The 138,303-nt window shown below is 57.7% G+C and overlaps 5 protein-coding genes and 3 non-coding genes across 11 annotated transcripts; 3 read left to right on the top strand and 5 right to left on the bottom strand.

The window, feature by feature from the left end:
- The first annotated feature begins 46,360 nt into the window (after positions 1-46,360).
- On the top strand, positions 46,361-47,967 carry UTS2R (urotensin 2 receptor). The gene has a single exon (XM_025999407.2). It carries the CDS (start codon positions 46,412-46,414, stop codon positions 47,564-47,566), a length of 1,155 nt encoding a protein of 384 aa, XP_025855192.1. The 5' UTR covers positions 46,361-46,411; the 3' UTR covers positions 47,567-47,967.
- An 8,208-nt stretch (positions 47,968-56,175) lies between these two features.
- OGFOD3 (2-oxoglutarate and iron dependent oxygenase domain containing 3) lies at positions 56,176-74,948 on the bottom strand. The gene is made up of 9 exons (XM_072745418.1): positions 74,736-74,948; positions 72,920-73,137; positions 69,556-69,631; positions 68,215-68,257; positions 65,952-66,016; positions 65,419-65,475; positions 60,834-60,987; positions 57,489-57,612; positions 56,176-56,415 (listed from the first exon to the last, which is right to left on the bottom strand). The coding sequence occupies exons 1-9, from the start codon at positions 74,807-74,809 to the stop codon at positions 56,279-56,281; spliced, it is 948 nt and encodes a 315-aa protein (XP_072601519.1). The 5' UTR covers positions 74,810-74,948; the 3' UTR covers positions 56,176-56,278.
- Positions 74,949-74,984: 36 nt separating this feature from the next.
- Positions 74,985-91,958, top strand: HEXD (hexosaminidase D). 3 transcript variants are annotated; one of them, XM_072745409.1, is made up of 14 exons: positions 74,985-75,121; positions 75,362-75,531; positions 77,221-77,356; positions 81,594-81,703; positions 84,915-85,002; positions 86,674-86,838; positions 87,254-87,437; positions 88,202-88,273; positions 88,648-88,843; positions 89,432-89,514; positions 90,314-90,392; positions 90,469-90,570; positions 90,765-90,854; positions 91,392-91,958. In XM_072745409.1, the coding sequence occupies exons 3-14, from the start codon at positions 77,273-77,275 to the stop codon at positions 91,588-91,590; spliced, it is 1,452 nt and encodes a 483-aa protein (XP_072601510.1). In that variant the 5' UTR covers positions 74,985-75,121; positions 75,362-75,531; positions 77,221-77,272; the 3' UTR covers positions 91,591-91,958. The 3 variants fall into 3 exon arrangements, with proteins under 3 accessions (XP_072601510.1, XP_072601508.1, XP_072601502.1); XM_072745407.1 differs by having other exon boundaries at positions 74,991-75,121; positions 75,362-75,406; positions 77,225-77,356; XM_072745401.1 differs by having other exon boundaries at positions 74,991-75,121; positions 75,362-75,406.
- Positions 91,901-96,858, bottom strand: CYBC1 (cytochrome b-245 chaperone 1). Its single transcript, XM_072745429.1, has 7 exons — positions 96,756-96,858; positions 96,136-96,257; positions 95,153-95,194; positions 94,506-94,579; positions 93,811-93,907; positions 93,220-93,364; positions 91,901-92,856 (listed from the first exon to the last, which is right to left on the bottom strand). The coding sequence occupies exons 2-7, from the start codon at positions 96,218-96,220 to the stop codon at positions 92,736-92,738; spliced, it is 564 nt and encodes a 187-aa protein (XP_072601530.1). The 5' UTR covers positions 96,221-96,257; positions 96,756-96,858; the 3' UTR covers positions 91,901-92,735.
- Positions 96,859-102,724: 5,866 nt separating this feature from the next.
- Positions 102,725-120,648, top strand: NARF (nuclear prelamin A recognition factor). 2 transcript variants are annotated; one of them, XM_025999994.2, is made up of 11 exons: positions 102,725-103,274; positions 104,664-104,744; positions 107,155-107,298; positions 109,473-109,605; positions 112,371-112,505; positions 114,492-114,610; positions 115,684-115,813; positions 116,906-116,969; positions 117,753-117,890; positions 118,149-118,306; positions 119,391-120,648. In XM_025999994.2, exons 1-11 carry the CDS (start codon positions 103,248-103,250, stop codon positions 119,630-119,632), a joined length of 1,371 nt encoding a protein of 456 aa, XP_025855779.2. In that variant the 5' UTR covers positions 102,725-103,247; the 3' UTR covers positions 119,633-120,648. The 2 variants fall into 2 exon arrangements, 1 of the variants encoding a protein (XP_025855779.2); XR_011999177.1 differs by having other exon boundaries at positions 103,128-103,274; positions 118,149-118,537.
- Positions 120,649-122,872: 2,224 nt separating this feature from the next.
- On the bottom strand, positions 122,873-122,944 carry TRNAQ-CUG (transfer RNA glutamine (anticodon CUG)). Its single transcript has one exon. It is a non-coding gene; the product is annotated as a tRNA-Gln (tRNA).
- A 109-nt stretch (positions 122,945-123,053) lies between these two features.
- Positions 123,054-123,125, bottom strand: TRNAQ-CUG (transfer RNA glutamine (anticodon CUG)). The gene has a single exon. It is a non-coding gene; the product is annotated as a tRNA-Gln (tRNA).
- Positions 123,126-123,222: 97 nt separating this feature from the next.
- Positions 123,223-123,294, bottom strand: TRNAM-CAU (transfer RNA methionine (anticodon CAU)). Its single transcript has one exon. It is a non-coding gene; the product is annotated as a tRNA-Met (tRNA).
- Between the last annotated feature and the right edge of the window lie 15,009 nt (positions 123,295-138,303).

Here is a 138,303-nt window from a genome sequence, read left to right as displayed (position 1 = left end):
TCCGTTGGTGCCTGTTTCTTCTGCCCTAATAAGACCAAGCCCGTTGCTTTATTCGGATATTTGTACATTCCAGCCAGTCTGGGGTGGAACGGAGGAGCCACAGTGAAGCCACACATGCAGGGGGAAGGTTCTAGAAACCGCTGTTCCGTTTTGGTTAAAGAAAAAAAACTTTATGATGAACATCCCACTCGTTAAGTCAAAGCGGACAGAAAAGCTTGATTGTTTTCAATCTGGCATTTGCGTGTCCCTTTGCGCTTCCCGTGGACGATGCCCAGGGCCCCGCCGGCAGAACACCTAAAGGTGAAAACAAACACCAGGAGGGAAAAAGTATTAGCAAAAGGAAGCTCACGGAGGCGCTTCACCTCCAACCCTGGAGTTTTGTGACAAAGACCAGGTCGGGGGACTCGGAGCCCCAGGCAGTGTCACCTGTGCCCACGGGGGCTGCCGCCGAGTCCACGCGGCCAGCCACGTGCTGTTTACTGGAGAGCGTCCCTCGTCACAGGTGAAGCGGGCCCGGGGAGACCGGGCCAGGGCCCGAGGTGACGCGCGGGGGGTGCGAGGGAAGGTGGCACCGGTCACCTCCAGGGCCAGTTCCCGCCTCTCCACGGCTCGGCCCCGCCTGCCCTGCGTGCAGCGCGGGAACCTGTGGCTCCTTGGTCGCCTTGTAGTTTAAGCTCATTTCAGAACCAGCAGGAAGTATCCGTGTCCCCTGTCGTCCCCCGCAACGGTGACCTTTGCCAACACCCGGGTCTCAGCCCTGACTGCGGCGCCGTTTGCGGCCAGGCCGCCCGCACCCACGGTCCTGGGCTCAGTGGGCCCTTCCTCCAGGCGGCCGAGGATGGCACACCCCGCGCACACTCCCAGGCGCAGAGCGCGGCGGGGCTGGGGGACGAGGGGGTGGCTGGGGAGGCTTGGGCAGGCCTCCTGTCGCCCCAGCCCAGCGGCCAGGGGCTCTGCCAGAGGGGACCGGCCCCGAGTCCGGGGTCAGATCCGAATGGAGGCGGGAGTTCCCTGAGGGCAGGCTGCTGGCCCGGCTCCTCCGCAGGCGCCAGGCTGGGGACGCCACCCGCAGGGACGACCGCCAGGGGGTGCCACCGGCACGCGGCAGTCCGCAGGGTCCTCGCCACCTGAGGGCGGGTGGCTGGACTCCGCGCTGCGCGGTGGCTCCTTTTCTCCAGGTGCGGATCTTTAGACACAAGGCGCGGGCGGCAGGGACAGGGGCTGGTGAGGAGGATCCGCAGGGCCGCGGGGCTGTCGGGCCCAGGCCCAGGCCCCTCCTCCGCGCGGCCTCTGCCCGGGGCAAGCGGTGGGCGCGGCCACCCCCTTGGTGGCCCGGCAGAGCGCAGCCTGCGACAGGCCCTCAGGAGCCCACCACAGGAGCTGGGTCCCCGCGAGAAGGGTGGCGCAGCTGCCCCTGCCTGCCTGGCGGTGTCCCCTCCGGCGCCCCCGCAGGCCCAGCTGCGGGTCCGCGGACCGCGAGGCCACTGGGATGACCTGAGCCGCCGCGGGGAGGCCGCTGCCCAACCACTGCAGTTCACCCTCTTAAGATTTTATCTACTTGTTCCCGAGGGCCCGGAGAGAGGCAGGAGCAGGCTCCCTGCGGGGACCCTGATGCGGACTCGGGGACCCGGGTCACACCCTGAGCCGGAAGCAGCCGCCCCCCCGGGTGCCCTCGCTGTAAAAGAAAATTTTAAACAAAAAAATTCTAATTATCCACAGAAAAAACAATCCACCGCGCGCCAGCGAGGGCCGCACCCCCTGGGAGGGGCGGGTTCCGACCCCTGATTGCTGAATCGGAGACACTGCGCGTGCACTGCTGTGAGACGAGCAAACACGGGAAGTGGCTCTGGAAGGGCCCAAGAGCCCTGGGGCGGGAGAGCAGGGCTGGGCTCTGGCCCCACAGCACCGCGGCGCTTCCTCCCGGCTCCCCCGCCCGCAGGGCGCCCGCGCCCCGCAGCTCAGTAGCTGGTGCAAGGACAGGCTGGGCGGAGGCTGCGGGCTGCGGGCCCCTCCCTCGGTCCCTGCCTCCCCTGCCGCTGCTCCCCCCACGCTCCGCGTCTGCAGCCACATCTTGGACCGTCGGCTCCTTCCGTGGGGTGGAAGCTCCACGCCTGCAGCCCGAGGGCGCGTGACCTCCGTTTTGGGCTCCGTTTGTACGTGACAAATCCAGACGCCTGGACACTGCGTGGTGCACAGTAGGTGCTCAATAAATGTTTAGTGATTGACGCTTCCCAGCACTAGTCCCAGAAGGGCCATCGCACAGTTACTGCCGCTCCGGACTCGGGGCGCCGGGGCACGTGCACCCGTCACAGCGTGTCCGGCGGGAGGGAATGGCAGCGGCTGTTTGCACGTTAGGTCCCGGGTCCGGACACCGCGCGGGGATCTCCACTGGACGTTTATTGGATTACTGGGGGGTCTCAAAGGTCGAAGGGGGGAGAGGGAAACACGTGGCCTGGCACTGCTCCCACTCCTTCCGGGACACTTTCCACAGCCCAAACCTGCAACCTTCCCAGCAGTTACAATAGGAAGGGCCGACGGGTCACCCTCGTCCCTAACTCAGAAGTTAGACTTTATCTGTGACTGGAGAACCTGCTGTTGCCAGGAGGCACCTGTCCCCAGAAACGGAGAAGCTGAAGGATGACGCAGCCCAGGCCCCGGCACACTCTGCGACCTTATCTAGTTCACAGCCGGCTCACAACGCAGCGGGGACTCAGGGCCACGCTGGATACAAGAGGCGCCATTTGAGACCAGGCCTCTCCGAGCAGAGCGGCCCCAGCACCGCTGGCAAGGGGAGCACCCCAGTTGCTCGGGGAGCCGAGACCACGTGCTAGGGCCAGGGCAGGGCAGGCGCACACAGCAGCCTGAGGCAGCGGGACCCAGCTCTGCAGCGTGGAGGGAGGGTCCTTCCCCCTGGTTCCGGTTCCCAGCAACCAGTCCCTTCCTGAGGCTGCTGACAGACCCTGAGGGATCCTCAGGGATCCTGAGGGAAGCTTATGGGATCTAAGGGATCCTGACCAAACCTGAGGGTACCTGACAGAAACTAAGGGATCCTCACAGAAACTGAGGGAAGCTGACAGAATCTTAGGGATCCTCACAGAACCTCAAGGAACCTGAGGATTCCTGACAGAACCTAAGAGAAACTGAGGGATCCTCACAGAACCCGAGGGAAGCTGATGGGATCTGAGGGATCCTGAACTAACCTGAGGGAAGCTGATGGGATGTGAGGGATCTTAACAGAACCTGAAGGAAGCTGATGGAACCTGAGATTCCTCACAGATCCTGAGAGAACCTAAGGGAACCTCAGAAATCCTGAGGGAACCTGACAGATCCTGACCAAACCTGAGGGAAGCTGCAGATCCTAAGGGATCTGCACATAAACCTGAGAGAACCTGAGGGAACCTCATGAGACCTGAGCCTGAGGATTCCTGACAACACCTGAGGCATCCTTACAGATCCTGAGAAAAACGTAGGGATCCTCACAGAATCTGAGAGAACCTGAGGTATCCTCACAGATCCTGAGGTAAGCTCAGAGGAGCTGTCAGATCCTGACAGAACCTGAGGGATCCTCATAGATCCTGAGGGTAGCTGATGGGATCGGAGGGATCCTGATAGAAACTGAGGGAAGCTGCAGAACCTGAGTGATCCTCACAGAACCACAAGGAAGCCTACAGAACCTGAGGATTCCTGACCGAACATGAGGGAATCTGACAGAACCTGAGGGATCTTCACGGAATCTGAGGGACGATGACAGAACCTAAGGGATCCTTACAGTCCTGAGGGAAATGGATGATATCTGAGGGAAGCTGACGGGATCTGAGGGATCCTGACAGAACCTGAGGGAAACTGACAGAACCTGAGGAATCTGCACAGAACCTGAGGAGACCTGAGGGACCCTCATGGAACCTGAGAGAAGCTGACAGATCATTAGAGATCCTCACAGAAGCTCAAGGAAGCTGACAGAACCTGAGGATTCCTGACAGAACATGAGGCGGCTGACAAACCCGGAGGGATCCTCACTGATCCTGAGGGAAGCTGACAGGATCTGAGGGATACTGACTGAACCTGAGGGAAGCTGACAGAACCTGCGGGACCCTCACAGGACCTGAGAGAACCTGAGGGATCCTTACTGATTCTGAGGGAAACTGATGGGATCTGAGAGATCCTCACAGAATCTCAAGGAAGCTGACAGAAACTGAGGATTCTTGACAGAACCTGAGTGGACTGACAAAACCTGAGGTATCCTCACTGATCCTGAGGGAAGCTGACGGGTCCGAGGAATCCTCACAGAACCTGAGAGACCCTGAGGGATCCTCACAGAACCTGAGAGAGCCTGAGGGATCCTCAAGATCCTGACAGACCTGAGGGATCCTCACAGAACTGGAGCGAAGCTGACAGAACCTGAGGGATCCTCACAGATCGCGAGGTAATCTGACAGAGCCTGAGGGATCCTCACAGAACCTGACAAAACCTGAGGGATCCTCATGATATCTGAGGGAAGATGACAGAACCTTAAAGGATCCTTACAGTCCTGAGGGAAAAGGATGGGATCTGAGGGAAGCTGACAAGATCTGAGGGATCTGAACGGAACCTGAGAGAGATGACACAATCTGAGGGATCTTTACAGATCCTGAGGGAAGCTGTCGGGATCTGAGGAATCGTTACCGAACCTGAGGGAATCTGACAGACCTGAGGGATCCTCACAGAACTGGAGCGAAGCTGACAGAACCTGAAGGATCCTCACGGAATCTGAGGGATGACAGAACCTAAGGGATCCTTACTCTCCTGAGGGAAATGGATGGGATCTGAGGGAAGCTGACGGGATCTGAGGGATCCTCACGGAACCTGAGGGATCCTCACAGAACCTGAGAGAGCCTGAGGGATCTTCACAGAACATGAGAGAGCCTGAGGGATCCTCACAGATCCTGACAGACCCTGAGAGATCCTCACAGAACCCGAGGGACGCTGACAGAACCTGAGGGATCCCCACAAAATCTGAGGGAAGATGACAGAACCTAAGGGATCCTTGCAGTCCTGAGGGAAATGGATGGAACCTGAGGGAAGCTAATGGGATCTGAGAGATCCTCGTGGAACCTGAGAGAGGTGACAGGACCTGAGGGATCCTCACAGATCCTGAGGGAAACTGATGGGATCTGAGGGAAGCTGACAGAACCTGAGGGATCGTCACAGAATCTGAGGGATGATAACAGAACCTAAGGGATCCTTACAAGTCCTGAGGGAAATGTATGGGATCCGAGGGAAGCTGAGAGGATCTGAGGGATCCTAAAAGAACCTGAGAGAACCTGAGGGACCCTCACAGGTCCTGAGAGAACATGAGGGATCCTCACAGAACCTGAGGGAAACTGATGGCATCTGAGGAATAGAACGGGATCAGAGGGACCCTGAAAACCTGAGGGAAGCTGATGGAATCTGAGGGATCTTGACCAAACCTGAAGGAAGCTGACGGAACCTGAGGTTCCTCACAGATCCTGAGAGAACCTGAGGGATCTCATGGAACCCGAAGGAAGGTAACAAACCCCGAGGGATCCTCACAAAATCTCAAGGAAGCTGACAGAACCTGAGAATTCCTGACAGAACCTGAGGGAAGCTGACAAAACCTGAAGGATCCTCACAGAACCTGACAGACCTGAGGGATCCTCATGATATCTGAGGGAAGATGACAGAACCTAAAGGATCCTTACAGTCCTGCAGGAAAAGGAGGGGATCTGAGGGAAGCTGACAAGATCTGAGGGATCCTCACGGAACCTGAGAGAGATGACACAATCGGAGGGATCTTTACAGATCCTGAGGGAAACTGATGGGATCTGAGGAATCATTATCAAACCTGAGGGAAGCTGACAGAACCTGAGGGATCCTCACGGAACCTGAGGGAAACTGATGGCATCTGAGGAATAGAATGGGATCAGAGGGACCCTGAAAACCTGAGGGAAGCTGATGGAATTTGAGGGATCTTGACAAAACCTGAAGGAAGCTGACAGAACCTGAAGTTCCGCACAGATCCTGAGAGAACCTGAGGGATCCTCAGAGATCCTGAGAGAACCTGAGGTATCTCATGGAACCCGAGGGAAGGTAACAAACCCTGAGGGATCCTCACAGAATCTCAAGGAAGCTGACAGAAACTGAGGATTCCTGACAGAACCTGAGGGAGGCTGGCTGACCCTGAAGGATCCTCACAGATCCCTAGAGAACCTGAGGGATCCTCACGGAACCCAGGGAAGCTGACAAAACCTGAGGGATCCTCACAGAACCTGACAGAACCTGAGGGATCCTCACGAAATCTGAGGGACGATGACAGAACCTAAGGGATCCTTGCAGTCCTGAGGGAAATGGATGGGATCTGAAGGAAGCTGATGGCATCTGAGAGATCCTCATGGAACCTGAGAGAGGTGACAGAACCTGATAGATCCTCACAGATCCTGAGGGAAACTGACGGGATCCGGGGAAGCTGACAGGATAGAGGGATCCTCACGGAACCTGAGAGAGCTGACAGAACCTGAGGGATCCTCACGGAATCTGAAGGATGATGACAGGACCTAAGGGGTCCTTAGAAGTCCTGAGGCAAATAGATCGGATCTGAGGGAATCTGATGGGATCTGAGGGATCCTCACCGAACCCGAGGGTATCTGACAACCTGAGGGATCCTCACGGAATCTGAGGGACGATGACAGAACCTAAGGGATCCTTGCAGTCCTGAGGGAAATGGATGGGATCTGAAGGAAGCTGATGGCATCTGAGAGATCCTCATGGAACCTGAGAGAGGTGACAGAACCTGAGGGATCCTCACAGATCCTGACGGAAACTGAGGCGAATAGGGAAGCTGACAGGATAGAGGGATCCTCACGGAACCTGAGAGAGCTGACAGAACCTGAGGGATCCTCACGGAATCTGAAGGATGATGACAGAACCTAAGGGGTCCTTAGAAGTTCTGAGGGAAATGTATTGGATCTGAGGGAAGCTGACAGGATTTGATGGATCCTCATGGAACCTGAGAGGACCTAGAGGCATCCTTCACAGATCCTGAGAGAACCTAAGGTTATGTCATGGAACCCGATGGAAGATGACAGACCCGGAGGGACCCTCACAGAATCTCAAGGAAGCTAATAGAACTTGAGGATTCCTGATTGAACCTGAGGAAGGCTGACCGACCCTGAGGGATCCTCTCAGATCCTGAGGGAAACTGACAGAAACTGAGGAATCTGCACAGAACCTGAGGCGACCTGAGGGACCCTCATAGATCCTGAGGGAAACTTAGGGATCCTCACAGAATCTGAGAGATCCTGAGGATCCTCACAGAATCTGAGAGAACCTGAGGATCCTCACAGAATCTGAGAGAACCTGAGGATCCTCACAGATCCTGAGGTAAGCTCAGAGGAGCTGTCAAATCCTGACAGAGCCTGAGAGAAGCTGACAGAACCTGAGGGATCCTCATAGATCCTGAGGGTAGCTGACGGGATCGGAGGGATCCTGATAGAAACTGACGGAACCTGCAGAAACTGAGAGATCCTCACAGAACCTGATGGAAGCTGACAGAATATGAGTGATCCTCACAGAACCCCAAGGAAGCCTACAGAACCTGAGGATCCTGAGGGATCCTCACACAACCTGAGGGACGCTAATGGGATCCTGAGGGATCCTCACACAACCTGAGGGAAGCTAATGGGATCTGAGGGATGCTGACCGAACCTGAGGGAAGCTGATAGAACCTGGGTGATCCTCACAGAACCCAGGGAAGCTGACAGGATCTGAGGGATCCTCAAGGAATATGGGGAAGCTGACAGAACCTGAGGCATCCACACAGAACCTGAGAGACCCTGAGGGATCCCCACAGAACCTAGGAGAGCCTGAGGGATCCTCATAGATCCAGACAGACCCTGAGGGATCCTCATGGAATCTGAGGGATGATGACAGAACCTAAGGGATCCTTACAGTCTTTAGGGAAATGGATGGTATCTGAGGAAAGCTGACAGGATCTGAGGGATCCTGACAGAACCTGAGGGAAACGGACAGAACCTGAGGAATCTGCACAGAACTTTAGGCGACCTGAGGGAGCCTCACGGAACCTGAGGGAAGCTGACAGATCATTAGGGATCCTCACAGAACCTCAAGGAAGCTGACAGAACCTGAGTACTCCTGACAAAACATGAGGCAGCTGACAGAGCCTGAGGGATCTCACCAATCCTGAGGGAAGCTGACAGGATCTGAGGGATCCTGACTGAACCTGAGGGAAGATGACAGAACCTGCGGGACCCACACAGAACCTGAGAGAACCTTGAGGGATCCTTACCGATTCTGATGGAAACTGATGGGATCTGAGGGATCCTCACAGAATCTCAAGGAAGCTGAAGGAAACTGAGGATTCCTGACAGAACCTGAGTGGACTGACAAAACGTGAGGGATCCTCACCGATCCTGAGGGAAGCTGACGGAATCTGAGGAATCCTGACCCAGCCTGAGGGAAGCTGACAGAACCTGAGACATTCTCACAGAACCTGAGAAAGCCTGAGGGATCCTCAAGATCCTGACAGTCCTGAGGGATCCTCACAGAACTGGAGCGAAGCTGACAGAACCTGAGGGATCCTCACGGAATCTGAGGGATGACAGAACCTAAGGGATCCTTACTTTCCTGAGGGAAATGGATGGGATCTGAGGGAAGCTAAGGGAACCGGAGAGAACCTGAGGGATCCTCAGAGATCCTGACAGACCCTGAGAGATCCTCACAGAACCCGAGGGAAGCTGACAAAACCTGAGGGATCCTCACAGAACCTGACAGAACCTGACGGATCCTCACGATATCTGAGGGAAGTTGACAGAACCTAAAGGATCCTTACAGTCCTGAGGGAAAAGGATGGGATCTGAGGGAAGCTGACAAGATCTGAGGGATCCGCACGGAACCTGAGAGAGATGACACAATCTGAGGGATATTTACAGATCCTGAGGGAAGCTGTCGGGATCTGAGGACTCATTCCAGAACCTGAGGGAAGCTGACAAAACCTGAGGGATCCTCACAGATCCCGAGAGAACCTGAGGGATCCTCACGGAACCTGAGGGAAATTGATGGCATCTGAGGAATAGAACGGGATCAGAGGGACCCTGAAAACCTGAGGGAAGCTGATGAAATTTGAGGGATCTTGACAAAACCTGAAGGAAGCTGACAGAATCTGAGGTTCCGCACAGATCATGAGAGAAACTGAGGGATCCTCAGAGATCCTGAGAGAACCTGAGGGATCTCATGGAACCCGAGGGAAGGTAACAAATCCTGAGGGATCCTCACAGAATCTCAAGGAATCCTACAGAACCTGAGAATTCCTGACAGAACCTGAGCGAAGCTGGCTGACCCTGAAGGATCCTCACAGATCCCTAGAGAACCTGAGGGATCCTCACGGAACCCAGGGAAGCTGACAAAACCTGAGGGATCCTCACAGAACCTGACAGAATCTGAGAGATCCTCACGAAATCTGAGGGAAGATGACAGAACCTAAGGGATCCTTGCAGTCCTGAGGGGAAAGGATGGGATCCGAGTGAAGCTGACAAGATCTGAGGGATCCGCACGGAACCTGAGAGAGATGACACAATCTGAGGGATATTTACAGATCCTGAGGGAAGCTGTCGGGATCTGAGGACTCATTCCAGAACCTGAGGGAAGCTGACAAAACCTGAGGGATCCTTACAAAATCTGACGGAAGATGACAGAACCTAAGGGATCCTTGCAGTCCTGAGGGAAATGGATGGGACCTGAGGGAAGCTAATGGGATCTGAGAGATCCTCGTGGAACCTGAGAGAGGTGACAGGACATGAGGGATCCTCACAGATCCTGAGGGAAACTGATAGGATCTGAGGGAAGCTGACAGAACCTGAGGGATCGTCACAGAATCTGAGGGATGATAACAGAACCTAAGGGATCCTTACAAGTCCTGAGGGAAATGTATGGGATCCGAGGGAAGCTGAAAGGATCTGAGGGATCCTAAAAGAACCTGAGAGAACCTGAGGGACCCTCACAGATCCTGAGAGAACATGAGGGATCCTCACAGAACCTGAGGGAAACTGATGGCATCTGAGGAATAGAACGGGATCAGAGGGACCCTGAAAACCTGAGGGAAGCTGATGGAATCTGAGGGATCTTGACCAAACCTGAAGGAAGCTGATGGAACCAGAGGTTCCTCACAGATCCTGAGAGAACGTGAGGGATCTCATGGAACCCGAGGGAAGGTAGCAAACCCTGAGGGATCCTCACAGAATCTCAAGGAAGTGGACAGAACCGGAGAGTTCCTGACAGAACCTGAGGGAAGCTGACAAAACCTGAAGGATCCTCACAGATCCTTAGAGAACCTGAGGGATCCTCACAGATCCTGAGAGAACCTGAGGGATCCTCACGGAATCTGAGGGAAACTGATGGCATCTGAGGAATAGAACGGGATCAGAGGGACCCTGAAAACCTGAGGGAAGCTGATGGAATCTGAGGGATCTTCACCAAACCTGAAGGAAGCTGACGGAACCTGAGGTTCCCCACAGATCCTGAGAGAACCTGAGGGATCTCATGGAACCCGAAGGAAGGTAACAAACCCTGAGGGATCCTTACAGAATCTCAAGGAAGCTGACAGAACCTGAGAATTCCTGACAGAACCTGAGGGAAGCTGGCTGACCCTGAAGGATCCTCACAGATCCCTAGAGAACCTGAGGGGTCCTCACGGAACCCAGGGAAGCTGACAAAACCTGAGGGATCCTCACAGAACCTGACAGAACCTGACGGATCCTCACGATATCTGAGGGAAGATGACAGAACCTAAAGGACCCTTAGAGTCCTGTGGGAAAAGGATGGGATCTGAGGGAAGCTGACATGTTCTGAGGGATCCTCACGGAACCTGAGAGAGATGACACAATCGGAGGGATCTTTACAGATCCTGAGGGAAGCTGACGGATTCTGAGGAATCGTTACCAAACCTGAGGGAAGCTGACAGAACCTGAGGGATCCTCACAGATCCTGAGAGAACCTGAGGGTTCCTCACGGAACCTGAGGGAAACTGATGGCATCTGAGGAATAGAACGGGATCAGAGGGACCCTGAAAACCTGAGGGAAGCTGATGGAATTTGAGGGATCTTGACAAAACCTGAAGGAAGCTGTCAGAACCTGAGTTTCCGCACAGATCATGAAAGAACCTGAGGGATCCTCAGAGATCCTGAGAGAACCTGAGGGATCTCATGGAACCCAAGGGAAGGTAACAAACCCTGAGGGATCCTCACAGAATGTCAAGGAAGCTGACAGAACCTGAGAATTCCTGACAGAGCCTGAGGGAAGCTGGCTGACCCTGAAGGATACTCACAGATCCCTAGAGAACCTGAGGGAACCCAGGGAAGCTGACAAAACCTGAGGGATCCTCACAGAACCTGACAGAACCTGAGGGATCCTCACGAAATCTGAGGGAAGATGACAGAACCTAAGGGATCCTTGCAGTCCTAAGGGAAATAGATAGGATCTGAGGGAATCTGACGGGATCTGAGGGATCCTCACCCAACCCGAGGGTATCTGACAACCTGAGGGATCCTCACGGAATCTGAGGGATGATGACAGAACCTAAGGGATCCTTGCAGTCCTGAGGGAAATGGATGAGATCTGAAGGAAGCTGATGGCATCTGAGAGTTCCTCATGGAACCTGAGAGAGGTGACAGAACCTGAGGGATCCTCACAGATCCTGACGGAAACTGAGGCGATCTAGGGAAGCTGACAGGATAGAGGGATCCTCACGGAACCTGAGAGAGCTGACAGAACCTGAGGGATCCTCATGGAATCTGAAGGATGATGACAGGACCTAAGGGGTCCTTAGAAGTCCTGAGGGAAATGTATTGGATCTGAGGGAAGCTGACAGGATTTGAGGGATCCTCATGGAACCAGAGAGGACCTAGAGGCATCCTTCACAGATCCTGAGAGAACCTAAGGTTATGTCATGGAACCCGATGGAAGGTGACAGACCCGGAGGGACCCTCACAGAATCTCAAGGAAGCTGATAGAACTTGAGGATTCCTGATCGAACCTGAGGGAGGCTGACCGACCCTGAGGGATCCTCTCGGATCCTGAGGGAAACTGACAGAAACTGAGGAATCTGCACAGAACCTGAGGCGACCTGAGGGACCCTCATAGATCCTGAGGGAAACTTAGGGATCCTCACAGAATCTGAGAGTACCTGAGGATCCTCATAGAATCTGAGAGAACCTGAGGATCCTCACCGAATCTGAGAGAACCTGAGGATCCTCACCGAATCTGAGAGAACCTGAGGATCCTCACAGAATCTGAGAGAACCTGAGGATCCTCACAGAATCTGAGAGAACCTGAGGATCCTCACAGATCCTGAGGTAAGCTCAGAGGAGCTGTCAGATCCTGACAGAGCCTGAGAGAAGCTGACAGAACCTGAGGGATCCTCATAGATCCTGAGGGTAGCTGACAGGATCGGAGGGATCCTGATAGAAACTGACGGAACCTGCAGAAACTGAGAGATCCTCACAGAACCTGACGGAAGCTGACAGAATATGAGTGATCCTCACAGAACCCCAAGGAAGCCTACAGAACCTGAGGATCCTGAGGGATCCTCACACAACCTGAGGGACGCTAATGGGATCCTGAGGGATCCTCACACAACCTGAGGGAAGCTAATGGGATCTGAGGGATGCTGACCGAACCTGAGGGAAGCTGATAGAACCTGGGTGATCCTCACAGAACCCAGGGAAGCTGACAGGATCTGAGGGATCCTCAAGGAATATGGGGAAGCTGACAGAACCTGAGGCATCCACACAGAACCTGAGAGACCCTGAGGGATCCCACAGAACCTAGGAGAGCCTGAGGGATCCTCATAGATCCAGACAGACCCTGAGGGATCCTTACAAAATCTGAGGGATGATACAGAACCTAAGGGATCCTTGCAGTCCTGAGGGAAATAGATCGGATCTGAGGGAATCTGACGGGATCGGAGGGATCCTCACTGCATCCGAGGGAATCTGACAACCTGAGGGATCCTCACGGAATCTGAGGGACGATGACAGAACCTAAGGGATCCTTACGGTCTTGAGGGAAATGGATGGTATCTGAGGGAAGGTGACGGATTCTGAGGGATCCTGACAGAACCTGAGGAAAACGGACAGAAGCTGAGTAATCTGCACAGAACTTTAGGCGACCTGAGGGAGCCTCACGGAACCTGAGGGAAGCTGACAGATCATTAGGGATCCTCACAGAACCTCAAGGAAGCTGACAGAACCTGAGTACTCCTGACAAAACATGAGGCGGCTGACAGCCTGAGGGATCTCACCAATCCTGAGGGAAGCTGACAGGATCTTAGGGATCCTGACTGAACCTGAGGGAAGCTGACAGAACCTGCGGGACCCTCATAGAACCTGAGAGAACTTTGAGGGATCCTTACCGATTCTGAGGGAAACTGATGGGATCTGAGGGATCCTCACAGAATCTCAAGGAAGCTGACAGAAACTGAGGATTCCTGACAGAACCTGAGTGGACTGACAAAACCTGAGGGATCCTCACTGATCCTGAGGGAAGCTGACGGGATCTGAGGAATCCTCACAGAACCTGAGAGACCCTGAGGGATCCTCACAGAACCTGAGAGAGCCTGAGGGATCCTCAAGATCCTGACAGACCTGCGGAATCCTCACAGACCTGGAGCGAAGCTGACAGAACCTGAGGGATCCTCACAGATCGTGAGGGAATCTGACAGAACCTGAGGGATCCTCACGGAATCTGAGGGATGACAGAACCTAAGGGATCCTTACTCTCCTGAGGGAAATGGATGGGATCTGAGGGAAGCTGACGGGATCTGAGGGATCCTCACGGAACCTGAGGGATCCTCACAGAACCTGAGAGAGCCTGAGGGATCCTCACAGATCCTGACAGACCCTGAGAGATCCTCACAGAACCCAAGGGAAGCTGACATAACCTGAGGGATCCTCACAGAACCTGACAGAACCTGAGGGATCCTCATGATATCTGAGGGAAGATGACAGAACCTAAAGGATTCTTACAGCCCTGAGGGAAAAGGATGGGATCTGAGGGGAGCTGACAAGATCTGAGGGATCTGCACGGAACCTGAGAGAGATGACACAATCTGAGGGATCTTTACAGATCCTGAGGGAAGCCGTCGGGATCTGAGGACTCGTTCCCGAACCTGAGGGAAGCTGACAGAACCTAAGGGATCCTTGCAGTCCTGAGGGAAATGGATGGGACCTGAGGGAAGCTAATGGGATCTGAGAGATCCTCGTGGAACCTGAGAGAGGTGACAGAGCCTGAGGGATCCTCACAGATCCTGAGGGAAACTGATGGGACCTGAGGGAAGCTGACAGAACCTGAGGGATCGTCACGGAATCTGATGGATAATAACAGAACCTAAGGGATCCTTACAAGTCCTGGGGGAAATGTATGGGATCCGAGGGAAGCTGAGAGGATCTGAGGGATCCTAAAAGAGCCTGATAGAACCTGAGGGACCCTCACAGATCCTGAGAGAACCTGAGGGATCCTCACGGAACCTGAGGGAAACTGATGGCATCTGAGGAATAGAACGGGATCAGAGGGACCCTGAAAACCTGAGGGAAGCTGATGGAATCTGAGGGATCTTGACCAAACCTGAAGGAAGCTGACAGAACCTGAGGTTCTTCACAGATCCTGAGAGAACCTGAGGGATCTCATGGAACCTGAGGGAAGGTAACAAACCCTGAGGGATCCTCACAGAATCTCAAAGAAGCTGACAGAACTGGAGAATTCAAGACAGAACCTGAGGGAAGCTGACAAAACCTGAGGGATCCACACAGATCCTTAGAGAACCTGAGGGATCCTCATAGATCCTGAAATAACCTGAGGGATCCTCAAGGAATCTGAAGGAAACTGATGGCATCTGAGGAATAGAACGGGATCAGAGGGACCCTGAAAACCTGAGGGAAGCTGATGGAATCTGAGGGATCTTGACCAAACCTGAAGGAAGCTGACGGAACCTGAGGTTCCTAATAGATCCTGAGAGAACCTGAGGGATCTCATGGAACCCGAAGGAAGGTAACAAACCCTGAGGGATCCTCACAGAATCTCAAGGAAGCTGACAGAACCTGAGAATTCCTGACAGAACCTGAGGGAAGCTGGCTGACCCTGAAGGATCCTCACAGATCCCTAGAGAACCTGAGGGATCTTCACGGAACCCAGGGAAGCTGACAAAACCTGAGGGATCCTCACAGAACCTGACAGAACCTGAGGGATCCTCATGATATCTGAGGGAAGATGACAGAACCTAAAGGATCCTTACAGTCCTGCGGGAAAAGGATGGGATCTGAGGGAAGCTGACAAGATCTGAGGGATCCGCACGGAACCTGAGAGAGATGACACAATCTGAGGGATTTTTACAGATCCTGAGGGAAGCTGTCGGGATCTGAGGACTCGTTCCCGAACCTGAGGGAAGCTGACAGAACCTGAGGGATCCTCACAAAATCTGAGGGAAGATGACAGAACCTAAGGGATCCTTGCAGTCCTGAGGGAAATGGATGGGACCTGAGGGAAGCTAATGGGATCTGAGAGATCCTCGTGGAACCTGAGAGAGGTGACAGGACCTGAGGGATCCTCACAGATCCTGAGGGAAACTGATGGGATCTGAGGGAAGCTGACAGAACCTGAGGGATCGTCACAGAATCTGAGGGATGATAACGGAACCTAAGGGATCCTTACAAGTCCTGAGGGAAATGTATGGGATCCGAGGGAAGCTGAAAGGATCTGAGGGATCCTAAAAGAACCTGAGAGAACCTGAGGGACCCTCACAGATCCTGAGAGAACATGAGGCATCCTCACGGAACCAGAGGGAAACTGATGGCATCTGAGGAATAGAAAGGGATCAGAGGGACCCTGAAAACCTGAGGGAAGCTAATGGAATTTGAGGGATCTTGACCAAACCTGAAGGAAGCTGACAGAACCTGAGGTTCCACACAGATCATGAGGAACCTGAGGGATCCTCAGAGATCCTGAGAGAACCTGAGGGATCTCATGGAACCCGAGGGAAGGTAACAAACCCTGAGGGATCCTCACAGAATCTCAAGGAAGCATACAGAACCTGAGAATTCCTGACAGAACCTGAGGGAAGCTGGCTGACCCTGAAGGATCCTCACAGATCCCTAGAGAACCTGAGGGAACCCAGGGAAGCTTACAAAACCTGAAGGATCCTCACAGAACCTGACAGAACCTGTGGGATCCTCATGATATCTGAGGGAAGATGACAGAACCTAAGGGATCCTTGCAGTCCTAAGGGAAATAGATTGGATTGAGGGAATCTGACGGGATCTGAGGGATCCTCACCGAACCCGAGGGTATCTGACAACCTGAGGGATCCTCACGGAATCTGAGGGACGATGACAGAACCTAAGGGATCCTTGCAGTCCTGAGGGAAATGGATGGGATCTGAAGGAAGCTGATGGCATCTGAGAGATCCTCATGGAACCTGAGAGAGGTGACAGAACCTGAGGGATCCTCACAGATCCTGACGGAAACTGAGGCGATCTAGGGAAGCTGACAGGATAGAGGGATCCTCACGGAACCTGAGAGAGCTGACAGAACCTGAGGGATCCTCACGTAATCTGAAGGATGATGACAGGACCTAAGGGGTCCATAGAAGTCCTGAGGGAAATGTATTGGAACTGAGGGAAGCTGACAGGATTTGAGGGATCCTCATGGAACCTGAGAGGACCTAGAGGCATCCTTCACAGATCCTGAGAGAACCTAAGGTTATGTCATGGAACCCGATGGAAGGTGACAGACCTGGAGGGACCCTCACAGAATCTCAAGGAAGCTGATAGAACTTGAGGATTCCTGATCGAACCTGAGGGAGGCTGACCGACCCTGAGGGATCCTCTCAGATCCTGAGGGAAACGGACTGAAACTGAGGAATCTGCACAGAACCTGAGGCGACCTGAGGGACCCTCATAGATCCTGAGGGAAACTTAGGGATCCTCACAGAATCTGAGAGAACCTGAGGATCCTCACAGAATCTGAGAGAACCTGAGGATCCTCACAGATCCTGAGGTAAGCTCAGAGGAGCTGTCAGATCCTGACAGATCCTGAGTGAAGCTGACAGAACCTGAGGGATCCTCATAGATCCTGAGGGTAGCTGACGGGATCGGAGGGATCCTGATAGAAACTGACGGAACCTGCAGAAACTGAGAGATCCTCACAGAACCTGACGGAAGCTGACAGAATATGAGTGATCCTCACAGAACCCCAAGGAAGCCTACAGAACCTGAGGATCCTGAGGGATCCTCACACAACCTGAGGGACGCTAATGGGATCCTGAGGGATCCTCACACAACCTGAGGGAAGCTAATGGGATCTGAGGGATGCTGACCGAACCTGAGGGAAGCTGATAGAACCTGGGTGATCCTCACAGAACCCAGGGAAGCTGACAGGATCTGAGGGATCCTCAAGGAATATGGGGAAGCTGACAGAACCTGAGCATCCACACAGAACCTGAGAGACGCTGAGGGATCCCCACAGAACCTAGGAGAGCCTGAGGGATCCTCATAGATCCAGACAGACCCTGAGGGATCCTCACGGAATCTAAGGGATGATGACAGAACCTAAGGGATCCTTGCAGTTCTGAGGGAAATGGATGGGACCTGAGGGAAGGTAATGGGATCTGAGAGATCCTCGTGGAACCTGAGAGAGGTGACAGGACCTGAGGGATCCTCACAGATCCTGAGGGAAACTGATGGGATCTGAGGGAAGCTGATAGAACCTGAGGGATCGTCACAGAATCTGAGGGATGATAACGGAACCTAAGGGATCCTTACAAGTCCTGAGGGAAATGTATGGGATCCAAGGGAAGCTGAAGGGATCTGAGTGATCCTAAAATAACCTGAGAGAACCTGAGGGACCCTCACAGATCCTGAGAGAACCTGAGGGATCCTCACGGAACCTGAGGGAAACTGATGGCATCTGAGGAATAGAACGGGATCAGAGGGACCCTGAAAACCTGAGGGAAGCTGATGGAATCTGAGGGATCTTGACCAAACCTGAAGGAAGCTGACGGAACCTGAGGTTCCCCACAGATCCTGAGAGAACCTGAGTGATCTCATGGAACCCGAAGGAAGGTAACAAACCCTGAGGGATCCTTACAGAATCTCAAGGAAGCTGACAGAACCTGAGAATTCCTGACAGAACCTGAGGGAAGCTGGCTGACCCTGAAGGATCCTCACAGATCCCTTGAGAGCCTGAGGGATCCTCACAGATCCTGAGAGAACCTGAGGGATCCTCACGGAATCTGAGGGAAACTGATGGCATCTGAGGAATAGAACGGGATCAGAGGGACCCTGAAAACCTGAGGGAAGCTGATGGAATCTGAGGGATCTTGACCAAACCTGAAGGAAGCTGACGGAACCTGAGGTTCTTCACAGATCCTGAGAGAACCTGAGGGATCTCATGGAACCCGAAGGAAGGTAACAAACCCTGAGGGATCCTCAAAGAATCTCAAGGAAGCTGACTGAACCTGAGAATTCCTGACAGAACCTGAGGGAAGCTGACAAAACCTGAGGGATCCTCACAGAACCTGACAGAACCTGAGGGATCCTCACGATATCTGAGGGAAGATGACAGAACCTAAAGGATCCTTACAGTCCTGCGGGAAAAGGATGGGATCTGAGGGAAGCTGACAAGATCTGAGGGATCCTCACGGATCCTGAGAGAGATGACACAATTGGAGGGATCTCTACAGATCCTGAGGGAAGCTGACGGATTCTGAGGAAACATTACCAAACCTGAGGGAAGCTGACAGAACCTGAGGGATCCTCACAGATCCCGAGAAAACCTGAGGGATCCTCACGGAACCTGAGGGAAACTGATGGCATTTGAGGAATAGAACGGGATCAGAGGGACTCTGAAAACCTGAGGGAAGCTGATGAAATTTGAGGGATCTTGACAAAACCTGAAGGAAGCTGACAGAACCTGAGGTTCCGCACAGATCATGAGAGAACCTGAGGGATCCTCAGAGATCCTGAGAGAACCTGAGGGATCTCATGGAACCCGAGGGAAGGTAACAAACCCTGAGTGATCCTCACAGAAACTCAAGGAAGCTGACAGAAACTGAGAATTCCTGACAGAACCTGAGGGAAGCTGGCTGACCCTGAAGGATCCTCACAGATCCCTAGAGAACCTGAGGGATCCTCACGGAACCCAGGGAAGCTGACAAAACCTGAGGGATCCTCACAGAACCTGACAGAAACAGAGGGATCCTCACGAAATCTGAGGGAAGATGACAGAACCTAAGGGATCCTTGCAGTCCTGAGGGGAAAGGATGGGTTTTGAGGGAAGCTGACAAGATCTGAGGGATCCGCACGGAACCTGAGACAGATGACACAATCTGAGGGATCTTTACAGATCCTGAGGGAAGCTGTCGGGATCTGAGGACTCGTTCCCGAACCTGAGGGAAGCTGACAGAACCTGAGGGATCCTCACAAAATCTGAGGGAAGATGACAGAACCTAAGGGATCCTTGCAGTCCTGAGGGAAATGGATGGGACCTGAGGGAAGCTAATGGGATCTGAGAGATCCTCGTGGAACCTGAGAGAGGTGACAGGACCTGAGGGATCCTCACAGATCCTGAGGGAAAACTGATGAGATCTGAGGGAAGCTGACAGAACCTGAGGGATCGTCACAGAATCTGAGGGATGATAACAGAACCTAAGGGATCCTTACAAGTCCTGAGGGAAATGTATGGTATCCGAGGGAAGCTGAAAGGATCTGAGGGATCCTAAAAGAACCTGAGAGAACCTGAGGGACCCTCACAGATCCTGAGAGAACATGAAGGATCCTCACAGAACCTGAGGGAAACTGATGGCATCTGAGGAATAGAACGGGATCAGAGGGACCCTGAAAACCTGAGGGAAGCTGATGGAATCTGAGGGATTTTGACCAAACCTGAAGGAAGCTGACGGAACCTGAGGTTCCTCACAGATCCTGAGAGAACCTGAGGGATCTCATGGAACCCGAGGGAAGGTAACAAACCCTGAGGGATCCTCACAGAATCTCTAGGAAGCTGACAGAACCTGAGAATTCCTGACAGAACCTGAGGGAAGCTGACAAAACCTGAAGGATCCTCACAGATCCTTAGAGAACCTGAGGGATCCTCATGGATCCCAGGGAAGCTGACAAAACCTGAGGGATCCTCAGGAACCTGACAGAACCCGAGGGATCCTCACGATATCTGAGGGAAGATGACAGAACCTAAAGGATCATTACAGTCCTGCGGGAAAAGGATGGGATCTGAGGGAAGCTGACATGATCTGAGGGATCCTCACGGAACCTGAGAGAGATGACACAATCGGAGGGATCTTTACAGATCCTGAGGGAAGCTGATGGATTCTGAGGTATCGTTACCAAACCTGAGGGAAGCTGACAGAACCTGAGGGATCCTCACTGATCCTGAGAGAACCTGAGGGATCCTCACGGAACCTGAGGGAAACTGATGGCATCTGAGGAATAGAATGGGATCAGAGGAACCCTGAAAACCTGAGGGAAGCTGATGGAATTTGAGGGATCTTGACAAAACCTGAAGGAAGCTGACAGAACCTGAGGTTCCGCACAGATCATGAGAGAACCTGAGGGATCCTCAGAGATCCTGAGAGAACCTGAGGGATCTCATGGAACCCGAGGGAAGGTAACAAACCCTGAGGGATCCTCACAGAATCTCAAGGAAGCCTACAGAACCTGAGAATTCCTGACAGAACCTGAGGGAATTTGGCTGACCCTGAAGGATCCTCACAGATCCCTTGAGAACCTGAGGGATCCTCACAGATCCTGAGAGAACCTGAGGGATCCTCACGGAATCTGAGGGAAACTGATGGCATCTGAGGAATAGAACGGGATTAGAGGGACCCTGAAAACCTGAGGGAAGCTGATGGAATCTGAGGGATCTTCACCAAACCTGAAGGAAGCTGACGGAACCTGAGGTTCCTCACAGATCCTGAGAACCTGAGGGATCTCATGGATCCCGAGGGAAGGTAACAAACCCTGAGGGATCCTTACAGAATCTCAAGGAAACTGACAGAACCTGAGAATTCCTGACAGAACCTGAGGGAAGCTGGCTGACCCTGAAGGATCCTCACAGATGCCTAGAGAACCTGAGGGAACCCAGGGAAGCTGACAAAACCTGAGGGATCCTCACAGAACCTGACAGAACCTGAGGGATCCTCACGAAAACTGAGGGAAGATGACAGAACCTAAGGGATCCTTGCAGTCCTATGGGAAATAGATCGGATCTGAGGGAATGTGACGGGATCTGAGGCATCCTCACCCAACCCGAAGGTATCTGACAACCTGAGGGATCCTCACGGAATCTGAGGGACGATGACAGAACCTAAGGGATCCTTGCAGTCCTGAGGGAAATGGATGGGATCTGAAGGAAGCTGATGGCATCTGAGTGATCCTCATGGAACCTGAGAGAGGTGACAGAACCTGAGGGATCCTCACAGATCCTGAGGGAAACTGAGGGGATCTAGGGAAGCTGACAGGATAGAGGGATCCTCACGGAACCTGAGAGAGCTGACAGAACCTGAGGGATCCTCACGGAATCTGAAGGATGATGACAGAACCTAAGGCGTCCTTAGAAGTCCTGAGGGAAATGTATTGGATCTGAGGGAAGCTGACAGGATTTGAGGGATCCTCATGGAACCTGAGAGGACCTAGAGGCATCCTTCACAGATCCTGAGAGAACCTAAGGTTATGTCATGGAACCCGATGGAAGGTGACAGACCCGGAGGGACCCTCACAGAATCTCAAGGAAGCTGATAGAACTTGAGGATTCCTGATCGAACCTGAGGGAGGCTGACCGACCCTGAGGGATCCTCTCAGATCCTGAGGGAAACTGACAGAAACTGAGGAATCTGCACAGAACCTGAGGCGACCTGAGGGACCCTCATAGATCCTGAGGGAAACTTAGGGATCCTCACAGAATCTGAGAGAACCTGAGGATCCTCACAGAATCTGAGAGAACCTGAGGATCCTCACAGAATCTGAGAGAACCTGAGGATCCTCACAGATCCTGAGGTAAGCTCAGAGGAGCTGTCAGATCCTGACAGAGCCTGAGAGAAGCTGACAGAACCTGAGGGATCCTCATAGAGCCTGAGGGTAGCTGACGGGATCGGAGGGATCCTGATAGAAACTGACGGAACCTGCAGAAACTGACGGATCCTCCCAGAACCTGACGGAAGCTTACAGAATATGAGTGATCCTCACAGAACCCCAAGGAAGCCTACAGAACCTGAGGATCCTGAGGGATCCTCACACAACCTGAGGGACGCTAATGGGATCCTGAGGGATCCTCACACAACCTGAGGGAAGCTAATGGGATCTGAGGGATGCTGACCGAACCTGAGGGAAGCTGATAGAACCTGGGTGATCCTCACAGAACCCAGGGAAGCTGACAGGATCTGAGGGATCCTCAAGGAATATGGGGAAGCTGACAGAACCTGAGGCATCCACACAGAACCTGAGAGACCCTGAGGGATCCCCACAGAACCTAGGAGAGCCTGAGGGATCCTCATAGATCCAGACAGACCCTGAGGGATCCTCATGGAATCTGAGGGATGATGACAGAACCTAAGGGATCCTTACAGTCTTTAGGGAAATGGATGGTATCTGAGGGAAGCTGACGGATTCTGAGGGATCCTGACAGAACCTGAGGGAAACGGACAGAACCTGAGTAATCTGCACAGAACTTTCGGCGACCTGAGGGAGCCTCACGGAACCTGAGGGAAGCTGACAGATCATTAGGGATCCTCACAGAACCTCAAGGAAGCTGACAGAACCTGAGTATTCCTGACAAAACACGAGGCGGCTGACAGCCTGAGGGATCTCACCAATCCTGAGGGAAGCTGACAGGATCTTAGGGATCCTGACTGAACCTGAGGGAAGCTGACAGAACCTGCGGGACCCTCATAGAACCTGAGAGAACCTTGAGGGATCATTACCGATTCTGAGGGTAAATGATGGGATCTGAGGGATCCTCACAGAATCTCAAGGAAGCTGACAGAACCTGAGTATTCCTGACAAAACATGAGGCGGCTGACAGCCTGAGGGATCTCACCAATCCTGAGGGAAGCTGACAGGATCTTAGGGATCCTGACTGAACCTGAGGGAAGCTGACAGAACCTGCGGGACCCTCATAGAACCTGAGAGAACCTTGAGGGATCATTACCGATTCTGAGGGTAAATGATGGGATCTGAGGGATCCTCACAGAATCTCAAGGAAGCTGACAGAAACTGAGGATTCCTGACAGAACCTGAGTGGACTGACAAAACCTGAGGGATCCTCACTGATCCTGAGGGAAGCTGACGGGATCTGAGGAATCCTCACAGAACCTGAGAGACCCTGAGGGATCCTCACAGAACCTGAGAGAGCCTGAGGGATCCTCAAGATACTGACAGACCTGCGGAATCCTCACAGACCTGGAGCAAAGCTGACAGAACCTGAGGGATCCTCACAGATCATGAGGGAATCTGACAGAACCTGAGGGATCCTCACGGAATCTGAGGGATGACAGAACCTAAGGGATCCTTACTCTCCTGAGGGAAATGGATGGGATCTGAGGGAAGCTGACGGGATCTGAGGGATCCTCACGGAACCTGAGGGATCCTCACAGAACCTGAGAGAGCCTGAGGGATCCTCACAGATCCTGACAGACCCTGAGAGACCCTCACAGAACCCAAGGGAAGCTGACATAACCTGAGGGATCCTCACAGAACCTGACAAAACCTGAGGGATCCTCATGATATCTGAGGGAAGATGACAGAACCTAAAGGATCCTTACAGTCCTGCGGGAAAAGGATGGGATCTGAGGGGAGCTGACAAGATCTGAGGGATCTGCACGGAACCTGAGAGAGATGACACAATCTGAGGGATCTTTACAGATCCTGAGGGAAGCTATCGGGATCTGAGGACTCGTTCCCGAACCTGAGGGAAGCTGACAGAACCTGAGGGATCCTCACAAAATCTGAGGGAAGATGACAGAACCTAAGGGATCCTTGCAGTCCTGAGGGAAATGGATGGGACCTGAGGGAAGCTAATGGGATCTGAGAGATCCTCGTGGAACCTGAGAGAGGTGACAGAACCTGAGGGATCCTCACAGATCCTGAGAGAAACTGATGGGATCTGAGGGAAGCTGACAGAACCTGAGGGATCGTCACGGAATCTGATGGATGATAACAGAATCTAAGGGATCCTTACAAGTCCTGAGGGAAATGTATGGTATCCGAGGGAAGCTGAGTGGATCTGAGGGATCGTAAAAGAACCTGAGAGAACCTGAGGGACCCTCACAGATCCTGAGAGAACCTGAGGGATCCTCACGGAACCTGAGGGAAACTGATGGCATCTGAGGAATAGAACGGGATCAGAGGGACCCTGAAAACCTGAGGGAAGCTGATGGAATCTGAGGGATCTTGACCAAACCTGAGGAAGCTGACGGAACCTGAGGTTCCTCACAGATCCTGAGAGAACCTGAGGGATCTCATGGTACCCGAGGGAAGCTAACAAACCCTGAGGGATCCTCACAGAATCTCAAGGAACCTGACAGAACCTGAGAATTCCTGACAGAACCTGAGGGAAGCTGACAAAACCTGAAGGATCCTCACAGATCCTTAGAGAACCTGAGGGATCCTCATGGATCCCAGGGAAGCTGACAAAACCTGAGGGATCCTCACAGAACCTGACAGAACCCGAGGGATCCTCACGATATCTGAGGGAAGATGACAGAACCTAAAGGATCCTTACAGTCCTGCGGGAAAAGGATGGGATCTGAGGGAAGCTGACATGATCTAGGGATCCTCACGGAACCTGAGAGAGATGACGCAATCGGAGGGATCTTTACAGATCCTGAGGGAAGCTGACGGATTCTGAGGAATCGTTACCAAACCTGAGGGAAGCTGACAGAACCTGAGGGATCCTCACAGATCCTGAGAGAACCTGAGGGATCCTCACAGAACCTGAGGGAAACTGATGGCATCTGAGGAATAGAACGGGATCAGAGGGACCCTGAAAACCTGAGGGAAGCTGATGGAATTTGAGGGATCTTGACAAAAACTGAAGGAAGCTGTCAGAACCTGAGGTTCCGCACAGATCATGAGAGAACCTGAGGGATCCTCAGAGATCCTGAGAGAACCTGAGGGATCTCATGGAACCCGAGGGAAGGTAACAAACCCTGAGGGATCCTCACAGAATCTCAAGGAAGCTGACAGAAACTGAGGATTCCTGACAGAACCTGAGGGAGGCTGGCTGACCCTGAAGGATCCTCACAGATCCCTAGAGAACCTGAGGGATCCTCACGGAACCCAGGGAAGCTGACGAAACCTGAGGGATCCTCACAGAACCTGACAGAACCTGAGGGATCCTCACGAAATCTGAGGGACGATGACAGAACCTAAGGGATCCTTGCAGTCCTGAGGGAAATGGATGGGATCTGAAGGAAGCTGATGGCATCTGAGAGATCCTCATGGAACCTGAGAGAGGTGACAGAACCTGAGGGATCCTCACAGATCCTGACGGAAACTGAGGGGATCTAGGGAAGCTGACAGGATAGAGAGATCCTCACGGAACCTGAGAGAGCTGACAGAACCTGAGGGATCCTCACGGAATCTGAAGGATGATGACAGGACCTAAGGTGTCCTTAGAAGTCCTGAGGGAAATGTATTGGATCTGAGGGAAGCTGACGGGATTTGAGGGATCCTCATGGAACCTGAGAGGACCTAGAGGCATCCTTCACAGATCCTGAGAGAACCTAAGGTTATGTCATGGAACCCGATGGAAGGTGACAGACCTGGAGGGACCCTTACAGAATCTCAAGGAAGCTGATAGAACTTGAGGATTCCTGATCGAACCTGAGGGAGGCTGACCGACCCTGAGGGATCCTCTCAGATCCTGAGGGAAACTGACAGAAACTGAGGAATCTGCACAGAACCTGAGGCGACCTGAGGGACCCTCATAGATCCTGAGGGAAACTTAGGGATCCTCACCGAATCTGAGAGAACCTGAGGATCCTCACAGAATCTGAGAGAACCTGAGGATCCTCACAGATCCTGAGGTAAGCTCAGAGGAGCTGTCAGATCCTGACAGAGCCTGAGAGAAGCTGACAGAACCTGAGGGATCCTCATATATCCTGAGGGTAGCTGACGGGATTGAAGGGATCCTGATAGAAACTGACGGAAGCTGTAGAAACTGAGAGATCCTCACAGAACCTGATGGAAGCTGACAGAATATGAGTGATCCTCACAGAACCCCAAGGAAGCCTACAGAACCTGAGGATCCTGAGGGATCCTCACACAACCTGAGGGAAGCTAATGGGATCTGAGGGATGCTGACCGAACCTGAGGGAAGCTGATAGAACCTGGGTGATCCTCACAGAACCCAGGGAAGCTGACAGGATCTGAGGGATCCTCAAGGAATCTGAGGGAAGCTGACAGAACCTGAGGCATCCACACAGAACCCGAGAGACCCTGAGGGATCCCCACAGAACCTAGGAGAGCCTGAGGGATCCTCATAGATCCAGACAGACCCTGAGGGATCCTCATGGAATCTGAGGGATGATGACAGAACCTAAGGGATCCTTACAGTCTTTAGGGAAATGGATGGTATCTGAGGAAAGCTGACAGGATCTGAGGGATCCTGACAGAACCTGAGGGAAACTGACAGAACCTGAGGAATCTGCACAGAACTTTAGGCGACCTGAGGGAGCCTCACGGAACCTGAGGGAAGCTGACAGATCATTAGGGATCCTCACAGAACCTCAAGGAAGTTGACAGAACCTGAGTACTCCTGACAAAACATGAGGCAGCTGACAGAGCCTGAGGGATCTCACCAATCCTGAGGGAAGCTGACAGGATCTGACGGATCCTGACTGAACCTGAGGGAAGATGACAGAACCTGCGGGACCCTCACAGAACCTGAGAGAACCTTGAGGGATCATTACCGATTCTGAGGGAAACTGATGGGATCTGAGGGATCCTCACAGAATCTCAAGGAAGCTGACAGAAACTGAGGATTCCTGACAGAACCTGAGGGATCCTCATTGATCCTGAGGGAAGCTGACGGGGTCTTAGGAATCCTCACAGAACCTGAGAGACCCTGAGGGATCCTCACAGAACCTGAGAGAGCCTGAGGTATCCTCAAGATCCTGACCGACCTGAGGCATCCTCACAGACCTGGAGCGAAGCTGACAGAACCTGAGGGATCCTCACAGATCGTGAGGGAATCTGACAGAACCTGAGGGATCCTCACGGAATCTGAGGGATGACAGAACCTAAGGGATCCTTACTCTCCTGAGGGAAATGGATGGCATCTGAGGGAAGCTGACAGGATCTGAGGGATCCTCATGGAACCTGAGAGGACTTAGAGGCATCCTCACAGATCCTGGGAGAACCTAAGGTATCTTGTGGAACCCAACGGAAGGTGACAGACCCTGAGGGATCCTCACAGAATCTCAAGGAAGCTGACCGAACTTGAGGATTCCTGACAGAACCTGAGTGGACTGACAGACCCTGAGGGATCCTCACAGAATCTGAGGGACGATGACAGAACCTAAGGGATCCTTACAGTCCTGAGGGAAATGGATGTTATCTGAGGGAAGCTGACGGGATCTGAGGGATTCTCATGGAACCTGAGAGAGCTGACAGAACCTGAGGATCCTCACAGATCCTGAGGGAAACTGACGGGATCTGAGGGAAGCTGACGGGATATAGGGATCCTCAGGGAACCTGAGGGAAGCTGATAGAGCCTGAGAAATCCTCACAGAATCTGAGAAAACCTGACAGAATCTAGGGAATCTAGGGAAAGTCACGGAACCCCCTGGCTAGGTGATCTCTGTCCCAAGGCAACACTGGCCCCTGGGCGCTTCAGCTCACCCCACCCCTCCCCGGCAGCCCGCGGCCCCCAGGCCCTCTGCTCAGCCCGAGGGGTGCTCACCCTGCCTGCGGCCTCCCTCCTGGGGATGCCCCACAGAAAGGAGGGGAAGCAGCCCACCTGGCACTACCAAGGGCCCTTTCCCATGGTGCTCTGGGCTCATCTGCATGTGTCCCATGAGCGCGGCCCACCAGGCAGTGGAGCTGCTGAGTCACCCCCTCCCTCCCAGGAGAGCCCTGGGGCCCCTCATCCCCCCCAGCAGTACCCTCACGCCTTCCCCTGTGTTCCTCCGCTGCCCACGGAGGGGTGCTGGCCACCCTTTCCGCCTGCAGGCCTCTGCGACTGTGCAGGGCGTGCCTGTGGCGCGGTGCTCGTGCCTTGGTGGGTGACGTGCTCCCGCGTCTGGCCTGGGCTTGAGGGGGGTCCCTTCTGTCCCCGGGGTCCCGGGATCAAATCCCACATCGGGCTCCCCGCAGGGAGCCTGCTTCTCCCTCTGCCTGAGTCTCTGCCTGTGTCTCTCATGAATAATTTTAATAATTAATAAAATTAATAAAATATATACTTATATTAAGGATATAAATATTTATGCATACCTAATACATATAAATATAATAAAAATAATAAAAATTTAAAATCTAAAAGACCCCTGAGCCACCCGGACACCCCCGAATTATTTAGATTTTAAACCCATTCCTCCCTCTTTGGCTCTTCTTTTCACTTTCAAAAAAAAGACTATTTGAACACTTTTTTGGACGTAGACTTTCCTTTTAGGGCCTTTTGGGCGCCCAGCAGCGCCGAGCAGAACGCACAGGGTTCCAGCGTGCACCTGCCGCTTCCGCGTGTCGCGTCCCCACTGTCAACGTGTGCGCCCTGACACCTTCGTCCTGAGGGTGAGGGAGAAGGCAAGGCTGGTCGGGACGGATGCGGGCCGGGGGCTTCCGTCCGTGGTTCTTGACTTTTGCCGCACAGTAACACCTTGGGAGCCCTGGAGAGTCCCGCGCCACAGCCAGGACAGACACGCCCGCGGCCACCTCCGGCGGCCGTGCCCTCCCTGTGCTTGGAGGTGGAGCCTGCCACTTGCTTCCAACCAAGAGGCGGTACCGGCGGACGCTACTGCCCGGAGTCACATTATGTGGCCAGGTGTGTCCCTCGCGCAGTGACGTTGCCGTGAATACACGGGAGGCTCCACGGCAGGTCTGGCTGTCCCCTCCCGGCCTCGGGGGCTCCCAGCCATGCCCTGAACCGCGGGAGCTGCGGCCAGCCCCGGGGCCCAAGGTGCACGCAGCTGACGGCCAGTGCGGCGGTGGCCCTGGTGCTGTCAGCCCAGAGCTCGCCCCACCCGCCACCAAGGGAGCAACCACGCAGAGCCCGAGCGAGGGGCCCGGCCAAGGCACAGCCCACCCGAATCTACGGAAACCAGAGAAAATAAACATGTGTTGTTTTGAGCCTAAATTTGGTCATTTGTTATTGAATGACACAAAACTAACGTTTGCCGTCCCGGTTGTGTCAGAATTCTCGTGCGGGATCCAGGCGTCCCTCGGTGTCCTTCACATCCTGCAGGTGACTCCAATATGCTGTACATTCTAGAACCAGCGCCTGGACCCCGGGTGAGCCTTAGATGTTCTCACAGATACTGAGCTATTAATCCTTCGCCACCACCGCCCACGCCACCCCCCAGTCTCGGCCTACCTGATACTCGAGCCAGGCTCTGCAGGACCCCAAATAGCCACGGTCCACGCAGCCACCCAGCCACAGCCCCTGGGACTTGCAAGTCCTCCTACAAACCGGCGAGTATGTGAGCGGACCCGCGTCACGGCCCTACGGGGCCGCAGCCATGACCTGGAGGCCACCCGGGACCAGAACCGGCGCCCACACCTGCCCGCATTCCAAAGCCCCGTCTCCGCCGGCCCAGGACGTACGAGCTCTCGCAGCGAAGGGCGAAGGGGGAGAAGCCCAAGCAGGGACTGTGGCCAAGTCTTGTCAGAATTACGAGAGGACCCGGATGCCCGTGCTGGCCAAGGCCAGGGGCCCGCACTGCCCCAAGGGCTGTGACCCTCCAGGGGAAACCGGCCGGCGCCCCTGGGGTGCCTTTGTGCTTGGTAGTGTTTGTCTTTGTCTTGTCCGTGAGGCCTGTGGGGCTCCTGAGGTTTAGAGAACATTCCAGAGATGTTTGTGGTGTGGATGCATTCCCGCTTCTCGGCTGGCTTAGTGACCCCCGTCCTTGGGACGGCCACCAGAGCGTTCCCAGGCACAGCCTCTGCGTCCCCCGGAAGAGCCGAGGGCCAAGCTGGGGCGGCGCCTCTCCCGGGCACAGGCCCCGCCAGCGTGTCCTGGAATCTGATCCGAGCCCGGCCGGCTGTGCCCACAGGAGCCACCTGACCCACAAGCCTCTGGGCCCAGAGGCCTGAAGCTTTGGGCAGGTGACCCAGTTGGAGTCAAGTCCTAGTAAGAAAGAAAAGTGTGTTAAAATAATCAGGTGAGTCACCAAAGAAGATCTGTTTTTGTTCTAAGATGTTTATCTTTTTATTCCTGAGAGAGCGGGAGAGGCCGAGACCCAGGCAGAGGGAGCAGCAGCTCCCTGCGGGGAACCCAACGCGGGACTCGATCCCGGGACCCCGGGGTCACGCCCTGGGCCGGAGGCAGACGCTCAACTGCCGGGCCCCCGGGGGCCCCCAAAGAGAACCTCCTTGAAGGCTGTGGTCGCGAGGACGGCTGCGATGGGAGAGGCCGCGTGCTGGAGTTTAAGGGAGCGAGCCCGCCGCTGCGCGGCTGCAAGGGCAGGCGCCTGGGCTCCTCGCGGCCGGCGTTCCTACGGACTGTCCCTCCCTGCCCCCGCGGCGGACGCCACAGGAGAGCAGTCTGCACGCGTCTGGCACAGATTCGCTACCGGGCTCCAGAGAGAACGGCCGGCAGCGCGAGGGGGCCTGGCTCCGCAGGGGGCCCACGCGGGCAAGGACCCCGGGCCCACGGAGGCCAGACGCGCTTCCCAGTTGCCTGCGTGTCCATTTCCCACTTTTTTAACTGACTCACCCTGTAGTTACAGCTGTGCTTGTAAAAAGAACAGAAAGGCACAAAGACAGGGACAAATAATATTTCTGTCACCAAAGGGGCCTAATGAGCCATGAAAACGAGCAAGGGTCCCGAGTTCACTGTAAAATGACTTTCAGAGCCACCGTCCCCCGGGCAGATGACGGGTCACACCGAGTCTGCAGCACCACAGCCCGATCTCCCTGAGCGGCTCGCACGGGGACACTGCACTTTGAGTGCTGGGGTGACTCAGGTGACATGCTCATGTCGTGTGCACATGCTGTGTACACGCAGTGGTCCGTGTGTGGCGTCATCTCATCGTCCAGACTTTATAGAACCAAACAGTTCGGGGCGCCCGGGGCTCAGCGGGGCAGGGTCTCCCTCGGCCCAGGACGTGACCCCAGGGTCCCGGGATCGAGTCCTGCGTCGGGCTCCCCGCAGGGCCCTGCCTCTCCTCTGCCTGGGTCTCCGTCTCTCTCTCTCTCTCTCTCTCTGTCTCCTGAATAAATAAAACCTCAAAAAAAAGAAAAGAGAAAAGACCCAGGAGGTAGCTGCCCCTGTTCCGGCCTGTCTGAGGCTGCTCCTCGCGGCCCGGTTCCCACCCAGGCCCTCCTGTCAGGCCGCAGCGCCCTCGCCTCCCGCCGCCCTCCCTAGAGGTTTGACCGCGCAGGACGATCGTCCCGAAACGGCCGGTGTCCCCTCCGCAGTCGGGGCAGCACGAGGCGGGGAGGCCGCGGGGTCCACCGTGCGGGTGGCTCGTCAGCGTGGGCGGCGCGGCCTCTGCCACCGGGGCGCGGCCCGGGCCCTTCTGCACAGTGACGTTGCTGAGCAGCGGCCGCGAGCACATGCGGCAGGCGGCGCCGGTGGACAAGGCTCTGTGCGTCACCAGAACGAAGTGACACGCGGTTAAATGCTGCTGCTGCCGGCCGCGTCTCCACGGGCCTCCCGAGTGGCCGCCCAGGCGGTCGGGGCCGCAGCGGGGCGGAGGAGGGGCCTGGCGTCCAGGGGCCGGAGTCGCGCCCGCAGGCCCGGCCTGCCCGCTCGGCAGGTGCGCACCGACCGTCCCCCTGGGGCGCGGCTGCGGTTGGTTCACTCGCTTCCTCCCCAGAAGCCCTTAGAGACGCGGCTGCTTTGTGGGGAGAAGCTGCTGCTTCCCTGCGGGGTCAGCGCTTGGCTCCCCTGCTGTTGAAGGGAAATCTGTGGGGGGTGAAAAAGTGAGGCCGGGGTGGGGGCGGCCCAGTCGGCCAAGCGTCTGCCTTGGGCTCAGGTCATGATCCCGGGGTCCTGGGATCGAGCCCCGCGTTGGGCTCCTCGCCCGGAGGGACTCGTGCTCTCTCGCTCTATCAAATACATAAATAAAATCTAAAAAAAAGAAAGAGAACGGGAGAGGAAGGAAACACCTGAGCTTGCGTGACTCTCTTAGCCCCTCGAGGACGCGGCTCGAGGACGCGTCCCCCGGGAGCAGCCCTGAGCCGAGAGGCCCCGAGGCCCACTCCGGATCAACAGGCTGTGGCCCGTGAGCCTCAGCCCTGCCCCGTGCGCCCTCCAGGGCGGCCAGGCCTCCTCGCAGCCCCTCCGTGGGAGCCTGACTTCCTGGCTTTCAGGGGAGCAAACGTGCTGTGGACACAGGGCTGCCATTCCGGGGACGGAAACCATGTCCAGGTCTGTCTCCCGAGATGCCCGTGGACACCACGCACGTGTGACTCGACAGAGATGGCGCGTCAGCCCGAGATCGGGGCCGTGGCCGCCCTCTTTGCCCTTTGTCGCCCTCCCGGCGCCCCATCCCCTGGGGACGTCCCTCAGAGCCGCCGGCCACGCAGTCCACGGCCCGGTCTCCGTTTGCCGCACGAGGGAGGGACAAGTGTGCATCGAGGATCTGAGGAGCCGGCTCCGGTGAGTGCCCCCTGAGGGCCTCGCCCCCCGAGTGGCAGGTTGTCAGCAGGTGCGGGGGCCCTGGACTCCCACCTGGAGGGGACACGGCCTCGTCCCGAGCGAGGGCCCTGCCACCGGCTGCTTCCCTCCCGCCCTTGCCCCCGCCGCCCCGCCTCCCCCCTGCCAGCTCCCAGCGTCAGTGCTGTGTCGCGCAGCCGCCCCATCGCAGGACTCCGCCCCGAGGGCGCCCACACGTCCTCCAGCTCCGTCCTGTCGGCTCCTTCCTTCCCCCCCATCTGCTGCTGAGGATCCTCGGATTCACCCGCTGCTCGGACTCTCAGGCCCCGAGCGCGGCGGCTCCGGAGCATCCGTTTCAGTTCTCGCAGGTTCTTCCTAATGCGCGTGCGAGCTCTTGTCTTCGGCCCGCGTCGTGGTCCTCTGGAAGGTCCCCCCGCGGCTCGAGGCCAGGAGGCCGCCCTGCTCGGGGAGGAAGACTAGGAGAGTTTTCACGAAGTGAAGTTTAACCCGTTAAAATCCTTCCGTCAGGATGGACTTTTACCTCCAGCGTGAGAAAACGTCCTCCCGGAAGGACGCCCCAGCCGGAGAAGTCAGCCGGCGGCGCCCCCGTTCCCCCAATTTTATTTCTCTGTCCAGAAATTCAAAAAGCCCGGGAAGGGCAGACCCGGCGCTGGGCTCAGGCCCCAAGAGGCCCCCACCGGGCGCTCCGGGCCTTGCACTGGCCCCCGAGGGGGGGCCAGCACGTGTCTATGCTGGAGAATTCAGCGCGTGTGGAACCTATGAAGAAGGTTCAGTAACGGCTGCCGCTGCCGCCAGGGCCGGGCCGCCGCGGGAGCACCTGTCCTCGCCCATCTGTGTGGGCTCGCAGACACGGGACGCCCAACACGGCGCCACGGCACGGACGGCACAGACCCGGGACAGCTGCCGCGCACGCGGGACAGGAGCCCGGACGCAGGCATCACACCCAACATGTGCATACGTGGCCACAGACTTTTTCTTCCACAAAATCAAAGCAAAACTGTGCGCACAAACCCATAACCCGCTTTTCTCTCGTCACGTAACCGAGGCTGACGATGCTGCGCCGGGTCTTCGGTGAGGACCTTGACGCGCTTCCTGGGCTGGGCGGCGCCCGGCGTGGCCACACCCTAATGGGGTCCCCATCAGGCGCTGCTCCCTTCCAGCTTCCACTCCTCCTCGTCATTCCAGAACGCGCAGCCCGTTTTGCAATTTCAAGCTTGTCCTGCGGCTCGCGGGGCCTGGGTGACCCCTCCGAGGCTCGGTCGCCGCCGTCCTGTAACGCGTCACGCCTCTGTCTGGCCCCCGGGCTACCACCGGCATTTGTGAAGGGGCTGAGGTCTAGGCTGCCCCGAGTTGTCATAAGTTCTAGATCATTCCCCTCATGACTCACTTGAGCATCCTGACGGGTGCACGGAGGTTGGGAAGCCTGTGCCCATGTCCCGCCGGCCCCGGGAGGAGCCAGAAAGGGGGACATTGCGTCCCCGCAGGTCCTCAACCCACCCGGGAAGGTGGCCACCCCCCTTGCAGCCACTGACCGGAGGCTCCCAGCTGTAAGCACAGCACACAGCGTGGGTGTCCCCTCATCCAGGGCAGAGGGGGAGCAAGGCTGAGTCGGCTGGGAGTGGGTGGGTGGGTGCAGACAGGGGCGCCCACATGCCTCGGGAACATGTGCGTGACAAACGTCAGTGTGTCGTAGTGCCCACGTGGTGCACGTTATAAATCATGAGGCAACTGTGTAAAATCCGGACCAGGAAAGCAGCAACGCGCATCCGCATAAATAATGTAACCAAGGGGCGACATCCACCGACCTCGCCACCCTGCTTGGTAAGAAACAAGTCAGAGCTTCCACCTTCAATCGCAGGGAGTGCACGACTGACTGGGAGTCACCTCGGGTGTCTGCCACATGGTGACACACACACCGGGACTTTTCGAATGGCCTAGAAAATTTGAATTGCAGAAAAATTTGAGAAACACTGACCCAAGGAACTCCGCTGTGAGCTAATGACAGAAGCAGCTTGTGTCTCCTGCGGGCGCGGCCCAGTCCGGGCCCAGCTGCGGACTTGCTCAGCGGGGCCGCGTCAGATGTCCTGGGGCAGCCGGGCCAGGCGCGGTCGGTGCACGGGCTGCAAGTGTGGAGGGAGGGGCCGGACAACCCGATTGGTTCAGTAAATTATTTAAAAAGCATCTACCTGTACTCTTGTATTATACATATTTTTACAAAAGGAACATATTTAAATAAAAAATGATGACGTACAAGAAACAAGCAAAACAGTGGAAGAATAAGGTAAAAATATATAAGAAACACACATTACGGTCTCGGGGAGCTGAAGATGCTCTGGCCACAGGCCAAAAAGAGCCCTTCCCAAGGACCGACTGACACACCAGACTCCATCTATGGAGTTTAAACAAAGTGTGACAAGCGACCAAAGGCAGAAATGTTTAAATGCAAAGAAGTGAGACTTGATCGGCTTCTGGAATCCGTGAAGACCTTGAATCAAGAGGCCACGGAAGGGACCCCCCTCAAGCCCAGGCCAGGACCCGGGAGCACATCACCCACCAAGGCACGAGCACCGCGCCACAGGCACGCCCTGCACAGTCGCAGAGGCCTGCAGGCGGAAAGGGCGGCCAGCACCCCTCCGTGGGCAGCGGAGGAACACAGGGGAAGGCGTGAGGGTGCTGCTGGGGGGGATGAGGGGCCCCAGGGCTCTCCTGGGAGGGAGGGGGTGACTCAGCAGCTCCACTGCCTGGTGGGCCACGCTCATGGGACACATGCAGATGAGCCCAAAGCACCATGGGAAAGGGCCCTTGGTAGTGCCAGGTGGGCTGCTTCCCTTCCTTTCTGGGGGCGCCCCCAGGAGGGAGGCCACAGGCAGGGTGAGCACCCCTCGGGCTGAGCAGAGGGCCTGGGGGCCCCGGGCTGCCGGGGAGGGGAGGGGTGAGCTGAAGAGCCCGAGGGGCCAGCGTGGGCTGGGGCAGGGGTCAGCTAGACCAGGGGTTCCGAGAGCTCCCCTCAGGTTCCCTCAGTTCTGTCAGTATCTGTGAAGATGCCTCAGGCTCTGTCAGCCTCCCTCAGGTTCGGTGAGGATCCCTCAGATCCCATCAGCTTCCATCAGATTCCATCAGTTTCCCTCTGGTCTGTAAGGATCCCTCAGGTTCTGTCAGCCTACTCAGGTTCTGTCAGGATTCCTCAGATCCCATCAGCTTCCCTCAGGATCTGTGAGGATCCCTCAGGTTCTGTCAGGAATCCTCAGTTTCTGTCAGCTTCCCTCAGGTTCCGTGAGGATCCTTCAGATCCCATCAGCTTCCCTTAGATACCACCAGCTTCCTTCAGGTCTGGAAGGATCTCTCAGGTTCCGCCAGCTTCCCTCAGGTTCTGTGAGAATCCCTCAGATCCCATCCATTTCCCTCAGGACTGTAAGGATCCCTTAGGTTCTGTCATCTTCCGTCAGATTCCATGAGGATCCCTCAGGGTCTGTCAGGATCTATGAGGATCCCTCAGGCTCTCCTAGGTTCTGTGGGGATCCCTCAGGGTCTCTCAGGTTCTGTGATGATCCCTCAGGTTCTGTCACCTCTCTCAGGTTCCATGAGGATCTCTCAGATCCCATCAGCTTCCTTCAGATCCCATCCATTTTCCTCAGGACTGCAAGGATCCCTTAGGTTCTGTCATCTTCCCTCAGATTTCATGAGGATCCCTCAGATTCCATGATGATCCTTCAGTTTCTGTCAGCTTCCTTCGGGTTCTGTGAGGATCCCTCGGGTCTGTCAGGATCGGTGAGGATCCCTCAGGTCCTCTCAGGTTCCATGAGGATCCCTCAGATCCCGTCAGCTTCCCTCAGGTCCCATCCATTTCCCTCAGGACTGTAAGGATCCTTTAGGTTCTGTCATCTTCCCTCAGATTTTGTGAGGATCCCTCAGGTTCTGTCAGATTCCCTCAGGTTCGGTAATGATTCCTCAGATCCCGTCAGCTTCCCTCAGGATCTGTGAAGATCCCTCAGATTGTGTCATCTCTGTCAGGTTCTGTGCGGATCCCTCAGATCTTGTCAGCTTCCCTCAGATCCCATCCTTTTCCCTCAGGACTGTAAGCATCCTTTAGGTTCTGTCATCTTCCCTCAGATATCATGAGGATCCCTCAGGCTCTCTCAGGTTCTGTGAGGATCCCTCAGGTTCTGTCATCTTCCCTCAGGTTCGGTGAGGATCCCTCAGATCCTGTCAGCTTCCCTCACCATCGGTGAGGATCCCTCAGGGTCTGTCAGGATCTTGAGGATCCCTCAGGCTCTCTCAGGTTCTATGAGGGTCCCGCAGGTTCTGTCAGCTTCCCTCAGGTTCAGTCAGGATCCCTCAGATCCTGTCAGCTTCCCTCAGGATTGGTGAGATCCCTCAGGCTCTGTCAGCCGCCTCATGTTTTGTCAGGAGTACTCAGGTTCTGTCAGCTTCCTTGAGGTTCTGTGAGGATCCCTAATGATCTGTCAGCTTCCCTCAGGTTCCGTGAGGCTCCCTCAGGTCGCCTAAAGTTCTGTGCAGATTCCTCAGGTTCTGTCCGTTTCCCTCAGGTTCTGTCAGGATCCCTCAGATCCCGTCAGCTTCCCTCGGATACCATCCATTTCCCTTAGGACTGTAAGGATCCCTTAGGTTCTGTCATCTTCCCTCAGGTTCCATGAGGATCCCTCAGGTTGTCTTGGGATCTGCGAGGATTCCCTCAGGGTCTGTCAGCCTCCCTCAGGTTCACTAAGGATCCCTCAGTTTCTAACATCTTCCTTGAGGTTCTGTGAGGATCCCTCAGGGTCTGTCACCTTCCTTCAGGTTCCATGAAATCTCTCAGTTTCTCTCAGGATTTGTGAGGTTCCCTCAGGTTCTCTCAGGATCTGTGAGGAATCTCAGGTTCCGTCAGCCTCCTTCAGGTTCTGTCAAGATAACCTCAGATCCCACCAGTTTCCCTCAGGACTGTGAGGATCCCTCAGGTTCTGTCAGCATCCTCAGGTTCGGTCGGGAATCCTCAGGTTCTGTCAGCTTCCTTGAGGTTCTGTGAGGACTGTGAGGATCCCTCAGGTTCCCTCAGGATCTGTGAGGATCCGTCAGTTTCCCTTAGGTTCTGTCAGGAATCCTCAGGTTCTGTAGGCTTCCTTGAGGTTTTGTGAGGGTCCCTCAGATCCCATCAGCTTCCCTCAGGATCCGTGAGGATCCCTCAGGGTCTGTCAGCAGCCTCAGGAAGGGACCAGGTGCCGGGGACTGGAACCGGGGGGGAAGGGCCCTCCCTCCACGCTGTGGAGCTGGGACCCGCTGCCTCAGGCCCCAGCACTCGGTCTCGGGTGGGCGTGGGGCTCCCGGAGCAGCGGGGTGCTCCCCCAGCCGGCAGGTGTCTGGGGCTCCCCGGGGCCCTGCCAGCGGTGCTGGGGCCGCTCTGCTCGGAGACACCTGGTCTCAAATGGCGCCTCTTGTATGCAGCGTGGCCCTGAGTCCCCACTGCGTTGTGAGCCGGCTGTGAACTAGATAAGGTCCGCAGCAGAGTTGCGTGGGGCCTGAGCTGTCATGTCTCCGCTGGACCTTGTGTGGCCTGGTCCCCTCGGGCATTAGAGGCGCCACCTTGACAGGTTTACATGTCGTAGGAGCGGGAGACAGAGTGGGGGCAGCTCAGGGCAGGTGAGTCAGGGTTTTGGCTCGTGGGCTGAGCTGCTTCACGGTGCTCATCACGTTGCTTGTCAACAAACACACGCTCCAGGGGCCGTGTTGTGAACAATCCTGAGTGACCCTCAAACGCAGATTTTAATGAGTCTAAATCTGTGTCCCCGTTAAAAACAGCTTTGCAGGCAGGTCACGTGTAGCGCCTGCGGACATTCAGGATCGGCGGCGGGGCCGGACCCCGGACTTCGGGGCGCCAGGTGCTGTGCGTGGGGAGATGCTCTGGCCAGAGAAGATGCTCTCAGCGGGTTTTCCTTCTTGCAAGTGAGTGACCTGGAGGTTTCTCTGGTCCTCCGTGGGGTCTCTGGGTGACACAGCCCTCCAGTGATCCCAGGATGGGCTGTTTCCCTCTCAGGGACAGACACGGGGCGGAGGGGGTGACTGTGTGCTCAATCCCGCCAACCCCGAGCGCAGTCTTCACCGCACGTGTCTGTGGTAGTTCTGGTCTTAAGTCTCGAGGACTGACGCTTCCTGAGCAAACACTGATGCGGCAGCAGCTCCGCACGCCGCCCCCCTCCGCCCCCTGATAATGGTCCCAGCGTTTAGTGAGGCGGAGTCGGGCTCAGACTTCGCACCTGCAGGGGCGCCTGGGGGCTCAGCGGGTGCAGCTCTGCCGTTGGCCCAGGTCATGATCCCAGGGTCCCGGAATCTAGCCCTGGGTCGGGCTCCCTGCTCCCCCTCTCCCCCATTGGTGCTCTCCCACTCTCTCAAATAAATAAATAAAATCTTTTTTTTTTTTTTTAATAAAATGCACCTGACTTCTGTCCCAAACAAACGCAGCCTGGTCTCACCTTCATCCCTTTCTTTCTCCATCGCTCCAGACTGAACAGTCCATTTATTCATTATTCCGGCAAACTCTTGTTTGGGGCAACCTTTTCTTCCTTAGTGACCAGGCTTCTTTGCAGCCTGGGAGCTGAGGGACTGCAGGCAGGAGCAGTCAGTCCTGCAGGAGGGCCCAGGTGGAAGCTCCAGCTCACACAGAGACTGCAGATGGCTCCTCAGATCTTCTCGGGCAAAAATACAGAAAACAGAAACTAATGAGATTACGGTGAAAATGAAAAAAGATAAAATACATCCTCGAAAAGTTAACTACATAACTGCCATATGAATTATGTACCCAAATGAGTTAAAACCCTGCAGGTACACGCCTGTTACAGCACTGTCCGCAATCCACGTGGTCAGAGGAAGGGCTAAGTGACACGTGGCGCGTCCATACGGCGCAGAGTATTGCCCACCGGACACGAAGTGAAGCTCCCGCACGTGCCACGCTGTGGATGAGCTTTGAAACCAGCCGCTCAGCGAAGGAAGCCTCCCTTTGTAGGATTCCACTCACGTGAAGAGTCTGCAACAGGCAACTCCATAGAGACTGTGCTGCTAAGTGGTTGCCAGGGGCTGAGGGAAAGGGGGAGCGGGAAGTAACTGCTTCATGAGGGCAGGGTCTCCTTGGAGCCAATGGTGATGTTCTGGAACTGGGCAGAGCTGACCGCTGCACAACAGTTAATTTTACGTTATGTGAGTTTCACCTTAAATTTTAAAAACCGAATGTGAAAGTTGCAGCACATTGGTCCAGAGTAGAAATGACTGTGTGCTCTTCCCGGGGGACGTGCGAGCACCCCGACCCCCGACACAGCTGCAGCCTGCATCATCCCATTCTGCGTAAGACACCGCAGTGGGTTCTGGCGGTCAGTGGAAGTGAGCTGGGGTGTTTGCAGGGGGATGTCACGAGCCTTTCAGAGGCGAGGATGAGCCACCCGCCCCTGAATTCCTGTTTCCTGCTTCCAGATTGAGAGAAAACAGAAAACTGCAAAAGGTTAGGGACAGTACAGTCCCACCTACGAAGGTTTTATAGTGAATATTAATTGTACGTGGAAAATACAAGGTCAAAAAAAAGCTTGGGAGTTGCCCCAAAGTCGGGGCAGGGACGCCCCTAGGCAGGGAAGAGAATGAGAATGAGGACTAGGGACGTTCTGCGTCTTAATACAACACTCTGAAACACGTTAAAAATGCTGTCACTTGATCTAGATGGTGGTGCCCAGGCGTGTTACACACTGAGAGTGTAAAACTGGTGGTGGCCATGGTGCTGCTGGTGGTGCTGGTGGTGCTCCTGGTGATGATGCTCCTGGTCACAGCGCTCCGGGGGATGGTGAAGGTGACGGTGAAGGACGTCCCCAGGAGAGACCTGCGGGGCAGGACTCCCACCCCCTGAGGTTTGGCTGCTGCAGAGCCCGGGCTTCAGGGGAGAGGGGGGCTCCTGACCGCCGCGCTCCCCAGGGACAGAGGAGCAGTCGGCTCGGACACCGGACACCGTCGGGCCTTGCGCTCCGGAGCGGTGAGCACGGTGGCCTTGCGGGAGGGCCCGCGGGGGACGTCCGAGGGCCGCAGGTCCACCCTCCCTGCGCACCGACTCCTCTGCAGCCCGCGGAGCTGCCCTCGGGGCTCTGTCCGCAGCCCCTTCACTCAGAACGTGGGGTTCCGCAGCCCTGGAATCAGACCCTTTCCCACGGGTCACCAGCCCGAGTGGTCCCACTGGGACAGCCTCCCCCACGGCGCCGCCCCAGGAGGCAGGCCCACTGGCCTTCCGCAGGGGCCCGCAGGGGCCTTTCCGAGAGAAGACAGAGAAGACAGTGTCTTGTGTTCTGGAAGTATCTCCCGCCTCGCTCACTTCCGCTTTCCGGGCTGGCACACTCCGCCAGGGGAGCGCCGCACCGCAGTGCCTGCGCCGATGCCCGAGGCTCTCCACTGATTAACGGGGGTCCCAGCTCGAGGCCTGTGTATGTTTTAGTTGTTTGGAACCGGGACTGGGGAGACCGCAGCTTCTGAAACGGAAAGCGAGGAATGACGTTAGCAGGAGCACCAGGGGAAGGGTCTCCCAGGAAAATGCAGGGGCCCTTGCCTCTGTAGACGGGTCCTGGGGAGGTGGCAGGGCGGCCACGGAGGGGTGGCCCTGCTGGGACCTTCCTCCCAGGCACGTGCCCTTAGCTGCAGGCAGTGCCCGGAGCCCATGGGCCTGAGTTCTGGGGGGGCCTGCAGCCGTTTCTGCCCGAGGGGGGCTCCTCAGGCAGCCTTGGCCTGGACTCTGTCGGGGCTCGCTTCCTCCATCCCCTGGTCCTGCCCACCCCCTTTATCTTTCTCACGCAGGATTGGGGGGGCCGTGATAGAATGTGCCTCTTTGACAGGTCTGTGGCCCAGCTGGATGGACACCTGTAAAGAGACTCACGAAGCCAGATTTCTGTCCGTGGAACCTCGTTTTCCATGCGGTTTCGTCATGCAATTGGAAGTGAGTTCTTACAGGAAAACTGTTATTTCAAAACATGATGAACCCAAAAGCAAAACTTGGAAGTCACATTAGTGGAAAGTGGAGACTTTATAATTATAATTTATGATTTAATGGTCCACCAGGTGAATCACAGGCGGCAGAGTCACTCTGCACGGAACACAGTAGGTTCTAGGGGTGGAGTCCCCACAACCCCTGAGGACGGAGGCAGCCCCTGAATTCCCGTTTCCTGCAGGAGCCCTGGCGCCACGCGCCCTCCCCCGGCTCTGGACTGAGCAGTGAGCCCCCCTCTGTGCACGCCCAGGTGCTCTCAGGTCCAGGTCGGGTCACCATGTAGAAGAGGAAGGTTCTCGGTGTCCCCCACCTACAAGGGGCCATCTCTGGCCACCAGCATCTCCAGGCCTCTCCCTACCTCCCTCTCCCCACACTTGACCCCTGTCGCCCACATTCAGGACAGCCCAGCCCCTTCCCCACTGTCTGTAGGGTGTCCCCAGCATGCACACTGGATGCCCACTTGCCCTTCCCTCGTGGTGCGAATGGAGAGAGGGCCGTGGGCTGTGCGGCCGGTGGCTCTGCAGGACGTCCTGATGGGCCCAAGGGTGCTCAGAGGAGGGCAGGGAGCCGACCTGTGCTTGGTGATGACTGTCCTTGGTCATTTGTACACCCCAGTCTGTGGCTGTGGGGCCTCAGGGCGCAGGGCTCAGGCCTCAGGCCCAGCAGCTGGCCAAGGGCTGTGTTCCTGGAGGCTTCCTTCTGTGACCCAGACATGCGTGGGGTTCCGGGGTTACGGGGATGTGTGGACCAAGGCAGCAGATAAGGCCAAACATGACGAGGCCCATCAGACTGAGTCACCTGCTCATGGAGGTGAGATAAGACGCGTCTGTGAGTCCCCTTGGCCAAGAGATGCGGTGGAGTGACACAGATGCTCCTGTACCATGACCCGCGGGTTAAGGGTCTCCATCTGTCAGTGAGAAGTGGGGAGTGCTGCTCAGAGGGGCCCGGCTCCCTGAAAATGATGGAGCCATCTGGAAAACACCTGACAATAAGGATGGTTAGGACTTGTCAGAGATAAAGGAAAGAACAGCACCCATAGGAGGAGCAGGAAATCAAACCAGACAGTCCCATTCCAAGAGGTGGCACAGCCGGAGGGTCACAGATGGACGGAGCGTGGCACGTGCACACGCACACACGAGAGAATGTTACTCGGCAGTGAAAAGGAGGGCGATTAGGCGCGAACCACACGGTGGACGAACCTTGAGGCCGTTACACTAAAGGGAAAGAAGCAGGACGCTGAAGGACACGTTCTGTAGGACAGCGGGGGGCGCGAGGTCCCCGGGGGGCGACACCTCAGAGACAGGAGATGCGCGGGTGGAGAGGGTTTGAGGCACAGGATTTCAGTTTGGGAAGAGAAGAAACTTCCGGAGATGGTGACGGTTGCACAGTGTGAGTCATTAGTGGCACCGGCTCCTCGCCCCTCAGTCGCCCCCACTGTCCCCGCATCACGCGCACCCGGACTCGGAGGGCGACGCTCAGGGGCGAGGCAGGAAACGGTGCCTCGTCCTGCCCCGACGGAGCACCCGGGGCTCCCACTCTCCTGCCCCGACCTGTCCTGCCGCGACCCGCGCCCCGACCGCGCCCCGGGGCCCCAAGGCCTGGTGCCCAGCGCCCGCTCCCCGCCCCCACCTCCCGCCCCTCCCTCCAGCACCGCCCCCACCTCCCCGCCCCCCACACCTCCCAGCTGTCTAGCGCCTTCCCCTCCCTCCTCCGCCCCCACCTCCCGCCCCTCCCTCTCCCGCCCCCCACGCCGCACCCCTCTAGCACCGACCCCCACCTCCCGCCCCTCCCTCCCCCCCACCTCCCCCGCCCCCCACACCGCCCCCACGTCCCGCCCCTCCGTCCTCCGTCCCCCACACCGCCCCTCTCCAGCACCGCCCCACCTCCTCCCCTCTCTCCCCTCCACCTCCCGCCCCATCCCTCCTCCCGCCCCTCCCTCCCGCCCCCGCCCCCACCTCCCGCCCCTCCCTCCCCCGCCCCCACGCCGCCCCCTCCAGCGCCCCCTCTGCCCCGGTTATTAATACCCGCCCCCGCGCATTCTCAGCTGGCGGCCGGGCAGGTGGCGGCGACGACCGGGGAGCGGGAGCGGGGAGCGCAGCCTTCCTGGCGGGACCGGGGCGGGCGCCCCTCCGCCGACCCAGGAGCCCCCACGCCCCGCCCAGCGCTCGGGGACCCGCACGGCGACCCGGGGCTCAGGGTGGACCCCACGCCGCTGAGTCCGGTGAGCGCGGCGCCGTGGCCGGGGCTGGGGCGGGAGTGTCCGGGGGTGACAGGGCGTTGGCGCATCGGGGTGTCCAGGCATCTAGGTGTCAGGGCGCTGGGGTGTCGCTGGCCCCTTGGAAGCTGCAGGTGGCAGGGGACTCCGCGGGGCTCCGCGTCCCTGGTGGTCACCCCCCAGGCCTACAGCCGTCGGGAGCCCCAGGGGACCCCCTGGCCGGGCACCTGACTGGAGGCTGGGCCGGGTCCCCTCTGCGCGGGGGGGTGGGTCCGCAGGGTGGGACCTGTTACTGCAGACACTGGACATGCAGAGCGAGAAAACCCGAAGCCATCACGGTCCCTGGACGCTGGGAGGTGGGGGGACACAGGCGCCTCTCCTCCGTGGTTCCGTACCCCACGTTTGGGGGCTTTTTTCCCTTCTTGTGAGGATAATCTTCATCCAGGAAGCACAGACCCTAAGTACGGTGTCCGTGCCCGGGAACCTCAACCCAGGTCAGGACACGCTTCCGTCCCCTCCCGAGGGCCCCCCAACGCCCCAAGCCCTGCTCTGACCCCTGGCGCCGCTGTCCTGCCTGGGCAGCAGCCCGGTCTCCAGGACCACCCGGCGGTGTCCTCGGGTTCCTCGGTCTGCCTGATCATCCAAGTCAGGGACTGAAGCGACACGTCCCTCCGCTCATTGCGACCTGTCTTTGTGGAGACGTCAGTGTTTATCCGTGCGGCTATTTACGGACATTTGGGTTGTCCCAGCTCCCGGATACCAGGACTAGGCTGCCTGTCAACCTTCTGGCTGCTGTCTTCGGGGACAATCGCACTCGACCTATCGGGGCCCGAGAACGTGCGGGGAAGGGGGCTGTCCCACGGAGGCCGGCGCCACGCTGCTTTCCGAAGGGGCTGCTCGGTGTCACACTCCCACCCGCCGCTGCGGGGGCCTGGCACGGGCATCTGCCCTTCTGGCTCTGCCGCCGCCGAGGACGCGGTGGTCTTCACCTTAGTGACCCTGATGACTAACGACCCGAGCTGCTCTCGGTGCCCCGCTCAGACCTTGCGATCTCCTCTTTTGAGAAGTTCTGTCCAGATGTCCCCGCCCACACGTGGTTAGACCGTGTTAATGCACAGCTCTTTCCTACATTTTGGTTACTAGTTCTTTGTCCTCTAGTGATCTTTTCCCGGGGCGTGATTTACATTTTTACTCTCCCTGCGAGGCCCCTAATTTTAACAAAGTCTGTTTGATTGGCCTTTACCTTTTTGGCAAGCGTTTCCTGTTCTTTTTTGAGAAACTTTGTCCGTGGTCTTGCAGGTATTCTATGTTTCTTCAGAAGCTTGGCTGATGGATTGATTTAACCTCTTATATGCAGATCCACAGTCCACCTCAAATTGTTTTTGTGTATGGCACAGCCAAGGCTCGTGTCCCCATGTGAATAGAGAGAGATCACAAACACTTTCCCTTTTCCACCACACGTTTTTTTTCTATTTGAACTTTAAAAATCGGTGGATATTACTTCTGCAATCTAAACAAAACATTTGGGCAGCCCGGGTGGCTCAGCGGTTTAGCGCCGCCTTCAGCCCAGGGCGTGATCCTGGAGGCCTGGGATGAGTCCGCGTTGGGCTCCCTGCGTGGAGCCTGCTTCTCCCTCTGCCTGTGTCTCTGCCTCTCTCTCTCTCTCTCTCTGTCTCTCATGAATAAATAAATAAAATCTTAAAAAAAAAAAACCACACACACTTTTTTTTTTTAACATGCAGAAGAAATAATTGGGAGAAAGGACGCTGGGGTCAGTATGGCCCTCTGCAGGTCCCCCAGCCCAGTTGGGACTGTGCCCTCACACAGCCTCCTGGGAGTGGGAGGGGGTGTCTGAGCTGATCTTTATTTTTTATTTTTTAAAAAATATTTTAGGACAGCCCGGGTGGCTCAGCAGTTTAGTGCCACCTTCAGCCCAGGGCGTGATCCTGGGGACCCGGGATCGAGTCCCACATCGGGCTCCAGCATGGAGCCTGCTTCTCCCTCTGCATGTGTCTCTGCCTGTCTCTCTCTCCTCTCTGTATATTCTCATGAATAAATAAATAAAATCTTTTAAAATTTTTATTTATTTATTCTTGAGAGACACAGACAGAGGCAGAGACACAGGCACAGGAAGAAGCAGGCTCCGTGCAGGGAGCCCGATGTGGGACTCGATCCCGGGACCCCGGGGTCACAGCCTGAGCCGGAGGCAGACGCCCCACCGCTGAGGCCCCCGGGCGTCCCTGAGCTGATCTTTAAAGCGCGTGTCCTTCTGTTGCCCGCAGATGCCACCTCCCCACCCAGAGGAGCAGCACGCCCAGCACCAAGCCCAGCGTGAGGCAGCACAGATGGCGCTGAGCCCCGAGCCAGCAAGCGGGTTCCCCGTGCTGGCTGCGACGGGCAGCACCGTCCCCGAGCTGTCGGGCGCCCCCGACGCCTCCCCCAACGGCTCATGGGCCAGCCCGACGGAGCCCAGCTCCCTGGAGGACCTGGTGGCCACCGGTGCCATCGGGGCAGTGCTCTCAGCCATGGGCGTGGTGGGCGTGGCAGGCAACGCGTACACGCTGGTGGTCATGTGCCGCTTCCTGCACGCCTCGGCCTCCATGTACGTGTACGTCATCAACCTGGCGCTGGCTGACCTCCTGTACCTGCTCAGCATCCCCTTCATTGTGGCCACCTACGTCACCAAGGAGTGGCACTTTGGCGACGTGGGCTGCCGCGTCCTCTTCAGCCTGGACTTCCTGACCATGCACGCCAGCATCTTCACGCTGACCGTCATGAGCAGTGAGCGCTACGCCGCGGTGCTGAGGCCGCTGGACACGGCGCAGCGCTCCAAGGGCTACCGCAAGGTCCTAGCGCTGGGCACGTGGCTGCTGGCGCTGCTGCTGGCGCTGCCCATGATGCTGGCCATCCGGCTGGTCCACAGGGGCCCCAAGAGCCTCTGCCTGCCGGTCTGGGGCCAGCGTGCCCACCGCGCCTACCTGACGCTGCTCTTCGGGACCAGCATCGTGGGGCCCGGCGTGGTCATCGGGCTGCTGTACGTGCGCCTGGCGCGGGCCTACTGGCTGTCCCAGCGGGCCTCCTTCGCTCAGACGCGGCGGCTGCCCAACCCCAGGGTGCTCTACCTCATCCTGGGCATCGTGCTGCTCTTCTGGGCCTGCTTCCTGCCCTTCTGGCTGTGGCAGCTCCTCGCCCAGTACCGGGGGGCCCAGCCGCTCACGCCCCGCACGGCGCGCATCGTCAACTACCTGACCACCTGCCTCACCTACGGCAACAGCTGCGTCAACCCCTTCCTCTACACGCTGCTCACCAAGAACTACCGCGAGTACCGCCAGCGCTCGCTGCGCGCCAGGGCCGCCCGTGGGCCCGTGCGCGCCGGCCACTTCCCGCGGTGCCGTGTCCGCTTCCACCGTGGCTCCGGCCACTCGCTGTCCTCCAGTGGCCAGCAGGCCACGGAGACCGCAGCCGCGTCCCTGGCGGCCCCGACAGTGCTGTGCGCCTGAGGGGCCCGGGCCCCACGTGACACTGGGGTCTGAGGTCCGAGGTGGCTGGAGTCCCGCAGTGAAGGGCCCCAGAATGCAGGCTGCCCTTCGAGCCCCTCCTAGCCCATCAGCCCCGTTACTTAGTCTTCTTCCAGAAACTTCCCTGCTCTCCTTTCTGCATCAAAAGGAGCATCAGCCTCAGCAGCCCGGAAGCCCCACAGCCGGGCCCTTGAGGAGGGTCCGTGGGAGGCTCAGGCCCAGAACCAGCTCCTGAAGATCACGGCACACACAGTCTTCACCGCCCACAGCAGTAGACGTGCGTACCTGCTGCCCCCCATGGCGGCACGCTCCCCTCCTGGCTGTGGCACCATAACCGCCCCTGCTCCTGACCTCCCCAGCTCCCCCGTGGCTCTTCTGTTCTGGGTGGCATCAGCATTAGAACAATAAAGCCTGAGCTCTGCGCCCCTGTCCCTCAGCAGTGGGGATGGGATGTCGACGGGTGGGGAGATGAGGAAGGGCACGAGGAGGCACGAAGAGGAGCGTTGGGTGGTGAGGAGGATGTGAATAGTCTTGGAGGCTGGTCCAGCTGGTATCTCCCTTGGAGGCTGGTCCAACTGTCCTGACCTGGTGAGCAGGTGCCATCCAGCCTACACCAGGCCCTACGGTGTGGGGCCTGAAACCTTGTGGGCAAGGTAGGGGAAGACCAGCCCCACCTTGCTCGGGCAGGAGGGGGCAACTGGGCGATGGTGCAGTGGGGCAGGAACTGGGGGCGTTGGGATCACACCCCTTCATGGCACAGGGCTTTATCTCATGTCTCCTGGGCGCACGGAGGCCACCAGACTCTGCCCTCAGCCCCGGAGAAGGGTTTTAGGCCTCTCTCCGCCCCACCAGCCTGCGCACTCTGTACTGGGGCCCAGTCCCCACCCCTAGGCCGGTCTCAGCCTCGGCTGCAAGTCAGACTGAGAACCATCCAGGCCCCACCAGGATCCTAAGGCATGGGCCGGTAGAGAACTGCTGCCCCTGCCAGTGGCCCCTAAACATGGGGTCTGGGGCTGTTGGTCCCGCTTAAGACCCCAAACACTTTTGGAAGGGAATGGCCTAAAGTGTGTACCTTGACCAACACCTGGGGACTCTGCTTCCCACATCCTAATTTTAGGATGTGCTAAAAAGCCCCCAGCTTTGGAGACCAGAACCCCCCGCAAAGTGTCTCTGCAGCCCCTGTTCATCTGCACGTGAGAATGTTTTTTGCACCATATCTCGGAATGATACTAAGGAAGTTACATTTTTAAAATATTTTTAAATTGAAAAAGCTTTTTTGAAAGATTTTATTTATTCATGAGAGAGACAGAGAGAGGCTGAGAGAGAAGTAGGCTCCCTGTGGGGAGCCTGATGTGGAACTTGATCCTCGGACTCCGAGGTCACACCCTCAGTGGAAGGCAGATGCTCAACCACTGAGCCACCCAGGCGTCCCTTTTTTTTTTTTTTTTTTTAATATTTTACTTATTTATTCATGACAGACAGAGAGAGAGGCAGAGGGAGAAGCAGGCTCCATGCAGGGAGCCCGACATGGGACTTTGTCTCAGGTCCCCAGGATCACGCCCTGGGCCCAAGGCGGCACTAAACCGCTGAGCCACCAGAGCGGCCCGTCCCTTTTTTAAGATTTTATTTGAGAGGGAGAGCACAAGTAGGGGAGGGTCAGAGGGAGGAGGAGAAGCCGACTTCCCGCTGAGCAGGGAGCCTGAGGCCGGACTCCATCCCAGGACTGACCTAGGCTGGAGGCAGATGCTTCACCGGGGGAGCCACCCAGGCTCTCTGAAATTTTAATTTTTTTTTCTAAGTAGCGTCCACGCCCAGCACGGAGCCCAACACGGGCTTGAACCCACGACCCTGAAACGGAGACCTGAGGTGAGAGGGTGAGTCAGACGCCCAACCACCCGAGCCACCCAGAAGCTCCAGGGAGTTACTTTGCCAAGGCGAGGGCAGCAGCAGGGGCGTCTGGGGGGGCCCGACTCCCCACGGGCGGCAGGGCACAGCCTCAGGCCGGGCCGGGTGGAGGCTCAGGTAGGTGCAGGGCAGCAAGTTTCGGGGGCCACAGCCCCAGGGCGCGGGGCGGCCGAGCCAGGACCCACGAGTCCCCCCGCCGGGCCAAGCGGAGGAGGACGTGCCCTCCCGTGGGCGCACCTGGGCCAGACGTAAACAACCTGTGGACCCGGGCCGCGTGGACCCGCCTCGCCTCGGCCCAGCCGGGTGGGGACACCTGTCTGTGTGTGGCTGCGGGTCCCAGTGCCCCGGGCCAGGCCAGGCCTGGCCGCCTCACAGCCCACACCCTGAGGACCTCGGGCTGCCGGCAAGCTCAGCAGGGCAGGCTCAGCGGAGGTGGGGGGGTGGGGGTGGGGGTGGGGGGACTCCCCCCAGGGGACCCGGGGGGGGGGGGGGCGACGCTGCAGGGCCGGGGAGGGAGAGCCCCAGGCTGCGTCTCTGGGCCTCGCACCCACGGGCTCACCGCTGGTCTGAAAGGAAATCAAGGTCCTGCTTTGTGGAGGTGCCCCCACTGCCTCCCCGACAGGCCCCACCTGTCATCGTCTTCCTGCCCCAGTCCCAGGTGACCCGCCCTGGCCCACCCCTCCCCCTCCCCCCATCCCCCCACTGCGCCCCTGCCCCACCCTGGCCAATCCCCTCCCCTGTGCTTCAGAGGCGGAGCTGTTAGGCCCGGGTTGCACACAGACGCCCTCCTCTCACACATCGTGGGGGCTCCTGTAGGGCGCAGTCAGCCCCCCGCGGGTGCAGCCCCCCCTCCCTGGCCCCACTCACAGCCTCACCCCAGGGCCCCTGGAGGCCGGGAGATCCATGGAGGCCTCGTCTGGCCCAACACCCACGACCTGTGGGGCACAGTCGGGCTTCCGGGCCCCCCCCCAGGCTGCCCTGCCTGCTCCGAGGCCAGGCTGGTTCCTGCAAGGGGACCCCTGCCTGCAGCCTCCCGCACCCCTCAAGGTCCTGAGGCCGCTGAGGGTTCCCGGAGGCCTGAGCCGGGGCAGGGGCTAGAGGGGGCTCGAAAGGCCTGGACTAGAGTGGGTGGGCTGTGGGTGGGGGTGTCCCAGGGCAAGGGACCCCCCAGCCGGAGGGTGGGGGGGTCCCGGGTATGAGGGGGGAGTCTCAGGGAGACGGGTCGCCCAGCTGGAATGTGCAGGGGCCAGAACTGAGCTCCGAGCCCTCAGGGCCGTCCTTGCTCAGGGACACGGGCAACCACCTGTCAGTTCACAGGGCGGTGCGACCATCACCAACCCAGCCGCCAGCCGGGGTGCCCCAGGGAAGCCAAACCAATAGGCCACCGAGGACACGGGATTTCTTCCCAGGACTGACTGTGCAATCAGGGAGCCCGGGCTGGAGGCTGGGGCGTTCGCGCTGCAGCCTCGGGGGTGGAAGCCCTGCTTGCCTGGGAAACCGCCGTGTTTCGCTCTAAGGCTTTCAGCCGAGTGGACGAGGCCACCCCGTGAGGAGTCAGTGGGCCACAGAGGGCCACTCACCCACGTTGTACTGGGGTCAGCACCCTGTTCCTACTTAGAGCGGAGTCCTCATTGTGGGGCCACCCGACTGCGGATGTGCCCATGGGTCACAGGCTGTGAGCCGCGGCCGCCTCTTCCCGAACTGGGCAGAGCTGCTCTGGACACTCGTGCACGTGTCCCCTGCAGAGCCAGAGGGCTCCGACCCGCAGCCTCCCCGCACGTGCTCCCCCTGGGCACGCGCCGCCCTTTCATAATAAAAGCGCAGCTGCTTGGGTGCACTGGCCGCTCTGACCGTGACTGCCTCTCAGAGGCAAGTGTCTGTGAGGCGGGGCCTTGTGCACACCAGCTGAGGTTGGCGTCAGGACGGGGCTGCTCAGGGAGGGCTGGGTGGCCGCGGCTGGAGCCTCCCCTCCCGGGCCATGGCGCCTTGGCTTCTGAGCACAGGGAGCCCAGGGGGGTGGGTGGGAAAGGGCCCCGCAGGGCCCTCGGGAGGCGGACGGCGCCGCCGTGGCCATCATCCCCATGGATCAACTGGACGGGCCAGTTCCCCTGTCCCCTGACCCGGACAGACTCTGGCCAGGCACGTCCATGGGCCTAGTGTGCCTCAGATCGGGCCAGGAGGCCGTTCAACAGTTCCCAGGGAGGGAGGGCCTTCTCTGTGACCCCCTCATGTTATCTGGAGCCCAAGGTCACAGGCTTTGGTTGGGGGCTCAGGGACCCAGGCCAGGCCTGCCTCTGCAGGCTCTAGGGCCCATCTGCTGGCTCCCTGCCTGGGCTCTGGGGACACACGGGACCGTCCCCTTTCAGGTGGGGGAAGGTTGGCAATTGTCAGTTGAAATGTGGTATGTTCCCCTTTTCTGGGGAAATTTGATCTAGAGACAAGGCTTCTGGTCATGGGAGCCTCAGGGGTGACCTCCTCCCTGGACAGAAAGGGAGAGCAGGGGGGAGGGGGAGGGATGGGAGCAGCAGGTGCTCTGAGGCCACAGCACTGGCTGCCGGGAACCCAGCGGACCCTCGGTGTGGGTCCAGCCCCAGCCTCCAGAGCAGCAGGGTCAGCAGAGGAGATGGGGGAGCTGGACACAGGCTGATGGGCGCAGGACGGCCAAGGGGCACCCAGGGTGACGACAAGCTCCCTAGCTGTTTAAATGCTGTCCACTCCACACCTGATCTGCACAGGAGGAAGAACACGAAGGCCAGGCCATCCATGCGGGTGCTCCGGGCTGCTCCTGGGTCTCTAGAAGCTTCCAGGACAGTTTGCAATGTTCATTTTCCTTCTGGACATGCTGAGCCACCCCACCTGCTCTCACCACCCCATCTGGAAAGGAGGGTCTCTGTTCGTGGGGGGCTCAGGGTGCCTGTGCTCTGGGCCCTGGGGTTTGGGGACAATAGGAGGACTCTCCTCTGCACTTCACGTAGAGGAGTGATGACCACAGCCAGGGGGTTTCCTCTGGGGCACGAGACTGTCCCCCGAGGCCTTGACCGCTCACACAGGGTGGCCCAGGCTCAGAAATGGAACAGCCCAGAGTCCGGGGTCCCCCAGAAAGCGAGGTGTCCAGCACAGGAGGGAGGTTAAGTTCCAGCAGGAGGACCGTGGGCTGCGTCCAGGCAAAGTAAAATCCAGATGGATTCTATGGCAGCTGTGAGTCATAACATCATTAAAACAAGAAAAAACACAATGAATCTATTTTTTCTTTTCTTTCTTAAGCAAGCTCCATGCCCAGCACAGAGCCCAACAGGGCTGGAAACTCAGCATGGCGAGACCAAGAGTGGGATGCTCAATGGATAGAAGCGTCCAGGTGCTCCTCCCTAGAATATGCTAGAATATATTTCCAGCATAAGGAATTGGAAGGCTTTTGTAAGTGTGACTAAGAACCCAGAACCCCCGTCCCCCCTCCCGATGGGGCCCTGCCCCCCAGAACTGCGCAGACCCTCCTCGCAGGGCCCCAGAAGCCGTGTCCTCGCCACTCGGCTTGACAGGTTTTGCTGCTCTCAGGACTTACTGGCAGGGTCTGGCCACCAGCGGGTCATCTGTGTGCTTTCCAGGTTTCCGTGCTGTGGTCATTGCTACTTTGTTCCTGTCACTGGGGAGCTGGTGGCTGCACTGCCCCCTGTTACCCACTGATGGCTTGTGGGCCCTGTGTCGGCCCATCGTCCACAAAGTGACTAGGAGCACTGGCATGGGGGTCTCTGCACCCATTTCCCTGCGTACACGCAGCCATGGAACAGCAGGTGCGAGGGGTCCTGTGTCTGTGTCCCCCTGGAGCAGATGGCATTTGGGGCGCATGTGGGCAACGGATTTCTTTTCCTGGAAGGTGACTGGAATCGCTGTGTGAAGCACGGGCTGCCTTCCGTTGAACGTACCATGAATTCAGACTTCGGTCTGTGGGGCTGGTGGGGCAAGGGGGCCGGGGTGGGGGGGCCAGGGCAGGGGAGGCCTGTGCAGGTGGGGCATGAGCCCCTCTGGAAGACCCTGGGCAGCGGAGCCACCGGGACAGGGAACAGCTGGGACCGGGCAGTGCCAGGCCTCCAGGCACGTGGCCTACCGGGTGTCACGCCCCTGGACGCCCAGCCCCCACCCCCTCACCCTACATAGTCCCCGGGACAGACTGTGGGGCCCAATAGGATAGTGGGGAATCAATGAGTGAATGAAGTGTGTTCTTGACGGGGACCCGCTGCCTGTCCTCATTTCCTTTGTCCTCTGTACTCTGGGAGGCGGTGGAGGGGCTGTGGGACGGTGGGGACGGTTCAGAGCCCAGCAGAGGTCTCACTCCCTGGCGGCGGGCTGGCGGCGGGCTGGCGTGGGCCGGGAGCCGTGGGATGATGGGTTTACCAGGGACGCAGGCCTGTTCCTGCCCCAGGCTCCAGGCGGCTCCGGCTTAGAGGGACCGGCCCCCCATCACGGATCACCGCCCTGGTGGGGCTGTTTTAGGGGACCCCACCCCCCAGAGGGTGGCCTGCAGGGGGCTCAGGCCCGGGGACTCCGTGGCACGCCAGGACAGCTGCACTTTCGAGGTCATTTATCAATGAGAAACCCACACTTGCGTTCCCCACACTCCTGGTCTTCGCAGGAACCGTTCTTTGGGAAGGGAGCTGCACCTGAAGCAGTAGACACCACCGTTCACCTGCCGGGGAGGCTGTGCTCCCCACGCGCACCTCGGCGGGATGGGGAGTGTTGGCGTTCGTGTGGGTGGCAGCACAGCGCCTGTGGGGCGATGCGTGGCCCTGTCCGGGAGGGCCGCCTGAACTCACCTCCTTCCACACCTGCACACACTCAGCTGGCCGGGCTTCCTGATCCTGACCTCCTGAAGGGCCAGCCTTGGGGGACAGGACTCTGGGGCTCCCTCATCCCTGGAAGAAAGTGCCCAGGGCTCGTCCCCAGCTGTGGGGCTACATTCCTCAACCGCCAGCCAGGCATGAGAAAGGAGGGGACTCAGCCAGCAGAGGTGGGTGCCCGCGTCCCCGTGCAAGGGGGATGGGGGCCAGAGTCCAGCCTGGGCCCCCAAACACCCACTAACCACCAAACCAGGAATCCAAGAGCCCCAGTGCCAGGGTAGATTTTTCCATTGGAATTCCAGACAGATGACGCGCAGGCAGGGAGCGAGGCTGCCAGCAGCCAGAGCCCCAGACTTGCTCCTTCCAGGCTGGCCGAGGGCCCACCCCACGCGGGGCGAGGGGCCAGTTCTCCCGGGATCGGCCGTCCCCCGAGCTGCCTGGGGCAGGCCCGTAGGCTGGCAGCTCCGACCTGTCCACCCCCTGCCCGCCCCTGCTGCGGAAACCCAGGGCTGGATGCGGAGTGGGGTTGGCGGTCTGTGGCCTGGGGTCCAGCCCCTCCCTGCCCTCCTTCCACGCGTGTCCCCCTGGTCCCCGTGGCCTCCTCGGCCAGCGCACCACTGGGCCCTCTTTCATTATGTGCTTATTCTGTTCCACAGCGGAGAAACCCAGACGTGAGGGTTCCAGGCGGGGGCTGAGCCAGGAGCCCCTGCCCTTCAGCTGCCCTTTGCCCCGGGGGGCCCCAGACGCCCCGCAGCCGGGCCGAAAGCCCAGAGCCCGTGTCTCCCCCCAAACCCAGGTGTTAGCGTGAAACTCTGAGGCCACCCCGAGCCTGGGGCCTGACTGCAGCGGGGACCTCTGGGTCTGCCCTCGGCCTCCTCAAGCCCGGGGCCGTGGGGGAGCAGAGGCGGACAGTGTGCGTCCCCTACGTGCCAGGCTGGGCAGTCGGCGCCTGGCAGCCAGGGGGCGGCCCTGGGGGTGATTTTAGGGGAGTGAGCAGTGTGCCCACCAGTGTTGGGCTGCGAGGGAGGGGCGCCTGAGCTGCCAGGGAGGGAGGGGTACCAGCTGGGGTCTCAGGGGCCCCGATCCAGGTGTGGGGTCTGGCGTCCCCTCTGAGGGGTTATTTGCTCCAAGCCCCTGAACCTGTCTGAGGCGAGGCCAGCCCGCCCTGGACGTGAGGCCTCAGCAGGGCTCTGAGCGAGCGAGGGGGGCAGGAGGGTGGGGGGCTGAGGCGGGGCCCCGAAACAGGGACTCAGGGCTGGCTGTCTACACCTGCTTCTCCTGGACTCAAGATCAAGTAGGAAACTAGCATTTACAGCGTCAATCAGCCCAAAAGGGACGGGCCGAGCCATGGAGGAAGCCCCCTCCTCCCCGAGCCTCCAGGGCTAGACCGCCGGGAGGCAACTGCCCGCGGCCTGGTGGTGCCCGCTGCTCGGCCTCCGTCTGCTACGCTGCGCGTCTGTCCCACTTCGTCGTTTGCCCCCGCGTTATAAATACAGCCCGCCCCCCCGGAGGTCCCTCTCCGGGCTCGTGCAGGGCCTGCGTGGGGTGTGACCCGCGTGGCGTCGGGGATGCCAGGTCAGGCGGGACCCCACGCTGCTGTCAGCGACCGTGCCCGCGGTCCCGCCCAGAGCCTCCCACGCACGGGACCTCCATGGGACCTCCACGCCCACGGCGTCCACATTCCAAAGTCGGTGCGGCCGGGGCGACCGACTCTCCTCACAAACGGGGATTTCCGCTCGGGGCAGGGGCACACGTGGCCGCGGCCGGGGTGCGCTAAAGCCCCCGGGCCTTGGGAGGCGGGGGGCCGGCCCCCTAATTCGCTTACGGACGAGAAATGACCGATGCGGCAGCAAAACCAGTCGGGGGGATTTATAAGGCACCTTGTTGGGGGAATGGGCCGAAAGGGCGGGAGGGGCGCCGTCCTGTGGCTGCTCCGCGGGCAGAGCCGGCGGCCGGGCTACGTGAACACCGGGTCTGCGATGCCGTGGTCGGGGTTGCAGGTGAAGGCGATGGTGACGGCGTAGCGGGTGCCCCACTGGACCTTCTCCACACGGTGCAGGTTCTCCGACCCCGAGGTGAAGAAGGACACCCGACCTGGGGCAGAGGAGAGAAGTGACCGCACAGCCAACAGCACGGCGGGCCCACTGCCTCGGGGCGCGGCAAGCAGGCGAGGCCCGGTGAGGCCCCCTCTGTGGTGGGCAGGCCCGGACTTGGGGGGACGGAGGTCCCACCCAGGGCACCATGTGACCGCCCCAGGCCCGCCGCCCGTGGCCTCGCAGGCCTGACGCCTAGGATCTTTTTTTTTCAGATTTTATTTATTTATTCATGAGAAACACACAGAGAGAGAGAGAGAGGCAGAGACACAGGCAGAGGGAGAAGCAGGCTCCATGCAGGGAGCCCGACGTGGGACTCGGTCCTGGGACCCCGGTGCCTGCAGTCTGCGGAGGCCTTGGGACCACACGAAGGTCCCACCGTTCATGCTGCCAGAGCCTCGGGACAAAGAACATTGGGGCAGAAAAGGAGGACTTGAGGAAACGACCCAAACTTTTGTCGTGACCCGACGTGAGGAACACTGCTGGCTTTTAGTCCAATGAGTGCAGCAAACTCCAAGTGGGAAAATACAAAGAAGTCCACACTGAGGCCCAAGACAAGTCAAATGGGTGAAATGAAAGATCTGGGAAAATCTTGGAAGCAGCAGAGAAAACAGGCAGTGACCCGCTGACGGCAACTCTCTCAGCAAAAAGTGATTCCGAATAAAGCAATAATGTTTATGATGAGAAAGGAAAACCCTATCAACCCCGAGTTTCACAGCCCGTGAAAATATCTGTGAGGAAAGGTGAGGTCAAGATGTTCTCAGAAGAAGCGCTGCCAGCGGAGCGTGGCCACCTGCTCGGCACGTGCTCACAGGGCGGCTCTGAGCACCCACGCTGTGCTGGCCCGGGGGCCCCAGGACCACCCCGTGCTCGGTGCCGTTCTCAACGTTCTCAGGTCGGGACAATTACGTCCCTGGAGCCGCTGCGTCCCTCTGGGGGAGAGCAGGGCCGCGCCGCAGGGCAGGGAGGACAGGCTCTGGGGGCCGCTGCGCTGTGGGCAGGGGGCCTGGCGGCCGCGGACCCACAGACAGATCCGGCAAACAGCGTCGCGAGGCCACCGCCCGGGGCTCCTACCTGCTCTGGGCTCCACCGTCCTGTTGGCCCCCTCCTCCATGAACACAAATCTGCCCCCGCCGAAGTCGTCCAGGTAGTCAGACAGGTAGAGCAGCGAGGTGTAGTCGAAGGAGCCGTAGGTCACCTGTGGGCACAGCGTGAGGGGGCAGGTCACCGTCTGGAGGCCGGCGGGGCTCATGGGCCCAGGACGGTCAGCAGACGGCACATGTCCACCTCTCAACGGGGCTGCTCGCTGCCCCCGCGGCGTCACAGACGGCCCGCTCAAGCCCACAGTCACCCATTTTTGCCTGGGACTCGCACACAGCTCAGGGAGGCCGTCTCCTGGCAGGACGCACGCAGACAAGCCCACGCCGTGGCGATTCCACTCGCTAACCAGCAGGTCCAGTCTCCCACATCCACACGGAACAAGTATGGCAACAAGTGCTTTTGCTCTTTCTTCCATGTGGGGCTAGTCTAACCTTTGTTTTTATTTTATTTTATTTATTTATTAAAGATTTTATTTATTTATTCATGAGAGACACAGAGAGAGAGAGGCAGAGACACAGGCAGAGGGAGAAGCAGGCTCCCTGCAGGGAGCCCGACGTGGGACTCGGTCCTGGGTCTCTAGGATCACACCCCAGGCTGAAGGCGGCGCTAAACCACTAAGCCACTGGAGCTGCCCCAACCTTTGTTTTTAACTGTAGTAAAACACACATGTGAATTTGCCATTTTGATCACCCTCGTGTCCTGCCCGGGAGCACGAAGCCCAGTCCTGGTGTCGGGACCATCTCCCCGTCTGTCTCCAGAAGTCTGCCAGCATCTTCCCACGCTGAAGCTGTCCCCCCACACACTCACCCCACCCCCTGGCACCCACCCTTCTGTCTGTCTCTGACCCGGACGACCCCAGGGACCTCACACTGGCAGAGAACTGAAGCTTCTGCCCTTCGGTGTGTGTAGACGCTCTTTGGGAAGCCGGCTCGGGCAGCGCAAAGCAGGTGATGCGGACGAGGTCTGGGTCGGCGGCTCGTCTGAGCACGGACCCTCTGACGATCGGCCCCACCCCCAGCCTGGACGAAGGGATGTAACAGGAGGCGCTGTCATTTGTTTCCTCAGATGCCCCGAAGTCAGGGATACAAGGCCCTGTTCGTAGCCAGGGCAGACAAGGGGCGCCACGTGAAGACGTTTTCGGTGTGACATTTGCAGGGTTTGGTTAAAAACCTCAGGCTGCTGAGGAGGAGCTAACTGCCTGCGACACGCACGGGAGGTGTTGTTTCCAAGAACCCACTCACACGAGTCAGGATCTGGCTAATAAAGGGGATTATTGAGTCTGCATATTTTTTTTGTGCAAAGATAATGATGCACAACAAACGACAGATGTTAATTCCTTAATGACATTTTCCAGGCTGATGAATCGTTCATTAGCAAGTTTGGGGTAAGAGAGAAAGGGAAGAGTCCTTGGACTACAGTCCAAACCATCACCCTGCCGGCCCTGGAGCGCGTGACTCCTGCCTCTAAGCTGCCGGGCTGCCAGCCAGTCTTACATGTCTACACCTGCAGGCATCCTGGGAGTGGCCTGGAAGCCCCGGGCCAGGCTCATGTGACATACTTGATCAAGGCTCCAAAGCCTTCCCCCCTGCAACCACCGACACCCCATCACCATGACAACAGTCACCTCCTGACGGGCGGTGGGGCGACCAGCAAGGCTGCCATGGTGACCAAGAACAGTGTCACCTTCTCATAAACTGGGGACCGCGCACCATGAGGCTGGACCCGTACGCACCTGGGCTCAGCTGTGCTTCCCCCAGACGCCAGCCCAGGCTCCCCTTGTCCAGAATCCCGTCACTGAACAAGCCGCAGAGGGACGTAAGCCTGCGAGTCTCCCGGGGCAGCGCCTCCCGCGAAGCTTCGGCAGCGAGCCTCACGGCCATCAAAACCACACACGCGCCACATGCAGTGGGAGGCGAGTCCCGGAGCCTGACCCGTCCCACCCGCCCCCAGGACTCGCCAGGAAACCAGGGACCTGGGAGGGAGGCCGTGGGACCCGCGAGTTCTGCTGCGGTGCCTCCGTTCCTGAGATGGGAGCCGCGTGGGTGAGGGCAGACGCCAGCTTCTGGAGTTCTCCTATGTCTGAGGACTGCCTTTGCCACGTCCACACGTGAGCAGCCCGTGGCTGCCCCGCAGGCCCCCAGGCCACCCTGGCTCGTGCAGACCCTGTGGCCTCCCGGCTCCAGGCGTCGCGCTGGAGAGCCTGGGGCTGCCGACGCTCCTGACGTCTCTTCCCGCCTGAGGAGTATTATCCTCAGAGTTCGAGAACGCAGACGTGCCGCGCGGAGTGTTTTCTCCTGAACCGATTCGTCCTTCGTGCAGGGCCTCCTCCCGGGCTCCCTTCTCCGCGTGCGGGGCGTGCCCGCCTGTCCACGCACATCGTCTCCGCCCTCGGCACCGTAACGCCGCTCCTCCTGGGCCATGTCTGTGCTCATCTCACGGCCAAGGTGTCACCCACCTGCTAGCAAGGTGACGATCCGGTCGGGGAGTGGTGACCAACAGACGGAGAGCTGCTGAAGCCGTGAGGGGCAAGGGGACGGGGCTGCCACCGTCCGGCCTCCACCTGGCCGAGCCCCCAGGGCAGCGGGGGCCTGCTGGGAGCCCCTGGCCGCAGATGCCACTTGCACTGAAGCTGGCTGGAACTGATTCCACACCGGGGTCCTCGGGTTAAACCACGGCCGCGTATCCGGCGGGATTCTGAGCCGAAGCGCCATTTGCAAGCATGTGTTCCCACCTGCCCTCATCACTCATCCCAAGCTTTCTGGGTATTTTTCATTTGCTTCTTTCGTTCTGGCATCAAGGGATGTGAGGGAGGGCCCTAGGGAGGGTCGTAGGTCACCTGGGCTGCCCTCTTGCCACCCTCAGGTATCCCCTGGCAGCACACTGAGAACCAGGGGGGACGGGCTCCAATTCAGTGGGTCAAGATCATTAATTAGCTGGGGCCATGTCTACAGAACAACAGGAGATCCAGCATGGGAGATCCAGAAGATCCTGCGTGGTCGAGACCTTCCCGTGAAGAGGTGGGAAGTGGGAGGAAGGCAGGCCGAGGGAGGCCCCCTGCAGCTGTGGGCCCCAGGGGAGGTGCCATGTGCCCATGTGTTCTTACCGTGCATTTTACCATACGTGGGGGCAGGGTTTACCGCCTTGACTACACCCCCGGGGTCCCCGGGCTTTAGGGTTTTCCCCTAAAACACAAGGGCACACTCCCCACATCAGCAAGGAAGATGTCTAAAACCCCAACAATGGAACGCCACGGGTGGACACTCAAAAACCCAGGCTGAGCCAGCTTGGGTGGCGCCAACCAGCCCCGGGGCCGCTCACCTTGTCCACGTGTGCGTGCCAATACTCGTCGTGAGCTGTCCGGGCTTCAGTGCTGTTGATGCGCGAGAAGAACGTGGGCTTGGTCAGGTACAGTGAAGACACACTGATGCCGAAAGCCTGGGCGATTGTGAGCTGGACCTTCTGCCGCACGTCCCTGTGGGGAGGACACACGCGTCACTCAGGAGCTGCACGGCCACAGAGAATTTTCCATGGGTCCCACAGAGCCATGCGGTGCCACTCGACCAGACATGGACTGCGGGGGGGCGGCAAGACGGACACTCTCACGGCAGCCCCCCGTGCCAAGGGAGCCCTGTGCTAGGCCAGGCACCGAGGACCCGCTCCTTGCAAGAATGGCCACGCTGTCTGGGGGGACACACAAAAGCGGAAGCAGCAGTGGGGGCAAGTGGCCCTCTGCACAGGACACACGACTCCTGGTGGAGGGCCTGAGAGCCACACCGAGCGTGGTCAGGGGCTGGGGCTGCCGCCTGCTATGGGCCGTATACATGCAGCTGTATGGCGAGGGGCTTTGGGGCACAGTCCTGTCGGCATCCGTGGTGGGGGCACCACCCTGCCCTGGACCACCGCTGACCTCCGAGAGACCAGGGCGCAGGGCAGCAATGAGAGACAGCCTGACCCACCGTCAGGTGGACACATCACCTGCCTACCTACAGCCCTATACGCATGCACACACGTGGACCTGCCTACGTACGCCCCACGGACGTGCATACTCCTCACATGCACAAAATGTGCTTGTGAGACACCACACACGCCCACGCGTACGCTCACACGTGGGCCTACCCATGAACTATGTGCACACGTATGGAACATACAGTGAACCATGTCTAGGACCACAAACGAGGCGGCTCCAGCACCACGGGACATAAATCATTCCAACATTAGGCAGCCCCCCCCCCCCCCGCCGGGAAGCACCGGGCCCTTCCCAGGACCCCCTGCACCCATTTCAGGGTGCTACTCCACCTACTAATACTCCACCACCATGGTGTTCGGGGGGATGCTCTAGCCCTCCAGCGAGGTGGGGACACAGGGCGCTCAGGAGCTCTCATCAGCCGGTCAGAAAAACCACTTAGGAGAATGTCACTAAGGTCACTTGTTTCATGGGCTCCGTTTCCTTCATCATCTCTGTTCACCTTCAGGGCGCAATGCTTTGCAAACACCGTTTAGCCAAATGTCCCAGTTGAACAACCTCAAAGAACGCAGAGGCTCGTGACCTTCTGCCACTTTGTCCTCCGACCACACAGCTTGTGGATGGCGCAGGCCGTGAGTGTCCTGACAGGTGCCGCTGCTTCTCCTGGAGCCCACGCTCTGCCTGGGGCATGCAGGCCTCCCGTCTGTCTCCGCCGCTGCGGGGCCCACGCTTCACCAAGACAGCTCTGCACATCCTGCTGCACATCCCCATGCCCCCCACGCCCACCTACAGAGGGCGGCCCAGGAAAAATGGGAAGCAAGCTGATGGTTTTACCTTCAGCACCGCCAGGAGCGGCGGGCTCAGTGACTCGGGGTCCAGGGACAGCCCGTGCCGTGTGTGGCAGGAGCACTGCTCCCCACATGTGCTGACCGCCTCGGCGATGCCCCAGGTGTGGCCCGGTGAATGTGTCACCCTGAACATCTGTCTTGAACATCAGCCATTAGCCAACCTCAGACAGTTTTCCCTGCAGCTCACAGGACACATGAGTGGAGCATTTGGTACGTCGTGTGAATCATCAGAATCCGTTCATGGGACGTGGGCAGCTCCTCTGACGGTGGCCAGGTCAAGGCCTTGGGAGTCCCCACACCTCGCTCTTGTTCCAGCGGATATGTTCTGTGACAACCCACACCATAAACGAGACCACGGTGGGATCTCGTACTGGCAATAGTCTTGTGTCTCGAGATGCTCAGCGACTTTAACCACAGAACAGAGAAGGTTAGAGAAGAGTCCCATGGCATCCTTCCAGACACTGCTGTTTCCTTGACGTTGTGTGAGGATGTACTTTGAGATGTTTTAACCATTGATTATGATTATTATTCTTTAAAGATTTTAATCTTTAAGAGAGAGCCGGTGCAAGCAGGAGGAGGGGCAGAGGGAGAGAGAAGCCCGAGCAGACTCCCCACTGAGACAGAGACCGAAGCAGGGCTCGATCCCATGACCCTGAGATCATGACCTGAGCCGAAACCAAGAGTCAGACGCTTTACCGACTGAGCCACCCGGGCGCTCCAGTTATTACTATTTTAGTAACTGTTTTATTCTGTGAAACTAAGTGTTCCCTTCCATTTTTCACTGATAACTTCCAGTTAGTTAGTAGTTAGAGTCTAGCTGCTATTAAACCCTAAGCCCTGACGGAACGCGACAGACGTGCTGACGCTGCCGGCAGCCGATGCCTCTGTGGCGAGCCTCTTCGCGGTGCCCGCGTGCTGGGGACAGTACTCGTGCTTCTCCGTGCAACAGCCAACTGGGTTTTCACTCCAGAAACAGAAACTCCGTTCCCCACGTGAGACTCTTCCCAGGTTCCGTGCGTGACCAGACGACAGTTTGACCGACATCCCTTCCCCTCTGCGGGTTTGCACTCGAATGAGACACAAACCCAGCGTCTTCCCTTCATTCGCGGTGATCGTTTCTATGTTTCATAAAACCTTGACGTCATGAACGTTAAAACACCGACCCACGCTTTTTCCTTAACAGTAAAGGCGGTAAGGAAGGTAAACCAGCCACAGGGGACTGCAGAGCAGGCTCCTGCCCCAGCAGGCGCCCGGCCGTTGCGCTGCAAGACCCCGCCTCACTCCAGGCCCAGGCTTCAGGGCCGACCGAGGTCACTAGTGCGTGGCTGGCGTCAAGGGCCCCGCTCACTGTCGCTACTATTTGTGTGTCGCTCTGGACCAGGAGCTGTCTTCCTAGAGACGTCACCAAGGGGAAGCCGCGGCTGTTTCCAGGCCACGGGGCTAGAGTAGCAACGGGCCTCCGTGGCTGCTGGTCGGGGGTGGGTTCTGGCGCTGAGGGGACAGAAGGGCAACGCGGAGGACGCCTGCTGACGAGGTGCTCGGTACCACGACTGGCAGCCCCGATGTGACCGACACAGGTAACAGAATCACACACACTCACACAAATGAGGTAGAACCAGGCATTCTGAGCAGGAGGGCGGGCAGCCCTGGAGCCTAGTCCTGGGAGCGACGCCCTGCTCTGCTCACACCGAGCTGTGACGGTCGGGGACACGGGGTGAAGGGCACAGGCGATCTCCCTGTGTTGTTAGAACAGTATAGGAGTCCGGGTTATCTAAGAATTAAACGTTTTAATTTAAAAAGCCAATCTAGGTTTTTTGCCAGTGGAGGAGCTGCCAGGGCAGGAGGGCTGTGCCTGACACCTGGCACCAGCACGTGTGGCAGGCCCGTGAGTGGGCACGGCCCCTGCAGCACCCTGGGCTGCTCCTCCAGCAGCTCTTGCAGCACCTGAGGCTGGCTCGGCCTCCTACAGGTGAGCTGTGTGAGGGGCAGACGGGGGGTGCACATGGCCTCCGCTGGCCTGCTCCTTCCCTAGGCCGTGTGGGCTCGATGGCCTGGCTGGACCTGCAGCTACCAAGGCAGGTAGTGTACCCACAGCTGTTCTAGTACCTTCCGTGAATCCGCCCTGACTGCACAGGGCACCAAGGAAGGAAAAAAAACCATCCATGGAGCCGAGACAGGCAACCCCCTCCCCTCAGTATTTCCGCGGACAGAGAGGTACCAGCCCCGTGTCCACCTGCCCCGACTCTGATAGGGTGCGCGTTTCAGCTGTCACGAGACCCTCTGTCTCATGTCCTGTTTGCCCAGGACAAACCAGGGCTGTCACAGCCTTGGCGGATGCGCAGCACCCTGCATGGGCCAGGGCAGGGCAAGCCATCAGCTGGGGTGGACACGCCTGGTGGGTGTGGTGGGAGGTGGGTGAAGCAGAGGTGGTCTTTGAGGGCCAGGGTTGGGTGGGCGTGGCCAGCCGGTGCGCTCGGGGGCGTGGCTGGAGGGCGTGGCGAGGAGGGTGACCCGGGCTGGAGAGGGCGGGTGTGCTCAGGGGCGGGGCACGGCTGGTGGGCGGGGCTGGAGAGGGTGGGCGGGGGTGGCCTGGGGAGTGACCGGGCGGGTGGGTGGGGTGAGGCTGGGTGGGTGTGGCCTGGGGAGTGACAGGGCTGGTGGGTGGGGTGAGGCTGGGTGGGCGGGGCTGGAGAGGGAGGGTGGGGGTGGTCTGGGGCGTGGCACGGCTGGTGGGCGGGGCTGGAGAGCGGGTGGGTGTGGCCTGGGGAGTGACAGGGCTGGTGGGTAGGCGGGGCTGGAGAGCGGGTGGGTGTGGCCTGGGAGTGACCGGGCTGGTGGGTGGGCGGGGCCGGAGAGCGGGTGGGTGTGGCCTGGGGCGTGGCACGGCGGGTGGGCGGGGCCGGAGAGCGGGTGGGTGTGGCCTGGGGAGTGACAGGCTGGTGGGCGGGGCTGGAGTGGGCGGGCGGGTGTGGCCTGGGGCGAGGCGGGGCGGGGGGGGGGGCGCTCTTGGGTTCCACCCCTGGCTGACCCTCCCTCCCCCTCGCCCGACACCTGCCTCCACGTCTGACCTCATCACTGCTTCCCTCCTCACCGATACAACCGGAAGTCCTCTTCTGAGAAGACGGTTTGTATCTTATCTCCAAAGTATCTGTGAAAAAATAGGCTGTTAACAAATGTAACGTTTCATTGGACGTCTGTTGTCAGCGCTTTATCGTAACACGTGAGTGTTTCCTTATTTCCTTTAGATTCGGTGTTTCCTGCTGGGCGCCTCTGTTTGTACAGTGACCACCACGTGATGAAAGGGAGAGCCCTGAGAGCGAGGCGCATCCAGGTGGGGAGAACCTGCGTCTCTGGCCTCGGGAGGATCCGGGTCCATCCCGGGAGCCAGGCCTGCCCCTCACCCCAACCCCCTCGTCCTCTAGCTGTCCCTCGGCCTCAGGCGGGTCCTGCTTTCCTGAGAAAGCCCTGAGAAGCCCCTGATACAGCAGGAGACCATTCCCTGTGGCTGGTGAACAAGGATCCTGCCCCGGGGACGGGCCACACCTCCCAGGTCCCCCCTAAGAAATGCACAAGGGCACGAGGTCATGCGGCACAGTGAGGGCTGCAGCCCCTCTGGGCTCTCACCTGTACAGGTTCACAAAGTGCTTCCCCACAGATAGGGCTCCTGAGTGCAAGTCCAGGATGGACGCCTGGAAAAGATGTGCACAGAGCACAGGGTAGCAGGGGCCTGGAGATCCGTCCTACGCTCACCCTGGGTCCGGGAAGCGATGCTGGGTTTCAAGGCAGGTGGACCCAGGGTAGATACAGGACAGATCTGGTTCTTTCCTCCCCAGCCTGATTGTCTGAAAACAGCCCACAGACCTGTGAACTCCTGCAGCCGAATCACACCCTGCCCACCCTCCCTCCTGCGGCCCTGTTGAGGCGTAACGCACACATGAGCTGCACAATTTGATAATCTTTGATGTCACACACCCGTGAACCATCAAGATAGCAACTACATCCCCAAATGTCCTTGCACCCCTTTGCCATCCTGCCTCCTGCCTCTCTCCACCCACCCCTCCCTGCCCAGGCAACCAGTGATGTGCTTCCTGCCAGCACAGACCGATGCACATTTTCTAAAAATTAGACGTGAATGTAATCATGCAAGATGCATTCTCTCTGGGTTTGGCTTCTTCTACTCAGCATCACCACTCCGTGGTTTGCTCATGCCGTTGTGTCTACAGACATCCACCCCATCTTGTTAGTGAGGAGCACTCCGTGGTTTGGGGAGCCACAACCACGTGGGTTGTTTCCAGCTGGGGGCTATCACAAATAAAGCTGCCCTGACACTGGCAGACAAGTTTGTGGACAGATGCTTTTATTCTCTTGAGTAAACCCCTAGGACTGGGATTGCCGGGTCATGCTTTTCTAAAGGACTATCAAAGTGTTCTGCAACCCTGCCTACCCCATGTCCTTCCCTTGTCTGGGAGAAGTGGTCACCAGCATGGGTCATTTTTATGCTATCTGGGAAGCTACTATATTTCTCTACCTTGGCGCAGTGACCAGCCCAGGGGTTTGAACATAATTTGAGTTTAATGAATGTTAACTGAACGAAAAGGCATCAAATCCAGTTAATTTGCTACAAGACAACTTCCTAGGGGAATGCCCAACAAAGAGTAAGAGATGAGTCCATGCACAAGTGGGTTCTTAATAAATGTTCCCCCTGAATCACACCAAACTGAAATAAGAAGAACTTCATTTTCAGAACTCCAGGGAAAAATTTTGCAGAATAAAATAAAGTCGTGCAGGTAATCACAAAAATACTTAGAAATTCTAGCAAAGTCCATAAACTAATCCTCCCAGGGCTTTCAAACATGTGGACTGATTCGGGTCTGCATAATGGGGATAATTCAGCAATCACCAAACAATGCAGAGAAGACTGCACCCTCCACAGCTTCACACGCTGGGTGAGGAGACCCACGTTCAGGACACCACACGGGAAGGCAAGCTCCTGTGCAGGGCTCGTAGGAATAGGACTCCCAGAGGCTGCCCAGGAGGCAGAGCGACTCCCGGGAGGCTGCCCTGCCCTCGGTTCCCAGCAGCTGCTGTGACTGACTGCCACAAACTGGGGACTTTAACCAGAATTTATCTTCTCATAGCGACTGAAGCCAGAGATCCCAGGCTGTGGTCAGGGCCACGCTCCCTCTGAAGGTCTAGAGGAGAATTCCTCCCACGTCTTCCAGCTTCTGGTGGCTCTGGAGTCCCTGGCTTATGGCTGCATCTCTCCCCCTCTGCCTCTGGCTTCCTGTGGCTTCTCCTCTTCTACCTCAAATCTCTTTCTTTGTCTCTCGCAGGAGGACACTTGCCATTGGACTTAGGGCTCACCCCAATCCAGAAATGATCTCATCTTCAGGCCCTGAACTTATGGCATCTGCAAAGACCCCTTTTCCAAATAAGGTCCTGTCTCCAGGCCCTGGGTGGAGGCATGGTTCATGTGATCCCCCAGGGAAGCCTCCCCACCCTGGGGCCCCCGCACACGGCACCTGTGAGGTCTCCAGTCTGGAGGCTGGGGAGCATGTTTGTCACTGTGTCTCAGGAGCCCCTCCCACTTCCGGGCTCGCCACCTTCCTCACTGAGCTCCTAACTCACCTACTGTCGGCTCCCTGTCCGCGACCAGATCCGCCTGCCCCCAGCAGGTTGTCTGACATACGGTGAGATCTGGAGCAGGCTGCTGTGCCTCACTGTGAGGAGGGGAGACGCTCTCGTGCCCACTGAATATGGCCTGTCCACACTAGCAACGTCGGGGGAGGCCAGGGGACACCCAAAGGCCCCACGTACCTGGTGCCTCCTCGCCCTTGGACGGAGAGCATGCTAAAGGGGTAGAAAGAAAACTGAAGCAGGAACTCACCCCTCCGTCGGATCCTCCCAGGGAGAGCCCCTTCTCGGCTATGCTGTGGGGAGGTCATTATAAGTCAGGACTTAGTAGAACTGTCTGTGATACGTCCAGGCAAATAACAACCAGCATGATTTAAGCAATCTTAACAGACGTTTAATATTTATGATGTAAACACATGTTTAGACCAAAGGACTAATTTTCAAAGCTAAATGAGTAAATGGCAATATTTGCTCACTGTCTTGTTAAATATGACACAGTTTAGAAACAATTGGGCTTGGGGATCCCTGGGTGGCTCCGTGGTTTGGCGCCTGCCTTTGGCCCAGGGCGTGATCCTGGGTCCCGGGATCAAGTCCCACATCGGGCTCCCTGCATGGAGCCTGCTTCTCCCTCTGCCTGTGTCTCTCTGCCTCTCTCTCTCTGTGTGTCTCTCATGAATAAATAAATAAAATCTTAAAAAAAAAAGAAGAAGAAGAAAGAAACAATTGGGCTTAAATTCCATCTTGAGCACCGAGAGCTGGTGCCCACTCACATGGGCTGAGCTATTGCCCCAGGTCCCTGTCCTGGTCATCACGGGCTTGGGGGATGCCTCTGCGATCACCAGTTCGGGATGCGGAGGCACCGTGGAGGCCTGTGCCGGGCGTGACAGGATGGCCCACCTCTGAAGATGCAGGAGCTTCTAGCACATTTAATAGACAAATGGCAACCGAGGAACTGACCTGGGGACGATCAACCCCGATTCCATTGACTGCTGCCCGGCGAGCCCCACACTGTTATCTAGAAACAGGGCACACAGAGGGCACACAGGCAGCGTGAGGGCACACAGGCAGCGTGAGGGCCAGCGGCTGCTCCACTTCACACTCGACACGGGTCTAAACAGCTCTTGTGTCTGAATAATTTGTTGCAGAATCAAAGCTTTAAGATCTTGTTTTTAAAACCCCAACAAAGTCCAGTGTGGACTGCATCTGAGTAAGACTTCTCACCCTGTCGTGAGTCACCGCTAGTGGAAAAGCCTACTTTTGCCCCTGAAGCACACAGGGAAATTCTTACGGAATTCTAAATGAATTTTTTGTTAAGATTTTATTTATTTATTCATGAGAGACACACAGAGAGGCAGAGACACAAGCAGAGGGAGAAGCAGGCTCCCTGCAGGGAGCCCGATGTGGGACTCGATCCCAGGACTCCAGGGTCATGCCCTGAGCCGAAGGCAGATGCTCAACTGCTAAGCCACCCAGAAGCCCCTAAATGAATGTCTTTAAATCACCTTTCAGAAATAACTGTCTGATTCCTGTCCCCAGCCCCACTTTCTCGCCTGTTCAGGACAGACAGAATAAAAGGCTGCGGGACAGAAGGTACCTGCGAATCCGCTGGGCTTCGTCCCTGGTGATGACCGTGTCGGTGATCCCCCGGCCACACTTCCTAGGGGAGCAGCCTGGAGAGAGACGAGCCAGAATGAGACGCTGACCCAAGCTGAACCCCAACCACACTGCCACTTGCATTTGTTGAGGATTCCCCTGTCGGTGGGCCCCCACCCCCGGGAAATTTTGTGGGGTGGGGCTGTGCCTTCCACAGGATTAGGGGGCCAGATTTGGCAAATAAAATACAGGACACCCACATAGGTGCAAACTTCAGAGAAGCAACAATGATTTTTTTGGTGCAAGTGCAGGACATACCGACACCCCCTGCTGGACACGCCACATTCCTGGTGGCCCCACACCGGGCGGGATGCTCAGGGGGACCTGGCACTGTGCTTACCCTTGGGAAGAGAGCCCAGAGCCGCCCCAGGCGCTCAGCTCGGAGTCTGCTTACCCCATGATAAGCCATGACCAGAGGCCCAGCCTTCCTCAGCCCCTGGGACAAGGCCCTCCTGGGACAACACAAACTGTGCTCGTAACTCTAGTCCCAGGGACCCGGCAAATGCTGCAGCAAAGGTGCTCACCGCGTGTCCCTCCCGCACTCCCTCTGCCCCTCTGAACCCGGACGTGCAGCTGCTTAGGGGCAGGAGGGCAGAGAAGCTCAGATGGGGACGAGGCCAGAGTCAGGTCGACGAGCAGAGCATCAGAGCGGGACAGGCTCCCTTGCCATCGCGGCCACGACACGGAGCTGTGGGACAGTCTCGGGACAGGCTGGGCTGGTGACCTGTGGCTTTTCACCCTCTTCTCCCTTCCTGCCTGGGACGGGAGCCTGGTGCCTGGAGGTAGAGTGAGCGAGCCACACACCGAGTGTCAAGTGCTGCGGGACCTTTCTCTGCACGCCTTGCACGTGGGAAAAAGAAACTTCTACTTGGGGGCCATCGGGGGAGGGGTGCCTCAGTACCAGAGGCCAAATGCGATCCTACTCCCACAGGGGTTTCCATCAGAAACAAAAGCTACACATTTTTTAAAAGCCACATGTATGCTTTTTATAAGGGTCATTCCCTGAACATAAGGACACGGTAGGGAAAAACAAAAGCCGACACGACGATAACCCAAAGAAAGCCTGGAGAGCGGTACCTGTGTGACCGCTGTGCTTCAGGACAAAAGAATCATCACAGGGAAAGAGGAGGGTCACATTTAGGGGTGACGGAACAGTTCCCGGGAAGACGGAAGGACGGCTAACACAGGTGGCATCGTGTCAGGTACGGAACGGCCCACACGAAAGGCCACACAGGAGAAGCTGCCAGAGCCACCGCCGCCTGGCGACGCCCGCACGCCTCTCCCGGGAGCTGATGGACAAAGGACACGGAATCCACGAGGATGGGGAGGGCTTGCACACGTGACGAGGGGGCGAGGAGGATCACGAGAACTCCGCACGCGACCGTTTGCCAAGTAACGTGCAACGTTAACAAAGTATCAGGTCAGAAAGAAAGTCTGGGAGCCCGTGGGGGCTCCGTGGGTGAAGCGCCTGCCTTGGGCTCAGCTCATGATCCCGGGTCCTGGCTCGAGCCCCGCGTCGGGCTCCCTGCTCAGCGGGGACCCTGCTTCTCCCTCTGCCCCTGCCCCCACCCCCTGCTCCTGCTCTTTCTCTCCTCAAATAAATAAATAAAATCTTAAAAAAAAAGTCTGAGGGGCACCTGGGCGGTGCAGTTGGTTAAGTGCCTGACTCTTGATTTCAGATCAGGTCACGATCTCAGGGCGGTGACATCGGGCCACAACCGGCTCTGCGCTCAGCTCGGAGTCTGCTCGAGAGTCTCTCTCTCCCTCTGCCTCTCCCTCCGTGTGCGAGGGCTGGCTCTCTCTCAGATAAATTAGTAAGTCTTAAAAAACAGAAAGTCTGAGCCAATATCAAAGGATGTGTACCGCACAGATGACATTAGCTAGCTACACTGCGATTAGGTCAGAAATCCACCTTTAGGGCAGCCCGGGTGGCTCAGCGGTTTAGCGCCCCCTTCTGTCCAGGGCATGACCCTGGGGAACCGGGATCGAGTCCCACATGGCTCCCTACATGGAGCCTGCTTCTCCCTCTGCCTGTGTCTCTGCCTCTCTCTCTCTCTCCGTATATCATAAATAAATAATTTTTAAAAATTTAAAAAATAAAATAAAATAAAAAGAGAGAACCAAAACCCCCTGAGTTCTGAAACACTGAAGCCCATCAGCGATACAGTGTGTCCCAATGAGCGTAAGGGTCAAGAGAGTAATTTGGATGAAAAAGTGAATTTTGGTTGACTCATCAGTGCATGTGCGTGAGCACCCCCCACCCCAACGGAGCAGTGCCCTGTCCAGACACCCCCCACCGGGGGCTGGGCCTCCTCACCTCATCAGGAGCCCCCTCCAACCTGGAAGCCCCTCCAGCCTGAAGAGCTCAGGGGAAGTCCAGAAGCTTTAAATATGCCTCAATTCTTCTTCTGATTGTGGCAAATGTACATAATATGAAATTTACCATTTCCCATCCACGTTGTGCCAACATCATCCCCGTTCATCTCCAGAATTTTTTCTGCTTCCCGAACTAGAACCCTGCACTAGTAAATAATAACTCCCCATTGCCCCCCCCCCTTCGTGTGAAGGTTTAATGTTGCTAGATTATTATGGGTGAGACGAAGAACTTCAGCTGTCGCTGCGGGAAACACCTTCGGTGAAGGCAGAGGGACCGGGGCCCCCACAGCAGGCCTCACTGTGGCGGTGGAAGCACCCGGCAGCCTTCTCCCAGTTCAGGTCCAGAGCATCGCTCTGGGTAAAACAATTAATGGGATTCTGTCTTTAAGACCCAGGCTGTCTTAAGACCCAGCAGGCTAGGTTTTTAAAAACTGAGAAAGTGAGCAGTAGGAGGAACGTGGGGGGTGGGGGAAGAAAGCCAGCAGGTGCAGGGTGGCTCTGCCTCTGGGCGCCACGGCCCCTCCCGCCCTCCTGGCCCCCCCCCCACCACCACGATGGGTCACTCTGACCTGGGGAAGGGCTTCTGGCAGTGACATTTTCTGCAGCGACAACACTGTGACACTCTCCACGCAATGCCTCTTCTGATCTCAACACTCTCGTCCCTACCTTTCCAATTCTGTTAGGTTCCTCCGTCAGAGTGCAGGCACCTCCGTGAAAGGCTACCCTCGGGGACCAGCACCCCTGCCCTTCCCAGTTGGGGGTGGGTTAACCCACCTGAGAGAGTGAACGTTTGGCTGTACCCCCCGATCCCCACACCACTTTCAATCTGATTCCCACCACTTCACTGCAGCAAAAGACTGATGCATCACAAATGCAGTGCGTTCCTTGCAACATGCTGCTCTTTCCCAGCCCACAGCAGCGTCGCCTACCTTCAAACCTTCGGTGACTGTCATAGTCCTCTGAGCAGGGCACCTCGATGAACCGTCCGGGCAGGATCTCGCCACGGTGAGCCAGGACCTCGGTGACACCATCATCACCCCCCATAATGCTCCAGAGCAGCAGCCCGGCAAGCACGGCGCAGGCCCCCAGGACGGAGGTTCTTAGCCACTTCCTCTGCACCTCCCTGGGTGCCCGGACACTCTTTGTGCTAAGGACAAAACACAACCACAGTCACCCAAAGGCACTCACGTGTGCTGGAAAGGTGGATGACCAGGGTCCCCACCCACTTAGTTACAGCAAGCCTTAAACCGCTCTGCGCTAAAGGAGGTCGGAGCTACTCTCGACCAATCCAGAGGTGCTCACCAGCCTGAGAGGATGTGGTGGGGAATGTGGCCCCCAGCCCCATCCGAACTGTGCTGGCAGCACAATGAACTGCCAGCCAGTGTCCCTCCTAGCCCAGCCATGCCCACGGAGAACCTGCATCTCTGTTGCCAATCACATTGCCTGCCGCTGAAACGGACTGCCCCAACCACTGCACATGCCCACGCCCACGACACAGCAGCTTAAGTGTGAGTCAAGCCCACTTAAGTAAGCCACGAGCCAGCTAAGAAGAGAATACAAGCACCAAAATTTTTCATTTGATCTGCAATTAAGACACTTTTTGCACAACCTGAAGTTGTAAGCATGTGTGTGTGCACATCTGTATCTACATGCGTGCCCATGGTCTGTGTATCTGTGTACGTGCACGTATGTGTGCACGTGTGTAACCGAGAAGCTGTGTGCTCTGTGGTCTAGGTGACTCGGTGGCTGTAGAGCTCCAAGAACTTGCACAAAATAAGGCAAAAGATCAAGGCACCCTTTTGAGGAAGTGTGCCCTGTCTCTTCAAGTATGTACTTAATTCCTGAAATGCAGGAAGCCTGACTTATACTTGTCTGTGTCCCTCCACCTTTTTCAGCGCTAATACACACAACACATTCCGATAAATAAATCCCAAGGAGGGCACAGGACGGTCAGCCCATGGTGAGTGGATACGAGACCATTTCAAACGGGGATCACAGCACCGAGGTGGGGGGGTCTGCCCAGCTCAGAAAGACTCCCCACCCCGAGACCACCCAGCCTTCTCTACTTAGACCAGGGTGGACACCAGCGGGCCATCATTATCTTCCCCCAAACTGCAGATAGGGAGGGAGACTCAGCAGCCTAATGACTGGAACCCCAACCTGCAAGGCAGAGCTGCTGCGTGGCTGCGGAATCTGAAAGGGACAGAGGCGGGGGCCGGGGCAACTGCATCTTGGATTTGGACGCAACACCCTCTGGGGTCTGCTCTAGGTGAGCACCCACGCGTGGGGTGAGCTGGCTCGCGCTGCACGGAGGAGGCTCCCTGGGGCCTCGAGCCGCGGATCAACGTCCAGGCCGTCCAGGCCGCAGGGCAAGCACTGGCGCTCGGGGTTTGCCCCGGGCAGGAGGGGGGGGGCCACAGCACTCCCCAGCTCCGAAAGCTGCAGGAGAAGCCCCTGGGAGGCTCCGCGAGGAGACGATCACTCGTTCAGCCGCCCGCCCGCCTGTGCACAGCGCCAAGGCCGCACACGCGCGAGACCACGGGGCCTCGGGACTCGTGGGGCCCTCTGCACGCGGGGCGGGGTCCCGCTCCCACTGCAGACCACGCCCCTAAGGCCACGCCCACTACAGACCACGCCCACTACAGACCACGCCCACCGAGGCCACGCCCACCTCACAGTCCCGCCCGTGAGGCCACGCCCCGCCCGCCGCCGCCGCAGCTCGCGGGTCCCCGCGCTGCCCGGTACCTGCTCGGGCGCCGGCGCTCGGCCGCCCCGCTGCCCTCGGGCGCCTTGGGCGCGCCCCTCCGCTGCGGCGCCATCGGACCGGGCCGCGGCGGAGCCGGGCCGACCGCGGGAGCCGCTCCGAGCCCCGCGCGAGCGCCGCGAGAGGGTGCGCGAGGCCGGCGCGGCCGGGGACGCAGAGCGACGCGCTCGGCCGTCGACCCCGGGGCTGGCGGCCAGGCCCGAGCAATCGGAGGCCGAGCGCCGCGCTGGGCGGGGCGGAGCGCGGACCTGGGCGCGCACCTCGCGGCGCTCCCCCGCGGCGGCCTCCGCTGCGTCCCCGGGGCCGCGCCCCCCCGGGTGCTGGGACCCGCGGGCGCTCGGGACTCGCCTGTGCGTCCGCCCGCTGGGTGAGAAGCGGAACCGCTGGGACCCCGGGGCTCGGAGCCGGGGGGGGGGGGGCGGGAGGGGTCGCCGGCGGGCCGGGGGGGAGGGGCCCGGGGCTGCAGCACCTGCGCACGCGGTTCCCGGGCAGCCGGGGCGAGCCAGCCAGGTCTGCGGGAGGCCGCCCGTCGGCAGGCATCCAGGTAAAGACACCCGCACGCTCAGACGGACGCGGAACACCCACTTCTCTGCTGCTTTTCCTTTAGGTTTTGCAGAGACTTAAGACTGTTGAGCCGGCGCGTCTGCGGCAGGTAAGGCCCCGGCGGTCCTGGCCCGGCGATGCGGGCGCGGGCGCGGGGTTTCCCTCCCGATGAGGGGATGCGCACGCCTCCCGGCTCAGAAGCGTTCCAAGTCCAGTCCCTGGGAAATTGAATTGGTTTGTGAATTTTTTTTTTTTTTTTTAAGAATTCAGCTTCAAAAGCAGCGTTCAGGGGATGCCTTTGGCTCAGAGCACGATCCTGGAGACCCTGGATCGAGTCCCGCGTCGGGCTCCCCGCAGGGAGCCTGCTTCTCCCTCTGTCTGTGTGTCTCTCGTGAATAAATAAATAAAAGCGTAAAAAAATAAAATAAATAAAAGCAGCGTTCAGAATGTGTTTTCACAAAACTCATCCATCCAACAGCTGGTGATTTCAGGAATTGCCTTGAGAATTTTGTGATTGAGACTGATCTGAATATAATTTTTTTTTAATCACGCTAGTTTTTGTGTGTCTATTTTATTTTTATTATTATTTAAAGATTTTATTTATTCGTTTTTAAGATTTTATTTACTCATTCATAGAGACACAGAGAGAGAGAGGCAGAGACACAGGCAGAGGGAGAAGCAGGCTCCATGTAGGGAGCCCGACATGGGACTCGATCCAGGGTCTCCAGGATCAAGCCCTGGGCTGCAGGCGGCGCTGAACCGCGGCACCACCGGGGCTGCCCTTATTTATTCGTTTATGATAGACACAGAGAGAGAGAGAGGCAGAGACACAGACAGAGGGAGAAGCAGGCTCCATGCTGGGAGCCCTACGCGGTACTCGATCCTGGGACTCCAGGATCACACCCGGGGCCAAAGGCAGGCGCCAAACCGCCGAGCCACCCAGGGATCCCCTATTTTATTATTTTTTAAGATTTTACTTACTCATGAAAGACACAGGGAGAGAGAGGCAGAGACACAGGCAGAGGGAGAAGCAGGCTCCGTGCAGGGAGCTCAACGTGGGACTCCATCCGGGGACCCCGGGGTCATGCCCTGGGCTGAAGGCGGTGCTAAACCGCTGAGCCACCCGGGCTGCCCTGTGTGTCTATTTTATGTTCCTTGTTTCATAATAGACTTCTTAGGTTCAGGGATTTATGAGTCCTCGCACTGAATGAGTAGTTTGAATTGTTGAGCTGTAAACATGACCCATACACAAAGATTTTCTTTCCCTTTTCTCATCTAACCCTTTGTATGTTAAAAATAGCTAGAGGGAAAAAAAGAAATCACACTCCTTACCAGTTACTTTGTTGTCATCCCGCTACTTCCTTTACTTTATAAAAGCGAGTCAGCCCCATGTACTCGTGGCTCATTTGTTCTTCAGATTATCAGTGGCCTATTTTAAATCCTAGTTAGTGTTCTCTGACCTAAACTAAACTTTTACAGTTTCTTCTTCCATACAATGAAACTGACTTGAGCTCTAGAAACGTCAGGGGTTTTCTTTAATGCTCTTCAAGGTAAAATAAAATTAGGGATAAATTTCCTACAGAAAAATCATATTGCAGGGCCTGAATAATGTTTAGACATATTTGCGTGTTTACACTAGCATAGTGTATACCACTGGAGACGGTCTTTAATTTAAAACACTATTTTGTAATCATTTGTGTTGTTATAGGTCACAGACATCTTATAAGGAAACCGGTGCCATTCTATTTTAGGGGCTAATCATAACTAAATGGCAAAGGTCCCTTTACCTGAATATGAGGGAGCCTTCTTGGTTCATTTTCATGTTGGTGAAATGAGTTTCCTCCCAAGGAATGGAAGCACAGAGTGGAGGGCAGGGGCTAAAAGGAGCCTGTGCCTATTTATGACTTTGGATTTCTCCACTAGGAAGAAGCGCCCAGACAAGGGATTGTTCTATGACTTCCTGAGAAATAGTGAAATGTCAGGTTCTTCACCATTTAAGATGCGATTAGTTCATTTGGACCTTAAAGGAGCTCCACCAAAGGTCTCCTACCTCTCTGAGGTAAGAGCCCCTTCCCCCTAAGATGGTCTTTCCTTGCTTGGGTTTGGTCCTCAAAGTTGTGAACAGTATTCTGTAGGATGGTGTGCTTAGAGCACAACCATGGGCTTCCAAGTCGGGGCACAGTGTTGGCAGTAGCATAGATTTTGAGTTTCCCCCAAATGCCTTCATAAAACAGCAATTAGGATAGCAAAAGGGGTGGGGAGAGGGGTGAACACAACAAAAGAAACCCACAGCCTGTTTGCTGTGGGCTCAATGGCATCTCCCAAAGAGGTAACGTTCAAATCCTAACCACCTGTGAATGTAACCTCAGTCTTTGCCGTTATAATCAACATAGGATGAGGCCATATTGGAGTAGGGTACCTCTAATACAATGAGTGACGTCCTTGTAAGAAGAGGGAAATTTAGACACAGGGGTTGCAGGGGGGCACCATGTGAAGACAGAGGCAGAGATTAGAGGGATGCATCTACAAGCCAAGGAATGCCGGGACTGCCAGTGACACCAGACACTTCCCTGGAGCCTTCAAAGACAGCACTGCCCAGCCCATACCTTGATTTTTTATTTCTGGAAGAGAATAAATTCTCGTTGTATTAAGCTGCCCAGTTTGTGATAATTTGTTACAACAGCCCTAGAAAACTAATACACTCTCGAGCAAAAGTAGATATGGGGTATCCCCATGTGTCTCAAATGCAAGTGGTACAGCTTACCACCCATGTGAGATTAATAACCAGGCAGGAGGTGATAGAGGAAAGAGAATGGAATTCTAACAGGGCCAAGACCAGAAGTACGAGGAAACAGCTCACAAGTACTTGTCCTCTGTCAAGAAAGGAACAGGGGAGGGCTTTCACTGGCTGCAATTTGAGACTGCAAAAAGACTCAGAGGAAAATGCTGGAGAGGCCTACGGCTCTCAGAAATACCATCCAGAAACTTCTAGAACGACAGAGCCCCACATTAAAAACACGGTATTGAGCGAATCCATGAGGAGCTGCACAGGAACAGTGAAAGTGAAGCAGGGGGGCACCTGGTGGCTCAGTCCGCGAAGCATCTGCCTTGGGCTTGGGTCATGATCCCAGGGTCCTGGGATCGAGCCCCACATCGGGCTTCCTGCTCAGATGGGAGTCTGCTTCTTCCTCCCTCTCTGCTGCTCCCTCTGTTTGTGCTCTTTCTCTCTTCCTCTCTAATAAATAAATAAAATCTTAAAAAAAAAAAAGTGAAGCAGAGAACAGGTTTTGAGAGGGGAGCAGGGATGCAGAGGAGACAGGCGGTGTCTGGCTGAAATAGATCAAGGCAGAAGAAGCAGAAGAACAGAAGTGAGCAGACACTGTGGAAAGCATACTATTGGGAAATAAATAAGGAAAAAGGCTGTCAAACGTGAAAAGATAAAAAGCATCTAACAAATTGAAAGTTATAGAAGATAAGCAAAGAAGGTCCAACTCACCTGCAGCTGGAGCCCTTGCCTCAGTCTTCTGCTGCTGGAGGCCCAACATCATCATTTCCTCTTTCCGCGGCTGGTGGGTGGTTCTGCTGGTTCACCCTGGGCTCCCTCCTGTGTTGGCTGTCCCCTGACAACTAGGAACAGTTGATGGTCCAAGAGGGCCTTACACATCCACCAGTTAGTGCTGGCTCTCCACTGGGCACCATGGTTCTGGTCCTGCACATGGGTTCCTGTTCTCTCGGAGGCCAGGCCAGCCTCTGTTAGCATGGTGGTCACAGGGCAGTGCTTTGAGGGCGTGGGAGCCAAAGCTGCAAGCCTTCCTGGGCCTAGTGTTAACTCTTGGAAAGCAAGTCCAGAGTCAGCCCAGATTCAAGGCTGGGAATAGATATTGCCTCCTGATGAGGAAGGCACAGATTGTAGCCATGTTTTCAGTTTGCAACAGTCCTAAAGAAGAACCAAGGCAGTGCTGTAGGACAAATGCCAGAAACTACAAAAACACTTTGTGTTTTTTATTCCAAATTTTAAGAATACATGGGTCTATTGAAAGAGCGTACCTAGAGCACCAGGAGTGGCTCCAGTGGTTGAGCACCTGACTCTTGGTTTCTGCTCAGATCATGATCTCAAGGGTTGTGGAATCAAGCTTGGAGTTGGTCTCTGAGCTCTGGGTGTGAGATTGCCTGAGACACTCTCTCTCTGCCCCTCCCCTGACTCACACACTCTCTCAAATAAACAAATCTTTTTTTTTTTTTAAAAGGGCATATCGTATACTTGGGATGATAGACACTAGGGCGTCATATGGTAGTTGTATCAGATTTTTAAAAAAATGAAAACTCTTGGGCACACAGGAAAGAGGTACAAGTTCCATATGAGGGAAGGATAATTAGATCAGCATCAGATATTTTGACAGCATTTTGTGACAGGAAGACAGGGAGTAACATTTAAGATATTCAAGGATTTTGTATCCAACAAAATTGACCTTTGCATATGAAGGCCCAGCATCATCAGGGCTGGAGTGACCAAGTAATCACTGAGAGGAAATTCTTCCGTGAGGGAGAGTTCCAGCCATCACACCCGAGGAGTGATGAACCTGGAAAGTCACCACCTTGCAGTTCCCGGTCAGTGCGCTGGGCAGTCATTCAGCAGTGGCTGAAACCATGAGGCAGAGGCTCTAGGTGTGGGTCAGCTGATGCCCCTGAGCATCACTGATCAGCCTGACATCACTCCGGTGGGGCAGCCAGACTTATGACTTCTAGAACTGTCTGTGAAGTATTCTTGCCAAAAGAATAACACCTGGATGTAATCAGGCCTTCACGTCTAACCATCGGCACCCATGAGAATAGGAAATAGGCAAACACGCTACAGGACATCTTGGGAATATCATCCGTCAAATCCAAAGTTTGTAACATCATACAAAATAAGTGACTTGGTCTCTTCAACAAACTCAAAGAAGTAGAAGGAACTATTAAAAATCAGAGAACCTTAAGAGATCCATTCAAACAATGCAGTGTATTGACCTTGTCTGGACTAGTTTCAAGCAAGCCATATGTGACAAGATTTTAGACACAGGAAAATTAATTAGAGCATGGATGACATTAACAAATTATTTGGTTAGATGAGATAATGGTGGTGTGGGGTGTGCTTTTGTAAAAAGATCTTCATCAGGGATGTATATTGAAGTATTTACAGGTGAACAGTTGTGTGGGATTTGCTTAGAAATACTCCAGTCATAAAAGTGGAAGTTAGGTGAAATGATGTTGAGCCTCAACGACAGATGCAGGGGGCTCAGTGCATCACCCCCCATGTGTGTGTGCACGTGCACGCTCCTGCGGATTTACAGCGAGGACCTTATTCCCAGCCCTGTCACCCATGCTGGGCTGGGGTATGTGTTGGGGACACCTGGGCTGCCCGGCCCCACAGCTCCCCACCACCCATGACATGACGGATCGCCACTAACCCCAACGGCCAGAGTGCCATACAGGCCATGATGGTCAGAGGGCCACGGGAGGCTGCGATGGACACCAGAAGCTGGACACCAGAAGCAAAAATACTGAGGAAATGGGGAAATGCCGAGACCTTGATGTCACGTTATCCGCGTGCTTGACCTGCACGAGCTCCTCCTTTCCAGCTTGTCTGCCTCTTTTTGTAATTTGCAGTCGACTGCTCGTGATGAATTGTCTGCAGCTGAGCATTAGCCCCAGGCTCTTTTCTTCTTTCCATCCAGCTTCTTCAGAACGTCCCCATGCTCGCAGGAGAGGAAACTTCGACAGACACATCAACAGGAGTGCTAAAGTCTTGTTGGACCTGCAGTGCCCCTTGTCCAGGGCAGGGTGGGTCTTTCAGATACCTGCAGGAGGCCCCTCCGATGGCTCCTAGAATGTGCTCTTTTCCACCCCAGCCTTGGTGTCAGACTAGAAGAAAATCTCAATTCTTTGTATGGTAGACGTAAACTCGTCTTGGACACGCTTGATAGGAATTCATATCCTCTGAAATAGAGATAGAGGAGGAAGTGGACAGCCCGTCCCCGCACACCCGCAGCCTCTCCCTGCCTCCCGGCTGAACCCCAAGGCTGAGCCACAGCTCTGCTGCGCAGGTGTAGGCCTCTCCTGTGCCAAGCGAACAGGTTGCAGCGGCAGAGGGTTTGATTTGGTGTAGCACGCAGTGCGCATTCCAGGGTAAACATTTGCAGGAGAAATGTGAGCATCAGCCACGACCCATGTCCACAGGCAGGAAGACAGTCCACACGTGGCACCTCTGTCACCTTCCTTCAGATAGTCGCTTCCTCATAGCATCCCTGTTCCCCCAGGTCTTTCCTCTGTTCCATGCCCTTGGCGCCAACGGGCTCCTCCTCGAGTACGAAGACATGTTTCCCTACGAGGGCCACCTCAGGCTGCTGAGAGCCAAGCACGCGTACAGGTACTCCCAGCCACGGAGACAGCGGATGTGCGGGGCCACCCGGAGGCGTGGGCAGGGCAGGCAAGGGTTTGGCAGTGATGGGCAGCCCTCTTCTGGCTTTTAAATCCTTGTCTTAGTTACAGAAATAAAATACGCTTACTGGAGAGAATTTGGAAGCATTTAGGGGGAGGGAGAAGGATGGGGGCAGGGGTGAGGCTGAGGGGAAGCGGATGCTGCTCTTTAAGGCCACAGCTGGGACCTTATCAGGATAGCAGAGGTTAAAAGAGGGGGTGTCAGAATTAATAAAAGCAGATACAGCGGCCATGGGTGCGCCCTGCTTGGCTTTAGGGTTGTGGCGTCCATGTAAGTCAGTGACAGCCTCAAAGGAGAATGGGCAAAAGACATTGGGCTGATCCCCGCCCCCAGAGCAAGAATGGCCGATAAGCGTATGGTAGCAATAAAGTGAATTAAGTGAAATGCCGTTTTGGCTATCAAATTGGTGAAGATTTTTTTTTTCTTTAATTCATAGAGACACAGAGAGGCAGAGACACAGGCAGAGGGAGAAGCAGGCTCCATGCAGGGAGCCTGACGCGGGACCCGATCCCAGGTCTTCAGGATCACACCCCGGGCTGCAGGTGGCACTAAACCGCTGTGTCGGGATCTCTGGGTGGCGCAGCGGTTTGGCGCCTGCCTTTGGCCCAGGGTGTGATCCTGGAGACCCGGGATTGAATCCCACGTCGGGCTCCCGGTGCATGGAGCCTGCTTCTCCCTCAGCCTGTGTCTCTGCCTCTCTCTTTCTCTCTGTGTGACTATCATAAATAAATAAAAATTTAAAAAAATAAAATAAAATAAACCGCTGTGCTACCGGGGCTGCCCAAATTGGTGAAGATTTTTAAAAGGTTCTAATGCTCTGGGTTCACAAGGGTGAGAAAAGATACGTCCGGCTGGTGGGCCGCTCTGGAGGGAGGTTCGGTCTATGTCAGAACTCCGCGGGGTGTACGTGCTCCGTGTGTTTGTCCAGAGTGTTAACGCTGCAGTGAGGTTGCTGGAAGTTTGCGTTCTTTTCATGCTGCTCTGTTTTTCTTCTTATGATGAACACTTTTTGGTTGTTTGTTTTTTAAGTGGAAACAAGTGCTAGGGTACCTGTGAAGCTTGAAAAAGGTCTATTTGAAGTCCATATGTTCATAGAACTGGTTATGAGATGGTTCAAACACAGACACTGTAACTCACTTTCTTGCAATAAATCCATGTATGACAGCAGGTGCCAGAGTGGGCAGCCAGCCTTTCCCAGGTGCCGTCTGTGCCCCCCGGAGCATTCCCGCCTTCAGGTGCACTCATGGAGCTCACTAACCCCCACGGGGATGAGCCCCCTCACTGCAACCTCAAAGATCTTTTAAATTTTCTCTATGAAAGGGGTCATGAGCTTCTCTTTAAAGGGCAGGCAGGGATGTCTGGGTGGCTCAGCAGTTGAGCGTCTGCCTTTGGCCCAGGGCATGATCCTGGGGTCCCTGGATCGAGTCCCACATCAGGCTCTCTGCATGGAGCCTGCTTCTCCCTCTGTCTGTGTCTCTGCCTCTTTCTCTCTCTCTGTGTCTCTCATGAATAAATAAATAAAATCTTTTTAAAAAAATAAAGGGGCAGGCAGTAGTTTCAGTTCTGCAGCCACCTGGTCTCTGTTACTGAAATCTGTGGGGCATGAGCAGCCAGCCATGAATGGAAATGTCAGTGAGTGGCCACAGCTGAGTGCCAGTGAAACTACTTGTGGGCATGGAAATATGAATTTCATGTAATTTTCACGTCATGAAGTATTTTTCTTTTTATTTTTCTCAACCATATTAAACTTGAAAATCAATTCTTGGGTCATGGGCTGTATGCAAACAAGCAGATGAATTTGTCCTTGAGCCATCTGCCAACCCCCTTTCTACAATATGATTCCTTGTATGGCCCAGTTTCTTGTAAAATGGCTTCAGCTTCTTACAGAGTTTGGTAAGAATAGCTGCTAAAAAGCAAACCATTACTTGAGGACATAATAGAGCATCATTTCCCCAAATTCTAGGGTGGGAGCCCTCTCTGAAACCTTGAGTATCTTTCGAGCTTTAGGAAATACCGACCATACTAGTTTCCCCAGGAGAGCCCACCTGGAACCTGACAAGGGAGGGGGAACATGAACAGAAGTGCGAGTATGAACAGGGTCTGGGATATGAACAGGAGCTGGAGTATGAATAGGAGCTGCTGTGAACCAGAGCCTGAGTGTCAACAGGAGTTGCTGTGAACCAGAGCTGGAGGGTGAACAGGAGGTGGTGTGAACAAGAACTGGAGGGTCAAGAGGTGCTGGTGTGAATAAGAGCTGAGAGTCAAGAGGAGCTGGTGTGAAGAAGAGCTGGAGTGTCAACAGGTGCTGGTGTGAATAAGAGCAGGAGGGTCAGGAGGAGCTGGTGTGAACAAGAGTTGGAGGGTAAATAGGAGCTGGTATGAACAAGAACTGGAGGGTCAAGAGGAACTGGTGTGAACAAGAGGTAGAGGGTCAAGAGGAGCTGGTATGAATGAGCTGGAGGGTCAAGAGGAGCTAGTGTGAACGAGCTGGAGGGTCAAGAGGAGCTGGTGTGCACAAGAGCTGGAGGGTCAAGAGGAGCTGGTGTGCACAAGAGCTGGAGGGTCAAGAGGAGCTGGTGTGAACAAGAGCTGGAGGGTCAAGAGGAGCTGGTATGAATGAGCTGGAGGGTCAAGAGGAATTGGTGTGAACAAAAGCTAGAGGGTCAAGAGGAGCTGGTATGAATGAGCTGGAGGGTCAAGAGGAATTGGTGTGAACAAAAGCTAGAGGGTCAAGAGGAGCTGGTATGAATGAGTTGGTGTGAACAAAAGCTAGAGGGTCAAGAGGAGCTAGTGTGAATGAGCTGGAGGGTCAAGAGGAGCTGGTGTGAACAAGAGCTGGAGGGTCAAGAGGAGCTGGTGTGAACAAGAGGTAGAGGGTCAAGAGGAGCTGGTGTGAACAAGTGCTGGAGGGTCAAGAGGAGATGGTGTGAATAAGGACTGGAAGGTGAACAGGTGCTAGTGTGAACAAGAGCTGGAGTGGGAACAGAAGCTGGTGTGAATGGGCTGGTGTGAACAGGGGCTGGAGTGTCGATAGCTAGTGTGAATAAGAGCTGGAGTTTCTACAGGGGCTGGCGTGCCAACAGGAGCTGGTGTGCTGACAGGAGCTGCTGTGAACCTCTGGGTGGTCTTTGTCTCCTAGCCCCCCTGAAATTAAAGAGATCCTACATCTGGCTACACTGAATGAGCTAGAGGTCATTCCGTTGGTGCAGACGTTTGGACACATGGAGGTAAGTGGGAGGAACCCCAGTTCCGTGGTGCCCAGGTGTGGGCTCGGGGGCACACAGGCAGTGGCCGGCCACAGACAAGGAGCAGTTCTTTCCTAGAAGCCCCTGCCCTGCAAACTCTAGGGCCGAGCAACCTCTGTCCACAGAATGCAGGAGACGGGCCAGTGGGGATGCACGATTCCCATGGAGCCCCGAGAGTCCATTTGTTCTCCTTTTTAACTTGTATTCATCGCTTAATACTGAAAATATCTCCCCAAGTTCCTGTGTGATCTTCAGAAATATGTTCACATCTGCATCAAAAGATGGGAAACAGATTTGACACAACATTGATTTAATGGCTATAGGTTCCGTGTTTTTCTGTAGTGGGGACGCCTGCTGGGCCTGTGGGCGCCCCCCCCCCCCGACCCCGGCCAGCTTCAGAGGGGCTGCGTTCTCCTCCAGTCACACGCAAGTCCCCCCTGCTACGCGCCCATGTCTCCCACGCTCAGGCCTCGGCCTTTCCTGGCCCACGTTGCCTGCTGTGCTCTCTGGGCTCCTCACTTCCACTGCCACGGCCCACAGTCCACAGAGCATCCCCCAGGGCCCCTCTGTCCCCCGAGTCACTAAACATAGCGACAGGTTCTGGTCGGGCATCCTTGACCACAGGCTGTTCGCAGCCACAGCCGCATCCGCTCCCTCCCGAAGCCGCCCCTGCAGGCCCAGGTCTGGCTGTGCTGCTCCGCTAGCAGGTGCATCCCGCTACACGAGGCGGCATCCCCGCGGCTCCTCCCCGGGGCCCCTCGCCTCACGCTCCCTCTTGTGCACACCAGCTCCACACCACACACGTCCGCTCCCGCTTCCCTCCCCGTCCTCATGACCCCCAACCCTGGCCCCGCTGCCGCGCTCTGGCACCCCCCGCACCCCTGCACTTGGGCCATCGTGAGGTCCTGCCACTTCTGCTGCTGTGTCTCTCGAGTTGGCGCCTGCCATCCCTCTGGCTCCAGCCTCGTGTGAACCACCGCCTGACCTGGGGGAGGTCCCCCAACGGTGCCGCTCTGCCCCTTGCCCCGCTGTCCTGCAGCGCCCCCCCCCCCACTCCTGCTCCTTGAGGGGCCTGACTGCTCTCAGGGTGGTGTGTTTCCTGGGGCCGCAGCAGCAAAGGATGTCAGCCAGTGACTTGGAACTACAGACACATGCTCTCGTGGTTCTGGGGGCTCAGTCCACGTCCCCGGCCCTGTGTAGCTGTGATGGCCTCTGTGTTGGCCTGGCTTCCTCAGGCCACCCCTCTGTCTTCGCAGCTGGTGGTCAGCCAGGGTCTGGGCCACAGGCTGGGGGCACTGGGAGGTCAGCCGTGCCCCGTCCGCCCCGGCTGGGCGTGTGTGGCCCCCAGTCAGCTGGGCTGTGAGGAGAGTGTGTGTCACCTCTGGGGCTCTCGTTTTTACGGTCACCCATCACATTTCCAGCTGGTGGCAGCTCCATCCGAATGTGAGTGAGCCTGGCTTTTCCTTTTTCACCCGGCCCGGGTAGACCTGACGGGAAGGAAAGGGCCGAGAGCCAGCAACAGGCTCAGCCCGGCCAGCAGCCCTCTGGGTGACCTGGAGCAGCGCCCTCTGGGGTGACCCCGTGGGAGCCAGAACCAGCCCCTGCGGCGGACGTGTCTCCCGGCGCCCCTCATGTCCCCTTCTGTCTCTGCAGTTTGTGCTGAAGCACGAGGCTCTCGCTCACCTCCGAGAAGTGGCACTTTTCCCTAACACCCTGAACCCGCATGAGGCCGAGTCCCTGGCGCTGGTGGGAGCCATGATCAGCCAGGTCATGGAGCTGCACCCGGGTGCCCGGTGGCTCCATGTCGGCTGCGACGAGGTGGGTCCTGCGATGCTTCTTCACCCCTGAGCCTGGCCTGCCGGGTGTTGCTCCCCTGCTGCAGCGGCCCCTCCCTCACTCGGCCCCTCGCCCCACCGAGGAGCTGCCCCCAGTGTGGGCGCCCGCGCTGGCTGCCCTGTGACCTGGTGCGGGTGCAGCCTGCAGCACAGGGGTGGAGGGCTGGCGCCCCAAGGGCCGTCCGCACCCCAGCAGTGCAGGCCGGGCTGTGCGTGTACCTGCTTGCTGGCTGGGGCACCTCAGCCTTCTGCCCTCGGGCTGCTGCGAACCTCCGGAGGACCCCAGGAGTAGAGTCGGGACTCGGTGCAGAAGGAGGGCCCCTTCAGCGGCCCCTCCCCATGGGCAGCTGGCACCGGTGTCCCTGCGCAGGGTCAAACCCGCCCTGGGCTCCCCTCAGGTCTACTACCTCGGGGAGGGCGAGGCCTCGAGACGGTGGCTGCAGCAGGAGCACAACACCAAAGCCAGACTGTGCCTGTCCCACATGAAGGCGGTGGCCTGCCACGTGCTGGCCCGGCACCCGGCCACCAGGCCCCTGGTGTGGGACGACATGCTGCGGGCCATCCCCGAGGACCAGCTCGCAGGTGGGCAGGCGCGTCCCCGCCTCTGGTGGCAGGAGTGAGGAGCCAGCAGGCCCCCTCCCTGAAGCTCACTCCGGGCAGCCTCCTTAGAGCCCCTCTAAACATTCTTCGACAAAATGCCGCTCCCCCAGAAGCCCTGCCGGGGTCTCACCGGAGTGCAGGGTGGTAGGTCTGACCGGACAGTAGCCATGGGGCCCTCATGGGCCCCGCAGGAGGGGACGGGGCAGTGTCCGGTGCTGCTGCCGCCTCAGCCCCACAGGACCCTGAGGCAGCCCTGCTGGGCCGTGGCGAAAGCTCACGCTGGCTGCCGGGCCAGGAATGCAGCAGCCCCTTGGGGCCTCCCCCGGGCCACCCCCTGCCCGGGGCCCTGGGGTGGGACAGAGACACACCCGTGGTCCACACTCCGCCCCGGCCCAGGGTCTGCAAGGCTGGGTGTCCTCAAGGCAGCCCCGGCCCACGTGTGGCCCGTTGGGTTCTCACAAGGTTGGTTAGACTTAAACCCAGGCCGTGGTGTGTTCCCGCTGTACCTGTCCCGGCGCCCCCGCCGCGGCACGCAGACCAGCGTGTCCCCCTTGCAGGAAGCTCTGGGACCCTGGCCCGGGGGCTCACCTGTCACAGAACCCAGTCTGGTCATTTCCGGAGCTGGCCGATTGCAGGGCCGCAGCATTTACCAGCCTGTGCCTAGGGCCAGCCGCCCCAGACAAGGCCGCAGGACAGGGCGCAGGGGTGTGTCCGGCGGCCTCGCTCACAGCGCTCTCCGCCCCCAGCATCGGGGGTCCCACAGCTGGTGGAGCCCGTGCTCTGGGACTACGGGGCCGACCTGGACGTCCACGGCAAAGGTCAGTACCCTGGCCACGGCCCCCAACACCCTGCAGCCCTGACTGACCCTTGGTGCATCGGGATCCTGCCACCTACCTTGCTTCCCCGCAGGCCCCTCCCCGGGCGAGCCCGGGCAGCCCAGGAGCACCCCAGGCACGTGTCCTATCCCGGGTCACTCACCAGATGGCCTGTTCTGTCCAGATTTCCTAACAAGCAGCTGGACTAGGGGCCACCTGCACACAGCAGGGGTCCCTTCTCTCACTGAGATTTAGTCTGTCGGGGACTACACCTGACGGCTGGGGGTCTCCCGGGTTCTGGGCAAGCGCAGCGTCCACACTTGACGGCCGCAGCTCCTGGGGCCCCAGGCGGTCACACCACGCACGTTCTCGCCTAGCTCTTCTCATGGAAAAGTACCGGAAGTGTGGTTTTCTCCGGCTGTGGGCTGCCAGCGCCTTCAAGGGGGCCACGGGGGCGAGCCAGGCCCTGACCCCCATCGAGCACCACCTCAGGAACAACGTGCAGTGGCTGCGGGTGGCGGCCAGGGGGCCAGCGGACATGCTGCAGGGCATCGTCCTGACCGGCTGGCAGAGGTGAGGCCACACGGGCCCCAGGGAGGCACTCGGGCCGACCACCCAGGTCGCAGCCGCTCTGCTTGTCCCGTCCGGTCTGGGCCTCACGCTTCTTCGGAGGGGACTGGTGCTCCTAGGAGGGAGGGGCCTGGGTACCCCCAGACTCTGCAGAGGGGGCGTGCACGGCCACAAGCACACTGGCCCTCCCGGCCCCAGGCGCCTCTGCACGCCGGCGGCCCGGCCTCCAGAGCCATGTGTAGGGCGGCCTTGAGGACGGAGTTTAGCTCTTCAGGGATTTCACACCGTTTGAAAAGCGAAGCTGCCAGTGAAGCTGCGCTCCCGGCCGGGTCAGGGCAGAGGCGGGCAGCCGGAGGCCCCGGGCCCTGCCCGTCCTCGGGTCCCCCGAGGCGAGATCCAGGAGGAACGGGGGGAGGGTTTCAGGGGGTCGAGTGCACAGACTGAGCCCCGGCACGGCCTCTGGGTGGGGGACATTTCCGGAGGCAGTGGCCAGCCGTGCAGGGGCCCCTAGAGGCCGCGGGCAGCGGAGGCCATGGAGCACCCGCCGGGCGGGCGTGGGCGCCGGGCTGAGCCGCCTCTCCGTGGCCTCAGGTACGACCACTTCTCGGTGCTGTGTGAGCTGCTGCCCGTGGGGATCCCGTCCCTGGCCGTCTGTCTGCAGTCGCTCCTACACGGTAAGGTCCCCACTTCGCGGCGGCAGGAGCGTGGGACGCGCAGAGCCGAGCCCCGACGCCCAGCTGTGTCTTCCTCACTCAGCCACCCGCCTGCCCGGTGCCCCCAGGCCGTGAGCCCCCAAGGTGGCCGTGCCTGTGCCGTGTAACTGCTGGGTGCCCAGTGCCACCAAGCCCCCCACGTGCACGTGAACCGAGGGCACCCACAGCAGGACTGCCTGCTGCGTGTGGGGTGAGAGGCACCGAGGGAAGCGGGGCATGGGCTCCATAGCACGTTGAGGCCCCACGTGGAGGGTGGGCCTGAGCCTCCCCTCTGGTGCTTCTGAAGTGTCAGCTGTGACGCGTTTAGAAGAGGGTGCGGGGACACGCTAGGGGCTGGCCTCCACTGCCCGTCCCCTGTGGTGGGCACCGCCGCCACGGAGCCCTCCTCCTGCTGTGGAGATGGGCTGGTAGGGCCTCCTGACCTCCGTCCACACTGGTACCTGCAGGCCTCGCTGGTTCATTTCAGTTGTTCTGGAACATTCCACCGGTGAGGAACCACATGTGCCAGGTGGTGCATATGGGCTGGTGGTCTCCCTGGTGGTGGTTCTGCTCTATCTTCCCATGTCTCACATGGTGAGCCGCTTCCTGTGTTCAGTGAGGAGCCCCGCACCCAGCTGTCCCCGAGGTCTCCTTGGGGCTGGCCTGTGCACGCTGGCCTCCTTGGTCACCTTGCCGGCCACCCAGGCCCACGCGTGGCGCAGGCTCCCTGCCTCTCTCCTCCAGGGGCCCCTCTGACCACCTCCGTCTGTGCTCGTTGCAGGAGGTTTTGCCGAAGATGTTAAAGCAAGAGTGGAGAACTTCCTCGGGATTTCAAACCTAGAAACGACTGATTTTACAGGGTAAGCGCCCGCCCCCCGGCCCTGCCTCTCCCCCCACGCTCGGACCCCCACCTCAGCACGGCGGCTCTCCATGCAGCGAGGGCGCCGGCTCCTTCCCCGGCAGCGACATCCTGGCCCTCGTCACGCACGTCAGCCTCCACCTGCGCAGCTCCGTGGACGCGCTGCTGGAGAGGGACAGGTGAGGGGCAGGGGTGCAGGGCAGGGGTGCAGGGCCGGGGTGGGGGTGGCCCGCCCTACACAAACACTCACTGGGTTTTAAAATTTCTATCAGATTTTTTAGTCTTTTCAAAGGTATTACTTTAACGACCCCCCCCCCCCAGGCGGGCTGGGCTGCTGGCTGCAGTGGGCCCACCTGTGTGGCTCTGCCCCCAGGTACGTGACCGGCTGGTTTGGCCCCTACCACCGCCGGCGGAAGCTCATCCACCCCGTCATGGTCCAGCACATCCAGCCCCCAGCGCTCAGGTTAGCCACCCCCCTGCCAGTAGCCACCCCCGGGCCCGGGCCCCCCCAGGGCTGCACGTCCTTTGGCTACTGCTTTAAACCAAGACAAGCTCTCTAGGATCACAGCCATGAATGCTTAGATGAGCCAACTTCCTGCCTCAGCTGTGCCGTGGGCGTCAGAGAAGCTAGGGCATCCCTAGCCCCAAAGGGTGAGGGTCAGTGAGTGCCTGGACGGGGTCCAGGGCTCATCGGGGCCAGCCGGCCCTGCCTCGTGCTGTCCCGGCCCACCGCGCTGAGCTGAGGCCAACATGGTGTCCCCACGGGGCGGAGGACACTGTCAGACGTTGACAGGTTCACGCGGAAAGAAAAACCCTGCAGGTCAGCTGCGAAGAGCATTCGTTTCAGATGTTGAAACAGGACACTTGCTCGGACCCGCCCTGTGCGGTGGGCACCAGTAGCCCCGTTCCGTGTGTGGGGTCGTTCAGGGTGTGTAGCGCACAGGCTGTGGCTGCCGCCCCGGGGTGCCAGCAGGCGGCTCACTGCTCCTGTGCTGCTCAGCCTCCTGGCCAGGTGGAGCACCGTGGTGCAGGAGCTGGAGGCCGCCCTGCGGCGCGTCTTCTACCCGGACGCCGTGGAGGAGTGGCTGGAGGAGAACGTGCGGCCCAGCCTGCAGCGGCTGCAGGCCTTGCTGCAGGACCTGAGGGAGGCAGCCAACGCCAGCCCCAGCGCCAGCCCGCAGGCAGGTCAGGACCCCTGAGGGCCGGGCCCTGCATCCGGCTGATGCCCGCCCCCGCCGCACCCACGGGGCAGACGGTTAGCGCCTGGAAGGCAAGTGGAAAACATGCAAGGAAGACACGCAGAGGCCTGCTTCCTGATTGTGTGTAGAGCTTGTTGGGTTAAAATAAAGAGCAGGACCCGGAACTCGTGCTGGTGGGAGTCAGACCTGGCGACGACCTGAGGTCCAGCCAGCGGCTCAGGCCCACAGTGGGGCCTTCCTCACCCGGGGGGGCCCAACAGTCCCTCCTTGCCTTGGGGCAGCTTCGTCAGGATGATCACGCCAGAAACCATTTACAGCATTTCATACTTTATTTTAGAAAAAAGCTTTTGAATTTTACCACTTTAAAACCTGACTTTGGTATGTGTAAGTGACCGCGCCCCCAAACTAGGGCTGTCGGGGACCTCCACCAAGAAGGGGGCAGGTCTACTCCTCAGGCCGTGCTCCCTGCTCTGCAGCGCCTGCTCAGAGGGTCCTCGTGGCACCAGGTCCCGCCTGGGTTCCTATGGGAGCCACCCTGGCCCGGGTCGTGCACAGGCTTCTGCCACCTGCAAAAGCCCAGCTGCGGTCCCAGTGGACAAGGGCTCCCTGTGGGCTGCGGAGGCCCTGGGAGCGGCTGCCACGCAGCCAGGTGGGGCCCACAGCTCCTGGGCCAGCACCTCAGTAACCAGAGAAGGGCTGCAGCAGGTGGGGTGGGGCACACGCCTGTGTGGGCAGCCCCCTGGCATCCCTGGGCCTGACCCAGCTGCTGGCCCTGCTGTCACTGGGACCGAACTGCTGGGGGGTGCCGGGGCTGGCCAACCCCCCTCCCCACCCCAGGGAGCCTGGGCACTGCTTCCTTTTCAGAGACCTGATCCCCAGTGGGGTGCACGTGCCCTCACAACCTGCCCACGCTGGCGAGGCTGGGGCTGGCCATCCAACGCTCTCCCTGCACAGCTCAGAGCCTGCAGACAAAGTCCAAAATCCAGCCTGTGGTTTTGCTCAGAAGGCAGAAGCAAGCAGCAGGAACGGCAGAGGGTCCCACCCTGGGACTGCCAGGGACACAGCCAGGGCTGGAGGAAGACCTGCTGGTGGCCCATCGGGCCCACTTGGGCACCACCAAAACCGCAGGCAGGGCCTCAGGGGCGTTAGCTCTGGGTCCCCAGGCCATCAGCCTCACTGTCGCTGCTCTGAGACAGCTCCGCAGGACTCTCCAGACGGTGCAGTTCCAGGAAGGTGGCAATGAGCTTGGCGATGGCTTCCACGTCACTGGGCCGGCCGACACCGGGAGAAAGGGCAGGTTACCGGGGCACAGGTGCCCGCTACCCAAGGGGAGGCAGAAAGTCCACCCCAGTCTCCTGCTGGACCACCCGCCTCCAGCACCCCTAGGCTCCCCTCCCACATGGTGCCTTCTGCTCTGGTCCCCACCCCCAGCTGACCCAGCCCAGCCTGTCCTCATGGAGACCTCTCCTGTCCCCGTAGGGACTCCCAACATTCCCCCAGCGGCAGGGGCAGGCCTTGTCCCTCCACACACCCTCCCTGTGCCCAGCTCTGCAGTGCCCTGTGGGGGCCACCTGACGGCGGGGGATATGGGTGGCCAACTGTGGCAGCAGTCACCTGCCCAGAGCTTACCTGCGGTGGCCCATGACAGCACTCTGGGTGAGCGGGTGGGAGAAGCCTGTCGCGAACCGCAGCACCACCACATAGCCCTTCCCGAAATACCGGACTTTCTCCTCCTCCACGTTCACATCCCGGATGTCATTCAGCAGGACCACCACTGCGGGAGGGGGGGGGTCAGTGGTTCCCTGCCCTTCCCGCCTGTGCCCTGGCGCACCTGCCGTTCCCACCTGTGCCCTGACGCAGCCACCCTGCAGAGGATGGCAGCACAGGTTAGTGACCGCAGCGTAGGCTTGCGGTGAGCGCCCGCGGGGTGAGGAGGAGCACGGCACCCGCTGTCCCCTTGGAAAGCCGGCCCTGCTCTGCCCGTGTTTCTGCTTCATCCTCCCCAATCGCTGAGAAAGGCCTTCCTGGTGCCTAAGGGCCGAGCACTGAGCTAGAGTAGAGACTGCCTGCCAGTGTCGGCACCCGGGGTCACCAAGCGGCCAGCTCAGACCCTCCCCACCTCTAGGCCTCTGGCCTGGTCTCTGCAGTCGCACTCCCCACCCTCCATCTAGCCTGGTCTAAGCAGCTCCTGCCCCGGGTCCCGTCCTCCACATGCCTCACCTTGGTCGTGGCCAGCTCTGAAAAAAGTCAGCAGCTTCCGATACAGGCTAAAGGTCTTCAGTACAACCTTCCCCGTGCTCTTGTTGAAGATGGCTTCCTGGGAAAGCAGCCAGAAGGGGGATCACCCGGCTGCCAGCCTCTCTGTGTGCAAGCCAGCCACACGTGAAACTTCCAGAAGGGGCCCCGGACTCACCGGAGCAGACACTCCGGAAGTCACCCAACTGCCCCCCAACCCTGATGGCCTAGTGCTGCTCTGCCAGAGCCGGACACCTACAGCCCTCTTGGGCTCCCACGTGTCGGGAGCACGGGGCCAGGGGGCGTGGAGACAAAGAGGGGCATCAGAGCAGGTGCTCTCCCCAAGCTGTGGTCACCAAACGGGAGTCGGGGCCAGAGAGCAACCGTGGGTCCTGTGGTTCCTCAGGAAGGGCCCACCAAGGAGACGGCCCCTCACCCAGGGCACCCTCGATCTGCTCCGTGCTACGGCAACACCACGGAGCAGGGAATTCGGTGGGAGCAATCGCAAAGAGCGTCTAGGAGAAATACAGCTTCGGGGGATCCCTCAGCCCGGGGGCTGAGTCCTACTAACCAGAAACCTCGAAGCTGAAGTTTGAGGACAGGAGGTGTGTGAGGCCTCCGAGCCTCTCCCCCTGCAGTGATTCCCACAGCGCCCCCACCCTCGCCTGCGCTGGCCTTACCTCCCAGTCCTCCAGGTTCTGCACGGCCACGAACAGGCAGCCCGTGACGTAGAAGAGCTTCCAGCCCAGACTATCTGCAGAGCAAACAGCAGGCAGCGGGTGAGGGGCAGCAGCAGCGGGCGGAGGCCTGCGTGCCATGGGCCCCCTCGCCAGCCAATACCGGGCAGGGGTGGCACCTGGGGCCAGCAGACCTGGCCCAGGGTGGCCGCCCGGCACTGCTGGCCCTGCCTGTCACTTGGAACCATATGTGAAATGTCCGGCCAGCTCTGTGCCCTCCACTCTCCCTGCAGCATCTGCTGGAGACACGGTGTGACGGTGGAGGAAGGCACCTGCAGGGGCAGCTACAAGCGTGGCTTAGCTTGCAACAGCCTTAGGCAAATACAAGAGCACCTTTTAAGAAAGTTTCATCACCCGGGAAAGTGCTCCAGATACGAGAAGGGAAGAGCACAGGTGGCACGGGACAGGCTATTGGGAAGGACGCACCAGCGCTCAGGCTGGGGCAGCACCTGCACAGGCGCCTGTGGCCCCAAAGGCTGGGGCTCAGTGGGCACCAGTAATGGCGAATTCTCTCTTTTCTCTATTTCTCAGACTAAGTGACGGGGTGGGTGGGAGGGGAGCGGGGAGGGAGGCAGGGGGATGCACCTCACCTCCACTGTAGTATGCAGCAGCCAGGCCAATGGACAAGATTCCTGCGAAGAGAAAAGAAAGCAGGTGCTACTATCGGGCCACCAGCGGCCTAGGGCCCCCTCACCTGGAGCCACAGGCCCAGAGGTGCAGGGAGAGCAGGCCTTCCGGGTGCCAGGGATGCCTGGAGGTGGGGAGCAGGGGAACCAGAGACCATGGCTCAGGAAGGAGGGCAAGAGGCAGGAGGCACGCTCGGGAGCATGGCAAATGCCCTTCTGCGTTCCGGGAATCTGTTCCTCTACCCGGGGCTCCAGGGCTGACCAGCGAACCAGAGGGAGGAGCCGGACAGCAGGGGTTTACTCCGCCAGCGCAGCATGTGCGCAAGGACCACGTGTGGCACATGAAGCGCTACAGGCAGGTGGCCACGAGCAGGGTGTCGGGAACGACGGACCAGAGGCAGGCTGCTGAAGGCAGGGCCACACCACTCCTCACACCAGGCCCACCAACGGCCTGCAGCTGCCCCCGCGTGCTGGACGCCCGGAGGGACAGTGAGGGAGCGAACTGGGGCCTTCGCCCAGCCTGACACCCGCACCCGGGCGTTGGGAGGCAAGGAAAAGGAGAACACCAGGACCTCGGGAGAACAGGCACAACCTTAAGGTGAAGGTGGAAAAAGGACAATCGCACTCCGTGCGGTAAAAACTGGAAAGATACAAGATAATTGCTGTACTTGGGGGCAACAAGACAAGTTTGTTTCTGTTATTTTATTTTATTTTTTTTAAAGATTTATTGATTTATTTATCATAGACAGAGAGAGAGGCAGAGACAGAACAGAGAAGAGGGAGAAGCAGGCTCCATGCCGGGAGCCCGACGTGGGACTCGATCCCCGGACTCCAGGATCGCGCCCTGGGCTAAAGGCAGGCGCCAAACCGCTGCGCCACCGGGGATCCCTGTTTCCGTTGTTTTTAAAGTTAGGTTTTTAGCTTGGGGGAAATAGGGAAATCCTTACCAACAAGCAAAGACCAGGACCTGATGCCCGGAGCCCTCTTCAGATGGAGGCAGGAGCTGCTGCGGGACTCCACCTGCATGTACATCCCGGGCCTGGGCGGGCAGCGCTCCGACGCAGACGGGCTGGGGAAGGGCGAGGGCAGACGGCGGCTGGGGTCCGAACGCCCGCCCGGGGGGAGCCGGCCCGGGGGCTCCGGGAACCCGCGGCCCCAGCAGCACCGAGCCTCGCCCCGGCGCAGCCTCCCGGAGCGCGCGGCCCCCGCCAAGAAAGGGAACTGCGAGCGGCCTCGGGCGGCGGGGGCGGGGGGGTGGGGGGACGGGGGAGGGGCGGGATCGGCGGGGGACCGACGGGGGAGGGGCCGGGGCCGGGGGCGGGGGCGGGTGCTGCCGGCCCGCGGACCCGGGCTGGCACCCAGCAGTCGGGGCTCCGGGCTCTCCGCGCACGCACCGAGGGTGGGTTCCGTGGCGCGGCCCGGGGCTGCCCGAACGGCGGCGGGCGCGGGGGTCAGCGGCTCCCCACAGCCAGGGCCCCCGCGCCCGGCGATCCCGCCACCACGCGCCGCCCGCAGCCCGCCCGCAGCCCGCCCGCAGCCCCGACGGCGGCCCGACCCCCGCGCCTACCGAGCACACGACCCCGCGGGGGCTGAGCCGGGACCTCGCGCGCGCAGCGGGCCGCTCACTTCCGGGGTTGGGGGCGGGGCGGCCGACTTCCGGGCGAGGCGGGCCCGACTTCCGGGGCGGGGCCTCTTGCAGCAGCGCCCGCGGCGCGGGAGGCGCGGGGAGGCGCGGGAGGCGCGGGGCGGGGGGGGGGGGGCTGGCGCCTCGGGCCGCCCGAGCGGAGGCCGCGGGGGTGACGCCCCAGGAAGCCTGGAAAGGTAAACTGGGCCTCAGAAGTCTCCCTTAAAACGTTGATCAGGGGATCCCGGTGGCGCAGCGGTTTAGCACCTGCCTTTGGCCCAGGGCGTGATCCTGGAGACCCGGGATCGAGTCCTGCGTCGGGCTCCCGGTGCATGGAGCCTGCTTCTCCCTCTGCCTGTGTCTCTCTCTCTCTCTCTCTCTCTATCATAAATAAATAAATAAATATTTAAAAAAAATAAAATAAGAATAAAACGTTGATCAAAGCACCCGGTGGCCCAGTCGGTGGAGCGTGTGCTCAGGTCCCGACCGCGGGGTCCGCGCCTCCCCACCCAGCCCCTCTTGCTCTCAAATGAAATCTTCAAAAAAAAAAAAAAAAATCGATGCAAACAGAAAGCGAAGATAAGCTAACAGTACACGTGAACCAGCTCTGGCAAAAATGCTAAAGCTTCAGTAACATGGAAGGAGCGTGAATGGCTTGTTCACGCCCTGACAAGCCCTAAAAACTGAGCCCCGCTGCGGTGACTGCCGCGCTCCGAGGCTCCCGGAACCGGGCCCGGCTCTCGCGGGCTGGCCTGTCCCCAAAGGATCGCCGTGGGAAAGGCAGTTTCCTCCGGGAAAACCTTGCGATGGCCACGTAGGAGGCCCACCTGCTCCCTCGGCCAAACGCCACCTTCTCTTACTGCCGCAGGTGAGGACCCGAGCAGGACCCCATCACCTGGCCGCGGTCAGGAGCCCCCACCCACCACCTCAGCGGGATGTTGGAAGAACAGGGGAGCTTCTCCTTTGTCCCTTTCCTATTCTCAACATGTTTTACAGCCTTTGTAAGATTAGTGCAACACGTAGCCCCTTACAGAGAAACGTGTGTGCACGGGTGCGCGGAACCCCAGGAGGTTTACCAACACAGGCACGCGACCTGACCTGACCCATCTGCTTCAGTTTCTCCCTGCCGGTGGCTCCCTAACCTGGGCAGGCATCTGAATCACCTGGCAGGCTTGTGGAAGCACAGATGGCTGGCACCTGTTCCCAGGTGGGAGGGGGCTGCTGAGTCAGCTAATCCGCTGGTCCAGGACCCACACTTTGAGACCATCTACTCCAGTTGCAGCAGAGCTGGGCTGTGCCTGAGCACAATGGGCTCCCTGACCCCTCAGCTCACACTCCGTCTCCTCCAGAAAGACTCCCCTTCCCTATCTTGAAGGTGCATTTGAATTGTTAGTACCTCCTTTAGGTCCTTCCTGCTTGCTGCAGTTGGAAGGGATCTTATTCCTCAGGATTTAGGTAGAACTGAGAGGAGACCCAGGAAATTCTACTTTGTTACAATTACTTGCATTCTTTTTTTAAAGATTTTATTTATGTATTCATAGACAGAGAGAGAGAGAGAGAGAGAGAGAGAGAGAGGCAGAGACACAGGCAGAGGAGGAGCAGGCTCCATGCAGGGAGCTCGACATGGGACTCAATCCCGGGTCTCCAGGATCACACCCCGGGCTGCAAGCGGCGCTAAACTGCTAACCCGCCAGGGTTGCCCAATTTTTTCTTTTCTACGAGATTATAAGCTATTTAAAAATGAAGCCTGTACTGGACTCTTAACAAATGTTAAACGTGTGAACAAGTGACAATTTGGTTAAAATCGTGAATATTGGCAATATCAAGACTGGAAGGGATCCCTGGGTGGCGCAGCGGTTTGGTGCCTGCCTTTGGCCTAGGGCGCGATCCTGGAGACCCGGGATCGAATCCCACGTCGGGCTCCCGGTGCATGGAGCCTGCTTCTCCCTCTGCCTGTGTCTCTGCCTCTCTCTCTATCTCTCTGTGACTATCATAAATAAATAAAAATTAAAAAAAAAAAAGACTGGAAATACAATATCCATAAATAGGGGACTGAATGAATAAAATTGTAAATCGTGCCAATTATCAACACATTATATCTCAGCTCTAAATTCACACCTCTGTGCCTGATCCATGAAAATGGATTTGAGTCTTCTATTTTTTTGTGTGCTCTCTGGCATGATACTAACCATTGTCTGTTAACTGTGAAAAAAACCTTTCCCCAGCACCCTGTAGGGAGGATTTCCAGCATGTCCCACCAGTGCAGCATCTGACAGGTTCTCTGCCTGCCAGCGAGCCAAAAGTGGGTCTAGATCCAACAGTCTAGATCTCAACTCTGTGGACAGAGTGGGCTCCTCGCAGTCATAGCCCTGGATGAGATGATTGTGGCTACTCTTTGTTTCTTACTATTCTTGCAATCTTTATAATCTCATTTCTTTTGTAAAGATGTTATTTATTTTAGAGAGAGCAAGAGAGAGCACGAGCACTGTGGAGGTACAGGGGGAAGGAGAAGCAGGCTCCCCACTGAGCAGGGAGCCTGATATGGGACTTGATCCCATGACCTTGGGATTATGACCTGAGCCAAAGGCAGACACTTAACAGCTGAGGCACCCAGGTGACCCTATAAACTCATTTCTCCTTACTGCCCAATCCCTTACTCCAATCCCTAGTTATTGCTAATAATTCTTTATATTAAACTCTGTTCAAATTAGTGTGCTTTTTCTCTCTTGATTGGACCCTGTCAAATACATATATCCACACAGAGGGTGTTATGCAACTATGAAAAAGGAAGGAGGAATATCTCTGTATGTTGCTATAGCACGCTCTCCAGCACGTACTGTTGAAAGATAAAAGCAAGATGAAGAAATGTCCGTAAGGCACTATCATTTAAGAAGAGGAGCATACAAGGGTGCCTGGGTGGCTTAGTTGGTGAAGCGTCTGCCTGCAGCTCAGGTCATGATCCGAGGGTCCTGGGATTGAGTCCTGCATCAGGCTCCCTGCTCAGTGGGGAGTCTGCTTCTGCCTCTGCTGCTCCCCCTGCTTGTGCTGTCAAATGAATAAATAAAATGTTTAAAAAAAAAAAGTTTAGAGGATGCAAATATATATTGAAACATAATATGTAAAACGTGGTATTTTTATTCTGGATAGACTTAGTTAACATTGTTAGTCTGAGACTTTTTATGTGGGTGATATAAGACCATGCAAATGAGTACGTTAAGTAGGTAGTACTGGGAACCAGGAATTTCGAACAGGAGTAATGGATGAGAGGTCAATGAGGCCAATTAATTAGAACCCTGTATTCCTGGATTTGACTTAGAAGGACCAGTGTGAGTTCACAGTAATTTCACTTTAAAAAAATACATCTTTCTGGGGATCCCTGGGTGGCGCAGCGGTTTGGCGCCTGCCTTTGGCCCAGGGTGTGATCCTGGAGACCCGGGATCGAATCCCACGTCGGGCTCCCGGTACATGGAGCCTGCTTCTCCCTCTGCCTGTGTCTCTGCCTCTCCCTCTCTCTCTATCATAAACAAATATAAAAAAAATACATCTTTCTTTATGCTGTCCACTGAAAAGTCCCAGAAACAACAATCAATGCAGTAGCAAGGAGCAATTTTATATCCATTCTCTGGTTTTAAAATACCAATTCCTACTAAAGAAACCAAGCTTTTTGGAGAAAAGATTGATTTCAAGTCTAAAGCAGGAAATGTAGAAGCAAATTTATCAAAAAGCAAAGTGACTGTTAGCATCTAGCATCTTCTCAAAAAAATTTGGAGCCTAGCTGAAGAGATTTTCTATGCAAAAAAAGAAAAAATGTGAGCATCAATAATTCAAATGAACTGAAAATCTCCAAGCGTTTAAATCCATATATATATATTTTTAAGTAGGCTTCATGCCCAGTGTGGAGCCCAACACAGGGCTCGAACTCACAACCCTGGATCAAGACCTGAGCTGAGATACTCAACTGACTGAGCCACCCAGGTGCCCCCAAAATCCGTAATGCATAGATATATTTTTAAGTTTTTTTTCTTTTAGATTTTATTTATTTACTGAGACGCAGAGAGAGGCAGAGCCACAAGCAGAGGGAGAACTAGGCTCCCTGCAGGGAGCCTGATGTGGGACTCTGATCCCTGGATCTGGGATCATGCTCCAAGCGGAAAGCAGATGCTCAACTGAGCCACTCAGCCGTCCCTATTTTTAAGTTCTTTGTTCACTTTCTGAGGATGCTGAGAAAGGAACTTGGATTTTTTGGGCCAGTTTATGCATTCATCTTGCCTTTCTTTATAAAACGTACAGCAGAGTAACCAAATAGCAAATGAGAGAAATTTCTCATTATGTATTCCTGCTAGTAAATTTTTTTAAAATGGTAGGATTAAAGCATTGCTATCATGAATGAACGGACATATGCAGTTTTATCAATGGGCGCTAATTAGTATCACAGAAAGGAGTTAGTGTAACCTCCTGATGGAATTACACATCTATGGAACAGTCTTGACAAAAAATTTACTATTCAAACAAGGCATGAGAACATTTTTTTTAAGATTTTATTTATTTATTTATGAGAGACAGAGGCAGAGACACAGGCTGAGGGAGAAGCAGGCTCCCTGCAGGGAACCTGATGTGGGACTTGATCCCAGGACCCCGGGGTCACGCCCTGAGCTGAAGGCAGACGCTCCACCTCTGAGCCACCCAGGCATCGTTTTACTCTACTGGAAATTCAGAGGGCAAGAGTTTACTAAGGACTCCACAAGGATGCATCAGCAATTCTTGGAAGGCCTACAGCCACACCACCTGATTGCTTGATGATGTGCAACGACAGAGAGTGATGCGGATGCCTTCAGACTAGGAACTCTGTGGTGTCTTTGCAACTTCTAAGTGAGCCTCAAATTACTTTAGAACAAAAAACAATCTTTTAAAAGAGACATAAACACACAAAGCAATGAACATATTGGACCTTATACAGGTCCTGATTTAATTTTTTTAAAAGAGGTTCAATTTAGGGAAACCTGGGCACTATGTATTTGATGAAATTAAATAATAAGTCATTGTAATTTGTTTTCACACATGGTCATGGTATTGTGGTTACGTTTCTAAAACAATGGCAAGAAATACATACAAATGACAACCTAAATTCATCTTCTTATCCGCTGAAAATGGAAGGAAGGTGTTTTCTGAGAGGTGCCACGTAGATTTGAGTCAAGCAGGGGTTAGTCTGGCAACAATGAAGACCTCCTGCGTTTCACTCATGCGATTGTAAACAGCTGTACCAACTACTGTAAACTATGAAACGGGGTCAAGGAAACTTTCTTTAGGACGCGGAGGGGGCAGGCAGGGGGAGCTCTCGCCCACCCGCTCGCAGTTGCACACCCAGCAGGTACCTGCGGACAGAGCCCACCTAAGCACAAGGTTGCTACCCCAGCAGGAGGCCCCTGGGTCTCCTCCAGCCAGCGAGAGGCAGCCCCAGCTCAGCCTCGAGGAGCTTCTGCTCTCCTGCACCCGCTTTCCTGTCTGTGCCCCAGACTCGCCTATGGCTTGGATGCAGATGTCCTGTGGTCTGGACCGCAATCCTCTACTTCCCCAGGAACCCGTTTTGCTACCAAAAGGCCTGGCAACTTTATTTTCAAGGTCACCCGTTGCTTTCCTTACGCTCCATTGAACTTTCCAATGCGCTCTTCACATGCCCAATCATCCTGCAAAGCGCAGACACTGACTTGAGAAAATGTTTATTACAAATCAAACATTTTCGCTTTAGCCCTGCAAGCGGTGCCGTTTTACCAAGAAAATAATAACTACTGGCGATTTGCAAAGCCAGCGCCCACCACCCGCACACCCGCCCAGCACACCCGCGGGGCGCGCCCGGACTTCACACCCACCTCGCAGCGTCCTCGAGGCGCCACGTGGTGCCCATCCGCGCATGCGCACTGCCACCTGCCTGGCCTACGTGACGCGCCTCCAGGCGGCAATGGCGGTGGCCTGGCGTTGCCTGGGACAGGCTTGAGGTGCAGCGGAGCTGCCGGGCCAGACGCCCCAGGGCCACGCCGGGTCGCCGCCTAGAGAGAGTCCGTCCGGGGGCTCCGTGCCGCCCCCGACCCACGAGCAGCCAAATGGGCGCGGGGACCCGCCGGGCCTCCAGGTGTCCGCCGCACTCCGCCCCCGCGCGCTCCGATTGGCTCCGGGGCCCGGCCCGCCCCTTCCTGCGGCTGTCATTGGTCCAGGCGGAGACATGTGGGCGGGAGCCGCACCGCCCCCTTCTGCGCTCCTATTGGCTTAGGGTTGTGACCCGCCCCTTCCCGACGCTCTCATTGGTGGAGCGCAGCCGCCGGGGGTGGGGCCGCGCCGGGGGTGACTACAACAAAGGGCGGCGGGCGCCGGGCGTCGGTGACCGAGTCTCCCGGAGCTGCTCAGAGGCCGCGCCGTGGCCCCGCGCCTGCCCCGCTCCAGATGAAGTGTGAGCACTGCACGCGGAAGGTGCGCCCCGCGCTGGCGGCGGCGGGCGGGGCTGCCGGGGGTCGGCCGGGTCGGGGTCGGGGTCGCGGTCGCGGTCGCGGTCAGGTCAGGGGCTTGGCCCGGGCGGGGCGGGGCTGGTCGGAGTCTGGAGGTCGCGGTCCGGGGCGGCCCGGCCCGGGGCGGGGCTGCTGGGGGTCGGCGCTGCCTGCGGTCACCGGCCTCCCGGAACCCCGGAGCCCCGAGCGGGCGGTGCCGGCCGTGGCGCGGTCCCCCGGGTCACCCCGTCCCGCGGTCCCCGGCTCTGGGGTCGGCCGCTCCCGGCCCCTGTGCGTCCGGGCCGCCTCGTCACCTCGCGGGCTCAGTCCTGGTTCCAGCGGGTAGAGCGCGACCGCAGGTGGCCTGTACGCCGCGGACACTTGCACCTGCCAGATGCCCCGGCGCTCCTGCACCTGCGGGTGCCTTTGCAGGTGCCCCGGGGTCACGTTACATTTGGGCCCATGCTTGGTCTTTCCGGTTCTCGGTGCACTTGTCTGTCCTTTCAAAACATTTTTGAAGCCAAAAGAAACACCAGCGAACCGGTAAAGCGAACCAACCTGAGTAACCACTCAGGGCAGCCGCAGCGAGCACTGTTCTTGACGTGGATGATTAAAATAATCGCCAAAACATGTTTTTTGAGGAGTGTTTATGCGACTTACATCATTATAGTGACAGAACAGGAAGGTAGGGAGGATGGGAGCTGGTCCTTGGCTCCACCTGGGTAACCATAGTAACCACGGTCGCCTTCCACACTTGCTCCTAGGCTCTGATAACATAAAGAGCCATTCGGCGAGGAATGGAGATTATTTTTTTTTAAAGATTTTATTTATTTATTCATGGCAGATACAGAGAAAAAGAGAGAGAGACACAGGCAGAGGGAGAAGCAGGCTCCACACAGGGAGCCCGACGCGGGACTCGATCTCGGGTCTCCAGGATCACACCCCAGGCCGAAGGCAGTGTTAAACCACTGGGCCACGAGGGCTGCCCCTATTTTATTTTTTTCAAAAGTTGGATTACATAAATATTTCATCATTTCCCCCCCCCTGGCTTTTTTTTTTTTTTTATAGGGAAATACATTTTCAGAGCATTACACACAATTCATTCATTCATTGTATTCTAAGTATAACAGGCGTCCCGGTTGTCGGTGTTAATTTACCTGTTGGTGGAAGGCCCCATTACTTCTAGTTTCCAGTTACTGCAAGGACACGGATAGAGGAGGATGTGCGTGTGTGTCCACAAGTCCAGGCGCTTTTGTTTCTGTAGAAAAGATTTCTGCACAGGAGGTGAATGGTTCAGAGCCTACGTATACACCTTTCTAAGTTGAGAGAGTCAGGTTAAAAGTCGTACTTTTATATGTTCCTTTGCTTTATCAAGGAATGTAATAAGAAAACAAAGACCGAGGACCAAGAGAATGCGTCAGTCGGCGTACCGAGCCTGGCCCAGGACCATGCAGAGGCAAGTGATTTCTCAGTTTTGCATTAGCCTGGGGTAAACGCTGTGGCTGTTTTTGTCCTCTTGGTGGGGTCATGTCCCCTGCACGTCGTTGCCCTAAGAAAGAAGATGCTGTGGTGGTGTCCCTGCCAGGGGCCGCGGGTATGCAGAATGGTTGTGTTCGTAAGCGCATGACCTTTGAGACAGAAGGGCCCGAGAGCAAGTCTTCGCAGAATACACCACGCCAAAACAAACTGCGTGAAGAACAAAGAGAAAGGGGGCACCTGGGGGGCCTTCAGTGCAGCGTCTGCCTTCAACTCAGGTCATGATCTCGGGGCCCTGAGATTGAGCCCCACATCGGGTTCCCTACTCAGCAGGGAGTCTGCTTCTCCCTGCTTGTGCTCTTGCACGCTCTTTCTTTCAAATGATTAAATAAAAATAAATCTTAAAAAAAGAAAAATATTATCTTTAGTCATTTATTAAAAATAACGTTACAATACTTAAATCTCCATTTTTTTAATTTAATTTTTGAGGACTTTATTCATGAGAGACAGAGAGAGAAAGAGAGAGAGAGAGAGAGAGAGAGGCAGAGGCAGAGACACAGGCAGAGGGAGAAGCAGGCTCCATGCAGAGAGCCCGATGCAGGACTCGATCCCGGGACCCTGGGGTCATGCCCTGAGCCAAAGGCAGATGCTCAACTGCTGAGCCACCCAGGTGCCCCTAAATCTCCATTTTTTTTAAATTTTTATTTATTTTTTTTTTAATTTATTTATGATAGTCACAGAGAGACAGAGAGAGAGAGAGAGGTAGAGACATAGGCAGAGGGAGAAGCAGGCTCCATGCACTGGGAGCCCGACGTGGGATTCGATCCCGGGTCTCCAGGATCGCGCCCTGGGCCAAAGGCAGGCGCCAAACCGCTGCGCCACCCAGGGATCCCCTCCATTTTTTTTTTTAAATGAAAAATTCTGTTTTGTAAAATGGGAGTTTAGGAAGATAATCTATAAAATAATTCAGATCTCGTGGTCCTGTAAGTTTATTTTTCTAGTGGTTTCTTCCCTAGCTGAGTTCTTGAGAGTTTAAGTTGTTCTTAGCTAGTAGTGATGGTTTACGTTTGCTGGGTAGCAGAGGTCACTGTTCCCTTGGAAAGGACTGGTCCTGACCACTAGTGGAGCGCAGGCACCGTGGGACAAACAGCCACAGGTTTCTCTTTAGTCTGGTGATCCTGACAGGAACCAATCTCTCCCCTCTTGCGTCCTGTGCCCTGGCAGCTGTAGGGCCCGGCAAACCGCAGATGTGACCAGCACCAGGGCGCAAAGGCAGAAAAGGCAGGGAGTGCCTGGCACCTCCCCCACCTGCCCTCTGGCCACATCCCCTAGGACAGACATCTAAACCCTGGGGCCCCCGTTTCCTTATCAGTGACTTGGGGAGTTGAGTTACTTCCCTCCCAGGGCTGTGGTGGTGCAGATAAGGTGTGCGCACAGCCTCAGCAGCACCCTGCCAGCACAGTGGGCGGCACCCCAGTAGGGTGAGCAGCTCAGGGGCGGGTGCACGCACCAGGCATGGGGGAGGTGTGGACAGAGCCTATGTCGGGGGAGGCTCAAGCAGGGGAGAGTGAAGGACAGGACCTGGGAGACAGGGCAGGGGGGCCTGGGCAGCCACACCAGTGATGAAGGCAGGAGGGCGCGTGCAGCGTGGGACGCTGGGGGCAGTTGGTGGTCCAGATAGAGCTTCCCGGAGCCTGGGAAGGGAACAAGCTCCACTGGAGGTGAGTTGGAGAGCTGTTGGCAGTGGGGGCACTGGCACATGTGTAGGAGGCGGGAGGAGCAGGCAAGGTGGGAGGGGGTCTGGCCCAGGAGAGCCTGAGGAAGTCGTGCTGGGAACCATGCAGACTGGGCAAACGGACGCCCCTGTGGGGACCCAGGGCCAGGATTCTCAGCGCAGCCCAGCAGCAGGTACTAGGCCCCAGGCGTGTGCCAGGCCACGTGCTCCAGACCCTCGGAGTGACAGCTCTGGCCGCCTCGGGGGGTGTGCAGACCTCCTGAGATGGGCTGCAGCTTCCCTGGGGAGCCACGGGCCTAGGTGGGCTCCCCAGGGGGGTACAGAGCGGGCTGAGAGTGGGAGTTCCCAAGCGACAGAGGGGACAGCGAGCAGGGGAGCCGGGCCAGCTCCCTGGACTTGGGCATGTGGATTTCTTCCCACCACGTGACAGCGCTGTCCTGCTCCTACCCTGGCGTGTCACCCGTGTCCCTCCTTGGTGTCACTGTGGCCTGTTCTGTGCGACTGCAGTATCCGGAGCTCCAGGACTGGCTCTGTGTTGCCCAGGGTGACCCTCGTCCGCATTCTGTGATGCTCTCGTGCTAACGTTCTCCCTAGAGGAGCACACGTTAGAGTTTCTACTGAAGAAGAATTAGATGAAAACATCTTTCTTTTGTAGAAGGGAGAATTCCATAAGTTGGCTGATGCCAAGATATTTCTGAGCGACTGCCTGGCGTGTGACAGCTGTGTGACCGCGGAGGAGGGACTCCAGGTTTCTCAGCAGAACGTCAAGGACTTCTTTCGAGTTCTGAACCTCAATAAGGTAGGGCTTCCGGGCGCTTGGTGGCCCTGGGGGTGGAGGTGAGGCGCGGAGGCCTCTGCTGGGGCCCAGGGCACACGGCTTGGCCCTCGCTGGGGTGAACCCTGTCCAGAGCCCCCACCCGGGCGCCAGTTCCCTCACCGACATGGCGGGAGGCAGGATGCCTCGCCTGTTCCCAGAGACGGGGCTCTGGTGTGACGGGCTTGTCAGGCTGTGCTCCCTCGGCTGTGCTCCCTCGGCTGTCCTGTAGACCCGTGCCGCTCAGCTGTGGCCAGTGGCTTTCCTGACAGAAGCACAGGTGAAAGGGCAAGTGAAGGCAGAGGGGCCGAAAAGCATTTCCCCTCGCGCTCACGGCCACTTCCCGGGAAGCCCTCCGCGCCCCACCCGGCCCACAGCCGTGCAGGCGCCACAGGCACTCCCCCCGCCTCTCGTAACACTCGGGGTGCCGGAGCGAGGCAGATCCGTGAGGAGCGTGGGTTTACGTGGTGGGCCGCCACCCCTGGGGCCTGTTCCTGGACATGTCCCCCAGCGCTTCGAGGTCCCGGCGTCAGAGAGCAATGCACGACCTTCCGCTGTTGCGGTGTGTCTGTTGCCTCCTGGTGGTCGGGTTCCCCGGGGGTCCCCACCTGCTCCTCATCCTTCTCTGAGCAAAGTGGCTCTCCCTGTCTTACTGCAGGGAACGAACTCGGCTCGCTTGTCAGGCAGCTTAGCGCCCCCCCTCCTCCCCAACGCTGACGCCTGAGTCAACGTCAGGGGAAAGGCTTATAAAGTTTAACCCTTGAGTAGATGCTTGCAGACCCTGCCGGCAGGTGCACACCAGTCCGCATTTTGGCCGCAGAAGGTGGGTTCCCAACTCAGACCGGTATAAACAATGAGGAAATGGTTGTTTCATGAGCCTGGAAGCAGGGGAGGCTCCGGCGGGGTGAGCCAGCCGCCAGGCTGTCGTCGGGGCTCCGCGGTTCCCGTTCTCTGCTCTGCCGCCCGCGGCCCTGGGCTCAGGCCGACGCCCTGCCGCTGCCAGAGCGGCTCCCTCAGAGGAGGGCACGTTGAGAGAGCGGAGTGAGGCCTGGAGACCCGGGGTGCAGGCAGAGGGAGCCCGGCGTCGGTGCCCGGAGCTGCCGCCTCTGTCAGCGGCTGGGACTCCCACCCCGATCCCTGCTTCCACGTTTCTGTGGGGTGATTCGGGGGCCGGATTCCCGCCCCTTCCCCACATCCAGTTGGGCCTGCGCGTCCCCGGCCGAGGGTGGGGGCTCCCTCGCTGAGTGGCCCAGTCCTCAGCCCCCAAACACCACTGCCGGGGCCTCCCCTTTACCGACCGGGCGGCGTCTGACCGCGCAGCTCCGTCGCGGGAACCCGGTGTCTGCCCTAAGCTCCGGCTCGGAGGTCGCGTGGGAGGCTCTAACCGGCGACCTGGCCCGAGCCGCTCCTGCCTTCCGGCCCTTGTGTTGGTGATGAGTTGTTCAGACTTCTCGAGGGGTTTCTTGAGCTGCCGGTATTCCTTTCGGTTACAGGGTGCCGACAGCCGTGTTCCGTGTTCATACGGTATCCTTTAGAACAGTTTATAGGACGTGAGAATGATCCGCTCCTTAAAAATACCCCACAATTTAGGGCGCCCGGGTGGCTCAGTCGGTTAAGCGTCTGACTCTTGGTTTCGGCTCGGGTCACGATCTCAGGGTCGTGGGGTCACAGCCGTGTGTCAGGCTCCGTGCTGAACACGGAGCCCGCTTCAGGGTCTCTCTCCTTTCTCTTTAAAAGAAACGTGCATCCTATGGTTTGCCCTACTGAGCGGGAATTGCGGCCTCTTTGGGGACAGATTCTAGATGCTGTTTCAGTGTCTATATTCTGTTTTAATTGACGTATATTGGCATGTGAGTGGTTTTAATCATTGTAGGGTCATTTCAGTTATTTATGGGCCAATATTGTAATATTTATTTTTCTCTTAAAGTTACCCACTTTCATCCAGGCATTGGCACTTATTGATAGAATATTGTTTTTAAAAAATTGACAATCTTTTGGGATGTCACACCTTTTCATCCTAATTTTTTCCCATTTCCTTCTCGTCACTTGCTAGTGCAGGTATGTGCTACCTACCAGTCTTTCAGAGGACACGTGCTACACCCGTGTGGCCGACTCCATCACTGCTCAGCCGCATCTGACCCTCTTCTCTGTTCCCCCAGAAATGTGACCCTTCACAGCACAAGGTGCTGGCAGTGTCGGTGTGCCCTCAGTCTCTGCCTTACTTTGCTGCCAAATTCCGCCTCAGTGTGACTGATGCTTCCAGAAGACTCTGCGGCTTCCTCAAAAGTCTTGGTGAGGCGCCTTGATATTGTTGTGAGTTGACAAGGCCAGCTTATGGCTGCCCTTCGTATCTGCAGAGTTCAGCTCCCCAGGGCACAGCAGGGACAGGGACTTCAGACCCTGCCGCTGACCCGCAGGCGTCGGGCCTCCCTTCCCCCCTTGCTGTGCGGACGAGTGTCTTGTGCTGTCTGTGGCTGGCCGTCCAGGGGCAGCACGTGATGGGGTGGCTGGGGACGTGGAGGTGGCTCCTGCGCTCGCTGAGGAGTACCGTGTTGCCCGGGCTCCCAGGGCCCACAGACGGCATCTGGCAGATGATAGAGCATCATGTCTGCAAGACGATCGGCATCTGGTTTCCCAGGATGCTCTCCGAAGAGCAGAGAGAGGACGGGCAGTGTCCTGTGCACAAAGGAAGGTCCTCCCTCTCAAACATGAGAACTGGAGATACTTGCGCACATGAGTTTCTGGTTTTTTTGCAGTGGGTTCTTTCGTTAGGATGTATATATTTTAGGCAAAAAGAGTGTGTGTGTGACCACATGAGCCGAGGGAGGGGCAGAGGGAGAGAGACGATCTCAGGATCCCAAGATCACGACCTGACCTGAAACCAAGAGTCACATGCTTACCTGACAGCCATCCAGCCGCCCCTACAGTGGCTTTTGAAGACCTAACCACATGGGGGGTTACTAAGGGGACCCTTAGAATAAACATAGCCTCTGCTCCTTGGAGCGCTGGGTGGGGTGGCTTCTCCACTCGCTGCCTGCTTCCAGACGGCCACGGCTACGAGCGTGGGGCAGTCATTCCTCATGCTCATGATCTGAAGAAGCTTCAGGGCAGCTGGGCTTTACCAGAGACCAAAAAGTTCCTAGATACTCTCACTTCTCGTACTGAAAGGCCCTATTTTGGGGACGAATTTTTTAGGTAAAGAGTTGGCCCTTATATGTTAAGATGATACTTACATTTTATAATGTTTCTTTTTAAGAAAAATTAACTAATTTTAATTTAATTTAACTTAATCTTAAATTTTAAGATTTGCACTGGGTACAGGTATTAAAGCTCTTAAATTTGTTGTAATTATTAAAAGTATATTGTTTTGGCTCAGGCTTATGTGCCAGTGTTAAGAAAATTTATTTTTTTAATGTATTTTTTAAAAATGTTATTTATGTGAGATAAATCACGAGAATACAAGTAGAGGGAGGGACAGAGGCACAGGGAGAAGCAGACTCTGCCCTGACCAGGGAGCCCAATGTGGGGCTTGAGCCCAGGACCCTGAGATCATGACCCAAGCTGAAGGCAGATGCTTAACCCACTGAGCCACCCAGGTGCCCCAGAAAAATTTATTTTTAAAAGTTAGATTAAAAGAGGTCCCTTGGGGATCCCTGAGTGGCTCAGCAGTTTGTTGCCTGCCTTTGGCCCAGGGTGCGATCCTGGAGTCCCGGGATCGAGTCCCACATCGGGCTCCCGGCATGGAGCCTGCTTCTCCCTCCTCCTGTGTCTCTGCCCCTCTCTCTCTATCATAAATAAATTAATTAACTTAAAAATTAAAAAAAAGTCCCTGAGTTTTGCAGTTGGTTAAGCTTCTAACTCTTGATTTCAGCTCAGGTCATGATCTCGGGGTCATGGGGTCTAGTCCCACATCAGGCTCCTCCCTCTGCACCCACCCCCCCACACCCCGCTCTCTCTCTCTGTCTCACAAATAAATAAAATCTTTTTTAAAAAATGCTAGAAGAGGGCACCCTGGATGGCTCAGTGGTTTAGCTCTGCCTTTAGCCCATGGTCTGATCCTGGAGACCCAGGATCAAGTCTCACGTTGGGCTCCCTGCATGGAGCCTGCTTGTCCCTCTGCCTGTGTCTCTGCATCTCTCTCTCTCTGCCTCTCTCTATATATATATCATAAATAAAATCTTTAAAAAAAATGCTAGAAAGTAGCTTAATAGGGCACATGGGTGATTAAGCCTCTCCCTTCACTCTGGTCATGATCCCAGGGTCCTAGGATTGAGCCCTGAGTCAGGCTCCCTGCTCAGGGGAGTGGGAGGGGTGTTGGCTTCTCCCTCTCTCTCTCTGTTGCTCCCCCTGTTCATGTTCTCTCTCTGTCTCAAGTAAAAAAATTTTTTTTAAAAACTTAAAAAAAAAAACTTTTAAAATGGTATTTTTTTAAAGATTTATTTATTTATTCATTCATTCATTCATTCATTCATTCATTCATTCATGAGAGACACAGGCAGAGGGAGAGGAGAGCCTGATGCGGAACTCCATCCTGGGTTTCCAGGATCACTCCCTGGGTTGACGGCAGTGCCAAACCACTGAGCCACCCGGGCTGCCCTATGATATTATTTTTTAAAAGATAGCTTAAAAAAGAAAAGCTAGTTACAAATCAGCATAAAAATTAGGCCATCAGAAAAGTGTGGTCTGCCAATTTACTGACTTTATTTATTTCAAAGATTCAAGGATCCTCACAGACTGGAATTTAACCACTGACCGAAGAGCGTGTGCGGTACCTTATAACCTTCCATTAATTTTATGGCCACTGTGAGGTGTTTATGTACGTGTAGACGTAGAGAGAGCGAGAGGGAAAACATACGTATTTTCTTGTTGAGAAACGACCCATGTTTATTGTTTGAAGGAGGAGGTAAGACACAGTCCTGGGCTTCTGCGGTTCGTGGTGGAAAGGAGGCGAGATTGAGCAGCTAGGCCGGGGTGCCCTGGACCCGCCCGTGAAGTCTGCTCCGGAGCCCGCAGACTTTGAGGTGAGGGGAAGCTGAACGCAGCCCTCTTTCCTGCAGGGGTGCACTATGTGTTCGATACAACAATAGCCGCGGATTTCAGCATCCTGGAGAGTCAGAAGGAGTTCGTGCGTCGATACCAGCAGCACAGCGAGGAAGAGCCCGCGCTGCCCATGCTCACCTCCGCCTGTCCAGGTGAGCACTTGGGGCCGTCGCGTGCCTCCGTTCGCTGAAGGCACCGTGTTTCACGGGTCCGTGTTGGGGGCAGGAGTGGAGGTGGGTGAGGCCAGAGGTCACAGCCCAAGCCACTGGGCGTCCTAGATCCGGAGGGAGCGGGGTGCTGGGAGGGACCCCAGCAGGCCCACCCCGGAGCCCCCCACTCAGCCCCTGCCCGGTGCAGACCGGCCAGCCCCCCACTTGATGATCCTTGCTGCATCCAGGGTATGAGCTGTCCAAGTCTGTTTATGTGTAGCTTTCGAGCTTCTAGAATGTTCTTCCTGGATGATGCACTTTGCTTCAGGAGGTCTTTATACCCAAGCATGTCAGATTCAGGGACATGAGGTGAGACTTGGTTCAAAACTAAACCTTGTCAAAATCCACATTGTTCTACAACAGTGCAAGGAAATGAGAGCAACCTCAGGGTCAGAGGATGCGATGTGGCAGACGGGGCTGTGGGTGGTCCCATGCTGGCCCTCTGGGCATGGCCTTGTCACGCGGGCTCCTGGTGTTGGGGTGCTCTTGCTGTGCACACAGGGATGGGATGTCTCCTGTGGGGGTTAGCTCTGCCCGGTGCCCCGCAGAATACCTGCGGAGCTCCTGGGTGCCTGGTGCCAGGCCGCCTCTCTGGGCACATCCCCCTATCCCGTCCCATCAGGATGGCCAGCGGGCGGGGGCGGGGGGTCAGCTGTTTATAAGGAAGGACACGGATGCTGTTGTCACATCCGTGCTGCTGTGAACCCACGGCCGCGTCTCCGTGAGGGCCGGCGTGGGCTGTGTCGAGTTCTAGGTCAGAGGTCCTCGGGGAAGTGCTACCCTGTGTGGTTAGAGATGTGGGGCGCCCCGGGCCCTGGTTCCTCCTCCACGTCCCTGCTGGTCCCCCGGCTGGCACACAGTGGCCTGCCCTCAGCACCCGCAGCACAGATGCCATCTGCCCGAGAGCCGTGTCTACAGGTGCAGGCTGGGGCCTTACCGGGCCGCACCCGTGGTGGGAGGGGCCTCGGGCCCCCAAAGGCTCCAGTGACCGTGGGCCTAGGGGCTCCTGTGGGTCACCGCAGACGTTCGCCGCACACTCAGGCCTGCGTGCAGGTGATGGCTCCCGTTTGAGTTTGTTCAGACGGGACTTTCGCATCGTCTGACTGGCGCCTGCTGCTCCTCCCGGCAAGGAGTGGTCCCGGGGAGGCGGCTGGCTGCCCCTGGCTGAGGAGCAACTTGTCACTCGGCGGCTGTCCGCCCCACGACGTCGGTCAGCAGGCGTCCCCATGTGCTCTGCCTCTCACCCGGCTGTGCCCGGGAGAAGGGTGCGAGCTCTGGCCCCCGCAGTCTTCTGCCCCCTGTTCCCTGTGGGAACCACAGCAGCAGGGCTGACCCCGGAGGGCACAGTGGCCCCCAGCAGCTCAGGAAGTGCTCACTGCCACGCTGGGCCCTCCGGCGGCGTAGAGCGAGTGTGCTGGCGCTCTCCTCGCCGTCGCTGGGGCGGACGTCCTCTTAGGACACTGCCTTGAAAAGTGGGCAGTGGTTGCCTGTTAACTTCCAGTAGGTGAGTGAAGCTGGGCGGGCTTTGTGGCTGTTGCCGCATCGGAGCGTGGCTGCTGGCAGCAGAAGAGCCTTGCAGCCCACGGGGGAGTGGGGCCGCGGCCCTGGGAAGACACCTCACGGCTGCTCCTCCAAGCTTGTCCTCCTCTCTGGGGGGACCCGCTACACGGTTTGCACGTCCTTCCCCTCCATCCTCTGGTCAGGCCGGCAGGGGCATGTTCCCGTCTAGGGTGTGTGCACCTGGGGTCCCATGGCCCGGGGTGCTGAGGAAAAGCGGCTTGGCCGGGGAGCTGCCGCGAATTCCCTGGAAGTGGAAGGAAGAGGTGTGAGGCCCAGGTGACGGGGTCTGGGCGCTCAGAATTCTCCTGTGTGTGATGGGAAGGAGGAGGAAGCCACTGTGAGGAGCTGACGGGCCCGCTCTCTCCCCAGGCTGGGTCCGATACGCCGAACGGGTGCTGGGCCACCCCGTTACCCCCCACCTGTGCACCGCCAAGTCTCCTCAACAGATCATGGGTTCTCTGGTGAAGGATTATTTCGCCAGGCGGCAGGTGAGCTGACCTCCTCCCCGAGGGTAGTGCATGCCCAGGAGATGGTGGACATTCCCACCAGGCACGTCCAGGGTGCTCTGGGCCCCAGACCAAGTGGAAATGTTGTCCATCCTGCTAAGGGGGGCCCCGGCCTTGCCCCCAGAGCACAGCGAGCAGGTCTGTGACTCCCTTAGCCCCTTGCACCTTCACGTGATGGTTAAACTTCCAGCCAGGCTCCCCAAGGCCTTCCACGTCCCTCAGCTGCCCAGCCCTCTCCTATGGGTGGCATGTCATCTTCAGCGGGTCCCTGTGCTGTCCTTCCCCACTCCAGGTGTCTACTCAGACCCCCTGCAGCCATGGGGCCGCCCCGGGAGCCCCAGCAGAGGCCAGGCCTGGGTCCTCCCAGAGGTCCCTGACGCCTGGATGCCACCCATGGCTTGGACCCTCCTGTGGTCTGTGCCCAGCTGCCCGGGTGCCCACAGTCCTCCTCATGCAGATCATACATTTCTCCAGGGAACCAGTGAGGTCTGGCCCTGCAGAAACTGGGAACAGAGCAAAACTAGGGTCCCGCAGGCCCAGGGCCAGCTTCAAGAGGCCACGTGCCTTTGACATCCTTGTTCACGGTGGGGGGGCGGGCAGAAAAATGAGCTGTGGGGCTTCATCCTGTGCTTACCCCCCTACTGAGGGGGTCCAGGAGTCTGCCAGCCCTAGAGGGTAAGCTGTCCTGTGGGCCTGCGGACGGATGGATGGGCGGACGGGCAGACAGGCACCATCCTCAGGCTCTGCCCTCCACATAGGAGCCCCTGGTGTGGCTGCCAATCCGGCTCAGGGTCTGCAGGAAGACGGGTTCAGCTCCCTGCAGCCCCGCCCTGGCGTCCCCAGGCCATGGACCTTCCAGGCTCTGGGGGTAGCGAGGCGGCACCACGCATGGACCCGATGCTGCCCCCCCTGCTGGGCGCAGAGCCTGCGTGGCCTCGCTGCCCCCCCTGCTGGGCGCAGAGCCTGCGTGGCCTCGCCCTTGAGGAGGCACCAGCCTGCAGCAGCCCCTCCTCACTTGCCCACAGCCACAAACCGCGTTTGCTCTTTCTCCCCAGAACCTGTCCCCAGACAAGATTTTCCATGTTATTGTGGCTCCTTGCTACGATAAGAAACTGGAGGCCCTTCGAGAAGACTTCCCCACCGCTCCACATGGCTTCCGGGGTGCTGACTGCGTATTAACCTCAGGTGAGGGGGCCTGGGTGCTCCTGGGGCCTCTGGCGGTCATCCTCTGGGGTCACGACAGGATCCCGAGGGCTTGACTGAAGGGAAGTGGAGAGGGACAGCGCTCGCACAGCGTGGGGTCCGGGTGAGCGGGGGCTCTGCTGACGAACCAGACGTGCTCCTGGCAACACAGTGAGGCCCTTTCACTTGGAGTCAGGGGACCCGTGGTGCTGCAGTGACCTTGCCGGCAGCCCCTGCACTGTGCCCTGCGCTCGCACATAGGCCGAGAGCCCGCAACAGGGCCTCTGTGTGCGCGGGTGCAGGTGGCTCCCTGGCGCCCCCAGGAGCGCAGCGGGACGCCGCAGTCACGAGGCGGCGTGGGTGGGCTACACCTGTGCGAGGTGTACTTCACACGGGCTCTGAAGACGGGCCCCGCACCCTGTAGGAGCCGTGACTCCGGGTGCAGATCCCCTGACCTGAGCCTCCAGCACGGGGACCCCCTGGAAGGGGCCCCAGCGCACAGGCGCCGTGGAAGGGACACAGGAGGGCGTGCGCACACCTGCCAAAGGGTGGGTTTTCGTGAGGACCGTATGCAGGCCTCCCTCTTGGATGCAGAGTCCATTTTACTACATTTCTCACATGTTGAGTTTTCTCGTGCGAGTACGATGCCACGGCGGTTGGTAGAAATGTTCGTTGTTTCCAGCAAGGGTTTCTGGGGGCCCTCATGTAAAGGGAAGTAGGAAAGTGGTTCTGACTCTCAGCCCACCGCTGCATATCCCGTTCCCCACGTAATAAATGCAGCCACTGTGTCTTGGTCATCTGTCCACGGGAGGCTGTAGGCACAAGATTTCTGCTTCAGAAACAAAGACGTGGAGAGAGAATTTGCAAAATCCCTGGTTTCAAGAGCAGAGGGAGGAGTTGGACTGTTCTCTTATGTTTTATCAGAAGTTTTCACACATTAGGGTCATCCTGCGCTAGAAATGGGTTCCTGCCCACCACAGAGTGACCGTGGCCAAGGTCACCTTAACAGAATCTCCAGTGGGGACGTAATTTTGGAAGCAGCTCCCGAGGAAGCGATGTCCTATTGGCGTGTCCTTACGCCTCATTTGTCTGTAGGTGAAATCGCTCAAATAATGGAGCAGAGTGACCTCACGGTGAAGGATGCTGCCGTCGACACTGTGTGAGTGACTTCTGCAGGGAGGGGCCCCTTGTGGGCGGCAGAGAGATGGGGTGGCGGGGGGCCCCGACCTGGGGTTGCCGTTTCCCATGTAGCAGCTCGGCCCCCACCATGACCCTCAGCCGTGTCCCCAGTGGTACGTGAGCGGGGCCCCAGTGAGCGGAGCTGGCGCTGGGAGTGTGGGCGCCGGGGCTGCCACGGGGATGTGTACGTGTCCGCACCCCCACTCCTGAACTTCGCGTGTTCCTGGCCTTGGCATTCGTGCCAGCCTGAGGCCGGGTCCCCTCTGGGGAAGAGCAGCTCCCTCGAGGCCCTTCGTGCCGAGAACAGCGGGCCAGGGTTCTGCTGTCTTGGTGATCCGACCGATGACCGCTGCCGCCACCCCACGTATGCCTTGGGCTCCGCGCACGGCAGACGTGGCCGCTTAGCAGTCATGGCCCTTGTGTGGAAGCTTCACGGAGGTGTCTGGAATTTCATTGGCCTGTGGCCAGAGCCTGTGCTTGTCCTTGTCCCCACTGGGGCACGTGCACGTGCCCCTGAGTGGCCCTCAGAGTCCCAGCTCTGTCCCCAAGCGTCGAGGTTGTTCTGGGGACACGCAGATGCCGGCGCAGCAGAGGGAGTAACCAGGCCACGCGCCGAGCGGGCCTCGCGATCTGAGGCCCCAGGTGACCGCTCGTGTTGATGGGGAAAACTCAAAGTCTAAATACCCGTGAAGGAGTTCCTCTGCGTGGGGATCATAAACCTGGAACCTGACTTCATGCTTGATGTTGCTCTTTGCCTGGCCAGGTTTGGAGGCCCGAAGGAGGAGGAGGTGAGGCGCCACGACGGAGCCAGCTCCGACGGGTACCTGGCGCACGTCTTCAGACACGCAGCCAAGCAGCTGTTTGACGAGGACGTGGGGGAGGTCACCTACCGCACCCTGAGGTCTGTGAGTGGGGTCGGCGCTCTGTCCAGGGCCCCGGGGGTGGGGGGGGCGGGTAGGTGTGTGGGCGTGCGTGGCCCTGCAAGGGGGTGGGCATAGGGGGCTGCCCTATTTATAGACTTTAGAAGAGCCAAGATCAAAAAGCCTTGTCCTTATTCACAGACTTTTCATTTGCTAATTTTCAAACTTAGCTTGGAAGATAATTGTCAGCCACAGGGGAAGGACTCTGTAGATCAAAGTCCATTTTGTTTGTCTTCCAGGAACAAAGACTTCCAGGAGGTGACCCTTGAAAAGAACGGGGAGGTTCTGTTACGCTTCGCTGCTGCGTACGGCTTCCGAAACATCCAGAACGTGGTTCTGAAACTGAAGAAAGGCAGGTTCCCATACCACTTCGTGGAGGTGCTCGCCTGCGCGGGGGGTAAGACGTGGGGTCTGGGCGGGACTGTGCCCCTCACAGCCCTCTAGGAGACGGGCCCTAGGGGCCCCCAAGCCTCACTCAGCTGACAGCTGGGTAGGACCGCGGGTGCTGCCCTGGTGGTTGTGACACAGTGGCTCTGCTTCCCTCACCGCGTGGCAAGAAAGCCAGGGGTCCCCTTGGGAAACCCTTGGGATCACAGTCCCAGCGAAGAGTCACTGCTGGGGGCACCAGGTGAGAGCCTGCTCCTCGTTAGATGGCCCCACCTGCTGCCAGGTTCTGCCCCGGGTGGCAGGGGGACCCACATGAGACACGGAGGCCAGCGGGAAGGCACCAGGGCAGGGGCCCCAAGCGGAGGCCAGAGACGTGTGGGTGCAGTAGGTGCGGGTGTCGGGAGAGGGTCCTGGGCTCTGCGGGCGGGGAGGCCCACACGACTGAAGCCGGCCTGGGGAGTGGAGGCAGGGCCAGGGTGAAAACCTGCCGGCATTTGGGGAGGGCGTGCGGGGTGCGGAGCAGCAGACCCGGTGAGGATGAGGTTCATTGGGTGAACTGGGCCCACAGTGCAGGGGGAGGGTTCCAGCCCCCGAGCCCTGGGTGGCGGCTGGGCAGACTCACCGGTGCCTACATCTGGGGGAGCCCCGGGGCTGAGGGTCTGGAGAGTGGGGGCAGACCTTGGGAGAATCAGCGGGGTCAGACGTGTAGCTGGTAGGCGCTGCCCAGGACGGGTGGAGAGGGGCTCGGCCAGGGTGGAGACTAGCTGCTGGTTCTGGGTCATGACCTCAGTGTACACACCTGGGAGCCTAAGAGTGAGCCGCAGACCTGGGAGGTCCCGGAGGCTCTGTGAGACCCCAGGGGTGTGGCTGCCCGGCGGCCTGCCCCCTGCTCTCTGGGTCGAGAGGTCGAGAGGTTGGCAGCTCACCCCACTTTATGTAAAACTGTTGCCCGTCTGCCACACGTAGGTAAGCACCGGAGGCCCCAGAGCTCTGGCCTGGGCAGCACGCTGCCACCTGCTGCCGTCATTCCTGCCCCCAAACCATCCCTTTAAAGCAAAAGGAGGAAAAGAATAAGCTCCCTGCTTGTCTTTCAGGATGTTTAAATGGCAGAGGCCAAGCCCAGACCGAGGACGGGCGCGCGGACAAGGCGCTGCTGCGGCAGATGGAGGGCATCTACGCGGACATCCCCGTGCGGCCCCCCGAGAGCAGCGCCCACGTGCAGGAGCTGTACCAGGAGTGGCTGGATGGGGCCGACTCGCACAGAGCCCAGGAGGCCCTGCACACCAAGTACCAGGGGCCCGGGCTCCCTGTGCTCAGCCGAGATATCAAGTGGTAAAGGTCGACTGCCCGGAGGGAGGTGCTGCGGAGCCTGGGAGCAGAGACACTGCGGGCAAACGCTCGGCTCCGCAGCTTTCAGGAGTCTCTGCCCCTGGTTGCTGGTGGCCCCGTCACTCGGTTTGATGTGGTGCTAACGTCGTGATGTGTGTGTGGCTGGAATATCTTGACACGAGAAGGATTGCCCCGGTTTAAGTATCCTTTTATCTTAAGACTGAAAAATATCCCAAAGAACAAGAATGAAGACAAACTACTATCTTTTAGGCTTAAAAAAAAAATCCAAAAAGTGTCCAGAAGGTCCAGTTCATGGGCCTCAGAGCGATGGACGAGGAAACGGCCGAGACGGCAGGAGGCGCACGGCCGTGGGGCGTGTGGGGCACTGGCCACTTACTCCTGAAAGGCTTTTGCCAGAACCTGTGTCCACTGCATCGTTTTGGACTCAGGCTGATACGCAGACCTGGTGACAGTGGCCTCGCTCCTCGCTGCTGGGCTGCCAGCGACCAGACACTGGTCCTGGCCCCAGATGCGCGGGCCCGCGGTGTCCTGGCCCCAGATGCGCACTTTCCATTCAGCTGTTAGGGGCGGATGAGGCCTGGCAGGGGTGCCGCCCCAGGAGGAGGGGCCGGGGGGTCACCGCAGTCCCTCCCTTCCTGCCCGGCCCTCACCCTGTGAGCATGCCTCGAGGGGCACGCGAGGCCGTTCACCCACAGACTGGGCCGAAGCCACGGGAGAGGCACAGGCCGCTCACGTCAGGGCTTGTCCTTGAAGTGACAGACCTCCACGCACGGCCTGGAGTTGGTCTCGAAGCACCTGGACTGTGGTAGCGGCGGTGGCGCTGCCGCCCCGGAGCCCTCCGTGCAGCCCCCGCAGGCTCTATGTCTGTTGTGTTCCGTGTCGTGTTGTCCCTGCCCGGGCCGTAGCTGGGTGTTGTGTGCGATTGTCTTTCTTTCAATATATCCGTAGTCGGGGCTCCTCCTCCACGGTGACCGATGAGGGAATAAACAGCTGGAGAACGTGTCCGAGCGTGTGCAGTGGTCTCCCCGCCAGGGCTGGTGCGCTGTCCCCTGGGCTGACCCCTCCCCTCCCCGGCAACACCGGCCTGGTGCAGGAGCGCTGGCCTCCGTCCCCAAGGCGCCTAGGAGGCCACCAGCCAGCTGTGCAGTCGCTGCTCCTCCATCAAGAGCAGCTCATCCAGCCACAGCCGGGGCCTGCGGTGCCAGAGCCCAGCCGACGGACCGGCTGCTGCCCCCGGGGAGCGGGGCTCGTCCTGACTCAGGCCTCCAGCTGTCCGCGCAGAGAGCAGGGCGGCCCCGTGTGGGCTGGGTGACGCACACGGCGTGTCTGTCCCAGCGAGGCGGAGGGCGGGGTAGGTCCTGACTCGCATCGCGCCCAGTGGAGTCACGGTCCCACTCGTGCTCCATGGACCGTGAACGAGCCCAGCAGGTCTGTGTGTGTGTTGGCCATGGTGGTGAGCGGCTCTGCGCCCCTCTGCCTTGCTCCAGACCAGACCAGAGCCTGGGTTTTTTATTCCATTTCCACCTGGCCTTAGAGCTTGAGCTGGTTCCTGCCAGTGTAGACACTGGCCCTTCCTCAGCTTTGCACGAGGGGGATTCGGATTCCTGTTGCCTACACCTCCAGGTTGAAGCCGGCCGAGGGTGTGGGGCGAGTCGCAGGGTGCTCTGGCCTGGGCTGCTGGCCCGAAGTGTAGAGACCACTAGGAGGAGGGGAGGGGAGGAGCCGCGGCCCAGGCAGGCAGCCCACCCGCCGGGGACCCGGGCTCCCTCCCTGCCTTGGCTTGGCGCAGGCAGCCCAAGGCGGAGCACCTGGCCACGGCCACGGAGCCTCGGCTCTCCCGCTCAGGGAAGCAGAGCGCGGGTGTCCCTTTGGGACAGGCTGGCACTTAATTTCTGAAGAGGATAAGCCAGACGTTTCAAAAACAAGGGGAGCCGGTGCCAGGGTGGAAATCTTACTTTAAAACTGAATCCACGTCGACGCCCATGCACATGTACGCCTATGCACTCACACACGAACAGACCTACACGTTCGCTCCTGGGTCCGTGAGGAGAGCAGGCCCCTCCGGCAGTTGGCAGTTCGCTCTGGGGAGGCGTTCCCGAGCAGCCGCGCACGGCAGCCCAGCGGACAAGTACGACCACCACGTTCTTTTTTTAGATTTTTATTCCTGAGAGACCCAGGCAGAGGGAGAAGCAGGCGCCCTGCGGGGAGCCCGACGTGGGGCTCGATCCCGGGATCCCGGGGTCACACCCTGGGCCCAAGGCAGGCGCTCCACCGCTGAGCCACCGGGTGCCCCGGGAACAAGGTTCCTTATGACGTTTGCGTCACGGGTGAACCACCTGCAGCACCTAACAGCTCCTGGGAGGACGATGGTTAAGCACTTTTGTATCCAAGCAGTCCTGCGCAGATGAGAAGCACCGCAGCATATCACGGGGAGTCCTCGGGCTACGGGGGGGGGGGGGGGTGAGTCTCCTGGGGCCCCCACCTGGGCCCCAAACAGACCAGGGGAGGACGGGAAGGAGGCGGCCGAGGCCCAGGCCTGAAATCACTCTGGGGCAGCCGAGCTGGAATGCACCAGGGAGCGGGGAGCAGCTCCTCGACGCTGAGGGCGGGTCTGCCCAGGTCCCGGGAGGCAGACGCAGACTTAGGCTCCCCGCCCCTTACTGACCCTTCAATCCGCTCTAGCCAAGGAAGGCAGCGGTTCTGGCTGCGACATGACGCGCCCCTTGGTCTCCCCTTTTTAAAGCGGAGCTAGAGAGGACATGGGTGTTAAAAAGACAGAGATAAGGAGGGCCCTGAGGTGCTCGCTCTGGGGAAGCAGCAGGAGCTCTGGGAGCCGCCCGTACGACCCAGCTCCACGGTGCTTGCCTGGAGGGCCCCTGGGGAGGGGTGCCTGGGGTGGGAGCGGGGAGTCCGGGCACCTCAAAGGCAGGTTGGGAGAACCGGAGGTCTCAGAGTCAGCCCCCGCACCAGACCATGTTCTCTAAGACGCAGGCAGCCGAGCGCAGCGCGAGGGGGCCTGGCTGCCTAGACACACAAGGAATAGGTGGGGGACAGGTGGCCACGGAGGAGCCACTGGGGAAAAAAGGGGCTGCAGTCAGGCTCTCCACAGGAGCCCGAAAGAGGGGAACCCGATCTGGGAAGGTACGGACCGGTCCGTGGCATCGCACACGACTGGGGACTGGGGGGGGGGGGGGGGGGGGTTGCACAAAAGGGCCACAGGTGAGGCAGGTTCTACCAAGACTTGAACTCGGATTGCTGGATTCAGAGTCCAGAGTGCTGACCATTACACCACAGAACCACAAGACACTGGGGCCACTGTGGCGTCACCCTTGGCCTGAGTGCACCCGGAAGAAGGGAAACCAAAGTGGGGATCAAAAGACAAGCCAGGGGAGGGAGACCAATTGTACAGGTCCCACCGAGACTTGAACTCGGATCGCTGGATTCAGAGTCCAGAGTGCTGACCATTACACCATGGGACCAGCTGCTGCCATGGATGCCACACACCCCGATGGGGCAGTGGAAGGGGCCCGGGAGCGACAGGAGGGCCTGCGGTACCACCAGGAAAAGAAGAGCAGGTAGCAGAGGATGGTTTCGATCCATCGACCTCTGGGTTATGGGCCCAGCACGCTCCCGCTGCGCCACTCTGCTGCTGCCACCCGTCTGGGGCAGGTCCTTGGTCCCAGCCCCTCGAGGCCACCGGGAAGGCCATGGCAGCCCCCAGGGGCCGGCAGAGGGCACGGCCAGCGCCGCTCATAAATTAACTGGACTTCTGCTTTCCCTGCTTCAGCCTCTTGAAGAAAGAAACTCGGAACCGTGTCCTCTCGGGCTGTTACACACAAACCCCGAGACGTCAGGAACCACCTTCCCAGCACAGAGCGCCCGCGGCCCCCGGCAGAAACCATGCGAGTCCCGGTCACCAGGACGAGCTCTAGGTCACCCGCGGAGTGGAGTTTTCTGTCGATTCTACTACTCCTCTCGGTTTGCTTCTTTTCTGTGCCCAGTAAAGCGCTTTCTCCGACATAAAACCGCTTTTAAGCATTTTGACACCTTGCTGCTGTTTATAATCAAAACAAACAAACAAACCATAGAGCCCTGCTCTTTTTAAAAAAAAGATTTTATTTATTCCTGAGAGAGACAAAGAGAGGCCGAGACCCAGGCAGAGGGAGGAGCAGCTCCCTGCGGGGAGCGCCTGCGGCCTCGATCCCAGGACCCCGGGGTCACGTCCTGGGCCGAAGGCAGACGCCCAACCGCTGAGCCCCCCGGGGGGGCCCCCCAAGCCCTGCCCTTTCAAAGAGGTATGAGCTATTCCCCCAAGAACATTCTCAATAAAAATCCTTTGAGCAAAAATATCTTTCATGTTGAACCTCTTCAAGTAAAAAGCACGTAGGGCCCTTCCCGCGAGGCTGGCGGTCTCGTCTCAGGCAAGAGGCGCATCGGGAGGAAGCGGTGGGCGCAGGGCGGCGCGGAGCCCAGGGGGCAGGGACCCGCCGAGGGCCGAGGCACCGGGCACCCGGGGCGGGGCAGGAGGCGAGGAGGCCGGCCCGTCCCCCCCTCGCTCACCTCCCCACGGGCACCTCCCCGGGCTGCACCCGGCTCGCCGCCCTCCGGCCCCTGCCGCCGGCCCGTGAGGATCTGGGGGCACCGAGGGCGGCCGGACCGGGGCCGCCAGGAGCAGGGCAGGGAGAGGCCTGGGGGCGGCGCCGGGCCCAGAGCCTGAGAGGGGCGGCTGCGGGCAGGGACAGCGCCCTGGATGCCACCCACGGGCCGAGCCCAGACGTGCGGGTGGAGACGGAGAGGTGGCCGCGGGGACCCGCAGGCGCGGGGACTGGGACGGAGCCCTCGGGGGGCCGGAGGGGGACGAGATTCCCGCTCCTGAAAGAGCCAAAAGGGCTCCGCCCGGCGACACGGTCCCTACAGCCGCGTGTCAGGCCGCCTCGGGCCACGCAGCGAGGGGTGACGACCGGGACCCAACTGTCCGGGACACGGAGGGGGCTGGACGGGGGGGGGGGGGAAGACAGGGAAGGGGCTGGAGGGACACGGAGGGTGCGGGGGGGAGGACACGGAGGGTGCGGGGGGGACACGGAGGGTGCGGGGGGGGGCAGGGAGGGTGCGGGACTTCCCCGCCACGCTGCCCGAGCTCCTCTCAGATGACCGAGGGGCCGACGGGAACCCGCAGGGCCGGCTGCGGGGTCGCGGGGGTCCCGGGGCGCCCTCCTGGTCCGTTCCCCGCAGCAGACCGGCGAGGCCGCGTCGGGCGCCGTCCCTCGGGCAGCGCGGCCGTCCGGGAGGGAGGGCACAGGCCGCGGGGCCGCCGCACGTCGCCCCGTCCCGGGGAGGAGCACGGCCCGCGCAGCCCGGGCCGCCGCACGCAGGAGCCCTTTTGTTCCGCCCGCGCCCGTCCGAGCCCCCGGCCCCACCCGCGCCCCCGCTCCCGCCCGTCGGCGGACCCGGCCTCGGCAGTCACGTGGGCGGCCGGTCACGTGCTCTCACTCCGCCCGCCCCGCCCCTCGCCGGCGCCCCTACGTCGGCGCGTGCGCACTTGGCGAGGCGGGGGCGCGTTCCCGGGAGCCGGGGGCGGTGGGATCGCGGGGCGGGGTCCGTGGGGACTCGTCTGGTGACTTCGCCACCAGGGCAGCGTAGACTCTGCGCCCCCACCGTTACCGCCCCACCGACATGGGCATGCCCGGCGGCGGTCAGGGTGGGGGTGTCACCCGCCCGCGGGTCGGGGTCGGTGTCAGGGAGGTCACCCGCCCGCGGGTCACGGTCACGGGGGCGGGGCGGTCACCTGCCTGTGGGTCAGGGTCAGGGAGGTCACTCGCCCCTGGGTCAGGGTCAGGAAGGTCACCCGCCTGCAGGTCAGGGTCAGGGTTGGGGAGAGGCAGTCACCTGCCTGTGGGTCAGGGTCAGGGAGGTCATCCACCTGCAGGTCAGGGTCAGGGAGGTCACCCGCCTGCAGGTCAGGGTCAGGGAGGTCACCCGCCTGCAGGTCAGGGTCAGGGAGGTCACCCGCCTGCAGGTCAGGGTCAGGGAGCTCACCCACCTGCGGGTCAGGGTCAGGGAGGTCACCCACCTGCAGGTCAGGGTCAGGGAGGTCACCCGCCTGCAGGTCAGGGTCAGGGAGGTCACCCACCTGCAGGTCAGGGTCAGGGAGCTCACCCACCTGCGGGTCAGGGTCAGGGAGGACCTACACCAGCGCAGGACAGTGAGGTCACAGCGTGTGCCCGTCACAGCACCTTTCTATGAAAAATTGACAATTAGGCATGGAGGTGCAGTTGGCGGGGAAGACAAGCCCACGTCGCCCGGCTGCTGAGCGCGGCCGCCTTCGCGCAGTGAACCCTCTCCCCGACTCCCTGCCTGCCGCACCCCTTACTTATTTTCTTCTACGTGTTTTGATGATCTCGCTTCCTGACAAAGATTTGGTGACGTGCCGTTTTCATGGAGCAGATAGAACACGGAGTCGATCAAATTTTGCTTTTTTAAAGACTGTTAGTAGTTTAGAGAAAAGATCGTCAGCTCTGCCTGCCTCTTGGCGGTGTGCCGGGCCACCAGCACTGCTGTCCCGCGGCCAGGGCGCCTGCGGGAGCTGACGGTCCCCGACGGTCCCCAGGAGCTCCAGGCGCCTGGGCGCAGGGACTGGCCTGGGCTGTGCAGCGGCCTCGGTGTCGGGCTGGCCAGGGTTCCAGGTCGGACCAGGAAGGGAGGGAAGCCACTTCCCGCTGTGACTCCTGCCTCTTCAAGAATCGGACTTCGTGCGTTCCGTGTCTGCGGGCCTGTGGAGTCTCGTGCCTGTGGCGGTTCTGAGGACGCGTCTGTGTTGAAACTAATTATAAGCGAACAATACAGGCGACCTGCGGCCTCGGAGCAAGCCCGTCAAGGCGATGTAGCTGTCTTCCTGTTAAAAGGACTTCTTTCGGGGGCATCGGCAGGCTCAGTCACCGAAGCATGCAGCTCTTTGTCTTGGGGTTATAAATTCGGGACCCACATTAGGTGCAGAGATTACGTAAAATCATTTATTTTTTTTTATTTTTATTTTTTTACGTAAAATCTTTTAAATAGATGCAGGACAACTGAAAAAAAAAACTCGAAATGTTTTGAGAAGCATCTCTTGCCGATTGTACGTTACCTTGATCTCTGTAAATGGGATCATGATCCAAAATGTGGATTTTTCCTTATATGTGATTGAGGGAATTCTCACTCATGGTAACAGGTGTAATGGAGGATCAGAGGACTCCACGAAGCCCACGGATCTCAAAGTCGGGGGCTCTGGGCCCCCGGGGCGCCCTGCTGGCGAGCGGCATCCTGGCTTCCCGTCCGTTACCATCTTCCTTCTGCTTCTCTTTCCTTCTGCTTTTTTGCTTCCTGTTTAGGGGTGTCCTGGGTCTCAGAATACCTTCCATTTCTGTGTCATTTCCATTATCCATATTTTCTTAGCTATTCATGATTTTGACCATTAGTGTTTTTGGTTTCCACTGTGATACACTTTTGATTTTTTTTGAATTGTCTACGAGACTTTTTGTTTTAACTTCTCCTTTCTGTAGCACATTTCCTTCCGGTCATGTCTGGACTTCCTATGATCAGTAATTCTAAAGTGTGCAAAGTTAGTCTGAACTTAAGGCTAACAGGGCAGCTCAAAAGCATTTTGAAATTGCTCCTCGCGGCGTTGGGATCTGTGACGGTGTGATGGAGAAACTGCGCCCCCGGACGGGACTGTGCTGTGCGTGTGGAGTTGTGTCACTGAGACACACGTTTCTTTAGGCCCTTTGGCTGAGTCGCTACCAGTCCGAGAGTTATTTCTTCTGACACTTCCAGATTTGGGACAAGATGCTTCAGATATGCTAAGATTGGTGTGCGCTGTCTGGCGTCAGAGGCTGGCCTTCCCCCGCCGAGGGCTCGCTGGCGGTGCTGCTACGGGTGTGTCCCCAAGCACGGGCGTTCTGAGACACTAAGGGGGAGAAGCATTGGCTGGGACGGTGGGGGCCGCTTGTGCAGAATATGTTCCCACACGGGCGTGCTCCGGCCTGACCCGCATCCACGCGGTGGGGCCTTAGCTCAGTTGGGACGCGTGATGCTGGGGGGATGCTGCACTCTGCTGGTCAGTACACCTTCACAGCCTGTCCCCTCCCGACATGCTCCTGTGCAGCAGGACTGCAGGACAGGGCCCCCTGGGCAGCCTCTGGCCCGGTGAGCACCTGGGCAGCTGGGCAGCGCAGCTACGGGGATGCGCTGCAGACGCCAGGAGGCACCTCCGTCACGCAGGCCCCTGGGCAGGGCCGTGTTTGCCAGCCTCCCGGGGTTGGCCCTGCGTGGACGTCCCAGCTGAGCAGAGGACCTACCCCTGAGGTCGCCAGCTCTCCTCAGCCTGGGGTCCAGCCCCCCATGTGACCCCACACACAGGCTCACCTCCCCCGTCCTGGGTGCGAGTCCCCTCCCCACTGAGGCCCCGTCGGCACGTACACACGCCCATCACTCTGGTCCTGAAAGCACCACCAGGGGCCAAGAGTCCCTTGCTCTGATCGTGGCCGGTCGGCCCAGGACACGATGCCGGGCGTCCCGGGCCTGGGGACCACAGTGCACCCCCTAATGCGGCTGCCGCACCCCATGGTGGAAAGTGGGGTGACAGGAGCCCTCCTGCGCGGCTGCTGGGAACACGGATTGGCGTGGCCCCCGGAGAACAGCTTGGCGGGTCCGGGGACCCCCGAGCTTCTCCGGGGAGCTCCGCTTCCTCCCCCGGGGAGTGCTGCTGGCGTCCCCGGGCCGTGGCATCTCGGGCACGGGCCTGCCCTGCCACCGGGTCTGACAGTGTCCCCTGGGGGTTGGCGGGAGCCTGCGCAGCCCAGAGCCTTGGAGACTCTTCTAGTCTCTCCGCACCCTGCGTCCGCTCTCCGGCGTCAGAACTCCTCCTTGCCCGCTTTTGGAAACCGTGGGCTTCTCTCTCTGTGCCGCGGTCCTGGGGGCAGGGCTGCCCTGCCTCGGGCTTCCGGCTCCTGCAGGCAGCGCCGCGGCCTCCGTGAGCGCGAAATGGCCTCTGGGGCGCCGAGGCCTCCAGGTGCCTGTTGGCCAGGCGCGGGGGGCACCGGACGGTCGCCGCAGCTCTGCCTTGGGCTCAGGGCCTGGGGGCGGCCCCACGCTGGGCTCCCCAACGAGCACCGGCTGCCGCGCACGCGCCCCACGCAGCCGGGCCGCAGGCTGAGGACGGTCTCCGCACGGGCCACCGTGGGAATCAGTATGGTAAGGTCACCCCCAACTGCGTCCCAGGCGAGGGCGGTGTCGTGGGGCTGGCCCCTGGGGGGGCGCGGAGGGCCGGCGGCTGCTGCTGCGGCTCCGGGCAGGAGGCGTGTGCGCTCAGACCCCCGCTTCCCCTCCCGGGAGCCGGCAGGTCCCTCTGCTCGGAAACCAGCGCCGTCTCGCTGTTTAATTTTTTAAAAGATTTTACTTATTTGTTTGACAGAGAGAGCGAGAGCGCACAAGCAGAGGCAGAGGCAGAGGGAGGAACAGAGCCGAGGCAGGACTCGATCCCAGGACCCGGGGCCACACCTGAGCCGAGGGCGCCCGCAGCTGTGCTTTCACTCCCGTCTGTCCCACAGTCTGTGTTTTGCACCTTGGAGGACACCAGCGTCGGCTCAGAGATTCAGAAAGGTGGCCCGGGGCGGGGGGGCCCTGGACCTTCGTGCTAGGGGGTCTGTGGCCGGCCGGCCGAGGGTCGCTGGGCACCGCGAGGGCCACGTGCTGCGTGCCTTCACTCCCACCCCGACCAGGCCATCTCTAGTGCTCTTGTCAAGCTCGTACATGTGGTTGGGGGGCGTGTGGGGCCACTCGTGTAGGGCCCGCCCGCCCCTGGTCACCTCCGGGGGGCACTGCCTTAACCAGGCAGGTAAACGCACATAGCTCCACGACGTGTGCAGGACGCGCACCCCGACACACCCGTCGAGCCTGCCCCTGGAGTACTCGGGGTGGGAACACGCCTCCCCCCATCTCCAGAGCTCCTGGGGGTCGTCTGCGGAGAAGAGACTTGGGTGAAGGAGGCCTTAGAAACACACACTTTCAAGTCCACTTAATATCAATAATTTAATGATTTTCTTTTAAAAGTTGGTATCATCAGATTCATCTCTAAAGCTCTCATTTGTTTAGGATGAAGTTCAGTTAGAGATGGATGTGTTATTCATCTATAAAGCTCTCTCCTAAACTCGGATGGGATTTAAAACTTACCAATTTTTACCTTCTAAGTGATCTAATTATGTGTTCCAACCTTAATCAAAATGTAATTTTAAATTGAAATGGCAAAGTAAGACATTAATTTTTATTTTTATTATTATTATTTTTTTTATGATAATCACACACACACACACAGAGAGAGAGAGAGAGAGAGAGGCAGAGACACAGGCAGAGGGAGAAGCAGGCTCCATGCACCGGGAGCCCGACGTGGGATTCGATCCCGGGTCTCCAAGATCGCGCCCTGGGCCAAAGGCAGGCGCTAAACCGCTGCGCCACCCAGGGATCCCAGACATTAATTTTTAAATGGAAAAGGACAGAATCCTAAGAAATGGGAGTAGCTCCTGGTAGCAGTTGGTGAATATGGCCGTGGACTCTGTTGGTGACCAGGCGGCCGGTCGGCCTTGTCCACAGCTGAGCACCCACCGTCCACTTCTTCCCCAGGAGATATGCCACCGGCCAATGCGGGTGGCCGTGGACGTGTCCGTGGATCCTCTGTTCGCCCGCAGGGCAGGGACGGACAGCTGTGCGCCGGCGCGTTCTAGCTCGGCGACTGCCCGGTCAGAGGCCTGTATACCTTGCACCTTGCTGGCTCCTAATTACCTTTCTGTGGAAACTCAGAACACTTCCCGCAGTCCGCTCGGGACGCAGCCCGGAGGCACGCGTGAGAGGCGGCACCGGTGACTGCGGCCGGGCCTTGGGGGGCAGCCCTGCCTCACTGGCCACTCCGTCGCGTGGATGCGCCGTGGTTGGTTTACTTACTTGTCGAAGACACTGGGGCTGTTTCAGGCTTTTTGTTTGTTTTTAAAGATTTATTTACTTATTTGAGAGAGAGCGAGTGGAGGGAAGGGAGAGGGAGAGAGGCCCAAGCTGACTCCCCGCCGAGTGCGGAGCCCCACGCGGGGCTCGACCCCACGACCCTGAGATCACGACCTGAGCTGACATCAGCGGCTGGACGCTTGACCGATGAGCCGCCCAGGTGCCCCAGGCTGCTTCAGTTTTGATTATTTTGCATAAAGCTGCCGTGAAGACTCCCGTCGCAGCCATCCTGTAGGCACGGGCTTTGCTTTCTCGTGGGGAAGTACCTGGGAGCCGGACGGCTGGGTTGTGTAGCGTCACAAGGAAGCTGCCAAACTGCTTCCCACCGTGGTCGCCCCGTGCTGCGTCCCGCCAACCCCGTGTGAGAGCCGCAGTTGCTGCACATCGTCATCTGCACCTGTGGACGGTGGACTTAGTAACGTTAGCCGTCCTGCCCGTGTCTGTGGTTTCAATTTGCATTTCCCTGATGACTAATGATGCTGCACACTTTTAACACACTGGCCATTCATACTCATGAAGTTGCTGCTCAAGCCTCTCGCCTATTTTATAAAATTTAGCATTTATTTTTAAATATTTTATTTATTTATTCATGAGAGACACAGAGAGAGAGAGAGAGGCAGAGACACAGGCAGAGGGAGACGCAGGCTCCATGTGGGGAGCCTGATGCAGGACTCGATCCCAGGACCTTGCGGTCACGCCCTGAGCCGAAGGCAGACGCTCCACCACCGAGCCACCCAGGTGCCCCCAATTTTCATAATCATATGGAAATGCATAAGACTGGGACGCCTGGGTGGCTCGGTGGTGGAGCGTCTGCCTTCGGCTCAGGGCGTGATCCCAGGATCCCAGGATCGAGTCCCACGTCGGGCTCCCTGCATGGAGCCTGCTTCTCCCTCTGCCTGGGTCTCTGCCTATCTCTCTCTGTGTCTCTCATGAATAAATAAATATAATCTTAAAAAGAAAAAAAAGAAGAAGAAAATTGGATTGTCAATTTCTACAAAAAAAAAAAAACCAGCTGAGGTGTTTTTTTTTAATTTTTAATTTATTTATGATAGTCACACACAGAAAGAGAGAGAGGCAGAGACCCAGGCAGAGGGAGAAGTAGGCTCCGTGCACCGGGAGCCCAACGTGGGATTCGATCCCGGGTCTCCAGGATCGCGCCCTGGGCCAAAGGCAGGCGCTAAACCTGCACCACCCAGGGATCCGTGGCTGAGGTTTTGATCGGGATGATGCTTACTCTACAGATCCAACAGGGCAGAAGTTTAGCAAATCAATATTCAAGTATCTGTTGCTTTTGTTTAAGAATCTATACCAATATAGCTACTCCAACACTTGGGGTGAGCTCTATGTTGACAAGTACTTCTCCATATATATCATGACCGTGAAAAAATGATATTGGTTATTACGCTTATGGGCACCAAGAGACCGCCAGACTCCTGAATGGTCCACAAGAGGAGGTGCGTCAGTAAGCTTTTAAGGTCAGGTGGTTGTGATGTTGTGATTGTATCACAACTATTTGAAGCTTCATAATCATATAAATTAGGATTTCTTTATCAAGTAGACCTCAATTCAGTGCAGCAATGTGACAAATGTATGAAATACCTACTGCCTGCTGGGTGCTGTGCAGATGCTGATGGACAAACACACCTGCCCCTGAGCCCAGGGTGTTTAATCAACTACAACAGTTCATCCTCAGGAGGCTGGGTAGCAGAGAGCTCATGGTGATGATTTTTTACCGTGTAGTACTGGTGTTTCTCAAAGAAGAAAACCAGAAAATGTGAAATTTGTCCTTTATTGAATATAGTACTTACATCCATGATAATACTCTTTAAATTTACAGCATAGGGGATCCCTGGGGGGCTCAGCGGTTTAGCGCCTGCCTTCGACCCAGGGCGTGATCCATGGTCCTGGGATTGAGTCCCGCATGGGGCTCCCGGCAGGGAGCCTGCTTCTCCCTCTGCCTGTGTCTCTGCCTCTCTCTGTGTGTGTCTCTCATGAATAAATAAAAAAAATAAAAGTTTTTTAAAAAGATTTTATTTTTAAAAAATAATAAAAATAAAATATTTTATTTATTCATGAGAGAGAGAGAGCGCGCGCGCGCACGCGCTAAACCGCTGAGCCACCCAGGGATCCCCAAATAAAATCTTTTTAAAAAAAGAAAAGAATAAATGGAAGTCTCTGCAGCTGAGGAGATAGGACCTAACATCACAGAAACTAAGTAACCACGAGAGGAAGGCAGCAAGAAACATCACCAGCCCATCAGTTACTAAATGTCCAACAACTGTTACACACAGGTTACAGCATCCTGGGGCCAGGCGCCCTGCACCTCATGAGTTTGAACCACGTAGGTCCACTTACAGGTGGATTTTTCCCCATACAATGGAGTAGCAATGTTTTTTGCTTTTTTGTGTTTTAGATTTTATTTTTACTTATACTTGAGAGACACACACAGAGAGGCGGAGACACAGGCCGAGGGAGAAGCCGGTTCCCTGCGGGGAGCCCGACACGGAACTCGATCCCGGAACCCCGGGGTCACGCCCTGAGCCAAAGGCAGAGGCTCCACTGCTGAGCCACCCAAGCGTCCCACCACCTTGTGTTCTCTTATGATTTCACCAGCTTCTTAGTCTCGCTTATTTTCTTTGGTGAGGATACAGTACACAAAACATTTAAGGTACAACATGTTGTTAATCAACTGCTATTGGTAGGCTTCCGAGCGACGGTGGCCTCGTAGTACGGTTTGCAGGGAGTCAGGTCGTACCCAGTACTGGCTGTGCTGGGAGCTGTGCCCTGGCCTTCGAGTTGTTCAGGTGCCCCGTGTGTGTACGACGTCAGGAGGCGACTGGATTGGTGGGCGACGCCGCTCGGGAGCAGTGGGAGGACGAGGCCATTTGGGCGAGAGCTGGCCACGGGGTCTCTGCGGGAAGTGGCCTCTGCTGGGTGTGGCGCTCTCCCGGGGACGGCGTTGCAGTTCGGGGAGGAATGCTGAGGCGTGGGGTGTATCCTTAGGGCACAGGCTTCCAAGCGCAGGGTGCGCGCGTTTGTTAAATGAGACCGCCGCAGAGCTGGACGGTGCCCTGAATTTCTGTTTCGTAGGAACTACGGCAATTCACGATTGCAACGTACCAAGCACCCCTTGTCGCCGTGAGCGGCCCGTAGCGGCGGCCTGCCCCTCGGCTCTCCAGGGAGGTGGTGGAGGGCCCGCCAGGCTGTGCCCCCCGTGGCCCAGGGGATCCGGGGCGAGCGGCCTCCCCGTCCCCCGCGGCCCAGGGTGATGTGCCGGCCGCGGAGCATCTGTCAGGCGCACGTGGGGCGCGAGGACGGCCTGAGTCAGGATCCACGAGTCCTTTCAGCACCTGGCACGCCGCACACACACACTTCTGAAGGCGCCTCCTCCAGCAGAGCCTGCCCGATGGTAACTCGGGACGGGCCAGGCCTCCTTTGCTGTCCTTTCCGTCTGGACTTCTCCGCTGGCCCCCTCGAGTAACTACATAGTGTTAACATCTTGAGCTGCATCTGTGGGTTCTTCCCTCATTTCGGTTCTGTCAAGTTTTGCTTTGAACACTTGGAAGTTGTTTCTGTTTTTTTGTTTGTTTGTTTTTAAAGATTTCATCTAAGTCATCTCCACACCCAGTGTAGGGATCCGAGCCCACAACCCCGACATCCAGAGCCGCACACTCCACTGACCGAGCCTGCGGGCGCCCTGGGAGTTCGGTTCTGACGCGCGCTTGGGATTCTTGCACGTTCCTGCTGAGCTGACCCTGTCCCTTAACGGTCCCGACAGGGTGTGGCCTCGTCTCATGTCGGTGTCACCGGCGATCACAGGATGTGTGTCTGGGTGATGCTTCTTGTTCCATCCTCGTATCTTTGGTTTGTCTTGGTCTTTAGATGGAAAGCGTGTTTTGTAAAGTCATTATTCAAAGTTTCTGGCTCTAATTGCAGTGGTCCAGGCATTTACATTTAATGTGATTGACCCAGTTGAGTTTATTTATTTTTTTAAACGATTTTATTTTTTATTTATTTATTTTTTATTTTTTTATATTTATGATAGTCACAGAGAGAGAGAGAGAGAGAGAGAGAGAGAGAGAGAGGCAGAGACACAGGCATAGGGAGAAGCAGGCTCCGTGCACCGGGAGCCTGACGTGGGATTCGATCCCAGGTCTCCAGGATGGCGCGCTGGGCCAAAGGCAGGCGCCAAACCGCTGCGCCACCCAGGGATCCCCCCAGTTGGGTTTAAAGCCACTCCCTTGCTCTGTATTTGTTGCGTCTATTCTTTCTTGCTCGCTATTGGACTATTCATAATTCCATTCATCTCCTCTATTGTATTTTTAATATGTAGCTATTACAGGGCCTCATATGTGATATATACATTTATACTTACGGCTGAGCTGGGAATTACAGTTCACTTTGAAATCATACAGCGTTCGACCGACCATGCAACAGTGAAATAACACCAACCTGCCTCCTAACCTTTTGTTCTCCTGCGACCTTTTTATTTCTGAGGGTTGCATTGCCTGCCCTGGTAGCCAGTAGCCACCTGTGGCTAGCTAAACGTCAAGTTACATTAATTATAACCAAGTACAACTTTACAGTTCAGCTCCTCATTCATGCCAGCCACACTGGAAGCGCACGCGAGGCCTCTGCGGCGGCGGCTCCTGTACGGGACGTGTCCTGGTGTGGCTCGGAACTGCACACCATTGCTCTAAAACCCACAACACGTGACTTTACAATCTGCTTTGAGCAGTCATCTGATAATCTTTTCAAGAAATTATTTTGAATGTCTCTTTTTTTTTTTAATTTTTTTTAAATTTTATTTATTTATGATAGGCACACAGTGAGAGAGAGAGAAGCAGAGACATAGGCAGAGGGAGAAGCAGGCTCCATGCACTGGGAGCCCGACGTGGGATTCGATCCCGGGTCTCCAGGATCGCGCCCCGGGCCAAAGGCAGGCGCCAAACCGCTGCGCCACCCAGGGATCCCTGAATGTCTCTTTTTTAAAAGACTTTTAAATTTTTATTTATGAGAGAGAGAGAAAGAGACACAGAGAGAGGCAGAGACAGGCTCCATGCAGGGAGCCTGACATGGGACTCGATCCCGGGGCTCCAGGATTATACCTTGGGCCGAAGGCAGGCGCCAAACCGCTCAGCCACCCAGGGATCCCTTGAATGTCTCTTTTTTTTTTTTTAATTTTTATTTATTTATGATAGTCACAGAGAGAGAGAGAGAGAGAGAGAGAGAGAGAGAGAGAGAGAGAGGCAGAAACACAGGCAGAGGGAGAAGCAGGCTCCATGCACCGGGAGCCCGACGTGGGATTCGATCCCGGGTCTCCAGGATCGCGCCCTGGGCCAAAGGCAGGCGCCAAACCAGTGCGCCACCCAGGGATCCCCCTTGAATGTCTCTTATAGTCACCCGTGTCATCCTGTTCAGGTGTCCTTCATTCCTTAGGGCAGATCTGGGATTCCACGGGGGTCGCTTTCCTCAGGCCTGAAGAACGTCAGTATTTTTCTGAAGGCCAGGTCTTCTGGTGACAGTGTTCTTTTGTTTATCTGAAATCCTTCCTTTTTTTTTTTTTTAAGATTTTATTTATTTATTTGAGAGAGAACAAGTGAGCACGAGGGAGGGCAGAGGGGGAGGGAGAAGCAGGCTCCCGCTGAGCAGGGACCCCCATGTAGGACTCGACCCCAGGACCCTGAGGTCATGATCTGAACCAAAGGCAGATGCTTCACCCACTGAGCCACCCAGGTGCCCCTGAAATGCCTTTTACTACAGATGTTAAAAGTTAAATACATCCTTAATTTTTGAAGGATATTTTTGTTAGGTATTAAGTACTAGTCCCAAGGACCGTGTGACCGCTAGCATTTTGCAAGTGCCACCTGTTGGTTTCCGGGGCCCGCTGCTTTTGAGAAGTCATTCTCAATGAAGTTTCCCTGAATGTAATAAGTCTCTTAAATATTTGTCCTCTTTTAGGGATGCCTGGGTGGCGCAGCCGGTTGAGCATCCAAATCCTGGTTTCAGCTCAGGTCATCACCTCAGGTTGTGAACTCCAGTCGTGAGATTGAGCCCCACATCCTGCTTCACACTCAGCAGGGGGCCTGCTTGGGATTCTCCCTCTCCCTGCCCTCTGCCCTCCCCCATGTGCTCTCTCTCTATAATAAATAAATAAAACTTTAAAAAATATTTTTTCTCCTTTTAGGACTTTTTAAAAATAATTTTAAAAAAGATTTTATTCATTTATTCATGAGATACACAGAGAGAGAGAGAGAGAGAGAGAGAGAGAGAGGCAGAGGGAGAAGCAGGCTCCATGCAGGGAGCGGGATGTGGGAATTGATCCCAGGACCCCGGGGTCACGCCCTGAGCCAAAGGCAGATGCTCAACCACGGAGTTACCAGGCTGCCCTCCTTTGATGACTTTTATTTTTACCTTTGGAAGTTGGACCATGATATGCCTCCAAGTGTTTTTTGTTGAATTTGTCCTCGTTGGGGTTTGCTAAATTCTCGGGATTTGTAGGTCAGTGTACTCTTACAAATTTGTAAAATTCTTACACATTCTCTTTTCAAATATTTCTACTGCTCCAATTTCTTTTCCCTTCCTTCTAGACATCCAACTTCACTTCACACACACTGGACCGTTTGATCTTGTCCCATAGGTCTCTAATATTCCTTTCTGTTATTTTTTTTCTCATCCTATTTTTTTTTTCTTCTGTTTTCGGATGATTTCTACTGATGAAACTTTGAGTTGAAAAATCCTCTTTAGTGTGTCCATTCTGGTGTTCAGAAAATTTAATGAGCTCTTCATTTGAAATATTCTGCTTTATCTTTACTCCTGGTGTGTAGCCCTTATTCCTAGGGCGTGGTGTTTGTGGTGTTTCAGTGCTGCTTTGGCTGCACCAAGACCCAGCGTCTCCCAGTCCCACAAGGTTTCAACCCTCACGTACCACCTGCAACTAGAAGAGGGTCAAAGAACAGTGTTAGGTCACTCTAATGAAACTTCTAGTTATGTTTACTTATGTGCATACAGTTATGAAAAATAGGGAATACTGGTTCTGTGCCCTGCCTCACTCCAGCAATTCTCATCACTGGATATATGAACTAGGTGTTGAGGGAGAAAAAAAGCCCTGGACTAGGTGTTGGGGGAGTGGGGGAAAGCCCTGGAAAAAAAGCCCATATTATTAAGAGATAAATCTCCAATATACTCGTTTTTAGTCTTTTTTCCTTTTTTAGAGATTTTGTTTATTCATGAGAGACAGAGGCAGAGGCAGAGGGAGAAGCAGGCTCCACGCAGGAGCCCGATGTGGGGCTGGATCCCAGATCCCGGGATCACGTCCGGAGCTGAAGGCAGACGCTCAACCCCTGAGCCACCCGGGCGTCCGTCGTTGTTTGTCTTGATCAAAACCGACATATGCACCGATATTGCTCCCCTCCATTGGGTGGACAATAGTCGTGGCTCAGCACCTGCTGCTCTTCGGCGTCCGCACTTACTCCAGGTGTGCGCCTGCATAAGCACCTGCTCTCTTCTGCCCCTGCGTCTGGCCTAGCCTGGATGCTCGGCGCACACCTGAATGGAAGAACAAGTCTTGGTCAGGCTGGGTCCGTGTGTGCCTTGCACCTCCCCGACCTCGCGGGCGTCCTCCGGTGC

Source organism: Vulpes vulpes, chromosome 2 (assembly GCF_048418805.1).
Source record: "Vulpes vulpes isolate BD-2025 chromosome 2, VulVul3, whole genome shotgun sequence".
NCBI lineage: Eukaryota > Metazoa > Chordata > Mammalia > Carnivora > Canidae > Vulpes > Vulpes vulpes.
Note: the sequence above shows the minus strand (reverse complement) of the source record. Positions and strands in the feature narration are given on the sequence as shown.

What these genes read in the sequence shown, in the direction of transcription:
- OGFOD3 (XM_072745418.1), bottom strand. Translation starts at nt 74,809, where the DNA reads ATGGCGCCGCAGCGGAGGGGCGCGCCCAAGGCGCCCGAGGGCAGCGGG. An exon ending in GGCACGCACACGTGGACAAG is followed by an intron (nt 57,613 to 60,833) that starts GTGAGCGGCCCC and finishes CTGTGCCCACAG; the next exon opens with GTGACCTACGGCTCCTTCGA. An exon ending in GACGGTGGAGCCCAGAGCAG is followed by an intron (nt 56,416 to 57,488) that starts GTAGGAGCCCCG and finishes CCTCTGCCCCAG; the next exon opens with GTCGGGTGTCCTTCTTCACC.
- CYBC1 (XM_072745429.1), bottom strand. Translation starts at nt 96,220, where the DNA reads ATGTACATGCAGGTGGAGTCCCGCAGCAGCTCCTGCCTCCATCTGAAG. An exon ending in TGCTGCATACTACAGTGGAG is followed by an intron (nt 94,580 to 95,152) that starts GTGAGGTGCATC and finishes TTTGCTCTGCAG; the next exon opens with ATAGTCTGGGCTGGAAGCTC. An exon ending in GCTGTCATGGGCCACCGCAG is followed by an intron (nt 92,857 to 93,219) that starts GTAAGCTCTGGG and finishes CGGCCGGCCCAG; the next exon opens with TGACGTGGAAGCCATCGCCA.
- HEXD (XM_072745409.1), top strand. Translation starts at nt 77,273, where the DNA reads ATGTCAGGTTCTTCACCATTTAAGATGCGATTAGTTCATTTGGACCTT. An exon ending in CCTGGACGTCCACGGCAAAG is followed by an intron (nt 88,274 to 88,647) that starts GTCAGTACCCTG and finishes GTTCTCGCCTAG; the next exon opens with CTCTTCTCATGGAAAAGTAC. An exon ending in GTCCTGACCGGCTGGCAGAG is followed by an intron (nt 88,844 to 89,431) that starts GTGAGGCCACAC and finishes CCGTGGCCTCAG; the next exon opens with GTACGACCACTTCTCGGTGC.
- UTS2R (XM_025999407.2), top strand. Translation starts at nt 46,412, where the DNA reads ATGGCGCTGAGCCCCGAGCCAGCAAGCGGGTTCCCCGTGCTGGCTGCG.
- NARF (XM_025999994.2), top strand. Translation starts at nt 103,248, where the DNA reads ATGAAGTGTGAGCACTGCACGCGGAAG. An exon ending in GAGTTCTGAACCTCAATAAG is followed by an intron (nt 107,299 to 109,472) that starts GTAGGGCTTCCG and finishes CTGTTCCCCCAG; the next exon opens with AAATGTGACCCTTCACAGCA. An exon ending in ATTATTTCGCCAGGCGGCAG is followed by an intron (nt 114,611 to 115,683) that starts GTGAGCTGACCT and finishes CTTTCTCCCCAG; the next exon opens with AACCTGTCCCCAGACAAGAT.